Source organism: Podarcis liolepis (assembly GCF_965112155.1).
Source record: "Podarcis liolepis genome assembly, chromosome: 2".
NCBI classification, from domain to species: Eukaryota; Metazoa; Chordata; class Lepidosauria; order Squamata; family Lacertidae; genus Podarcis; species Podarcis liolepis.
In genome coordinates this window covers 37,986,215-38,128,290 of record NC_139555.1, presented here as the reverse complement: position 1 = coordinate 38,128,290, position 142,076 = coordinate 37,986,215, and the positions used below count along the sequence as shown (strand labels likewise).

Sequence of the window (142,076 nt, the reverse complement as noted above, 5' to 3'; positions counted from 1 at the left end):
GGAGAATGTTAGCCGCTTTGAGACTCCTTCAGGTAGTGATAAAGCAGGATATCAAATCCAAACTCCTCCTCCTCCTCCTCCTCCTCCTCCTCCTCCTCTTCTTCATCATAAAACTGTGCTTCTCAAACTGAATGCATGTGACCCAAAACTCTGTGGGTGTTCTAATACGAACAGCCTACAACTGCAATGCAAGCAAGTATCCCTCCATTCATTTCAAAATCAGGTCATGTGGGGTGGACATTCACATAGGAAAGCGAGCCGCAGAAGCAATGAATGCATCAGAAATGCTGTCCTCGCCTCTGCTGTTTGCCGTAATCACTGAATGGCTGGGGTGGCGTTTCTAAAGCAATTTGTACACTTCGTCACTAGCAGAGAACATTTGCAGATAAGGACTGAATGTTCTATACCAATGAAACGTATTTTGTGTTTTAATGTATTCAACGGGTTCAATGCAGTGTGAATTGCCTAAGCCAAGCTTTGGGTTTCACCACCGCGGCAAAGTCTTCATGATAGCCACAGCTGGTGTCGCTTTGCTTGTGATGGGCGGGGGAACTTTTTCAGCCCAAGGGCCACATTCCCCAATGGGCCACATTCCAGGGGCCACGTCCCAGGATGGGTGAGGCCAGAGGAAAAAAGTGGGCAGTACAAGGGATGTGACCGTAAGCTACATTCCAGCTTTGCAAATGTGAAAGAGAGAAAGAGAGAGATCTCCATCCAGAGCGTAGATATATTCAAGCCAAGCAAATAGCACTCAGAGAGGAGGGGTAGTGGAGAGGGGCTTGTTGGGGAGAGGGGGCATGGCTTGGGGAGAGGGACTTTGTGATGCTTTTATTTAAGTTCCTTTTTTATTGTTTAATGGGAGCAAGCTTTAGGTCTGGTTGCAGGTTTTTTTTTTCAGGCAACAGCATACAAAAAAAAATATTGATTTACAAAATGTCATAAACCTCTGTAGCATTTGTTGTGTATCTTGTACTCAGTCACATCTGGGACGTGTAAATGCAGTCTGTCTATCCCTGGCAGCCTCCCTGTGGATTCCCAGGTGCTAGGTTGCTAGACTGATACTAGTCTAAACATGTGAGGCATGCAACAAAGTGTTATATGGTATCCTCACCTCCAACCAGGAGTGCTCTTGTCCAAGGTCTTAGCCAATCCATCCTGCCCTTCTCCTTGATATTCCATTCCATTATCTCCCCACTCTCCTGATTTCTGCTGTTCTCTGCACGCCCCCCCCCCCGATAATATTATGTGGCTACTGAGTATACTCAGTCACTAGGCTGTGTTTTTGTTTAGTTTTTTTGTCCCCATAGGTGTTTTTTTAAAAGAAATATAGCTATTACTTCTGCAGACCTCAGAGTTTCCCCAAGTACAGTACACTGATACTTCCTTCTTGTTCCTCAATAACCCTATTCAGCTCCACTTTTATCAGCATGCTCCACCTCAATTTGATGCCAGAAGGGGTGATAAAAAACAAAGATAAATGTGTGTGAGGACCAGAAGGGCTTTCATGGTCAGACGATCCCTGCAGATGCTTTCTTCATCCATGCACCTGCCAGGAGTGAAGAGAATGGAAAACCTCAAAGGTGCACTTCAAATAGTTTATTTAAGGCTGCACACATTTCAGGTTCTTCAGAGGAATGCATAAAGCTGATGTACAATCCATATAGTGAGAACTGCATCATTTCTTTGAAAAAAAAATCCACATCTTTGAAACATGAAAACGACATAAAAGTCAACAGCAAAAGAATAATGTATCAAAGCCTATAAAATGGCACACAGTTATAGCAGAACAATAACATTATTTTAATCTTATTTCCCATTGAAAACACCAATTCTGTCACAAACATAATAAAATATGTTGTGCTTATCTCCAAGCACATTTTAATGTCATGTCGGTTTTGAAAGAGTTTGTGCATTTTTAGACTTAGGGGACGTGTGATGTGCTAAACAATGGGGTTGCATATTTGTTTTATCCTTGCCTGTCCTAGAGAAGAATATTGCAACTTGAAATGACTTGCTTAAATCGTTTCAAGTGCAGTGATCTATAGTTTTTGGCTGGCTTTGGTAACCAAAAATGATGGTCACCTGGTTTCTGCCCCTCCAGCTTGGCCTCTAGAAAGCTTGGCCTTCAGTCATTGTGTAGTCGAGTACACCTCTACCAACATTGGAACTACTGAGAGGATGAATATCTCCACACTGTTGTCAAGATAATTCCAACCCACCTCTGCCTCTTCAAAACTAGCCATTTGGTCACACTCTCCCGGGAGGTGATAACCCATTCAGACACAATTCCAGCAAGCAAAAAATGTAGAAGCCTGCACTAGAGACTCACCCTTTATTTCTGACTATTCATTCTCTTTCTTCTTTCCTCATGACCTTCTTGGCCAGATGTTTTGCAAGAGGTATGGCACAGAAAGCCCGTATCAGTAGGGTCTGGTGCTGAGAGACAGGGAGCAACTAGTAAACTAGTAAACTAGTAAACTTCAGGGAGCAACTAGTAAACTTCAGGGAGCAACTAGTAAACTTCAGGGAGCAACTAGTAAACTTTCATAGACATACACAGAACAGGGCCGTTCCTCAAGCAAAAGTACTCTAAGCCCACTTTTAGTAAAAGCCTAAGCAGAAAAGATCTGAAGAAGACTTCCCAAGTTCCTCTAACCTATCAATAAAATGTTAAAGCTATATAAGAGGATACTGCTAGAGTGGCTTTGGCTTTTGACTCAGAGTAGAGTTTGTGTTTGTGGGTGCAAGAGAGGCATGAAAATGGAAACCTGTAGTGAGAGTCATGTTGTGGGTGAGAATATTTTCCTACTCAATAGTTTTTTCAAAGCACCCTTCACCTCCTTGTTTCGAAGGCTGTAGATGAGAGGATTCATCATGGGGGTTACCACAGTGTAGAAAACAGACACTGCCTTATCCTGGCCTGTGGCTGAGCTGACAGAACTGGGCCTCATGTAAGCAAAGAGAGCTGTGCCATAGAAAAGGCTCACCACCACAAGATGCGAGGCGCAGGTTGAGGCAGCCCTGCGCCGACCCTCAGCAGAACGTATCCGCAAAATGGCCACCCCAATGCGGGCATAAGAGGCAGCGATGAGGACGAAGGGCAGGAGGAGCAGGAGGGAGCCAAAGACAAACACAACCACCTCTGCCTCTGTGTAGTCGGCGGACGCCAACTTGATGACAGCAGGCACCTCACAGAAGAACTGGTTGATACGGTTTTGGCCGCGGTAAGGCAGACGCAGAGCGAAGGCATTGACTATCAGGGAGTTGATGAAGCCGCTAGCCCAGGCAGCCCCCGCTGTCCAGCTGCAGAATTGCCAGCTCATGATGGAGGTGTAGTGCAATGGGTGGCAGATGGCCACGTAGCGGTCATAGGCCATGATGCCCAACAGCACACACTCTGCCATGCCGAAAACCAGGAAGATGTACATCTGAAAGGCGCATCGGGTGAAGGGCATGGTCTTCTGCCTGGAGAGGAGGTGGGCCAACATCTGTGGGACGGTGACTGAAGAGTAGCACAGGTCCAGCAGAGACAAATGGAGAAGGAAGAAGTACATGGGGGTGTGCAGGCGAGGCTCAGCTGCGATCAGCATGACCATCATGCAGTTCCCCACCAGGGTCACCAGGTAAGTGGCCAAGAAGAGAACGAAAAGCGCAGTTTCTGCCTGCACCCCCTCTGCAAGGCCCAGGAGGATAAACTCAGCCACCGAGCTCTGGTTCCACTGCTCCATCCAACATGCCAGCCAGGCGGCACCTGTAGCACTAAGGGAGGGAGGGCAGGTGAATGGAAATGACAAGAGGCTGGCGATATCAATGCTCACAAAGGCAACTGTAGTTTTGTACAATTAAATCTCATTTCACTCTGACAGTATTGCTCTCAATAACTTTAGAGGGCCATCTGTATATTATTGAATACATTATCTGGTTATTTTTGGAAATGGCAATCATCCAAATAAAGATGCATTTTAATTAAATAGGGAAACATCTTCACATGGGCAATAAAAAGCTAGGGATGCTTCTGAAATGCTTTTACGTTCAAATTCCCCTTGGATTTCAGATTTCTTAATTGCCTGGTCTTGTTTCTGAAGTTGGTCCTGTAAGCTTAAATATTATAATTGTTGGGGGACAATAAACAATTCATGTTGTTGTTGTTACAATCTGCTACATGTGCATTCTGCTGTATTCTTCTTAAGTATATTCTATACTTCAGCACAGCAGCTTGCAACAGTCTGAATGCTGAAAGAAATTTGCTGAGAGACATTTGGATGAACTCCCACTGAACTGTGAACTGAATGTGAAGCTAACTGGCTCGTTTTGTAAATGGATGAATGTGCCTTTTGGACAAGTTGAACTTGAGCTAGAACATGTTCCCTTTAAAAATGAATTTTCAAGCTCTAGACCATAGCTATGATAGTTATTATTTGGTGATTTACCAATACAGATGAGCACAGAAACAATTTTGATGTGATCATACATATAACTCTCCCATTGTGAAAAGCAGGCACTACGTTTGTAGCAGGACATCACACACAAGGCAGGAGCAAAAGGTTAATGTTCCACTCCCCTATGTAGAGTCCCAGTCCATCTCAGCATCACTTTCCCCAGCCTATTGTGCATATCATGTCCAAAGATGGGAATGATTACACATCCACTCAGGTACTTGAGCACTCGGTCATAATGGCCCTCTCTTTAGTCTTTGTGCTATTGTCTGCCTTCATCATAAAATAATTTGGCCGCCTTGACCATTGGACCCACTATTGGTCTTGTCTGTTCAATCCACTGGAGCCTGTCTTTGCATGCAGGAGAAGTCCCTAATTCACCGAGGGTTTGAGGCCCATCGGCTACCCTCACCTGGTTTAGCCAGCCAGTCGACGCTGTTTCCAGGGTGTGGCCACTGCTGCATACTGACAGCTTCTAGGAGCCACAGGTGAGAGCTGAGTTCAGGGTAGGGACCAAAGGTGGACAAACTACCCCAGAAGCAACAAGACGTGTCCCCCACCAAAGGTACTACCCCTCCTCTAACACTCCATACCCCACAAGTTACCATGTAGATTTTAAGTACATGAGAGGATGGGTGCATATTATATTTAAATAAAATCAGCCCAAGGCTTTCCCAGCAATTTCACCCATTAAGAACACTTCCTTCCTCTTGGAGTGTGATTGACTAGAACAGTAGTTGCTTACAATTCTTTTATGGTAAATCTCCTTATTGCACTGACTGAGGGCAAATGCTACCATTGGGGAAAAGTAGTGAACCAACCTTTCTCCACATCTGGGGGCACTTCATCACCATGAACTTCCTAAAATTTTCAAACTAGCCCAACAGGGTAAGGAATGGCACAATGGTAGCTGTTAGGGGAATGTCACTCCTATTGCTCCACAGAAGGAATACTCTTCACAGCTTTGCAACCATAAGGCATCTCCCTCTGCCTTGGGTATGCTACCTTTCTGCATGGTCATCCTGTAGCAGAGAAGTCTGTGGACTGGACTGCTTGTGGCTTATTGATTTCTGTCACTACCTGAGTAACAAGGTTGTTTACTTAAGGAAACAGCTGCAGGCAGGCAAAACAACCCCTTCCAGAACCGAAGCTTAGCTGACAGTTTGGCACAGAAGAATGTACATGGAGAGACATCTAAAGGTGTGTCAATGTACTGCAATGTATTGCAAAACCAAATATTGGTGATTTAAAATTTTCATCCAAGGGCATGCAAGTACCTGCAGCTGCACTGTTTGTAGGACAGTTTGTTGCACTAATGGTCATTGGGGGGAGGGTGCACAGTATATTCTGATTTCTGCATGACCTTAATTAAATGCAGTATGTACATATGTGAGAGAGGTCTTGATGACTTCAATTCTATGACCACATTGGAGTTTGTTGCATTAGTCCCCATAAAGGTAAAGGGACCATTAGGTCCAGTTGTGGCCGACTCTGGGGTTGTGGTGCTCATCTTGCTTTATTGGCCGAGGGAGCTGGCGTACAGCTTCCGGGTCGTGTGGCCAGCATGACTAAGCCGCTTCTGGCAAACCAGAGCAGCGCACGGAAAAGCCATTTACCTTCCCGCCGGAGTGGTACCTATTTATCTACTTGCACTGGCGTGCTTTCGAACTGCTAGGTTGGCAGGAGCAGGGACTGAGCAACTAAAATTATGCCTGTACATTTCTTCCTTCTGTGGTTTATTAAAGCTACTTTAGGGGGTGATTTGAGACAGGGATTTAATGGTGGAGGAGGAGAAGCTTAGACTCCCCATCCCCTGTCATGTAGCCCTGATCCAAATTGCCTACTCCTCATTTTTAAGAGGAGGGGAAACAGTTGACTGAATTCCCATGAAAAAAGGAATTTTTGACCCATAACCAGTACCGCTTTAGCCCCTATCTGTGTGTATGTGAAACAGTGGTATAGTTGTGGCCAGAATAATTTCTTTTTAGATGCATTGAAATGAGGATTGTTGAGGTCCCAATCCATCTCATTTGTGGATCTATTGAGTAGCCTTGGTAAGCGAATATATGTGATCCAAAGTTCTGTGGGTGCTCTAATATGGACATTGCTATACAAGCAGATGCCCCACATTCATCTCAAAGTCAGAGCAGCTGAGATGAAGATTACATATAGAGATATGGGATGAAGATTCACATATGGAGCTGAGCCAACTATGAACAGAGATGCTATTAATCGCAGCAGAGAATGCCTGATTTCGAACAAGGAACTCTCAGGCAGTCCAGTTCAGTCCAGTCTGACTAGCAGGGACAGAAGGATCTGAGCATTTTAGTTCTTTGTTTTTCATTTTGTTGTGCTTCACATTTCTGCATCAATTTTTGGATTTATTTATTTGTAATCCTAATGAAAATTCTTCAGAATCTTTTTTGCTAATTTTTCCTAATTAGAACCTTTTTGTATGCAGTTTTTACTAATGTACTCATTTTTTGCAAGCATTTTCACTAATATATACATTCTATGCACATTTCCCCCTAATATATGCATTCTTGTAAACATTGTTTGCTTGGAAAACTGCATTGCATGATACTACTACTACTAATAAATTTTTATTTATATCCCGCCCTCCCCAGCTGAAGCCGGGCTCAGGGCGGCTAACAACAATAAAATAAGACAACATTTTAAAATAATTTCATTAAAAAATTACTTTAAAAATTACTTTCAATAATTCAGATAAGGGTGAACTTTGAAGGAAGTCTGTCTTTTGGTTCTCATATTGCTTTGGAAAATGAGAGTTTGATAGATTGGTCTTTATATGTGAACTGAATTAATCCCCCCACCCCACTCTGCTGATAAGCTTTGCTGTGACAGTATGTGTGCTGCTTAGGCTAGAAAATGATAATCCTTTCTATTTCAATAATAGGGTTCCATTTCCCCCCTCAAAGTATCTCCCTTCCATTTAATAGATGCAATGGAGCACTGCACATGATTGATCATTGGTAAACTCAACATATGGGCAACTGTACACCCAGTCTGTGCTCTGCATTTCTCTGGTTTAATCCATGCATTTACTTTTAAATTCACCATGTGTACAATCATTTGCACAAACATCTGTACATGTACACAAACCCCTTGTACCTGTGTGCAGCATAACATGTGAACAGCCCTCACAACTCCCTGGCATCCCTTATTTTTCAAATATTACCAATATAACCAGTATATACAGAACGAAAGGTGGAGCATTAACAGAGCAAAGGGTGTCCTCCATAAACAAAAATAACTGTTGGTTACCTGCCGTTTTGTCACCTTGCGGGTGCACTTCCTTGCTGAAACCAAATGATTTTCCTGTCAAAGAAGTTTAATCTGCCGTGCATTAAAAGCGAATGGAGTGGCAAAGGCTTCCATGGAGCAGGGAGTCTCCCAATGTCAGGCGGAGCCTGTTAAAAGCTAAGGTGCTAGGCAGGAGGTCCCAAAGCCCAGTGAACGGAAGGGCTGACACATCTCTTGGGAGCCATAGACACAAACAACTTCTGATTTTTGTCCTGCTGGAGGCAACAAAAGCTAAAGAGGGATTTGCATCTGATTTGAACTCAATAACTGGAAAGTCTGATTGGTGTATACGGACTTTGGGACTGTGGTGCAGGTGCTTATGGAAACATGTGCAGAACTATTATGGGCTTTTCCCATTTCTTGGAGATGTATATAGTGGGAAAGAGAGACTGCTGCTGCTGCTGGCAACTGACAGTTTCCCTGATGGAATCATTCTGCATGACTTCTGGGGAAGGGTTCCACTCCTCCTTTCATGTTGATGCACACAAATGGTGGGACTGTTTGCTTGCAGACCACTTGCAACCACGGAAATAAGCAATTTAAAGCAAATCAATTAAGTAATCAATTAAGTAACCAACAAATGGGGAAAAGTTTAATGAGCCAAACATGTAGAATCAGTTGCCAACCCTGCCACTCCAAACACCAAGACAAGCCGCAGCACCATGCTGTCATTAATGAACATAATAATAGTTTTCACCTGGAACCTAGATGATAATAGTGCAGGTGCCAAAGAGGCATATCTGGGGAGGGTGTTACAAGGATGGTGTCCACCCCAGAAAAAAGCCCTTTCCTCAGTTGTTACCATCCTAGTCTCTGAAGGTGAGGTTCCTTGGGCAGGTTCTAAGAAGTTCTAAGAATTTATTGTAGTAAATTTCTATCCTGTCTTTCTTCCGTAATGGAACTCTGGGCAGTGCATATGGGTTTTCTGGGTGATCTTCCCTCCAGGCATCAACCATATATAACTAGTCCAGGAACAAACTGAAAGCTGTTTCAGGACTGTTGATATGCATTTGTTGTGGTGACTCCCTTTTAGCATCCTGACTGCTGAATTAGTTGAAGGTTTTGAATGATCTTCAATGACAGTCTCACATATAATGTGTTACGCAGTCCCTGGAAGCAAAGCATGGAAGTAACAGAAATGGCAAGTAATCTCTCCCCTCCCCTTTATCTGGCTCATCCTTATCAATACAAAAGGCTCAAGTGTCATTGATTTTAAAGATTCTTCTAAGGCTGCACACACACCAGACCTTTAAAGTAAGGTTGCCAGATTTTTTTCAAAGAATCCGGGGACACTTAAAAAAAAAAATAGAGGGGGGAAAAGTTATTTTAAAAAGTTTAAAAAAAAGAAAGAAGTAATATCTTCTCTGCTGTAGTCTCTTCTGTCATGCGGCCTTCCTCTGGGCTCTCTTGGAGTGCTAGCTGCCGTGGAGTAGGCTCAGGTCAGGCCTGGGCTCGGCCACGTGTCCTTGCCCTCCCGGTGCTCTCCTACCTCTCCTTCTCAGAGGCAGAGGCGGTGGCAGTGTCACCTCTTTTTTCTCCTTCCTCTTTCTCTCTCTTCCTTCTCCTTCTCCTCTCCTCCTTATCCCTGCATCAGCTCCAGGGTTTTCCTGGCCCCGGAACACCGCTGGGTAGTCGGCCGGGTTGCCAGGTGCTCTCGCTCCTGGCTCGATTGGGGGAGGAGGGGGTCATCAATTCCCCCATTTGATCCACCGGGCATCCCCGGTTCCCCCTCGGCAGTGGCAGTCTCAGCAGCCCGGAGCCAGCCTGGTAGTGCAGTTGGCTCTGGCTGGCTTCAAGAGCTGCTCCCTGCCGTGGCGCCTGCCTTTTTGTCTCACCAGAAGTCCCCATATGATGTGTCTTGTGCCGTTGAACCAATCACGCAACATTCATTCCCTACTAATAAATCTACAACACTTAAAATATAAATCTGGGGACATTAAATAAAATCCGGGGACATTCCAGGGACGGATTTTGTCCGGGGACAGATTTGTAAATCTGGGGACTGTCCCTGGGAAATGGGGACATCTGGAACCATACTTTAAAGTGCATTCAAAGCACACACACCCACACACCAAAAATTCTGGGAAAAAAGCCCTGCTTATAAGAATAAAGCACATGCACAGTAGCTGGTAAATTGTAACTGAAATCATACCAGTATTTTTAAAAGAAACAATCTTATCACACATAGAAATGCTATTGACCATTTAGACTGGATTTCCATCACTAAGGCTGCAATCCTGTATCTACACTTATCTGAGAATCATGTTCAACTTATTGAGACTTCTGAGCAGAGCTGCAAGGGTTGCTCTCTTAGTGACTGCAGAAGTCGTTGCACATTGAAAAACAGAAACAGATTAATTCAGTCTTGTAATATCTAGAGCCTTTTTGGAGCAAAGTGAGCTATTACCTACATTTTGCCACAAAAATAAAGAAATGAGCAATGTCTCTTTATCATTGAGTTTGTCCACTCTTGCAGGCGGTAGAAGGACTTTGAAGCCCTGTGAAACTAAATAGGTCAGGTATGTGGCTGGGGCCATGGATACTATATTTACTTTTTAAAACTCTGTCATGCAGCTGAGCTCTATACATAGCTGCCTTTGCTCAAGGCAAAAGGCTTCGGCGGATGGAGGGCTTTTTCCTTTCCAAAAATGCCTATGAGTTTAATTAAACTTCAAGTATAAACCAGCTGGTGGGAGATACTACCTTATCAACTTGTTGACGGCTTGCAATTCCAAGTAAGTTATTGTCTTTATTACAGAACTTCTGTTGGATGTTAAATCGGCACTATTTCTTCAGAAGCTTTGCTTTAGTCTTTTTCCTTTCAATAAGAAATATGTCACAATTCATTCCCCCCTTCTTCTTTTTCTTCTTGCATCAGGGAAATAGAATTGACTGTTGCAAACATTGGTGTGGAACAGCACTGCCCACAAATCTGTCCATAATATCTAACAGTCAGTAAAGAAATGAACCCCCCAAACAATTCTTAATGGGTTTTGTCATATTATGTTTGATTTTGCAATTCAAAATTGCTTTGTGTGGAGTTATTTAAAAGCAGAAAATTGCTTTGTGTACACTTTGGTAAATCTCTCTGTGCATTGATAGATGCTGAATAAATAATAATATAATTCAAATAATGGCTGGGAACACCTTACATGCTACAGGTTCTGCTTGATTGCATTTTGTTAATGGAGGGGGACCTTTGGTCATGTTTGCTGTAAAAGATATTGACAATCTCCTCCATTGCCCAAATTTGTTCTCCTTTCTGCCAGGTGAAGATGGGTGTCCTAGCTGTGCTAATTCTCCCACTGCTGGTGGTTGGAATCAGCGGGATTGTATATATTTATCGGACAGTTACTCATCTGATGTCAAAATCTGCCGTGCGGAGCAAAGTTGTAGTGATCACTGATGCTCTCTCCGGTGTGGGCAAGGGTAAGCAGGTGCAGCAAATGACTATAGCCTGTTGTGTGACACACACACACACACGTTAATAGAAATCTGGGTTGCTGTGATTGCATTGTGCCATCCAGTTCTCTGGCACGTGCACCTTGAGGAACATTCAGAATCTTAAAGAATCCAGCTGCCATTAAAAAGAAACATAATTTCTAGACCTTGTGGTTGTCCATGAAAGCTTGAGAAAATAATGAGCAATTGGCTCAGAAACCAATTGGACAAGAGTCAGGGCTTCAGCACTGCGAGAGACATAAAATCTATGTGTATTTGAACAGAATGGAACCTCTCAGTGGTGATATTAATGGAGGGAATCCTTCAAATGGCCCAGTTCATTCCCACCATGGATGCTTTAGCTGAGATTCCTGTATCGTTGGACTAGATGACTCTTAGGGTACCTTCCAGCTCTACAATTCTACGATTCTATTATTCTATGATCCACCTGTGTCCACATTCTTTCCTAAACTGCCTGATACATTTTCTGTTGTCTTAGTAACAGAGTACCCTGTGGCCTTTGCATTCTTTCCCCTCAACTGCACCCTGACCTGAAACAAATTCAAAATTCTTCAGAAATCAAAACGTTGCAATTGAACCAATTTAGTAAAGCTAAGTAAGATAGCTAATTTTGTTACTGTTTGCATTCTACTAACCCTTGTGGTGTGGAGCAGGGCAAAAAAGTGTATAAACAAATTATAGGTATTGATAGGTAAATTAACCACCACACCCCTTGTGCCTAATTGGTTCTGCAACAGAAACTGGGTCTTTTGTCCTTGCAAAACTTAGGTTTGCTTTTGGTGCCGACTTCTGGAATCCTAGTTGATGGCTTCATATACACCAAAATGAATTAGCAATAAAAGCAGCTGCACTGTATTTATTTAGAGAATCAATGTCCGTATAGCATTCTCATCATAAAGAGTGTGGTGGAGTCTCCTTCTTTGGAGGTCTTTAAGCAGAGGCTTGACAACCATATGTCAGGAGTGCTCTGGTGGTGTTTCCTGCTTGGCAGGGGGTTGGACTCGATGGCCCTTGTGGTCTATTCCAACTCTATGATTCTATGATTCTAATGCTAGAGAAATGTGGGCTAGGAAGAATGACAGTCAGGTGGATCCAGAATTAGTTGAAAAGCTACTTTCCTACAAACACTAAGTCTTAGATGAAATAAATGGGTCTATTTATAGCCGGGTGGCTGTGCTGTTGCAGTGAGATCTAATTGCACATACAGTAACTATCAGGTGGCAGCAGGGCGGTATAAATAGATTATTTCTATAATCCATAAGTTATGCACCAGTGCTGAGCTTTAAGGTTTAAGACCAGTAAGAAGGCATGCAGAAGGCTCTCTTGAAGTGAAATTGCTTACAGGCTTTGGGGCGCTCAAGCCTTGAGCAGGCAGCCACCGCAGCAGCCGTCCAGTTAACCGATGGGCTCATAGCAAAAGAAGGTATCAGAGGGCTGGAAAGTGATCTATTTCAGCTGCATGGGGCTCTCTGATCGGCTCGTTGCTCTGCTGCCTGCCAGGCTGTGGAAACAGGATATGTCAGTTGAGAAATCATCAGGGGCTCATGTGCACCATTTGGCAGATGCACTTGGGGAAGTTCACAAAGATGTTGCTGGAGTCTGGACTCTTAACTTCCATCATCTCTGACCATTAGCCATGTTAGTGGGGGAGGCTCAGCTCTATCTGGAAGTCCACAGCTTCTCGATCCCTGTTTAAGACAGTGCATAGGTGAGTTCTCTCACCTGACAGTTTATTCCATAGCATGCACCCAGCGTGTCCATTTCTGTCTGACATTAACAGCTTCCACTGCAGTGGGAGGTGGAGGGTTTGCTAACTGAAACATCATAATGTTCTTACATCTTCAGAACAACTTCACAACTGGTGAGACTGCACTGGCTGACCAGTTCGTTTCTATAAGAAAACTTGGGTGCATTTATTTGTTTGCACAGTTTATGGGTTTCAGACAATATACATGGTGCAATTTCTCAACTCTCTGAAGACCCACTATTTAAAATATAACCAATGCCTTGTGTATGTATGTGCTGCAGTGTTAAGAGAACATCTCCCCCTTGTTTATTTCAAACTAACAAGAATACAGGTACATGCTTTATATATGCTTTAAGCCAGGCATAGGCAAACTCAGCCCTCCAGATGTTTTGGGACTACAACTCCCATCATCCCTAGCTAATAGGACCAGTGGTCAGGGATGATGGAAGTTGTAGTCCCAAAACATCTGGAGGGCTGAGTTTGAATATGCCTGCATTAAGCCACCCAGAGTGGCTGGGGAAACCCAGCCAGGTGGCCAGGGTATAAATAATAAAATCATCATCATCATCATCGTCATCATCATCTAACCTGCATTATTCACTGGTTTATCTTTCAGAATGCTCACGAGTATTTCACACAGGTGGAGCAAGGCTAGTTCTGTGTGGTAAACACCTGGACAAGTTAGAAGCTCTCTATGATGCTTTAAACAGTGTGGCTGATCCTAGAGCAGTAAGTATCCTGTAAGGGACTGTGTAACGACAGCAGTATTTTCCCCTATGAAACAAGAGAAACAGAAGATATAAGCTTGTACCTTTTTCTCACTACTGTTGAATTAGGCTTTGCTGTCTACTATGCAGGGCCAGGGTGAAGCAATGATCTCAGGCGGTGGATTAGCTTCTGTAAAAGCAATTGTGCAGCAAAATTGGCTACACCTAGCAGGAAGTTCTCTGCCTACACCTAACAGGAAGTTGAGGGATCTAGCTCACTTTGAGATGGCACATGTAATTCCCATTAAGAATCTAATCATTGAAGACTTGTAGATGAGAAGAAGAGGTATTACGGTCAACAAGGCAAACCCACCACACTGAAGGTAGCAGGGAGCTTACCCCGTCCCCCAAATAAAACCCATATGTAAACAAATAGATTTAAATAGAGCTTATTACCTTCCAGGACATACATAAGCAGAAAGCATGCATGAGATCAAAGGTGTGACTAGAAAAGGGTTAGCTTCAGTTGAATGCTTGGTGGTTGAAGCATGTTGATGTACTATACATTATGGAGCAGAGGGTTAAGCAATGTTTGGTATGACTATCAAATTGCAACTGAAAACAAGTTTTCTATGATAACAGTGTACATATGTTCTCCCCCACTGTCTTCTGAAATGGGCCCATTTTGACCATACAAGCAATCCCAATCATCTCTGGGTATCAGCTCAGGTGGATATACAAAGTGGCTACTGGACAATCAGTCAGTAGCAATACCAACAACCTCTGAACTGGATAAAGCTTCACTTTGAATTAATTGCTACTAATTATATTCATAGTTCTTCTGTTGTGTATAAGGATATCCAACTGGATGCTGCTATCTGATTTCCTAAACGATCTGTGAAGTTTATAGAAGTTATGGAAGTTGTCCCATATTTCTATATTTTAAAAATGCCCTTCAAGAAAGGGAAGTAACAATCCTTTGCTTCTTTTCAGACATTTACACCAAAGCTTGTCCTACTCGATCTGTCTGATGTAAACTGCATCCAAGATGTAGCTAAAGAAATCCTGGATTGCTATGGATGTGTGGATATACTTATCAACAATGCTAGCACAAAGGTGAAGGGAACAGTGCAGAACATATCACTGGAAACTGACAAAAAGGTTATGGATGCCAACTATTTTGGGCCTATAACGCTCACCAAAGGTATTTGGAACTGTGCCCCCTTACGACCTTTGTATCTCCCTTTAGAGGTGGGGCAGGTGGGGCACACTTTGGAAGCATTTCTCTTCTTGGAGAGGCTGATCACACTCATGGCATCTCCACATTACAAACTTGCATCAGTTTTGTGCTGCCTTCAGAGAATCTAGGAACTTGATGATTCTGTGGAATATTATCTGTTCGAGAGCTGTAGCCTCTTTGCAACACTACCATTTCCAAGATTCCCTGGGGGAAGCTAATGATATCTGTAGTGCAATATAACCTTAATGTCTAATGACTCCCACTAGTACTCTTGGACATGATCTGACCAAATGTAAGCACATATTATCCCATTCATGCACATGTATTTATCTCCCGCTGAAATGCTTAATATTTCCTGTACCCATTCATACTAAGCTGTCTTAACAGTTACAACAGTCCGCTACCCACTGTATAGACACAATTGCAGCTAACATGATCATCCCAATAGATGAATAAGGTTGCATGGCAACCTTCAACTAGCAGAAACTGATGCAGAGCACAATGACATCTGAGTTTGATGCTGGTGACTACTAGTTCTTCATATATGGGCTCACTTGTGGAATGATGATGTTGACTACAGTTCCCATTGTACTCAGCCAATGCTAATGGGATCTGGAGTCCAAAAATACTGGGCGGGCACCATGTTGGCTACCCACACAGTAGGGCATGGGAACTAGGTGGCTACGCCTTAGTTGTGCAGTTTAAGAGTTTATTTTTTTAGGAGATTGGGAATAGGAATTTTCTCTTTCAATATTGGCTGCCAATAGTAGGAACTGTTCATGGTGTTGGGATAGCGTTCTTTGAACTTGTTTTTCACTGATTCATATAGCCTTAACTATTACACAGGCAAGGAAAAGAAATGTTGGAGATGTGTTTAGATAAGGATCACTGCACTGGCAACTGCATGTCTCTAAAATCATTCATTTTCTGCCATCTTTTCACCCTTGCAGCCCTTATTCCCAACATGATCTCCAGAAGAACTGGGCAAGTTGTGCTAGTCAATAACATCCAGGGGAAAGTAGGAGTGCCTTTTCGTGGAGCCTGTAAGTTTACAGATTGAGAAAATAACCATTTGTTGCAACGGTGCTGAAGCACTGCCCTGCGGGCCTGATCCAGCAAGCTGAGCCTTTCCAAGTGGCCCATCAGTTCCCAACCTAATTTTCTGGTGGCGGCAGCAGCACTGTTCGTGGGGGAGAAATAAGTTCAGAACACCATCAGAGACTGAACAGTTTTAATCCTCATCTAGACAGAGATATTTCAAGCTCTCTGTCCAGCCCAGTACCATGATGAAGAATCAAATCACCCACTCTTTGCTCATCAGATAATTGATCTGATGAACAGAAAGGGGCAATTTTAAGAGAAGTTTCAAGCTCTCCACTCAGCCCAGCATTGTGCAAATTGTTCACTGACCACACATCAGTTCAATTAACTGATGAACAGGGATTTCAATTCTTATTGTATGGACTGTTAAATATGTTACTATCGGGCTTCCAGCTGACCACTAACCCCAAGAGTTTTTAACCCATTGAGAAAAAGCAGGTGTCAAATCTGTCAGGTGCCATTCCATTTCTCCATATTTTTCAGAAGTAAGAAACTGACGTGAGGATCCCACCCATAAGCCCAGTGACAACTCTGAGTATTTCAGCAAAACCTCTCCTTTCAGTCAACACAATTTGCTTCTTCTTTGGGTTTCTGGAAGAGTTGAAAAGCCAACATTTAAAATAAAAGGCTCACTGTGAAACTGGATCTGTGCTATTGTTTGGTGCTAAAATGATCAGGAATTGGGTTTCTAGGAACCCAAATTTCTGTATATTAGAACTGAGAGGATAATATACTGTGGGGAGAAGGGTTTATTTGTTTAGCATATGAGGTCATCTCTTTCCCCCCCTCCTAGATGCTGCTTCCAAGCATGCTGCTCTGGGCTTCTTTGATTGTCTGAGGGCAGAACTGCAGGAATTTGGTGTTTGTGTCAGTACCGTGACTCCAAGTTTCATACGTGCATCCCATGTTCAACCACAGGCTAGCAACTTGGAAGCCTCCGTGTGGAAATGTAAGATTAACCAAAGCTGGGGTGGGGATGGGGGAGTGGTGGAAGAAGAGAAGAGTGGAGCAGGCCAGTGTGGTGGGAACCTGAAATGAGATGCAATATGAATTGCATACTAGTAGTGGGTGAAATGGGGCATGGAGGGAGTTTAGACAAATTTAGGGGAATACATATATATCAACATTTCAACAAAGGGGACTGAGGCATGCATCTTCTTGCTGTCAACATTTTTTAAATGCTGGCTTTCTAGGAACAGCCAGAGATTGAGGAGGAGGAGTGTTATTCCAGTAGGAGTCTTGAACTGGTTTAAGCATTCTGTATCCTCTAACTCTGATGTGACAGTGGTATGAGATGGTTTGTGGTCTGCATCTAGGAAATCATTTCTGAGCCCACCTACCAGATGCTTACGGGATGTGCTGGCCCTGATCTGAAATAATAGGTAAATAATTTCAGAGCAGGGTCAGTGTGTCTCATCTTGCCACTTGCAGAGAAACATTGTTTCCCTCTTTCAGTCTTTTTCAGAAAACTGGCCAATGGTGTCCACCCTGTGGAGGTAGCGGATGAAATTCTCCGGACAGTGAGCAGGAAGAAGCAAGAAGTGTTCATGGCAAATCCCATTGCAAAGGCAGCTGTTTACATTCGCACGTTCTTCCCAGAGTTGTTTTTTGCTGTTGTGGCCGCTGGAGTGAAAGACAAACAGAAAATAGAAGATGAAAAATGATTTGTATCCTGCTCATCTAAGTTGGCCGTAGGGTTGCCAGAAGCTCTCTATTATATGGGCTGATCCATTGGGAAGCTAAAAGCAGGGATGTTAGCAGAAGATCATACAACTCAAAAATGAAACAATGAAATGTTTCTGGTTTGAGGATTTGGAGGCAGTGGAGTTGGGAATGGTAGTCTTTTCAACTACTGTTAAAGGTGCACTCCCGGGCTCTGGAACTACAATCCCCAGGGTGCTTTGTGAGCCTTCGGAAACACCGGAAACACCTGGGAATTGCAGTTACACAAGAAAGTTAATAAAATGGAGGAAGAGGCTATGCTCTGCATGTTGGCTCTTGTAGTCAGAGAGGAGTCGTGGAAGTAGGGAGACCTAAATAGACACAAACAGAGAAAATGAGGAGGTTCAGGCACCAGGGATAACTGGAGAAATAGTTGGGGTGAGTTTATGTGTTTGTTAACAAAGTGTTGAGCTGGTAGGAAGCAAATTTGATTTAGTGAAGAGGAAATCCTCGGGAAGCAAAAGTGAAGTGCCTTGCCAATATTTGCACAAGAATTATCCCTCTTCCAACTTCAAAACCCCAAGATTATTTCAATAGCTTCAAGTAGGGTTGATTCTGATAACTTGTAACTGTAAAGAATCATGGAAACACTGGGTTAGCAGGGAAGCATTCTGTGTTTCGAAATCGAGAAATCTGTACATCTCCAGGTTTTAGGGCAACCAGATGATTTTTGAAGCCCCAAATAGGGGTGAGGGAGAATTCAATTTTGTTTGCAATTTAATGAGAAACTACCTAATTTGTAGGGAAGCGGGTGGCGATGTGGGTTAAACCACAGAGCCTAGGGCTTGCTGATCAGAAGGTCGGTGGTTCGAATCCCCATGACGGGGTGAGCTTCTGTTGCTCGGTCCCTGCTCCTACCAACCTAGCAGTTCAAAAGCACATCAAAGTGCAAGTAGATAAATAGGTACCGCTCTGGCGGGAAGGTAAACGGTGTTTCCGTGCACTGCTCTGGTTCACCAGAAGTGGCTTCGTCATGCTGGCCACATGACCCGGAAGCTGTACGCCGGCTCCCTCGGCCAATAAAGCAAGATGAGCGCTGCAACCCCAGTCAGTCACGACTGGACCTAATGGTCAGGGGTCCCTTTACCTTTACCTAATTTGTAAGGATAAAATGGGAAGAGGGAGAACCATTTACACAACCTTGAGCTCCTTGGAGGAAAGGTGGGATACTAATGTAATAATAACTTAAATGGATAGTAAATATTTAAAAATGAGCATAGCAAGGTCAAAAACATGTTAGCTCATGTTTAGTGTTAGCCTGTGATGCATTTAAAAAGATGAGACTTTTCATAAAGTTCAGCTGTAGCAGAGCTGAGGTAATTATTAGAGGACAATGTTGGAAGGAAAAACGAGAGGCGGTCAGTTACAAGCATGGTTGCACTTGCACTGATTTTGGGCTTAGGTCTGTATATATAATATCACCTGCAGTACACACTGTGCTACATCCTGGCCCAAGCCCTGCCTGCACTGCAGGAAAGCATGTTTGCAATGCCAGCAGAGCAAACACTATCTGTATAGTTGCAAGAGCAATGCCTGCACAGGGGGATAATATCATTGCATTTGTATTGGTTGTAGCCAGAGTGTGTGGAGGTTTTTAGATTGTATGAGCAATAGGCATGGCTCACGTACTGCTTGCAAGAAACTGAGGTGAATGCATCCATTCTGAAAACATAGTGTGTGCATGTGAACGAGGGGAGGGGGCCGAACTGAAAAATGGCTGCTGTTAGGCTTGCATTTGCTGTAGAACTTTCAGCTGTTGGGGCCCAAACAGTGCACATAATGGAGGTGTGCTTGTCTCCTCCTCCCTGTTCCAGTGTAGGGATGGGAGACAAGCCCTACAAGGCCTTCCCTGACTCCACTGCCTCTTCCTTTATTTCTTCTTGGCCCACCAGCTTAAATTTATAGCACATGTGCTCCCTTCAAAAAGAGAATCCACTTCCTCAAAACACCTTCGTAGGTGTACACAACAGGAAAAACATATGACCGATACAATTAGGAATATTTGAAAAGGATGTGTATTTGCATTTCCCAGATTTCTAGGTTTCAGATCAAGCAACCCTACCCAGAAGTGATATAAATAAAGTCCTTGTTTCAACTTTGTTCATTGATTTCTTGTCTACCTTTCGCTAAAGGTTGGAAATAATGATTACTTTAAAAAACAACAAAGCTATAGCAGTGACAAAATATTAAGATTAAATTCCAAAATGGAACCATCCTTTCATGAGATTTGCATTCCAGTGCTACACAATCAGAGGGAGAAGTTGCCAGCATGAGACCCAGATGAAACAAAGACAAAGAAAGGGGGGGTTGCTGCCCAGTGTGGGTCCATCGCTCAATCGCTGTGATTGCTTTCCTCCTAACTGCAGGGTGAAATATGTTTGGGTAACCACTTGTTTGGAGCTTTCCAATAGGTCATTTGAATCCTTCCTCCTTTTTTGTGACCTAGCACTCTGACATCCTTTAGGAAATGAACAAGAAACCTCAGAGTGGATAAGTAAGGCTGTGGAGCAGTAAGAAGCCCTATGGCTTCAGCAGACGAGGTGGCCGAGTGGTGAAGGCGATGGACTAGAAATCCATTGTGCTCTGCACGCGTGGGTTCAAATCCCACCCTCGTCGGCCTTTTGGCCTCCCATAGCAGATTCCTGGAGAACATAGCTGGTGCAGTACAGAGGAGTCAGATCCTACCCCTTGCTCTGCACTACAGTTCTGCACCATGCAAATTCCATCCATCATCCTTTGTTTCAACTTGCTATCTATCGAGGTGGGGGTGGGGAATTACTGGCATGGGGTCCAGATGAAATAGATGGAGATAGCAGGGGCCTGGAAGAAACCTGGGGAAATGGGTCTTGGCTATAGTTGCTGCCCATTTTCCTCCTCATTGTGAGGTGAAATGTCCTTGGGTAGCTTCCCATTTAAACTCTCCCAAGAGGGCTGGTTGTTGTGTGGAGTTCAGTGACAAAAAGGATGAAAATGGAATGGAATAGAGAAGATCAGCATGGCCCCTGCCGAAGCATGATATTGAACTTTGTGAAGTATCATCCTTCAGCAGGGGCCATTTCGGCATCCATTTCAACACATTTTATCTTTCCATGAAGCTGTTTTGCCACGTGAGACAAGGCTGTTGGGTGAAAGGGAGCTGAGAAAGCTGCTTCATGGTTTCTGCCTAAGCTGCCTATTAGGGGCTCATGGGGTCTGGAGTTTGTATCTCCTGGGGCTCCATGCTGCTAGGGAAAGGTGACCCTTTAGAAATTCCATAAACTTTGGGGGGAGAAAATGTTCCACAACTTGGCCTATCCTATCACAAGTATTGTGATGCAGAACACAACCACACTATCATCCTTCAGGTAATGAACAAGCAGGTGCTGACTGGAATATGAAAGCCCTATAAGAGTGACAAGCCCTGCCACTATTACAGGTGAGGTGGCCAAGTGGTGATGGCTATGGACTAGAAATAGATTGTGTTCTGTATGTGTGGGTTCAAATCCCATCCTTATCGGCCTTTTGGCCTCACACAGCAGAGTCCTGGGGAAGAACATGGCTGGCCCATTAGAAAGGCCTAGTCCCCAGCCTCATGCACTACAATTTTGTGCCATGCAAATCCACCACCCCCATGACAGGAGCTGGTCAACAGTAAATCACACAGAATAAGTGATGTTAACTCTTTATTAGAAGAAACAAGGGGCCGTGGACTGGCTGGACACAGAAGAGTGCTGGGAGGCACCAGCTGGAGAATCCCCAGGGGAAGAAGAGGCTCAGAGCCTGGGGATTGGTGGTGAGATGATAATGAATGGTCAGAGGGAGCAGACTGAGAGGAGGAGATGTCAGAAGCTGAAGAGGTAACAAGGTTTAGTGAGCAGGAAGAGTCTGTGGCAGAGAGCAGTCCAGAATCAGAGGCTGGAGGGGGGGGCAAGAAGCAGTGGGGCAGTTATGGGGACTGAAATTCCCCAGTTCCCTAAGTCTGTTCCTCCCCTGGGCCCACAACACTGAAGGCACAACTCCCTGTTGACATTAGTTGTGCTTCTGGCCCAAGGGAAACCACTAACAGTGCTCTCCCTGATTATTGTGGTGTACAGGGCATACGATATTAGGGTGGTTCCTGTGCAAGGATGACAAAGAATATCCATATTTCTTTGAAGTCTCATTACAACACACGATGAGGTGGCCGAGAGGTGAAGGCGATGGACTTGAAATCCATTGTGCTCTGCACGCGTGGGTTTGAATCCCACCCTCATCAGTCTTTTGGCTCTATAGAATAGAATGGGGGGGGGACTTAGCCATCGGAGCACTGACACCTCCACTTTTGCTCTGTGCAGTGCACCTCTCCCCCATCATCCTTTGCTGTAACTTGTATTCCAATGTTATACTATCGAAGGAATTACTGGCATGTGGTCCAAATGAAACAAAGGCAATGGAAGAAGGGGTCTAATAGGAGCCTAGAGATGGGCCCTATCCATAGTTGCTATCTACTTTCTTTTTCTTAGATGAAATACCCTTGAGTAACCTCCCATTTATGCCCTTCCTAGAGGGCTGCTTTCTGTGCTCACTTTGGTAATATACAGGAGTTGGAATGATACAGAGATTAACATGGCCTTGCACAAGGAAATCCATGAAACGTACATATATATGTATGCGCATGTGCATATATAACCATTCTTTGAAATCTCACTGCAGGGTTGGGCAAACCTGCTGAGCAAATAGGAGCTTGTAAACCTTTTTTCATGGCTGCTGTCATGAAGTGCTGGTCTGCTGTATTGGATTCGAGTACCCTGGGGCTCCTCACTGCCAGACGAGAGTGGGTCGACGTATCTTTAGAATTTACCACAATCTGAATTTTTTTTAAAAAAACTTCCCCAAGATTCTTCCCCTTATGACCTTTCTGTCTTGTGACGGAGGAAGCAAATGTTCCAACATTGTTTATGAAATGTACAAACAACTGCAGAGCATCCAGGAAAGACCAGAAAGGAGTAAGAGGACTTGCTGCTATTGTCACCAGTTGTCTAAGGTGGCCAAGTGGTGAAGGCAATCAACTAGAAATCCTTTGCGCTCTCTCTGATTGCATAGGTTCAAATTCCACCCTCATGGTGTTTTGCTGCTGACGAGGGAGGGCTGATAGCCTGCATGTCTGAGACTCCTGGTCCAGCATGGCCTGTTTGGAAGTCATGAAAAGCATGGATGAGGTGGCCGAAAGGTGAAGGCGATGGACTTGAAATTCATTGTGCTGTGCACGTGTGGGTTCGAATCCCACCCTTGTCGGTCTTTTGGCATCACATAGTAGATTTTTGTTGGTTATGTGTGGGGAAGGGGAGGGAGAGATTTGGGAGAGGTCAGGGTGTAGGTTGCCTGTGGTTGTTGTTCCCTTTCCTCATAAAAAGGTGAAATTTCTTTTGGTGATTGCCCTACCCGAGAAGGCTTGTTCTTGGGTGGACTTCAGTGACACTAAAACTGAAAGAACACACAGAAAATGAGCATGGTCCCTGCACAAGTACAGAGAAAGTTGTGCACCACTTCGTCATCTGCTGCTCCCCATTTCTGCAAGTCCTGGCCCAAAACATCCTATCTGAAACTCATGAAAAGCTGCTGGTGTGGATGAGATGGCTGAGAGGTAAAGGTGATGGACTAGAAATCCATTGTGCTCTGCACGCATGGGTTCGAATCCCTCCCTAATCGGACTTTTGGTCTTATATAACAGATTCCTAAGGGACAGCTCCCGAACCCCTTCACTGCTGCAAAGAGGTCCTGCCATTGGGCAGACAGAGGTGGCTGTGAGGTGAATGCCAAGGACTAGAAATCCATTATGCTCTGAGCAAGTTGGTTCAAATCCCAACCTTGTGTTTTTACTGGCAAGGAGGAAGGACTAATTGTCTGTTGCCCCTTCTTTCTGGAAGCCCCTGCCCAACATGGCCTATTGGGGAGTTGTGAAAAGCCACCAGTGTGGACAAGGTGGCCGAGAGGTGAAGGCGATGGACTCGAAATCCATTGTGCTGTGCACGCATGGGTTCGAATCCCATCCTTGTCGACCTTTTGGTTTCACATAAGAGATTCCCGGGTGAGAACTTGACTGGCACATCATGGAGGCCTTGTCCGTGGTCCTGCACTGTACTCCTCTGTGCTGTGCATGCCCCACTTCATCATCCATCAGAGGAAGGAGTTACAAGTGCAGGGCCCAGATGAAAAAGAGATGCAGTCGAGAGCCTGGTGTGAGACAGGGGCAGTCTCCCTCCACAGTTTCTATTTCCCATTCCTTCTCACTGAAAGGGGAAAATATTTGGGTACTTGCTTATTTAAACTCTTCCAAGGAGCCTTGTTTCTTATATTAAAGGTAAAGGGACCCCTGACCATTAGGTCCAGTTGCGGACGACTGGGGTTGCGGCGCTCATCTCTCTTTACTGGCCGAGGGTGCCGGCGTACAACTTCTGGGTCATGTGGCCAGCATGACTTATATTAATTATTATATTATATTATATTATATTATATTATATTATATTATATTTTTATATTAGATGGCGCACAAATTTGTGAAGTGTTTCATATATTTAAAAACTTATTTTGCTGCTTTGCTGCTAACTGGGAAACATCAGGTGAGGGATAAAGAGCTTATTCAGAGAGCTTATTTGTGCCTGGAACTTCTCTGGTGTGTCTCAGGTCTGGAATAGAATCCTCTAGGGCTCCTTGCTGTCAGAAAGCAGGATGTTGTTCCTTAAAATCTGTCGTGTTCTGGGAAAGTGTTTCACAAATTGATCTATCACAGACCATACACTGTCCTGCTTTGTTATGTGCTCCAAAATCCTTTAGGAAACACAAATACCTTCACGGGTAATGGACTCAATTTGATCCTGATATCGTGGCTGGCTGTGGTTATGATGTAGACGAGCAATGAAGGCAAGGGATTGGAAATACACTGGACTCCGAAAAGTGGGTTCCAGTTTCACCCTTGTTTGTGTTTTTACTACTGAGAAGGGACTATGAGTCATCTGCTGCTCCACATGTCTAGACCTCCTGTCCAGCATGGACTGTTTGGGAAACATGAAAAGCTGTTCTTGGTGTGGCCAAGAGAAGAATGTGATGGAACTGAAATCCGTTGTGCTCTGCATGTGTGGGTTTGAATCCCATCCGTTGCCTTTTTGGCTTCATAGGAGAGTTGTGGAGAGGAACTTGGCCTTCACAGCACAGAGGCTTCTTCTCATCAGAGTGGCCATCTTTTGTGTACCTTTGCTATGGATTTGTATTCTGATGCCATGTAATCATGAGGTCCACATGAAGCAAAGATGAAGGCAAGGGGCAACTGGTGCTATTTGCCTTTCTCCTCACCATAATGGTAATATCCTTGGTCACCCACCCATATAAACCTTCCCAAGAGAGCTTCATTTTGTGTCTGTGTATGCAGAAACATGAGCATGCTAATTCGGTGGGTGGGGAGGAACACAATTCCCCTCCCCTTATAAATTACATGGTTGGAATAAATCACAGGAAGGGTTGCTACGTGGAAGGACTGTGACATCAGGGACACTCAAAGCAAATTCCTGTCCTTAGCACCTGCTCAGAGGACACCCTGTTCTTTAGTTTTAAGTGTTTGCACCTAGATCCAGATGGTGGTTCTTGGGGGTTCCAGGAAAACACAACTCAGGTCCTATGGGGTTGCGTCACTCATCTCGTTTTGCAGGCCGAGGGAGTCAGCGTTTGTCCAGACAGCTTTCCAGGACAAGTGGCCAGCATGACTAAACTGCTTCTGGAGCAACGTGACAGAAGCCAAGAGCACACAGAAATGCCATTTACCTTCCCACCACAGCAGTACCTATTTACTGTATTTTTCCGTGTATAATTCCCTAAATTTTTGAAGTTTAAAATAAGGGGTCATCTTACACACAGATAGTGCATTTTCTTTATTTTGGGTTTAAAAAATAGGGGGCGTCTTATACATGAAAAAATACAGTACAGTATCTACTTGTATTTGTGTGCTTTCGAACTGCTGGTTGGACAGAGATATGGGTGCTCACCCAGTAGCTGGGATTCGAACCACAGACCTTCTGACCAGCAAGCCCAGACCTTCTGACCAGCAAGACCTTCTGACCAGCAAGCCCAGAAAACAGGCTGGAGTCCAGTGCTTCTCAGAGTCACAATGGGTTACCACCTTCCCTCCCGATGGGCGTTAATGGAGGCTGGCATATAATTAAGAAGACCTCCGTGCACTAAGAGCTTTTGCAGTAATAAATATGTAATATCGAGAGTCTTTCTCATGCAAGGAGGCTGCTCATTTTTTTTCTGTAGCAAAGGGGAGGGAGAGAAAGCCTCTCTCTCTCTCTCTGGAGGTGTTCCCCCTCTTTTCTATATAGTCTTTTCCTTTATAATCTGTGGCCCTTTTAGGAATTGAAGCCTGCCAGTCCCATTAGGGCGGGAAGATTTCGCCGGCTCCTCCCTCAGCGCGAGGTCTCCTTCGCCTCAAAATGGCCGCCGCTCTAATACGCCTGTTTCAAAGACGGCGGCGTCCGCTCCTTTTACCTGACGGAGCTCCGGGTTTAGAAGGTTGCCTGAAAGGTCGCCCCTTTCGGGCAAAACACAATTTTCAAATAAGTTTTTCCTCTCTCCCAGCGAAACGAGGCGCTCCTCTTGTTTTACACCTCGCCTACCCTTATCCAAATAACGGCGCCTTTTCCTGCCCAACTGCAGGGCTGGCTGTCTTCATAAACGCGAAGGATCTGTCAGCCGAGCGCTCCCTCCAGCGCCCAACCTTTGTATTTGTCTCTCGATTCTGTGTATCCCCTTATCTGGGCAGGAAGCCCCGTGGAAACACCGTGAGGAGGCTGACTTCTGAGGAGACGGTGGATTAAGTGGATAAGAGATAAATGGACGCTAATCTGCTAACATTTTTTGGGGGGGGGGGGCATAAATCAAGACTATTCGCCGCCGCCGCGGGTTTAAAATGATCCAAGTTATTCCGGTACTGGAGCTTTGTTGCCCCCCCCCCCGCCCTCTCCTTGCAGAAAGTAAGACTTATTCCTTCAAATCTTTTCGAAAGAGCAAAACGACTCGGTTAAGAGAAGGTCTTGGTAGGCTAGTGTGAATAAGTATTGAACGAGCGCCAATTCGGGACGACTGGTTCCATGGTGTAATGGTTAGCACTCTGGACTCTGAATCCAGCGATCCGAGTTCAAATCTCGGTGGAACCTGCGGATCTCCTAGATTTTTTTTTTTTTTTGCTGCGGTGGGTGGCAGAGACTCAAAGGTTTCTTAAATAAATAAAAAATATGGAAAACATTTTTTGGGGGGGAGGGGGAACGAGAAAGAAAGGGGAATGCGCCATTATTTTCTCTTTATGTTGAGGTTTATGCTTTTACATAATGGTAACGTTTTGCTGGGAGTGACGGGCTTAAAACGTCTATAATTTCAGAATGTATGATTATCCATTTTAGATAGATAGATAGATAGATAGATAGATAGATAGATAGATAGACAGATAGTTTTTTTGTCGTGCAACGTATGAAAAGGTGGTGTTGGCTAATCGGAAGCTTGTCGGTCTTACAAAAGGGCATTTAAGAGCTATCGGATGACAGGTTCACAGTCGTCGTCCCCATACAATAATATATATAATAATTATGAAGCGGAAATCTATTCGCGTTAATATGAACCTAAGAGAACCTTCGGAACGTGCTAGTAGAGAACTTTTCAGCCAGCAGGGCTGCCGTGTGGTTCTATGGTGTAATGGTTAGCACTCTGGACTTTGAATCCAGCGATCCGAGTTCAAATCTCGGTAGAACCTGTGTGTGTGTCTCAGGTGACATTTTAGAGACGATTAGCTTTTTTATATATTTTTTAAATTCCCCCCTCCCTCCCCATATTTCCCCCCCTCTTTGCTTCTCTATTGAAAAAATAATATTTGGAGTGGTTGAAAGGTGCAGTTTGTTTTGAGGAATGGGGGTGGGGGGAACCACGTTATTCTGGTAGGATTAAAGGAGCTAGTCGCCGGTTTTGATTAAATGCGCTTTCCCTTGCCTTGAGTAAAAATAAAATATACAAAAATTTGCGCTGTCAGACAGAAAATGAGTGTCTCCAGGGAGCAAACTGCCCGCCCCGTATTTCGTCAGGAGTGCATGGATGGGTAGAAGCAGAAAGATGGACTCCTAAGGCAAAACAAAATTAATGCCTTTGCGAAACCATTCCTCTTTTTTGCTTCCTGCCCAATCAATCCGAAGAGGCGCAGTTTCCTTTGACAGGACGCTTCTCTGTAGTACATAAGGAGAAACATCCGTCTTGCTGATTCCAGATCCTTTTAGTTTCATATTTATTTCCTCACCTCAAAGGCCACGTGGTGAAATGGGACGAGCAAAAGCTATGCAGGAGTCTCTTTCTCTGCTTAATAATCCGAATTATCGGCCTAATAATCCTCAAATGGAGAAGACCATACAGTTGTACAGTTGGAAGGACCCTTAAGCGTCATCTAGTCCAACCCTCTGCAATGCAGGAACCACAGCTAACCACAGATGTGGGCAGGGAGTGGATTTGTGTGTCTCTGGATGGGGTTGCGCTCCCTCTGAGGCAGCAGGTACCGGTACTTGATCTGGGAGTTTAAAACCTGAAATCCTGCTCCACCACACAGTCGATTTGTGGGGATTTTAGTTTTTAGCTTTTTAAACAAAGGTCACATGCATTGTGCTGGGTCACACCTATATCCTGACATGCTCTTGGGCGCTATGCAGTGTCAGCAGAGCTCTTATAATGTTGATCCACATAAGGCAGGGGAGTGAGATGGAGGAAGAGTGCTGCATCCTCTGAGTGTCTCACTTGTATTCAAAAGTTATAAGAATTGTCCCCAAAGGAGGTGGCAACATTAGCACCAGCCCAATTGGCCTGACTGGTGTCTTTTAGTACAATTTAGCCCTTTCAAATGAGTTAGCTGTGGTGCCCTCCAGAAAATGTTGGACTACAGTTCCCATCATCCTTGATCATTGGCTATAGTGGCTGGGGCTGATGGGAGTTTGAGTCCAACATTTTCTGGTGGGCACTCTACGACCCCTGTGGCTTACAATGGAATCCTAGACACATTTGCTGAATTTAATGGTACTTAGTACTCCCAGGTCCAGTGTTGGAGCCTTAGTGCCTCTGTAAGTGAAAGAAGCTCTTAAGCGAGGAGGAGCTGAGGAATGAGGCAGCCTAGATGTAACAAGCGATGGGTTGGTCCCACCATTTGTAGCCTTGCACAGGTAATAAATTTTGGGGCACCATGAAAGAGAGCAAACTGTCAATCAGTTTGGATGCTGAGAGAAGCCTGACTGAAAACGCTAGAATTTTGAATAATCACTGTTAGGATGAGACTACTTGTTATAGAAGCACGTCTGTCTCTGGTATTCAACAATAAATATTGCCTCACCTACCACTGTGTTCTGCAGGAGAGAGCCTGCAGAAAGCACCCCATCAGGAGGGGCATTATTTCATTCCATGTAGGAATCTGGCGTTTAGTGTGCCAGCATTTACTCTTTGGGACTAACTTCTGTTACCCATCAGACACAGGCTGCCTCTTTGGCCTTTTAGCATCTTATTGAACACCTTCCCCCTTCAACAAGCCTTTCAGGTGGAGGGTGTTTTTTATCACAGTTTGTATTTGCACAGGATTTGAAATTGTTTTTATGTATGAAATAGCTTTGATTTTAAATATGATTCTACATAAGTTTTTATTGTTGAAGTTTTACTGTTAAATTGTTTCAATATGTTTCACAGGAAGCAACTCACAAATGGAAATAAACAAACAAATGCAATAAGCATACTTAATATAAAATACTGTTGCATTTCATTTTATTTCAGCCATTCAAATTCATACTCTATTAGATTATTGAATATTGTCCAGGTACAATCATGTTGAAAAGGCAGAGATCAATGCAAACATCTTATGTTAAAATTTTACAATATCCTTTGGCTCTGAGGTCCTATCAGAAAATTTCTGTAACATTTATTGGTCCCCTTTTAAAGACCCCAAGTGGATAAATACATAGTCTGGATATTCTCCATACTAAACATCTAGAATAGGATGCATGTACCATCATTCAGAGCATATTATTCACTTTATACCAGGCCTGATTCCTAACCTCGTAATAAATTCCTATAAATCCTGTTGATTTTCATGGATGCATATTTCCCAGGAAGTAAATCCCATTAAGTTCAGGAAGATTTACCTTGTGAGTAACAGGCCTGCAGTCAACACCCACCATACTGGGCAGACACCTTACCTGCTCACTCCAGTACCCATTGTTATTTGACCTCCCTCTTCGTACACAGGAAGCTGCCTTATACGGAGTCAGATCATTGGGACATCTAGCTGAAGTCTGTCTACAACGACTGGTAACAGCTCTCCAGGATTTCAGACAGGGGTCTCTGCATGCAAAGTTGACCACTGAGCTGTTGCTGTACCCACTGCTCTACCACTGAGCTACAGCTGTGGCACTGCTCTGGTGCTATGCTTGTGGCTTACCTAGTGATAATGGGGCAGCAGTAATGTCGCCCCATGCATGAAGGAGAAGCTGGCAGTTTCTCTACCCTCCTGGGCTTACACAGCAGTGGTGTTACAATGGGCTGGGGAGCTGAGTAGTCCACTTGCCTAATGCACAAAGGCAATTTTGCAGTCCTGCGGTTATCAGGGGGTCAAAGTGGAGTGGGACCCTGGACAGACTGAGCAAAGTCCCCCTAAATCTGGAATGGGTTTGTCAAGTGAGCATGCCTAGGATTGCTATTTACAATGACAGCATATTTTAGGGCATCATAGACACCAAAACATCTAGACTGAGTTTTAATCTCTTTGATATCTAAGAAAACCTCTTTTTTTTAAAAAAGCTCATGTACACGTGCCCATCTACATACTCTTCACATTCTGTGTGTCCAGAAAGGAACTGTACCAAAACAACATTCAAATGAGAAGCAAATCACTATGGCTGGATTTCCACAGTGGCTGTAACAGGATGCGAAACAGCAAGCAGTAGCTACAAGATGGGAAGCACATTAAGTTACTACAATCACGGGACAACTACTTTCCAAAAAAGCAGCAGATTATACCTACTTGTGACTGTTGAGCATTCAGCGCTTCCATAAACACCCTGTCACAATGAACTGCGTCTGTAGCTGGCAAGTGGGAGCCTTCTGCAGTACATTGCAATCACGTAATCAAGTACCTGGTAGTACTATAATGACCACAAAAGGAGCTACTTTCAAGTACGATAAGTGGCTTCGGTCCCACATGGGTCCACCTTCAGATGAGTGTGTGCTTCCCATGTCTCTAACCTAGATGGAGCCTAAGGTTATTCAGGGCTTCAGTCCTTGACAGACTTCCCACCTTTTTCATGAGTGCTGATGCCACAAGACACATGGGTCTGTGCAGAATTTGGAGTCTGCCATTGCAAATTTGTTAAGTTCTGCAGCTTCATTATTCATATACTCCAAAATGAGAGGTGTGTGTGTGTGTGTGTGTGTGTGTGTGTGTGTGTAATGGAAAAGCTCTTTGTCAGCTCCATGGGACTGTAGAGAAGTGAAACTAGTGGCATGGTCCTTCTACATTTAGGTCATCCCCACAGTGTGTGGAGAGAAGGCCAACTAAAGCTTCTACTATCTGCCAAGGGGCTGTCAAATTAGAGCTTCGAGCCTGAAGTTCCTGAAGAATCCTTCTCATTGTTTGGTCTCTAGACAGGGCCATGTTCTGTGTTATCAGCACAAAGGCCACACCAAATGGTTTAAATGGTGAGAAGTGACAAAGTGTTGTTGTTGTTGTTGTTGTTTTAATACCTATCCAATTGTGTTCCACTATAAAAGTAGGAGAGTGCATTTTTGTAAATTAGAATCTTTTACCACCTTGTTCCTGTGACTATTGATCAGCATGGGTATCACAGCCAGAGTGCAGAGTTTTAACCAGTTGCAAAAGGACGCTTGGGAACTTTTCTCTACCCACTACATACACACTTGGAAGCTTCCATTTTGGCACAGAAAATTAGCTTCTTTCCTAAAGGGGAGGCAACACAGGGCTTGTAAAAGTAAATTCAAAACCTATACCAAGTAGCACGATATTTCTCAAGGTCTATCACATATACACATTGCCCCCAACAAACAACTTAAAACCTATACAGTGGTACCTCTAGTTGCGGACTTAATCTGTTTCAGGGTGCCGTTTCACACCCGAAAAGTCCGCAACTAGAGCGCCTCTTCTGCGCATGTGCGATCAAGTGCTTCTGTGAAGTGCGCAGATTGCTTCTGTGCATGCGCAGGCGGCGAACCCGGAAGTAAACACTTCCGGGTTTGCCGCGTTCGTAAGCTGAAAGTCCGTAAGAAGAGCAGAAGGCAACACAAGGTATGACTGTATACAAAACTGCAGGGAAAATAATTTTTTTTAAAAGATAAAGGATTTTAACACAAGATATCCTCCATGTGTATCTACAAATAAAAACTATACAGTGGACTTGTAAGGCTAGAATTGCACTCAACACATTTTGAAGGCATCCTAATGAATGAAGCAAAATTAAAATAAATTACATTGTCAGCATAATTTGAAGACACTGAAAGCTGTGCTTATGCCTCACTACAGGAATTTGGGCATTGTGCATACATCCACATGGAAGCTTCTCTTGCTTCTGTTCAGCATGGCAGACCACAACTGGGTATGTAGAAAATATCCCTAGGAAAGGCCACTATCTATCCCCCTCCAGGATGCCCTCATGATGAAACTGGAAGCTAGTTGTGCATCCTGCGTGCCCACCCTGATATCACAATAGGCAGAAATATTTGTGTGTGTGTGTGTGTGTGTGTGTGTGTGTGTGGAGATATTGAAGGGAACAAACTGCAATAAGGCATCTGATGCCCTGAGAATGTGCCATGTGGACGCACCTTTTCTATTTTAATGCAGTAGCATGCCCAGGATCCCTCAGCCATTCTGAGCGCCTTTCCTAGCACAGAGGTAGGTTTCAAGAAGTGTTTTACTTCTGCACCAGTTTTAAGCTTCATTTTATTCTTTTTATACAGACGCAAGTATAAGATGATTGAGATATATACAATCTTATTTTATGTATGTATTCAAATCCATGCACACGGAACACAGATTACACCTCTTCTATGCTGCAAAAGGAGATGAGACCCAAATGTCCAAATCATAGGACTGCCCCATGTCAGATATTGAGTCCATTTATCGTGATAACATATCTCACACCTCTCTACTAGTCAGCGTCTCCCAGGCTCAAGGATTTCATTGCCTTTCCTGGGAGGCAGGCTGAGAATTCAGACAGACACTTTGAGAGGAGTGAAGCACCAATGTCCTCTAATCAGAGGGTTATATTTTTACCATGCACAGATCAGAGCCTTAAGGTCTCATCTTGCTTGTGTGGGTTTTTTGCATGATGGTCATTCAAGATTTGCATTTCTCAGTAAAAATTACAACAAAGCATACCCGTATTTTTGTGTGTTAAGATTGGAAAACTAAACAAAGGAGGAGCTATGGAAGAAGCCAAAGCTATAGCAGAAACCTTTAAGAGACGGGTGGGGGACGATCATTGTTGAAACATTTGATAAAATAAAAGTAATAATGGAAGTACAGACAAAGACCTCATCTTTTGTTTTGTTTTTGAACAGTGCAACCGAGTGGGGATAATATTGCGGGAAGAGAGGAAATTGTATTCCAGAGCAGGATAAGGATTCTGTTTAGAATTACAGTTTTGTGGCATGATCCGTCAAGTACTGCTGGTGTACAGCCTCCATATATTTCAGTGATCATGCATTGGTCTCCCCCATTTATTCAGACAAAGGCTGTACATTGGCAGTGCTTGGTAGTTCTGTAGTTACTTACAGCACAGTTCTATGCATGTCTGCTAGGAAGTAAGTCACACTGAGTTCAATAAGAATCCCAAATAAGGGCAGCCTTAGTCACTCATCAAGAAATCTCATGGGTGTAATCCGATTAGTCTTGGCAGATATCAGGGTCTGACCTAAGCAGAATCTGCCAATGAGTGGGTTTAATACCAGTGGAAGAAATTGCTGAAACATCCTTGCCTTAGGTGTCACATAGGACTTTGCTATTAGGCAGGCTTGAGTGCCAAAAAGTGTATTAACTTCCTGGACTGGACTTGGCTGCCTTTGTGTCTGAATAACTTAATCTCTAGTTCCACTGGATTAGACTTGCTCACCTCTGCAACTTTGGCCCAGTGATCCTATATGAACCTGCTGCCTTACCTTTTGACCACCTGGATTGATAATTTCCCCCATGACTGCTACCATCTTCAGCCACCCATGTGCATCGCTCTTTCTAGATGACCAGGATACCTATTTTATCTCCAAAGCAGACCAGAAATATCCACAGAAGCAAGGCAATTAAACGAGAGAACAGGAAGCAGTTTCTACTTTTTCAAAGGAATCACACAAGATGATATTAAAGCTGATAAAAAGGAAATTAATTACTGATAGGGGGCAAAGTTTCTTTCTTTGTGCCACCCAATCTGACTGGCATCAAAGTAGTAAATGTGAACAGTGGAAATGGCATCACTGGTTAGTTTGTTTTGTCATATTTTGGTAGCATATGATGTTTGGTAATGATAAAAAGCCTTAGATAAACTGTAAACCTAACACAACACCTTTCTGAGAGCAGTAAAATCCATGGCACTGGATTCTTGGCATAAAGATTTGCGTACTAAGAGTCAGGATCAAAGCACATTGCAACATGCCCTGATTCTGGTAAATTTATTCTATACCAATGTACCTCTGTTGGGAGTTTAGAGACTTGCTGTGCCTCTTAAAAGGTCCTCAGACGCACACACAGACAGTATCAGGCTCCGATTAAATAAAGACATTCCAAATATACACAGACTCAAGCAACAATTGAACTCTACACAATTCCAGTGGAGAACAAAGGCAGTTCCAGTTCTTTGTAATGTTCACATATTTAAGCAGTACCTCCGTCTCCAGTTGCATAGAATAGTTGCCGGCGCTCTATGTACAACAAACCTACTGCAAGTCTTGCCCTTTGATTGGTCACCATTTGATATCCAAATTGTTGGCAGCTGGCTTTTCCGTGCTGTATTTTGTATGTAATGATTCCTGGACCTTCATGGAGTCCATCCCATCCAGCCATTCCTGGTAGAGCTTCTGTACCTGCCTGTTGGTTTCAGGAAGTCGGACAGGAACTGCGGCGTAGACATCTTCCATCTGCCTGAGCAGGGCTTTGTCTGGTTTTCCATCTTCAGTCTGAGCCTGACCCTTTCCATTTAAGCACCCTAAGGGTGAAAGGCCAAAGCCGGGAGAGAGAATTGGCTTGCTTATGTAGAGAAACACATCGGCCTGGATCAGACAACAGCTGTCTCTGGTCTGGCATGGTGGGGAGCAAGAGGGTTCCTTCCTTGGCCAAGCATTAGGTCTACCTGCACTTCTGACATCCCTGAATGTCCACATGAGGGTGGCATGTTCAAAGGGGGTTTGCACAAAAGATCCAACACGCACAGTCTCAGATTGTGCTGTCTAGCCGAAATAAAATTCAGGAATCGACCATATGATCCGAGCCCATGTATATTGGACTTAATGCACATAGGCCTTTATTTGAACATGACACCCTTGGGTGGGTGTCTAATGATGTCACAGGCGAGGCAGGTGTAGTAGGTGGATGGGGAAGGAAGGCAGACCAGCATGTCTTCTCATCATGTCTTCCCATCATGTCTACAGACCAGCAACATACATTGTTCATTCCAGCCTTTTATACCTTTAGCACACTTTTTGGAGAAACTAAGCTTTACTGATTTAATAATGACAATGGTTAGGTTTCCCTAAAGCAGTTTCCCTCTTCTCCTCTTTTCCACCTCTTCCCATTTACTGTATTTACTTGAATCTAATGCGCACCTCAGTTTTCAGAACCTTGAAACCAAAAAAGTATTTGCTGGCGGATGTAAATGTGCCATCGAATCTAATGCACACCTTAATTTTCGCAATGTAATTTGGCCAAAAAAGGTGAGCATTAGATTCAAGTAAATATGGTATTTATTATAAATTTATTTATTTATTTATTTATTCAATCAATACATTTCTGTACCACCCTTCATAATAAATAACCCTCAGGACTGTTCACACACTTAAACTTATTGTTATAATGATAAAATCCTACAAAGCACAATGTAAGAAGTCCAGTATTAAAATCATTCCAAACCAGCTGCAGCAAGTCATCTCCCATTGCAAATGGGGAACACCGATCAACCACCTTTCTACATTTTCCAACACCAAAACCCAGTGGAAATTTAGTACTGGAGTATATCAGATGTTGTTCTTTTATTACTTTGCCGTAAATGAGGCCACCACATAACGCTGTGTCCACTGAGTGACACTGCGCACAGCAGCCCAAACGCTGAGTAAAATAGAATTCTAGGTATTTTTAAAAAATGAACAACTACAAAACATGTAGCAAAGGAATCATAATATACGTGAATAGCAAAATCTGGTGCTCAGTTAAGACTGCTCTGTAGCCAAACCAGGGCTACTGAGAAATGAGAGGGGGTGGGGAGTCCAAAGTTTGCCCAAAAATATTTAGGGGGGAGGGAACTCCAAGGGTGCAAAAAACAAAACAAAGCTGCAAAGAGTCCAACCAGGACTGAGCATGCTCAGTGACTATAGAATATTAAGAATTGGAGAGGGGGACATTGGAGTATCTCGAGAAAGGGTTCAGCTGGCTGGCTGGACAGGAACACTCCACACTGCAACGCTTTGTTACAGGTCCCAGCTGAAGATATAATGCAGCATTTTGACTTTGAGCAGGGTCTTTGAAGAACCTGCAATCCATCCAAAACCAACAAAGGACAGAAGCTAGAACCTTAACCTGTCTATTGTACACCTGCCGGTATGTGGGGGGGCGGTAATCTCTTAAGATTTGTTGTTACCTCCAGGACAGGCCAAAACTTCTATGAAGTGGTAGGAGCACTTTCCCTTTTTCAACTTCAGGACCATATTCTGAATGTTTCGAAAGCCATACGCAGCTGCAAAGCGTAGCACCGTCTCGCCATCCTTTTCCAATGTGACCTCCTGGAAGTCTTTGTTTCTGAAAAGACACACAGAGAAGATGCTCAATGCAGCATTAGTTTGGGGGACAACTGGAAATTCTTGGCTGGGTCTTCCACACAGGGAGGGGGGTTGCCGCAGGTACGTGGATGAAAGGGTGGACTTCACATTGCTGCGTCTGGCCCTGATGGTCAGGAATACATTTTATCTGGGGGAAAGGCCCCCTTTTTCCAGCCTGAAGCATAGCCACAATTGGACTGCAGTGCCCTTGATAACAGGGTTGCCCACTAATAGCTGACACCATTGGTTCAACAGTATATATAAATGTTAAATACTATGTGTGCATGTATATCTATATGATCATTAGCATTTAAAATGCCTGGGTTAAATAGGTCTTCACCTGACATGTGATACACCCTTAGTGGTCCACGCACCAGGACAGGCCATCATTTTCTGCTGTGTGTAAAAGTGGTAAAAAGCTACCTTTGCTGCAATGCAACATGTGAAGAGGCCAAATGTACCAATTTTCTGAATCAGCTTTTCTGATAAACTTAATTCAGATGTGCAACTTACTTTAACGCTTTGTATACGACATCCTTCACTTCGGTATCAAAGAGCTCCTTGGCAGCATATTTAAATATGTGCTCCAGGTAACCATCAGACTTCCTTCCATCATGACGGATTAACTCGGCCTCCTTTATCCCATCAAACCTCATAAAACAAGGGAGGAAAGCAAGAAGGTGAAGAGCAGGCTCACCTTGAAGAAATGGATATCCCGCAACAGAGCTTAATGGGTGTATATCTGTGCTCTAGTGCAGTGTTTTTCAACCTTTTTTGGGCAAAGGCACACTTGTTTCATGAAAAAAAATCACGAGGCACACCACCATTAGAAAATGTTAAAAAAATTAACTCTGTGCCTATATTGACTATATATAAAGTAATTCTCTTGAATAGGAATCAAATAAACACAAAGTATTTTATAATTACTTTATTATGAAATAGTAAGTAAACAGAAATGTGAAAAATTATAAAATACTTTATTTTTAAATCTTTCGAATTTTTCAATTTTTCCCACGGCACACCAGGCAACATCTCACGGCACACTAGTGTGCTGCGGAACAGTGGTTGGGAAACACTGCTCTAGTGGTTACCAGCCAAGAACTAAAACCATTTAAGTATATTACTAAACCACAGAGAGGGAATAGAATTGCTGCAGCACTGTAGGTGGGCAGCCCAAATGACAGGGGGTGGTTGGCGGTGGGAGACACAGTCACCCAAGTCAACGTGACCAGGGCCACAAAAAAACCCCTGGAGCTGGCTCTGCGGATACACAGCCTTTTTACAATAACAGGCTGAAGAAAACCACTTTGCCATGTGTCCTTCCAAGATCACAAAATTATAGCCTGTCAAAAAATGTGATAAGTGGTCATGATTTTATGTATGCATATATATTTAACCTAATGTTAAGATGTTTTCAGCAAAACAAAAGCATCTCACAAATGCTACTTACAGGGTATCAAAGGCCACCTCAGCTATTTCTCTCAAAGATACTTTGCTCTGCTCCATTATCTGGAACACTTCACCTGTAGAGGGGAAATTAAGTTGATGCTTAAGCCCACAGAGATACAACCAGGAATGTGGGGGAGAATCAGTTTTCTAGAGGCAGTAAATGTGACACTCCAGACATTCTAGATCTGCTCTGATATATTAGCTAAGGACATAAGAAGAACTCAACTGGATCTGACCAAAAGCCCATCTAGTCCAGCATCTCGTTTTCTACAAAGACCTACCACATTGTTTCCACAACAGGGGCATTCCTCCCCATATTTCCCCTGGTGCCTCTCAGCTCCCTTCCCAAACACCCTGCTCCAGCTGTGGAGGTGGCTCTGTTGCTATGTTTGGTTTTAATTTCATTGCCTGTGTAAAAAAAAAAAAAGAGAGGGGAAAAACTGAATAAAATAGCAACAGGAGCATGTTGGATGGAAGATGCCTACCTGACGTCAAAACACAATCAACATCTTGAGAATTGTACAGAGGGGTGTGGAAATCTTCTCGCAAGGCTTCTAGCTTCTTGTCATAGCAAGGTGCCACAATTATGTGGAAAATTTTATCAGGGGACAGATTCTGATGGATGAAGAAAACAAACATATTGAAAGAAAAGCAAAAAGCATTTGGGGACACACTGGATTAAAAACACCTTTCCGGGATGCTATTCACACATTTTGGACATATTAGATTGGAACTTTGTGTGCCTTCCCAGAGTACTGTTTCCTCATACAGCTGTTACTCAGCTGCTATAGGAGTACGACAACTGTCTTTTCTCTCAACCAGCATATCTGTAGTGGAGAAACCACATGCTCCCATTAATAAAACAATTTATCAGTGGAAAAACGCAATTCTGCCTCCTCGCTAACTTATCTGAGACTCTTGCCATAGCCATGTTTCAACTGGCTAAGGGGGTATCACAGACACCTATAGCAGGGCAGCAGTACAGTGGTATGTCACAAGTTGATTGCTGACTTCTTAGTACAGAATCTGAGCCATCTTGGTATAGATATTTGGTTTTTGTATCTGTGGCCTCAGTGATATAACTGATGAGGATTATTAACACACTCTCCTTTTCCTTATTTTGTAGGTTAACCAAAGGTCATTCTGTCTTTTTCTTTGAAGTGCAACATTGCTTTTAAAAAAACACCAGTCAAACAAATATCCCATGCATTTCACAGATTAACACTTCAGAGCACAACTTCCTCAAATTGGATTTTTTAAAATAAAAAAGCCTGCTTTTGCTAGTGGAAGTGAAACTGGCAAAACTCTATATCAAAGCACCTCTAGAAAAGTCAGCTGATCTGGAATGCGGTGGCACAGCTTTTGCCTAAGGACACTTATAACCCAGTTTTATGTCAGTTCCTTTGCTTTTCCAGTCAGTTTGCAGGCTAAATCCATGATGCTGGTTTTGACCTTGAAGGCCGCACATGGTCTGGGATGCCTGGGGGAACACCTGTCGGAATCTCTGCGCAGCCTAGCTGATAAAGCCTCATCTTCCTCTGAGCCGAGCCTTCGGAATCGCCTCCCGACATGTTTAACGACCTGAGCCTTTGATGAGGCTCCAAGGCACGTTCCCCGAGTCAGCAGAGTTTCCAGCACAGGAAAGAGACGAGAGGTTTGGGCTACATTGCAAAGAGTTTTATTTCTAAGCTACGCAGACAGAAAACACATCCTCTCTCTATGAAAGCAGAGAGCAACTGAACAAAGGAGCAAAGGAAACAGGAAACCACTAACGTCACATCCCGTCTCCCTTCCCGTGAGACTTCCAATAGTATGGAATCCCAGGAATGTAAACAGAGTCCTGTGACTCCAAGCAGCTGCTCAGTGGCAAAATAGGAACTAACAACACCTTCTCCTATAAGGTTCTCACCTGCTCAACAACAGAGGTCTAGTTCAGAGAACATAGTGTGGGTGCCACAACCAGAGGCGCCAGGAGGCCCCCAAGATTGAGGGGGCCTGGAGTATGTTGCACAGTTTGGAGGAGGCCAAGCACTCTGGAGGAGCCAGCTGCTGAAGCTGTGTCACCCGTCACACAACACATGCCACACCTATCTGTCCAGAGAATACCAGGAATAGTTAAGTTACCTGCTGCCTGGCAAAATAACCTTTGACAAGGGAGCCCATGATCTGCTGTGGTGACTTTGCAGTACAAATGTGTGGCGTCACTAGACTGGAGAGGACTCTCTCAGCATACTGGATCCAGCCTAGAATTAAGGGAGCAGAACCAAAAGAAGGAAAGGTTGAGAATTATAGCAGAAAGTTCGTCAGCCAAAGCAGGATAAATAATGAAAAATGGAGGAATGATAACATGAGCTCCCTTATTGACTAAACATTCAGCCAGTGCTTTAGAACATTCCTCACTTGACTCACTTTATTACGCTGACCTGATAATGAGGTTCGTGGAATATAATCTTTTTTGCTTTCCATAACTTTTTATCTCCAATGTCATTACATAGCCTTGTTCACTTTTAAGAAGGACTTCAAATCTCACTCCCCACCCACCCAATGATAGAACCTCAGTACAGTGGTGCCTCACAAGACGAAATTAATCCGTTCCGCGAGTCTCTTCGTCTTGCGATTTTTTCGTCTTGCGAAGCACGGCTATTAGCAGCTTAGCGGCTATTAACAGCTTAGCGGCTTTAAGAAAAAGGAAACAAACTCGCAAGAACTCGCAAGACGTTTCATCTTGCGAAGCAAGCCCATAGGGAAATTTGTCTTGCGAAGCGACTCAAAAAACGGAAAACCCTTTCGTCTAGCGAGTTTTTCGTCTTGCGAGGCATTCGTCTTGCGGGGCACCACTGTATATAAAAACATGTACAAATGTCAATGTTTGAAGTACAGCGTTAAGTGCATCCGGTTTGCCCAATTTGAACCTGGGGGGGGGGGGAGCGCAAGGGCAGAAATGCTTTCCTACATAAGTCCCTGGATCTGAGCCTTTGTCTGCTCATATTTTGTGAGGACTATTGTGGGGGGAAATGAGGTATGCATCCTACCCCCAAATCAATCGTGGATGCTTATTGAGGTACAATGGTACTTCTGGTTACGAACTTAATTCATTCCAGAGGTCTGTTCTTAAGCTGAAACCGTTCTTATCCTGAGGCGCACTTTCGCTAATGGGGCCTCTGGTGTGCGATTTCCATTCGCATCCTGGGGCAAAGTTCACAACCAGGAGCAGTTACTTCTGGGTTAGCAGAGTTCGTAACCAGAAGCGTTTGTAACCAGAAATGTTCGTAACCAGAGGTACCACTGTACATTACTGGGGTGAGGTGTGGACTGTACCAGCTATTCTTGGAGTACATCCCAAGCAAAAGAGCTGCTATGTTTTGCTCTACCATTGGACAAAGTGAGTCAAAAGCGTCAGCAGCAAGATACTTGGGGGCGGTGGCAGCAGTCCTCTAGTTTCTCCTCTTAAGTTCCTCAGCCACTGCCCCTGTACCCCACCTGCTTCTGGAAGATGTATAAACTACATGGTCTTTCCTGGCCCCCAATGGCCTTTTGTCCTCGGTGGCCACAGAGTGACAGGATTAGGGCTGTGCTGAATTTTAACTGCAAACACTTTGAAGTGAAAAAATTGTTTACAAGAGGAGTGGCAAGTCCCCCAGAAATGTGATCTTTCACATTTTCCCCCATGCCTGTTTATAGACTTGATCCACTGCTCCTTTGGTACCAATTCTTAGGTACCAAAGATCCCTTCACTGCAAGATCCCACATAATCAGGGACCACATAGTGAACATGATGCAACAGCGTGGCATAGCCAATCAGATCTGTCAGCTGCATTGCTCTCCATCTGAATAGTGGGTGGAAAGCATTTGTCCCTATTGCACAAGAGCCAGGCTAACATTTTCCTATCTTGTCTCTCTGCAGTCTGGTGCTGCCATTGCTGCAGGACACCATGATGGAACAGAGAGTGCAGGTTTGGTTGTCTCATTAATGGTGGCATCTCCTATTCCCGGAACACAGCAAAGTAGGGTCAGGCAGATGATGGGGCTCCAGTGCCCCAGAAGGACCCACCATGGTAACCGCCCAGGGTCTACTTTAAAAAGCAAACAATTTTGTACCTTTAAAAAGTGGCGCTCAAGCACTGAGTGGTTTCAGCTGTGTTTCTATGGTGCAGCCACCTCCCATCCAGCTCCAGAATGGCTTAACTTCTGGGGAACTCATGGCAAGGCTAACATGGCAGCTGAAACCTGTTCATGCTGGATTATTGAACATTAATATTTTGTGGAAGGGAGAATCTATCCACCAGTGGAGCCATCCCCCTCATGTGACAGCACTGGCTGGATCTGATGGGAGCTGAAATCCAGAACATCAGGAGGAGACCAGGTCAGAGATGGCGGCTGTGAAAGCTACGATTAACAGCAGCAACTTATCTGAGCACCACACTCTGCTTTCCTTATCTCTCATCCTAGTCCTTTTCGGCTGCAGCCTCCCATATCTACAGGCAAATGAATTCCTTGACCTCTGACATGTCCGGATATATAGCTGTATGTTAAGACGCACAGGGTGAGATGCATTCAGACAATTGTTTTCTGGCTGGTGTCATTTTAGAGCACAGGTCTCCATCAATGCACTATCAGGTCCTGCCATTTGCAGCACGACTCATCTTGGTACTGTGCCAATGAAGCTGGGTTCTTTCTTTTTTCTTTAAAGAAACCCTCTGTGCCTTATTATAATGTGTGTTATAATCTAACAAACCTTGGTGGAGTTTAATGAGCCAAAGCTAAGCTTTCCTGTTTATAGCGTGAGTCATTTCATAGGTTGATTGACCTCCACGTATCTATTTTTCAGGAAGAAAAACAGACAGAGTTCAGTCAATTAACTCCAGCCTCGCAGTCTGCCTTAGTCATTGTTTAGATATGCAAATAGACTTGGAGCATGAGCCACGGGGCCCCAGGAGACTTTTATCTGCTCCCCACACAAACGCCTAGCCTAGGCCCTTTCTGCACAGTTATTGACTAAAGAGCTGAACTTGAAAAATCCAGTTGCAGGGAAGCTGGAGTGCAGGGGACTTGCTGTAACCAGAGCCCTCCTGCTTTTGCCCATAGCCCCACACTGGGAGTGAAAGAGGAGAGGGGAGATTCAGCACGGAAGTCACAATCTAAGACCACAATCCCTTCATTCAAAGCACTGTTATCCTCTTTAAGTGTCATGGCTTTGCCCAAAGATTCCTGGGAACTGCAGTTTCTTAAGGGTGCTGGGAAATACAGCTCTGTAGAGGTCTCTGAACAACTATCAGCATCCTCAACAAACTACTGTGGTACCTCGGGTTACATACACTTCAGGTTACATACGCTTTATGTTACAGACTCCTCTAACCCAGAAACAGTACCTCGGGTTAAGAACTTTGCTTCAGGATGAGAACAGAAATTGTGCTCCGGTGGCACGGCAGCAGCAGGAGGCCCCATTAGCTAAAGTGGTGCTTCAGGTTAAGAACAGTTTTAGGTTAAGAACAGACCTCCGGAACGAATTAAGTACTTAACCCAAGGTACCACTGTACAGTTCCCAGGATTTTTTGGGGGAAGCCGTGACTGCTGGAATGGCATAGAAGCGCTCTGCATGGTGTGGATGTGACCTCAGTTTTTGTGCAACAAGGAAATATTAACTAACTCAGAGGGATTCTTAACAATAATGACAGCAGTACTATGCATGCAGAGGTGGGATCTTCCCCCAAAGACACTCAGATTTTTAGGAATCACCCACTTCTTTTTGTGATGTGGATGATAAAGCTTTGACTATTCCAGGCAATCACTCACTTGCTGTTTCTGCATAGGTCCTGTTCAAAAGACCAGGATTTCTCAGCAGTGCTTGAAACATTGCCTTTTATCTGCCCCAAAGTAGGCCAGTGGTCTTTCACTCACCAGCTGCAACTTAATGCAGAACCATAAAAGAAAAAAATATATGCACAGACAGATCTGCAAATTAGGATGTAATTTACAGCCTTTGCCTTTCATTCCTTTATCTGTTCCCCCTTATTTCAAAATATACCTAGAGTGGAGTAGATCCACTTACTCTAGAGTCAATGTATTTCCTTCTGTGTGGTGCTTCCTGTGGCATGACAGGCAAATATATGTTGCTGAAAATTAGTACATTTCATCTGCATCTGGAGAGTGAGACCCGGATGGAATTAAGGAACATTTTAACATGCAAACCTCCTTCCAGATTAACTAGATTTCTGGCGTGTTTACAAAATGATGTCTTTATTACAGTGTTGTATAATGGCACATTTGTTTGTTGAGCTGCCATGGCAATCAAGGAGCCAATGTCAACATCGCGGATATGGTATATATGTGTTGATCGGGGGTTGACAAGATCGTGCTAGTCTTTCTAATTTAGATTTTTATTTTTATTTTTTTAAAAAGCAGGCCCTAGGAAGATGTCAGGAAACCAGAACACATAGTCATCCTCCCTGATTGTCTTGCAGTAAAACCAACACACGCAAGTAATAGATATGCTTTTGGGTGGGGGTGATTGTGAGATATATATTGCACCGTAAGCAAAGAGGAGCAGCAGCACAAGACTTTCTATCAGTCATGAGTTTGGGGTTGCACACCACCTGGCTGCAGAAGTGAAACTGGCCCCATGCTTCGTAATGGAAAGGCAGGGGATTTTCTTGGCCACAGTATAATCCAGGGACCCAGAACACAGAAGGCAGTAGATTCAAAAAAGCAGAAACGAAGCTTCAAGACCTCAGTGTCTTCAGCATGCCTAAATGAGCCAAACAACATCCATCTGAACTCTGACTCCTTGAAAAGAACTCAGCCCTACCCTCTAGCCCCATGTTGATGACTGGAGGTGGGCACAAGTTAACATAGAGATCTAGCCAGTGGGTTCTGCCATAGTGGAGACCCCAGGAACATTCTGGCTGGCAGAATGCTACCAATGGCTGGCTGAGCACCTGGCTGGAGGACAGGTCAGAGTATCAGACTAGGATCTCGGAGAGCAGGGTTCATATCCCCACTCAGCCATGAAACTCACTGGGTGACCTTCGGCCAGTCACTTACACTCAGCCTAACCTACCTCACAGGTTTCTTGTGAAAATGAAATGGGAACGTGAACTAGGCTGGGACACAAATGTCAATAATAGTAATAGTGGTGGTGTTTTTCAGGTCAACAGCAGAAGCAAAAAGGCCTCAAATGAGTTATCCTGGAGGTGGAGCAGCTGCATAGTGAAAAAGAAGGAAGAACTCCCATCCTGTCCAACAAACAAGCCCATCTTCTGCTCTGGCCAGTTCAACCTGACAGGGTTAGGGACAGATGGTGGATTCACTGCTCTGTAACACTTAACAATGTGCCTAAGACTGCCTTTCTCACCTGGGCAAGCTGAAGCAAACATGGGTATGGCGTGCTCTTCTTGGTTCTGATGGCGGTACCGTTGCACAAACTCCTTCTGGCTCTCCAGAATACTAAAATCAGCAGCTATTGTAGTGTCAAAGACATAATGCACTCCTAGAGGAAAACGGGCAAGAAAGGCAAGCAATAAAACATCACCAGATTAATTTTCAGAACATGTTACTATTTAAAAAAACAATTCGTTTTGAAATAGATATGTTGTTTCCCTGCATAAATTCCATACGTTCTCCAGCCTTTTTATCATATTTAAAAATAAAGAGTTATAGCTCTTTCCCATAATTTGTGGTCTGAGAAACTTTTCAACCAGAGATGCAAGGCACTGAACCTGGGACCTTCTGCACACAGAGCGCTTGCTCTGCTACTGAGATCTGGTCCTTAAGTGCTGAAGGGACATGGGAATCATGCACAAGAACACAAAGGTGCCTGAGAGGCAGAAGCTCATTCCTGACCTCTGGAATCCCTCTCCTTCTGGTGTTTGAAGCACCAGTGCTGGAGAACTATAACACAGCAGCAGAGGAGGACTGTGCATCTCACACAAATGCATACAAGGCCCCCTTGCAGATGTCTCCTTGAACTGAGGGAGGTTTGATGAGGTGGTTGGGTGGAGGCAGCAGATACCACCCTGATCTTTCTCCCTCTAGGAGAAGAGCCATAGCTTAATGGTAGATGATTTGCTTTGCACACAGAAGGTCCCAGGTTCAATCTTTGGCATCGCCAGGCATGGCTGGCAATGTCTCCTGTCTGGAACCCTTTATAGAACTGCAGCCAAATACTGAACTAGATGGACCAATAGTCTGTCCCAATATAAGGCGGCTTCCTGTGTTCTTGAATGTACATCCCTGCACTAGTTGATGATCTCCACAGGAATCTCGTGAGGATTCTAAATTCCACACTAGAGATAGCTTCCTTCCACATCCCTCACTCAGATGCAGCATAGCACACTTTTACATTCCCTGTTTATAAGCGATACCCACAAAAACTTGCTATGTTCTGTTCTCACCCTTTCCTCACTCTCCTAAGTGCCCTGTTATATCACAATGTGTTAATGACTCAGGTCACACACCCATCCATGAATCCCTTGCTCAATTGTTTCACAATCCTATATTTTACCAAGCTGACACATGCTGTAAAAGTTTGCCAAGGAAGCAAAATGCAAAAATAAATGAAAAACGCTGTGTTTGGCTTTTTTTTTTTTCCCCTTTTCACCATAACAAACCTACCAAGACTTTTGAGGAAACCACATAGCCTCTGGGCTGCTTCGGTAACAGTGAGACTGGATTTTGCAGCAAAATAAGGCAAGGACTGAGGACATATAGACACTGCCAACACTTTGTGTTTTGAGGTATCACATTTCTGGAAAACAATACACAACAAAACATACAGGTGCATTACAGCAACAGTTCAAGATATAGTTTTTGCATCAGATGACTTCCTTGCATTGTATTAGTTGCTCTCTGACACAGGTTAATCCAGCTTTTCAAAAAAAGCTTTCAAGGAAGTGGGCAATTTTCCTTCTCACGTCTCCCTCTCCTGCCCCCACCCTGCTTTGTGGGAAATAGAGTTCTGTGCTGAAGAAGCACTGCTTTCGCCCACCTCCAATATTAAGGAAAGGGGAGAAAAGAGGAAGAACACCTTAACTGGCAATTACTACAATATAGCAAATTGTTTCTTCACACAAGAAAACAGTGCAAATGTTACAGTAGCAACTGGTCTCCTTTCTATCTCTCTCCCAACCTGCTGGTGGTAGCAGTGAGCGGCCATTTTCATTTCCCATAATGCCCCTAATAGAATGTTGCTTTGGGGTACTGTGTGAGATTCAAATGGCGGATCCCCACTGTGGGCTGATATTTTGATTTCCCATGGTGCCTCTGGAGCACTGCTATATTGGAGGCACTGTAGGTAAATTCAAATGGCCAGCTACCACCAGGTAAGCCTCACTGTTGCATACCCTCCAACATTTCTCCCATGAAAATAGGGACGTCCCATTCCATAACGATAATTTTACTATTTATATCCTGCACATTTTATCGAGTTGCCCCAGCCACTCTGGGCAGCTTCCAACACATATAAAAACATTATAAAACATTAAACTTGTTTTTTTTTTAAAAAAACTTCCCTATACGCAGAGATTTTCAACCTTTTTGAATCCACAGCTCACTTGACCAACTGCCTTCTTTCTGCGGCACCCCTGTGGGGCTCAGGAACCCAGTTATGTCACCCCTTGCCTGCAGAGCTGACACCCTCTCGCCCTTTTTCGAACACCCTCCCTTGCGGAGTATTCCCTCAGCCTCTTCTCCTCTCTCCTCTCCTTGGGAGTCCTCTGGGCAGCCGCTGCTGCCGCCCCTGATCTCTGAGCTCCCCACCCCACCTCAGCAACAGGTACCTCCTCACACTGCCCCACAGGGATCTGGGCAGAGGATGCCCCTAGCCTTACCAAAGGTGAATGTGAGACCTTACCTTGGGAGGCAGCAGTGACGGCAGCAGGGCTGCTACAACAAACAGCTACACAAGTTTTGGGGAGGCAGAGACATGAGAGGGCATTAGAGGAGGGAGGGAAAGAAAGAAAGAGGGACAGAGGCTAGTGACACCCCTGACCATCATTCAAGGCTCTCCAGGGTGCCACTGCACACTGGTTGAAAACCACTGCTATACAGGATTCCCTTCAGACAGCTTGGGGGTTGGATAACTCCATACCCTCCAATATTTATCCAATGAAAATAGGGACATCCTAAGGAAAAGCAGGACATTCCGGGATCAAATCAGAAACAGCTTCTCTAAATCAGAGACATCCCTGGGGGAAAAGGGACACTTGGAAGGTCTGCTGTTGCTACTGCTCCTACCACCACCAGTTAAGCCTGCAGCCAGAGGCCCACCAAAGTAGAAGGGTGGCCTTCAGAACTGACTCTCTCCCTTTGCCTTAAAACCTGAAATGGGCACACAGCAGTCATGTTCGCACAGCTGAGGAGACACAGTGCAGCGGCCTGGTGATGGAACTGATGATGCCCTCTTTCTCTCTAGATACATCACTCTCTGGAGTGAATAATCTTGGCTAGCATTTTGATGCCAACATCATCATGCGGATGCTGCGAAAACCTTGCACGCATGAGCAGCACTAATCCCATAATAAACACCTGTCTGGGAGCACCCTCTGTCTTCTGACCTTAAGAGAGCTAAAGGCAAACAGCTAGACAACTCGTTAGGAAATGAAATCACACTAAAATTTCTACGTTCCCCTCTTCTCCCTGCATGCACCCTCCCCAAATCTGCTCCAAAGGATTGAGGGAACATCTAGAACAGATGTAGGGGATGTAGCGGGGGGCGGGGACAGGGCTAGGAGAGGGAGGGCAAGTTCCACTATGTAACCCAAAGTCCTTGCACTAACACAAGAAGAGCACAGAATCCTGTCCACTTGGTTTCAGAAGAAGATTGCCAGAAGAATGAAGAGGATAATAAGGTGCAGAGAAAGAAAGAGGATAGGTAAGGCAGAGCCAGGACATTTTTTTTCAGCTAGAACTCACAGGAACTCAGTTCTGGCACCTCTCAGGTAGGCGCTATTGCCATTCTAAGAGAATGAGGAAGGTGTTCATGGTGAGTTCCGGCACCACTTTTTCTAGGAAAAAAAGCACTGGGTGGAGCAATTAGTGAAAATATCTGGATATGAAGTTATCGTCAACTGAATGCCAGAAGAGAGAGGGAATCAGTGTCAAGACCTGAAGAAAGGAGAAGGAAGTGAACAATAAAAACCAGAAAGGCATCAGAACTTATGATGGAAGCCAAAGATTTCAGATCAGAGACGGTTGAGACCAATAATGTCCCAATAACCCAGACGAGAAATAGAGAATTCACAAGAACTGTAGCAGTCATAGACAAAGGTGGGTGTTGGGATGGTTAAAAATGGAAGCCAATGAGACTGAGCAACAAACTGGATCTGTGGTAGGAAAAAGGAGAGAATGAAAAATGCCACCCAGACCGTGTGCCTGGGGAAACGAAGGGATTATACTATTTCTAAGGCTTAAAAAGGAAGTCAGTGATCTAGTTGGGAACAACACTTTTTTTAGGACTAAAACAGAAGACAGGCAGGAGATGTTTCGTAAATAGGTAAAAGGAGAGGCTGTTAAGTAGAGAAGACGTGAGAAGAGCTTTAAAGTTGGGAATAAAGAACCCAGAGGATTAAAATGTCTGGAAATAAAGGCAGATGACATGGAGCAAGAGAACTTGGGAACAGGAAGGGGGGATTCATGGGAACAAGCAATTGTTTCAATCTTCCATGTTAAGATAGCATGTTTTCTTCATACGCATGTACCTGCAAGCACCATTCCTTTTACCTTATTGAGGTTCAGTACATGGAAGAGCTCTTTCTGATTCTGCTGGAACACTCGGACTGCTTCATCGGATGTTATGCAGTTGTCACAAGCTAAGCAATCGCTAAGGAATATTTTAGCGTTAGCCAACTTATGGAATTCACTTTTCTGAAAAGGAAAAACAGCAGCAAGTCAAAGACTGAGCCAGCTTAATTCTTCTCAAAATGGTAAGGAAGGCTTTGCCAACATATGGAGGAGCTTAGAGGGTGATGCTTGAATTGTAGTAGAAAAGGTAAAGGAGCCCATAATAAAATCCATAAGCAGCCCCTCTTCTTGACACTCCCATCCTCACTGTCAGTCATGGCTTCTGCATAAGTTTTCTGAAAACAGTTGCTATGGAGCCATGACAAAAAGGAAGAAGGCAGAGCCCCCTCTGCCCTGCCCTGTAATTCAAGTATTTGTGTTTCTTTCTTCTCTTTAACCTTCACAACAACCCTGTGAGGTAGTTTAGGCCTAGACACAGTGATCAGTCCAAAATAACTCAGTAAGCTTTGTGGCTAAGTGGGGGTTTGAATCTCCACATCACACTCAAGCATATTACGCGTAAGTAAAATAATACTATTTTCAAGAGATACAAGGCAGCCATACTTAGCATTTTTATATAGCTCTTGTATTTGTCAGTAATACCATTATATGCCCAAGTGCAGATATCTCTACACCTGTGAAGCCCTTACAGCTAAGTGGCAGATACTGAGCCTGACTACTTTGGGGGACGGGGACAAGTTGCTCAGCAAAATACACTCCTAGCCCCTAGACAAATGCCTGGGGTTCAGATGGCACTCAAGAATACAGAAGTGAGGCACCTCTGGCATTAAGGATAGGTTGTAACCCTGTGATGATAAGAATGGCAGCTCCTCCTTTGTGTAACAGATTGTTTTGTACATAGAGAAATGCTTCAATTATTATTATTATTATTATTTTAAATGGCAAGTACTGTTGTCAATGAAGCTCTCCAAATTAATTTAGTGCGAGGAGCTGAGGAAATGACATCTTAGATGGTTTAGGTGACCCTTTGCCAACCTGGTCCCATCCAGATGTTTTGCACTACAACTCCCATCAACCCGAACTAGCGTAAGTGTTATTCAGGGAACTCAAAATGTGGAACCTTAATCGTAAATCCTCTAAACATTTTGGAATGTGCATTTGCCTTATGGATCATCTCATCATTGGGATGTTAACAGTTGCAACATTTCAACTGTGTAAAGCACACTCTAATAAACACAAAGTCTAACAAAAAAAACACAATGTTTTCCAGAAACCAGCAGTGTGCAAGGAAAGAGGGGGGACCCACAATGGCTCCAAGACAACAAAACTCATCATGGCTAAGTTTAAGATGATTGGGTGCAACATGATATTGGATGTAATCCTATCCTCACACACCTGAGAGTGAGGCCCATTGAACCCAAGGGTGCTCACTTCTGAATAGACATGTACATATAGATTACCATATTTTTCGCTCTATAAGATGCAGCGATCCCGCTGGCTGTCCTGGCTTCTTGCTTGGTCGTGTGCAGCCTCTCCCGGGCAAGGGGAGCACTCATCCCTTGCCTAGGAGAGACTGCGAGCGGCTAAGGCTCCCCCAAGAGCCGCGCTCCCTTTAAAGAGTGTGCAGAGTGTGTGTGCAGCTCTTAGGGGCTTTTCCCCGAGGAGGGAGAAGGGCAGCCCTTCTTCCTCCTGGGGGGAAAGCCCCCAAGAGCCACACACACACTCCATGCGGCTCTTTAAAGGGAGCGCTGAGCAGAGCCTCCTGTCTGCATTTGCTCCGTAAGACGCACACACATTTCCCCTTACTTTTTAGGAGGGGAAAAGTGCGTCTTATAGAGCGAAAATTACAGTATATTGCTAGAAATTAAACCAAAAGTGTTACCTCTTCATTTTCATCATTTGAGTTGAGAACATCAGCTGGTGTATTTTGCCGGTCTTCATTCTTCTGTTTATTACTACATTCCTGAAACAAATCATAGACTTTAGTTGGGAACGAACAAACAAAATCACTGACCAAAGCAGCTGCCCAGAACAAGATGGGATGGAACATTTCTACGCCTACCCTCATTTTCTGGGAGCTACATTTTCCCAGTATAGCGGAACCTCGGTTTTCGAGCGTCTTGGAAGCCAAATGTTTCAGTTTTCGAACACCAAAAACCCAGAAGTAATTGCTTTGGTTTTTGAACGTGCCTCGGAAGTAGAATGGCTTCCGCGGCATGTTTTTGAATTTTCACTATTGAAATTGACATTCTCCCTTAGCGCCTGGGTTGTCAAACATTTCGGAACTCGAACCGTCTTCCGGAACAGATTACATTCGACAACTGAGGTTCCACTGTATGCTTAGACCAAATGACAGGTAGAAGTTGACATGTCTGATTATTGTTGTGGTTATTTAGGGTGCTTTACATAAGTAAAAAAGAAAAAAAAAAAGATAAGCCTGTGCCCCTAATCTCAACAGAGAGGGTGTCAAGTGGGGGCGGGGGAGGGAAGGGAGAAAAGACAGAGGAAAAGAGAACAGTCTAGTTAGAAGTCTAGGTGCAAGTCAAAGTGGAAATGAGTGAAAACAGAGAAGCAGAGAACTCAGACATCCATGGTTGACAGTCCTGAATAATAATAGTAACAAATTCTGTGTTGAAAGGGAAAAGGCTCTTGGCGAACTTTAAGCCTGCAAAATTATTATTATGACAACCTTCTCCAGACCATAATAAATGCAAATCTTTAATGTGCCCTTTTGTTTGTTTTGCTGCAACAAACCAATATAGTTACCCCCTCTGCAAAGTATAAGTTATTATTCCTAGGTGATAAAAACACTCTAAACATAGCTTTCCAAAAAGGGGTATTTGTCCTCCTTAGGTGGCTTGACAAGCTGGGGAAGGTGGTGCAAAGTAGGCTGCCCTATCGAGCTCCTGCGTGCACAGTACATATTTTCAAAGTTAAGCCATACATACACAGAGGTACTGTTTGTGAGCAAGTTTGGTTCTCAAGAGGCCCCAGGGCAAAATGCAAAGGCACAAAATGCAAAGCCAGCGCATAAGTGCATATCTAGGAATCTGAGCACTCAGCCCTGTCAAAGCTAACTGATAATAAAGTAACTAAGAAGGTGATTTGGAAAGAATCAGCAAAATGGCCACAAAAGAAGTAACGAAATAGCCTAAAATACCGTTCAAAACTTGTTATAATACAGCACGGCTGGCTGCTAAGATAGTGCAAGACTGACACTGGAAACACCTTTTCTCCTGCAGATAAAAGGGTGATTGCTTAAAATTCTGAAATGGACAGACTAACTGACGCATTTCACTGAAATTGTGAGGCAAGCAACTTGATTGAAAAAATGGACTCTTATTTCTTACTAGAACATGTCAACTGTAACGATATATACCTGTTTGTGTATTTTCAATAGTACTGATACTTTAAAAAAAATAAAAATACTGTGACTTTCCCAACTGCCTTTGTATGTAGAAGAACTGCCTTAATTTAGAAGGGAATCTTAATTTATTTGAGTGTTGGGACAGGTGACGTGATAGCACTCCTCATTGCAGCCTAGTAATAAGGTTTTGCTTTTTAGATAAAGCAAAAGGTGAGGAATCCAAAACAAAACCCTTACATCCAAGTAATCTGTGTAACTTGCTGGAATCCTTTGACTGCACACTTGGAAATATGTCTCACTGGGTTCTGTGGGGCTTTCCCCAAGTTAAGGATACACAGGATTACAACTGCAAAGCCCAGCACTAGGCATGTTTACTCAGGAATAAGTCACACACAGTTCAAGGGCACCTACTTCTCTGCACATGTGCAACCTTAGAATTATATAAGGAAATGACCAACTCACCTTTTTGGTGCAATTTTCACACTTCATTTGTAGGTCTCTTTGTGTCGATTTTCTTTGGTGTGTGGTTTATATGCTGCTAAGCCGAGCTTCACGCCAAACGTTGCTGGATCACTTTCTTATATTTGTATCCAAGAGATGTAGAAGAGGAAGCAGGTGCCTCTGCTTTTCACCTGCCTGAAACAGAAAAAAAGCACGAGAAGAAGCGAGATGGTGGTTGCCCTTTACTTTACACTGCCTTCCAGCCCTCTTATAAACAATACTACTTTTTGAACAAGGCTTCCTGGAACCAATGAGAAACTGAGAAAGGGGGACGTCTTGACAGCTCAGCTGACAGCCCTACCTCTTTCGCTTTTGAAAGGGGGAAGTTTTTGATCCTTCAATACTGCAGAACTGACTAAAGGGCACTAAGTGCCTGCAGTCAACTCATCTGACATGGAAAGGCGATCACAATGCAATATGTTCCGTGTCCTATCAGTGATTAGCTCCAGCGTGGCATATTTTTTTTGTACGATATAGACACTGGCAACAACATGCTTCTCTTGCCATGAAACCAAGACAAATATTTAACTTGATAGCCATAATATGTCTCTCTGGAGCTGTGAGAGATAGAGATAGATAGATAGATAGATAGAGAGAGAGAGAGAGAGGGAGGGAGGGAGAGAAAGGAGATGGTTTTCAGACATCGTGGCAGGAGCACTGCATGGATGAGACACAGGGTGACACAGGTGAGTCAGGAAGATGCACAAGTGTGTGTGCGTGTGTGTGGGCCCCACCTCAGATATATACAACTTTGCCTTGCTCAGTGACTATAAGGAACTTGGCAAATCCTCTCCCATATGGATAGCACAGCTTCCTTTCGAAATGTAGGATGTGAAAAATGCAAATCAATAAGCACATCTCTGAGAGTTCTCTAAATGCCCGCTACTCAGTTTGACATGTTTTTACAACAGCTGCTTTCTCTCCCAAGGGCTCAGAGCACCAGGCTAGCAATTGCCCTTCACTTCTGCCTTTAAAGGGGTTCTCTATTATGTGCATTTTGAGCTGATGCTACCAATGGCTACAATTCCCAGGTATCCCTTCTGCCACAGAAAGGGAAAGGGGGAAGATCTAGTACAGTTCAGCAGTCTCCATCATCTCGGAATGCTGTTTGGTGGTAAGAGTCATTTATGACAACTCATTGCTTGCCGGCATTTATTTAGCACGTGGGAGGTACCAAAGTGAAGAATCACACACACACACACACCCCGGAATATAAACGTTCCCAGGGTACCAGGGCTGCTGGTACCTACTTGTTTGCTACAACCAATATCATCTGCTGTTCCCTGGCCAAGTCTCTTTTACCTCTGGCCAGCAATAGCCAAGGTTAAGAGATGCCTGGTAGATGCAATGGATACCTCTGGGGGAAAACCATCCATAATGCAAACATAATTTGGTGCACAAGCTCATCATACATTTGGAAATATGGAGCAGAATGACCTGCCCTGGTTCCCTTAATAACGAGGGCTATTTATGCCACATGTCCTCATGGGAACCAGCGGGGTTTACCCACATGCATGCATAAGACACGTCAGTCTGTCTGCACGACAAAGCAACCCTGCCTTCAGCAGCCCAACCCTAAACACGTTTACCTGCAAGTAAAGAGCCGTTAAACCATGCTTTGGATCCCAGCTTAACTGGCCTCCCATGATCAAACCAGAAGTAGATCTCCTGCGTTCTGTGGGGTCTCCTTTACGGGTTAAGCATTTAATAGCTGCCTCAAAAGAATAGCCAAGCCTGGTTAACAGTTGATCTCAGGGATTACATAACGAGACTGGCTGCGTGTGTGGCAGTTTGTGGGAGTCCCGGGTTCTGATCCTCCTTAATGGAGACTGGCACAAATTCAGAGCAATCTACTCCTTATCATTATCATCATCATGGCAAATTCCGCATAAAAACCAGCAATTATAACATCTTAAGCAACTGGCAGACAGACACTGATTCTCGCGGCTGCAGATGCAGAAGAACCGGGGGTAAAACCTCTTAAAACGATGAGCATGAGCCACGCTTCGCTGCAACAGCAGGACGACCACCATGCAAAGGAATGAGGGGAGGGGGGGAGGGAGGGAGAAAAGCAGAGGCACCGTACCTTGTTGCAAAACTCACTTAAGTCACAAAGGGCATCCCTAGGAGAAAGGGAACCTCGCCAGGGCAAAAGGCTGGTGCATGAGGCTAGGACAAGAGAGGAAGCGGGGAAGCGGCCCAGGACACAAGCGCGGGGTCCTGAACGGTTCCTAAGTAAGGTGCAGAGAGCTCTTCTTTTTTCCTCCTGTTTTTGGGATAGTCCTGTTTGTCCTCCCTCCTCCTCCCCCGCCGTTTGCAAGCGTTCATTGTAGACTTGAGAGCTGTCACGTAGTCCCAAGCATTTGGGTGGAAACGCGCGAGGGGGGGCAACGCCCCCGTGCGGCAGAAAGGCGCAATTTCAATATGTCCTCATGCACCGTGCTATGGTTTTTTTTCCTCCCTAGCTGGCAACGCCAGGAGGGTGGTCCATCCGAGGATTACGGTATGATGCTAACAGCAGCAGCTGGGTCTCACGCCCGACTTTGATCTCTCTCCCCCCCCATTAAATTCCATTCTGGCATTCTGCTGTCGGCTTCTCCTGTGCTTTTTTTTTTAATCAATCTAATCTATTTTAGACTGCCAGCCGCCAAGGATGCTTCAGGTGCAGAATATTCCTGTCTGCTGAGCTCAAGGAATTTGCCCAGATGGCTTTACCATCTCTCATATGCTTGTGATGCTCAATCTTTTTCTCTGCTTGCTTTTGCCAACCAATAGCAAATGCCCAGAGGTACCAACTTGAAAAAAATATTGGGGGAGGGAGAAGACATGCCCCACCCTGCATAATCCATCACAAGACGTGGCACATGCACACCAGTTGAATAACAATGCCCATCAACTTGGGAGGGGGGCTATTTTATTGGGGAGGGCAAAGGGACCTTGCCCCTAGGAGTTGCTTCCTATGGCAATGCCAGAGGCTTGAAAGCTTGAGTTTCCTCATTTCTTCTGGAGACAATCCAGGATATGATTCTGACTACCCCCACTCGACCCCAAACGTCCTTAACTTTTAGCCTAACATTTGATCTTCAAAGCTGTTGTGCTCTTTAGAAAGGCTCCTTTGTCTAAGGGTATTATTTCTTATTGGCACTTATCTGATGCAGGTCTAGGTGTACATTGTGGAAGAAATTACTTGGAAACATGCATACATTTTAGATGTTTTAATCACAAGTACACACAAAAGTCCTGCTGGATCAGGCCAAAGGCCCACATAGTCCAGTATCCTGTTTTCACAGTGGCTGACCAGATGCCTGTGGGAAGACCACATGAAGGATATGAGCATAATAGCACTCTCCCCACAAATGCGTTTCCAGCAACTGATATTCTGATGCTTCCTCTGACAGCGGTGATAGCCATCCTGCCTAGTAACCATTAAAAGCCTCATCCTCTGCAATAGGCTTATCCTGTCTCCTAAGAAGTTGCCAGGGCAGCCTCCAAAGAATCAAAATACAGTACAGTTGAAACATGCAAACAACATACTTAGAAGTGGTAAAACAGCAGCCTAAACCAAGTTCTGCTGATCCTCATCTTTACATGTATAGTTGAAATTCAATGAATACAAAGCAGGAATGGCAACCAGGAAGATTGATGCCATTAGAAGAATCCACCTATCCATCATTTAATTGTCATCTTGCCCTTGCTTAATGCTGCTTCCCAACACAGAACTGGGCAGAGGAACTTCTGTGTTCCTTGGAACTGGGTTCATGAGTACTGTTTTCGATAAAATAAAATAAAATACAGTGGTACCTCGGGTTACATACGCTTCAGGTTACATACGCTTTGGGTTACAGACTCCACTAACCCTGAAATAGTGCTTCAGGTTAAGAACTTTGCTTCAGGATAAGAACAGAAATCGTGCTCCGGCAGTGCGGTGGCAGCAGGAGGCCCCATTTGCTAACGTGGTGCTTCAGGTTAAGAACAGTTTCAGGTTAAGAACGGACCTCCAGAACAAATTAAGTACTGTACTTAACCTGAGGTACCACTGTAAAACAAAACAAAACAAAATAAAATAAGACTGATAGGAAAGCAGACTGAAAATTTGACATTGGATTTTGTTCGCCAATAATGATACAACTTTTGAAAACTGAATGTATTTTGTTTCACATGTGGTAGATAAATTTTGTTAAATAAATAAATAAAATGTAAACGTGCACATTTGTTCTTCATAGCATTGAGTCAAAACATTGTTTTCAGTAAACCTATTGAGAACTATTGTTTTGAGATTTCATGTTTTAAATTCATAAAGTGATCAGTAGGTGTTAATGGGCATTTGCCATCCCATATATACACAGAGATGTTTTGCATTTCTTTATTTGACTTCCAGGACTTCATTTTCTTTGTTTATATGACCAGTGACCCTGAGATTGTCAGGAAAAAGCAGCAATGCAAGAGCATGCTGTACTTTATTACATGGGTAAGAATTTAATCAGAGGCTCAAGTGAGTTGAAAGTAAGGAGTCCTAGAAGGTAGAATATCTCTTGAGATATCCTATAAAATGTTATATAGGGATCGAGAAATTTTCTGCAAGAACACAAGCATCCAAGGAGTTCAGAGGAGATGGGCAAGGGAGAGTAGCTAAAACATCCTGGATTTCCAAGTGTAAACAAGGGTTGTTGACTTAGGATAGCATCCCCAGATCAATGGCTTCTGAACAACCTTGAGCTGCTCTGACATGGAGAGGCTAGGTTGAGGCTGATATAAAACATCAAAAATAGAAATGTTTACTTTTTTCTGTATCATCAATAGGAACACTTAGGGAAATTAAAAAGGAATTGCTTGTTCATTGTGCATAATTGTAGAGCTATTAGATGAGCTAGTGAAACCCTGTACGACATTATAACAATCCTGTTATGTTCTAATCGGCTGTTTGTGAAGGAGCCCTTCTGAGATGCTGTATAAAGTTCATACTTGTATCAAGCTCTCCATTAGAATAGTTGTGATCTAATTTAAGAAATGCTGGGGGGGGGGGGAATCACTTTCTCCAAGTTAGATTTGTTGGTGATCTTTCTTTCTTTCTTTCTTTCTTTCTTTCTTTCTTTCTTTCTTTCTTTCTTTCTTTCTTTCCTGATGTCTACTGGTTCACTTGCTTAAATGGGTTGGGAGTGTTGTTAAATGTAACCTTTGCTCAATAGGCACTTCTAGGCAGGTGCACTCTGGACTCACGTGTTCTCTGGCTGCCTTATGGTATGCTGCACAACAGTCTGGTTGATCACATGCCAATGTTTCCATTGTACAGATACATCTGTAAGCAATGCGTGGCTGTGGCCTGTAGGATGTTGGGCCCAGGCAGCACCAGCCAGCCCTGCCATTCCTAGATTGCATGCAGATTGCAGAAAGAAGCATCCGCTTTAAAGGCAATGAATGTTTACTTTAAAGGAACAATTTTGGTCTCAAGACAGCACACCTTAATGAGTAGGAGGGTGTAAATGGAAAACCAATGCCAGTCCAAGGCACTTTACTACCTGAAACGGATTCCAGTGCCCTCACTTGCTACAAGGCAACACTTTTAAAACTGTTGCTGCACCATTTAGAAGCCAATTAGTGCCTTCATCTATTCCCCCATCAAGTGTTATCGGAAGCAGCCCACTTCACCCTCTGCTATGGAGCAAAGATGCTCCTGTTGAAGTTTACTGCCAAAAGTATAACTAGTGAGTGGTATGATAAGTCCCTGGTTCAAATCTCACCTCAGTCATTAACCTTGTTGGGTGCAAGGCACTCTCGGTTCAGCCTTAGTGCATGCTGGGGGAACAGATGATGGGTTAACTGGTTTCTTAATTGTACGGCAACAGTGTTAAATGAGGGAAGGCTACTGGAATATGAGGATGATATTGCTGGCTTACCTCAGGCATGCAAATGAAATCAAAACACTTCCATTGCGTTCCTGTAGTAATTAGCACAGCATCCCTGTAAGGGGCTAGACTTGTCTGTTGACCTGTGGCAAGTAAGATCAATGGCGGCCTGAACAACTTTACTAGCTTGCCTGCTTAGCTATCCCCATGAATTTGTAATTTGTGGATCATGACACAATTTGCTTTATTAAAGTTTTGAAATGTAGCTTAGATCCCGCCCCCCCTTACTGTTACCTATGTTTGACTCATTATTCTCTCTCTGGAAAGGGGTAGAATACTACATGATTACAATGGAGTGAAACGCCACACATTTCTGGCTTCCAGTACTTGATGTTAGAAATCCCCTAAATAAAAGGATAAAAGCATTATGCCTTGGCTAATTATATAAATTGATGCCACTTATTCAGTGCCGGATTTATGTATAGGTAAATTGTATAATTTTAAATACCCGTCATCATCCTTGGCTTCACTCAGTTTTGTTTATAACACTCTTCCATTTTCTTCTAGTTGTGAGGGTGGGGGATGGGGAGGGGCCTCACAAGTGGAACAGCCTAGGGCCTCTTCATCTAAATCCGGCGCTGCTCTTATTCCATGCAATGGCCTGAACTCAAGTGTGCTACTTGAGTATTTGTCTTTATATTGTCTCCTGGAAATGCATGCTAAAAGGTAATTATGTAAAAATAAAAAAATTCCTTCCAGTAGCACCTTAAAGACCAACTAAGTTAGTTCTTAGTATGAGCTTTCGTGTGCATGCACACTTCTTCAGATACACTTAGTTGGTCTTTAAGGTGCTACTTAGTTGGTCCATCTGAAGAAGTGTGCATGCACACGAAAGCTCATACCAAGAACTAACTTAGTTGGTCTTTAAGGTGCTACTGGAAGGATTTTTTTTATTTTGACTATGGCAGACCAACACGGCTACCTACCGGTAATTATGTACTTTGTTCTGTCATTCTGAGAATTCAAATTTAATTTGTTAAATGTTCAGAAAAAGTCAGAAGCCCAAGGCAGTATAAGTTTCTCAACTACGTTTATTCAACCTTTGGGAGTGACAACAGCTCACTCATAGGAAAAGAAGAACCGAACTGACTGGACAACACAATAATAATGCCGAGCATGAACTGACCGTTGACAGTTGAAAGTGCATGCGCTTACTTGCCATTAGAATGTTTGTCTACCAACGCTTATACAATTGGTTAGAACGCGCCTTGTAACATAAAATGTGTTAAACCCAATACATAACACTCCTCCCCCCCAACTTCCTAACAAAAGGAACAAACATAGTCATCAAGGTGTGTCGGCCTTTTCCACTCCTGCTGGGACCGTCGCAGTTCCTGAGCCCGAGTGGGTGACCCAGGAGGTTCCTTCAGTACCCGAAGTCTGAGTGCGGCGGTCAGCGAGGCTGACTCCGAAGGGGTCACTGCTGATGGAGCCAGAGGATTCCGGCCTGAAAACGCCTTCTGCTGGGGTAACTCAGTCACCGGCAACCTGTCTGGTTCCCACCCTGGCCTGGGCACAGAATCTCCCGAAGTACCCATTTCTCTGTCCTCTGGTTCTGCTTGAAGTTCCGTGTTCGAAGGTGCTCTGGCTATGATCTGGTCGAGGTGTCTCTTCCAAACCAGTTCCCCCTCCAACATAGGAAACTGGACCTGTATAGCGGGTAATGATACCAGGGACCCAACCCTGTCTGGGCCCATAGTTTCAGACATACACAGAGTCCCCTGGGGAACCTTCTTGGAGTCCCCCGCCCCACAGTGGATGGCTGTTGCTCAAGAGCCCGGTTGGGGGGCATACGATCAAGGAGGGTAGTGAGCCTCCTCCCCATAAGCAACTCCGCAGGGCTCTGGCCAGTCACTGCTCTTGGAGTGATGTGTTGGGCCAATAAGAACTCCACTAAACGGAGAGGCCAGTCTCCATGCACTATGCGCCTAAGCACATCGTTGGTAGTACGGACCATGCGTTCAGCTTGGCCGTTAGTGGCCAGGTGAAAAGGAGCGGAACGAATGTGGCGGATCCCACTCTTGGTTACAATTTTTTTGAATTCTGCTGAAGTAAAAGCAGTCCCATTATCACTCACTAGTGTGTCTAGCAAACCGTGTGTTGCAAATAGCTTCCTGAGCACATTTATAGTTGCTCTAGCGGACACAGTTTGTCTTCATATTGTCTCCTGGAAATGCATGCTAAAAGGTAATTATGTACTTTGTTCTGTCATTCTGAGAATTCAAATTTAATTAAAACAAAAACTCTTCAGTACGGAAACTACCTGATCATTTTTTAATGCTGTATTTATGCCTAACTTCAATTGGACTAACCAACGAGGATTCAAGGGGGAAACGCCTCCTCGAGACGAGCAAGGAGCTACGCCGCAGCCGCCTCCGTAGTTTTCTCTTGTGCGTGTTCTCGTGTGGGACAAGGAGACATAGGAGCCCATGCAAAAACCTCATATGCAACAACAGTGAGGTGGGTCGGAGGAGGGCACAGGCTGCTTTTCATTGCGGTGCTTTGAAACCATTGCACATCTACCCTAAAAAGAGGAAGAAGATTCTCCTCCGTGAGAGCTTTCTAAGAGATATAGATCTATGGTGTTCAAGGGATACGCTCTATCTATCTCTTTCCCTCTCCTCTCTATGGTTGACTGTGTAGGACTCTCTGGTTTACGTCTATGGTACTGGAGCGTTTCCCGCCCGAAAAGAAATTGGGAAGCGACGTCTTAGTAGGTGAGCCAGAGAGAGGGAGGGTGGAGGCGGCTGCGCGGTGGGAGCATCGGGAGTGGGGCGGAAAAGGAGGGGGCCGAAGACTGAAAGTGGGTGGCAGTTAGTGGGAGCGAGAGGGCGAGATGGGGGCTGGGGAGGGGGAGCGGGACCGGAGAACGCTAACGGGCTTGTTAACGGGGAGAGAGAGGGGGGAACTTCTCTTGCATAGGAGGAGGAGGCTGGGCAGGGGGGACCTGGTGTGGTCCAGTTCCGAGAACTGTTTTCTGACTGCATAGCACACACACACACACACAAATGGCCAATGGAGGGGGCTAAATGCCTATGCACACTTCCCTTTTTGTCCCTTCCACTTTTAAAATCATGTGCGCGCTGCTCAGTAGTGATACTCGCAGCGATGCAATTATGCACAAGGCAGAAAGCAAATTTTAGATTTCTTAAGTGCTTTGTAAAAAAAAAAAGTCACAAAGTACTTTTGCATTTAAAGAAGTTGACGAAACTGGAAAGCTCTCTTTCTTGTCTCGTGCTTGTGTTAAAAGTAGAAGGTGCGGCTGCCAAGTCGCAATTTGCCTCTGTTTTATAATAATTGCCGTACATTTCCTGTTTTTGCCACAGTGTGATCTTACATTGGTTCTGGTGGATGTGTTTTTGTTTTGGGGGTATTATAGATGATAAAGATGGACGACTACTGTAGTTGCTTTCTTTACCCACTCACCCATCCACTTCATTTGTGATATTACATGCCATAGTGTTCTCTGAATATAGACCTGAGAAACTAGTGTGTGGTGGACCAACTCCTAACTCTAAGAAAGTCGGACAAGTGAATAACCATTCACTTGTCCGACTTTCTTAGGGCTTAGATATTGAGAAAGGTATAAAACAAAAGTTTAAACTTTGGTTTTAAAAGTTGGAAAATTGAATGTAGGTTCTGTTTGTTAAAGTTAAACTAAGCATAAGAATGTTGAGAGTGCACATTCTGCTTTAAAGTACACAAATTTGATTGGCCTATCACTAGGTGTGTGCATTTGTACTTTTCACAGTATTTCTGCACTTGATAATAAACACCACATAAATTTAACATGGGACTGAGGTACGCCTCAAAGTATGAAGGGCAAGGGTCTGTAAACAGTGTCTCAATTGGTTTTATTCCCTGTCATTCTGTAGGTGGCTTTTGTGAGTTTTCAGGAGCTCTGTAGATTTGCCCCCACTTCCCAAGATGTATATGTTGGTTGAAGACCACTCAGACTCTGTTCTTCATTTGACGAGATCACCTGGTATCAGATCTTGGTCTCTCCTTGTAGGTAAGTCTTCAGTTTTGTATAGGCTGATACTCCCTTTTTAAAAAATGAGTTAAAACAAACCTCTACTAAAACAAATCCAGATTAAAAGCTTGCTGAACAGCAATAGTGTCCGTGTGGTGACATAGGTGGGACATTGCTGCCCTCCTGGCTTCCAAACACAGTTTGTTTCCAGCACTTACTGAAGGGGGAGGTGTCAGGAACCAGGTTCAGTGTGCTGGAGCATGGTGGAGCCAATCCGCCACCAACCATTACTAGTTAGGCCAGTAAGCACTAGTGATGTGCTCTGTTTGGAAGCCGGGAGAATAGCAGTGCCCCTCCTTTGCCGCTGCACTGGCCACTACTGCTGGAGAGGACATTTTACTTTTGCCTTTATGGCTTCTTAGGTCAGGGAAATCTGTGGTGAATATAGAGAGTGAGGCTTGGATTTAATGTGATGGGCAGGAACTTTTAACAGGTAGGATTAGATTTTACATATTGATTGGAATATTACTTTGGTTGCAAGCCAATATTCCATAACGTAAAGGGGGTCCAAAGCTCAGGAACCTAAGGTTGTATCCACCCACCCTTTATTCAGAGTAGAACCAATGAAAATGAATGATCATGGCTATCTTACGCCAGTGGTTCTACCCCGAAGAAAAGTTACTTGAATACAACCCTATTTTCCCCCCACAGTATTTTTCTGCTCCACTCCCACCAACAGTAATTGCAATTGATTCTGGAAATCCTCAGTAGCCAGTAAGATAATGCAGTTGTTGCAGATGAATGCATTTGGTTTGCTATTGGCATCACACTATATTTCCAGCTGTCTTTCTATGTTACACATTATAATCTTTGAGAAAGTCCTCTAAGCCTAATCAAGACAGATTGCAATGGTCTTCCAAAAGACCCCAGGGTGATCAGACATATAGCAAGTTGTAATACACAACTGGAAAAGCTCTGAAGGCGTTCTGAAAGTTTCATGATGATATAACAGACTTAGTCATTAGTGATGTCACACAACTGGCCTAATTTGATATCTGGCTCCTTATTCGGATTTCAAGTAAGATTTTATTCTCAGTTTCCTGAATGGATCATTGTTATAGTGTTCAGTGGAATAGTTAACTCAAATGTATTACTATTATTTTTTATGAAAAATAACACTGAAATTTAAAAGGCCTGTCAGCACATGCATAAAACTTGTTTTTCTAAGAGCAAAGTGCTAAGAATATTTAAGTAGCTGAAAGTAAATTCTAAATTCATATATCTCCTTTCTCTTTCTAGGGATCTCCTCTGTAGGTCTGGCTGCTGCTTACTATAGTGAAGGTAAAGCTTAATTATTTTGCTAGAAGCTTATAGCTGGCTCTTACTTAATTAACCGAGGAAAACAATGAAAACAGCTGAACAGTAAAAACCCAAGCATCATGATTAAACCCAGCAGTAGCTAATAAAAATAATCATAGTTAAAAGAACCATTTATATGTCATATTGGAAAATAAAGTTGGTTAAATAAAATATTTGCCTGGTGCTGAAAGGACATTTACTTCAGTCCTGGGTAAGCCTCATGGGGAGGGCCTTCTGTCGTGGGGAGACGGGAGGGGGCAGGATCACAGCTGAAAAAGGCTCTGTCTCTTTGCACTTCGCTTCAGAGCACTCCAACATTAAGGCTTTGAAAGCCTGTGAAAAACAGGATCTTGCTTAAAAGGGGGATATCTGCATTTGCTGCAAAGCTGTGGCTGACAGTTGAATGCCCCTGCCTGGCACAGTGTGTGTAACATACTGAAATAATTGCTTCATTACCGAACAGGTGACCTCTTTAGTTTACAAAATGTGTTCGCTTTTACTGTACTTGAGTTTATTCATGAATCTGTTCCTATGGAGGTGTCACAAAGCAATTTACAAAATAGTAAAAATATATGTACAAATATACATATACAGCAACACTTAGAACAAATGCATATATACAACAATTAAAAACAATGCTATCCAGCCGTCCCTTGGTTGTTGAACGCATTGGCACTCATACGTCTTGGCTCCTGAACGATAGAAACCCGGAAGCGAGTGATCTGGTTTTCGAACATTTTTTTGGAAGCCAAATGTCTGGTGGGGCTTCTGTGGCTTCTGATTGGCTGCAGGAGCTTCCTGCAGCCAATCAGAAGCCGCGCTTTAGTTTCCGAACGTTTTGGAAGTCGAACGGACTTCCAGAACGGATTCCGTTCGACTTCCAAGGTTCAACTCTGGTTTAAAACAATAGCACACGCATATTCAATACAGATACTAGCTGAGATAAAGAGCTCAATTTAGAAGGATTGTTGAAATAAGATACCAGTTCTAAGGGTGGGTGTGGTTTAGATGTTTGCAACTAATTTGAAATATTTTCTGTTCAGACAGCTTGGGGTGGAAACTCTTTTATCTTGCCGGCTGTCTCTTCGTAGCTGTGCAAAATCTGGAGGAGTGGGAGGTAAGCAGCATGCTAGGAATAGGGGCCTTGGTTGCCTTAGCCAAATGCTTGCTCAGATTGCTTTGTCCATACTGCTTTGTTAATGTTGCTTGTCAGTATCCCAGAGAAGGGCCAAAGCAAGTTCTCAGTTAATCTACCAGAGTATATGCCATGAGAGAAAGCAAAAACCTCTTAAGCCTCCCTGTGAAAAATGTGAGATTTGGTTGGTTTCACTTTGGGAGAAGGACCTGGGAACAAGCTTATTTGGTGTAATCCAATAATGGGACAGCCATGAACATCTGTTATTATGTATTTACTTAACTGCTACAATAATTGACGTTAATGGTGGGATACTTATCCTTGCCCTTATCTTTGCCTTTCAAAAAAGCAATTATTTTCCCACACTCCCACAGTTGATTCTATGCTGTGATATGGTGGTGGTTGTTTTTTTCTGCATAGGAAGCTATATTTCAAAAGGATTCAGGAAAAGTTTTCCTAAAGACATTCAACCTTTACAAGAAGCTGCTGACTTTGTCAAGGGCAGGTCACGAACAAGGTAATGCCACAAATGTAGCAGTATGACACATGTGTTGTGCCGCAACCAAATATATACCGTCTCGAGTCCAGGACTGTGTGTACACTGTACTAATGAAAATCTGTTAGTTATGGGGAAGGGTGAAGAGTTCATCCTGGACAATGAAGAAGCTAGCACCAGGATGTTGGGAATCTAAGCTCAGTGTCTCATTCAGCTTCTGAAGCACAACCCTTTCAAAACATTGTTGTGGAGTCAATTTTCAGTGTCACAGCACATACATATGCTTTAGAACGGCCTTTTAACATTAGGCAGGCACCCTGACTAGACCATTTTAGACTCGTGATAAAAATGATTTTTATTTCAGCAAGTCTATCCAGATTCATAATTGAGTTTTACACACTTTTTAATAGTTGCTGCTTTTAACTTTGTATCACTGATGAGTGTTTTATATTTTATGTACATTGTATAGAGGGTTTTTAATTAATGGTTTATATATTATTCTGAACAAACAATTTTTACTGCCATAAGGGTTAAACGTTGGGTTTATTGTTTTTAATGGATGTTAAGACTGAGGTTGTAAGAAAAAAACATTCTGTGCCACTAATTATTGGTGAAGGATTTGGAAAACCTAACTTTCCATTGCCTCAGTTGCATTTTCATTTAGTTCTGTTGGTCCTTAAAATAATGATAGGCAGTTGGCAGTAACATGAAAGGAAGGCTGGATTGTTTTTACTACTGTAAGTATAGGATATGGGAGAGTAATGTTTCAGAGAACACAGCAAGTGTTGCTTGGAACCACAGTGCTAACAATAATCTGGTCCTTTGTCAAATAGTGGTGGTTCCGTTGGATGAAATTCGGGCTGTGAATGTGGAAGAGGAGAAAGTACGCTACTTTGGGAAGGGCTACCTAGTTGTCCTGAGATTTGTCACTGGGTTTTCACACCCTTTGACGCAGAGTGCAGTGATGGGCTGCAGAAGGTACCGTATGAATTTTCTCTTCCGTGACGGTTCAGGATTTGTGAGAAAGCATCAGTGAACCTTAGGCAGACAATATAACTTTCAATAATCTAGTTGACCTTGTGCCACTTACAGTTCTTGAGTTGTGGGATGCGGGTGGTGCTGTGGTCTAAACCACCGAGCCTTTTGGGCTTGCTGATCAGAAGGTTGGCAGTTCGAATACCCATGACAGGGTGAGCTCCCATTGCTCTGTCCCAGCTGCTTCCAACCTAGCAGTTCGAAAGCACACTAGTGCAAGTAGATAAATAGGTACTGCTGCAGCGGGAAGGTAAACAGCATTTCTGTGTGCCCTGGCTTCTGTCACTGTGCTCTGTTGCGCCGGAAGTGGTTTAGTCATGCTGGCCATATGACCTGGAAAGCTGTCTGTGGCCTGAAAGCGAGATGAGCACCGCACCCCATAGTCGCCTCGACTGAACTGAACAGTCTAGGGATCCTTTACTTTTACCTTTTCTTGAGTTGTATATGATGGCCTCAGTTGCAGCTGGGGCATGCAACTTCTGCACCAATTCCTCACTGTTGAAATATGCCATGAAGCTACTAACTTGTCTATTTTGGTTGGTATTTAACAAGCTGGGGTATATTTTCATGATTGTAGTACATTCTAACCTAAGCTGCAGTTGATGAACATGTTGCATGCATACTGTTCTGGCACTATGAACCCTAGGTGTGGATAACATTGAAGCTGACATGTAAAAAAATAAATTGAGACAGTTCTTCAAAATCTGAGTTTAAAAAAGAAAACTTAAGAGCCCTGCTGAGTCAGGCTCAGTGCATATCTGGTCCAGCGTCCCGTTCCCACAGTGGCCAACCAGATGCTGATGGGAAGCCTGCAATAGCCCTTGATAGCTTTATCCTTTTTGAATTTGTCCGAATCCATTTTAAACCCATCCAGGTAGTGAATTCCATAGTTCAACTGTGTGCTGTTTGAACAAGTATTTCCTTTTGTCCTAAATCTTCTAACATCAAAAGTAATTTGGATGTTTATTATGTTGTCTTGTTACTGAACTTTGTATACAAGGACAAGATTCTCTCTGAATAGAAGTTATCATGCTAAGAGCTATGGAGCCACATAAGTAGCACCATACATATTGAATGCCTTTTAAGCCTTGTGCACCCACAGAGAGCTCCTTCACTGCTCCCTTAGCATGAGCTAAGAACAAGGCAGGGTGTCTGTTAACTAAAACATCCAAACTAGGAAAGCATGCTTATGGCTTCCAAACAAGGCAGGATAAGAAGCCATGCTTTAATGTTGGCTTAATTATCCCGGCTTGTTTGAAAGCCATTAATCATAATTTGCTGGTTCAAACCTAACAGGGAAACTAACTGAGACTTCCTGGCTTGTTTGTTTGCTTGTGTGAAGGGAGGAGTGAAGCAGCTGCGTGTGGGGGAACAAGGCATGCTCATGTCTTCGCTTACTAAGGGAGATATGCTTGTCTGCATGCAGCCATTATGTGATTAGAACACAAAAGCCTTGCACATTTTGAGTATGCACCCCAGTCTGAGAGCTTAATAAACACTATCAGGAGCACCACCACCATCGCCAGGGGAGTTATGAAGCTAATGGGGAACACAATGTGAATTGCCCTGGGCCCAGCATCTCTCCTGCTCTGTGGTCGGGCCTGAGTGGAAGGGATACAGAAGGAGTACTTTTAATTTTGCTGCCTCCACCAGCAAGCGGTGACCACCTCAAGCGGGCACATGAATTGCTAACTATTGCTTCTGCCTTTTCAACAGTGATGTAGAAGCTGTGGCCAAGCTCATTACTGGCTTTCTGGAGCTGAACAAAGTCCCAGCAGACAAGTATATTGAGAATAGCAGTGAAACAGATGTCAGTGATGAAGAGGAACCCTTCTCAGAAATCCACGGTAGCAGCAGTTTAGAGGGACCAGGAGAACCTGATTTTTAAAGCCTTCCTCTCATCCCCAGTGAAATGAATCTTTTATTAGAATTTCCTTACATGTGGTTTTAGAGAAACAAAACTGAGCAAAGCTATTGGCCTGGTTTAGATGATCACCTAGGACAGCCTTGAAATTGAGCACTTCCACTTTACCTCTGGGTGCGAGAGAGGAGTGAAAGCTTTTGTTTTCATGTTGGAACAAACCAAAGTTTTGAATTGCATTGGGAATTGTGACCTGTTCTGAAACTATGGTTTGAGCCGGATTGTTGGTTTGTTTTTTTTAGAACAAAGCACTGTTCATAAATAATGTTGACCTGTGGTTTTAAGTGTAAGCTTTCACTCTCCTCTTGTGTGTGAAGGAGAAGAGGGACAAGGGGAGCCCAACGTACACTGAATTTAAACCATGGTTTAGATTATCTCTCGAACCCAGACCTTTATGTTGCCTTACACATATGTCTTCAGAAGACTTGTCAGCTCATTGGTGAGAGACTAGTGTCTTCATTTTTATATTTTGCCATGAGTTTGGTGACAGCAGATGAACTTTCTATTACTGCTGTAGAAGTATGGTTTTTATGTGTGAACATTTGTAACTTTTTTTTACTATTCTTCAAAGGAAATTTCCAGTGTAGTAATAGATATACAAACTATGGATTTTTTAATTTAAAAACCCCACACAACAATGGAAGAGATTTTTGCATATTGGGGCTGTAGGTACGAGTCCAGCCTTTCAAGATGTTACTTTTTTAAAACATGGAAGATGGGAAATTTCAAAGTGATTTAGACAGTAAGTTTTATTTTTTATTATTATAAAAAAGTATTAAGATCTATGTCAGGGTGGGGATTTTGTGACCCTCTGGATCTTCCAGGACTCCAGGTCCAACGAACCTTTCCCAGCAAGGCCATGCCGGCTGGGGCTGTTAGGAGCTGGGAGTCCAGGAACATTCAGAGGGCTGCGGATTCCCTGATCTGCCATTGGTTTTGAGTTTTTCCCCAGAAATATATACCTCATTTTATAAGAGCTTTTAAATGTCTTGATTTACACGTATCCTTTTGTTTTCCTGTTCATGGTAGATACTTTATGAGCAGCTAAGGGTAGAAGATTGTAAACGCTCGTCATGCAGAAATTTTACTTCTGATCACTCCCGCTACTCTTAAGTGTTCTTCAGGTGTCAATTGCAACAGTAAAACTGTTTTATAAAGTGGCGTTTCAGCCTTTATACATTTTTTTGTAAAGCTCCCTGTACTGTTTGGATATCCAGTGTTAATATTTCTTATTGGATCCTTGATTCTTATCGAACTTTCTTTTTTTATGTTTCTTTTTAACTATAACATGTATATGTATATTTGGCTTTTAAATTAACAAAGTTTGTAAGAAGCTAAAAAAAAAGCTCCCTGCAGGTACTTGTACATTTCACTTAGGGCACAATGAATGGTGAAAAAGAATGCTTCATTTAAGTACACAAAGCTTGTAACTCTTAAGATAATACATGTAATTGTAAGTATTCTATAAAATATGAGAGGCTATATTCAGTTGTATTGCAATTTTATCAGTACAGTAGATAGAAGGAATTTTAATTTAAATCAGATTATAATGAGGTCATGTTTCACTATTAAGTGGTGTCTCCCCAAACACTTGAGATTCATGGTCTTTGGATGATCATGGAGCCTCAGTTGCATCTGGAAATTAAGGTTGTAATGGTAGTATCTGGAGCAAGCAATTCCACCACTTCTGGTCCTCATCTCTCTGATGGAGATTCCATTCCACCTTTTGGTTCAGACATGGAACTGTTACGTGTCACATGTCTGTTTACATTCCAGCAGAGTTTGCTGGTGTAAGCGGAACTTCCACTGTATTTTTTTTTTGCTTTTGACTCTCCGAGAAGATGGCAAGGAGAGACGACATGTTTCTTTGTCCTGATTTGTTTAATAAACCCGTAGTTATAGTATGTATCCACAGCCTCAAGCCTCTTCTGTTTGTGCAGTTTGCTCTGTTAAGTAGTGTGTGCCATGTCAGCAGACCTGGGTCACTGATATATGTCGGAACCAGAGGTTGAGTGATCTTCGCAGCGTGACGGCTGGAAGAAGAAGATCCAGCTGGCCATTCGACCCCCGGATTCCGACACTCTTCACCTGATGGCTTTCCTACTACAGTGGTGCCCCGCAAGACGAATGCCTCGCAAGACGGAAAACTCGCTAGACGAAAGAGTTTTCCGTTTTGGAGGTGCTTCGCAAAACGAATCTCCTATGGGCTTGCTTCGCAAGACGAAAATGTCTTGCGAGTTCCTGCGGGGGTTTTTTTCCTTTCCCCCTCATTTTCTAAGCTGCTAAGCCGCTTATCAGCTGATCTGATAAGCCGCTAAAAGCCGCTAATAGCGCTAATCCGTCAATGGGCTTGCTTCGCAAGATGAAAAAACCGCTAGACGAAGAGAATCACAGAACGGATTATTTTCGTCTTGCAAGGCACCACTGTACTAGGTACTCTGTGTAGGTATGTGCTTCTTTCAGAAGATGCTGCTGGAGACAACCCAAAGTCTGAGGATTTGAGTTCTGACATTCCAGCCCTAGAAGTGCAGTTTTAAATAAATAAGCAATCCTATTTGAACTCCGAAGGACCACTTTCTCATAGGAAGCCTTTTACCCTTCACCATATGCCTGTGTAGAAATATAGAAATACATATGACATTCCAGAGGGAATTGATTTATTTTACCATGCCACCAACCAAAGAAGCAGCAAGCTTACATGCATTACCTGGGAGTAAATTGCACTGAACTGAGTGGGGTTTCCTTCTGATGAGAGGTGCATAGGATTGCAGTGCAAATACCTTTGCTGAACTGTGTTTAATGTTTTGGCTTGCAAAGTGCACTGTTTATGATCTGATCCATTCCTCTTGATTCTGTCGGCAAGCTTTAAACCATTAATTAGACCAATGAATGTTTTGGAAGCATGTAAAATATTAAATGTGAGGGATTAGGTGTTTCATTTGATGAAATCTGAGATTGTTTCTTAGCAGCAAAAAGATGCTTTTATCTAGCTCCTGGCTACTTTTAGACAAGAGCTTAGATGTCCTCTTGTGGTTTCACTTGTGTTCTCACCTTCTTACACTGGGTACCTGTGGAATCATGAGCTTAAGTGTGCAAAAAAACCATCCAGCGGCAGGGGCTGTGCAGAGCCAACACCATCTGCAGCCCAGCTCTCATGGCAGCAGCAGGTGTTGGGGCCAGAATGAAGAAACTAAGAACATTTGCTTCTGATCTGCTTTGGGCAACTTATTTCTGCTTCCTTCTTGAGAAATCTGTTCGAGGGCATAATGAGGCTTCCCCAACACACCAGTGGAAATGTTCAAAGCATACTAATAAATGGATTGTGCAACTTTTCAAAATTTTATTTAAAGTGTCTGTGCACAGGTTTTTAAATTGTAAAAGTCTGCAATCAATCTTAACAAATCCATGAGAAATCTTGACGCCTGCTCTCACTTCTACCCAGCGCGACTCTACGCACACAGTTGATTGCTGGTACATTTTCAGAAGAAAGGGAAAGACCCGAGGCAGTAGGTATCTCTTCAAAATTTCTTTTTAAGATTAATTCCAAGCCTGTTAGTGCAACAGACTCATCTCTGCACCTGAAGAGCATCTCCCCGACGTACACATGCTAATCTAGCTGCATAATGCTAGCTGTACCATGCTGGGCTTCAAATCTGCAAAGCTGTCTGTAAGAGTACTAGGATAATTCCTGTATTGCTTTGTCCAGATCATCGACTGTTCCCTGTAGTCTTTGCAGGCTGGGTTGGACATTCTCCTCCATCCATTCTTCTGCAGCAGATATAAAGAATGTCTTTTCCATTGCTGTTTGGAGCTCTTGGGTCACAGTAGTCCACTTGGTCAAAAGCCTAAGAAGAAACCGGCAGCAGAATTTAATATATTGCCATGTGATGTAGACCTAGCTAAACCAAAGATCAGGCTGATTCTTAAGAGATGTTAAAAGTTACTGAAGGCTACATTTAAAGCTTCTACATCCTGTGGGAAGAGGGAGCCTTTCACAATACTGCAGAGAGCTAGTGGGTAAAATCCAGTAAGTATGTACATGAATACACACACACACACACACACACACACTTGAGACACATATAATAAGATCCTACTATTGTATTTTTTAATATTTTTTTGCAAATACAAAAATCTCTACAGCCAAATTAGCCAAAGTCACCAGCAGCTAAAACCATAGCACCTTTTGTGATCATAAAATCAGGTTAATTTTATGGTCTAGATGCAACACACCAGCAGTAGATAGATTAGTAGGAGATTAGTTTATGCTAATATAGCTCGTTTCACTACAGTGGTACCTCGGGTTACAGACGCTTCAGGTTACAGACTCCGCTAACCCAGAAATAGTACCTTGGGTTAAGAACTCTGCTTCAGGATGAGAACAGAAATTGTGTGGCAGCGGGAGGCCCCATTATCTAAAGTGGTACCTCAGGTTAAGAACAGTTTCAGGTTAAGAACGGACCTCCAGAACGAATTAAGTTCTTAAGCCGAGGTACCACTGTATTGTATTTTGTAAAGTGGGGAGAGGGATTGGATGAGAAAGTCACTGCTTGTAGAATGCGGGTTAAAAAGTGAAGTAGCCTATTCACCATGACTGCTAAAAGGTTTCTGTAGTCTCAGGACTTCTTGCTATACCCCTGCAGCTCTTAAATGTTTTGGGGGGGGGGGAAGCTGCACTAGAACTAGAATTAACACAATTAATGGCAATACAGTACAAGAGACTAATCTTTACCTATAGCAAGGCTTCACTGCTGGTTACATAATGTTTATAATACCTGTCTGAGGGTAGGGGTGATGTTTGTTAACCAGTCAGGAATGCTACTTCCCCCTTCCACCATGTATTCTTAAATACGTTTAACAAAGAAGCATTTTCACTAGTTTCTAGGGGAGTGGCTTTTTTTAGTACTACTATGAGCCTTTGGCCTTAGTAACTCGAATATTTGTGAATACAGTGGTGCCTCGCAAGACGGAAAACTCGCTAGACGAAAGAGTTTTCCGTTTTGGAGGTGCTTCGCAAAACGAATTTCCTATGGGCTTGCTTCGCAAGACGACAATATCTTGCGAGTTCCTGCTGGTTTTTTTTCCTCCCCCCCCCCTTTCTAAGCCGCTAAGCCGCTTATCAGCTGATCCGATCAGCAGATAAGCCGCTAAAAGCCGCTAATCCGCTAATCCGTCAATGGGCTTGCTTCGCAAGACGAAAAAACCGCTAGACGAAGAGAATCACAGAACAGATTCTTTTCGTCTTGCGAGGCACCACTGTAGTCCATTACTTCACAGCAGTTCAGCCAATGGTTGGAGTGGCAGGAAAACAATAAGGTTTTAGATCTATTTCCTTGCTTTGGTGCTGTTGGTGTTCTAATAAAGTAACGATTGACTATTTGAGCATTTGTGAATTTGAGTGAGCGAGGTACTTAAATGCACTGTCCAAAATGGCATCCTCAACATGGAAGTTTCTAATGCCAATTGTTAAGAATAAGATCATGAACTTTTAATATCCCTGTCCCAAGATAATCTTCAAAACACAAACTTTGCAAGGAATCAGAGATTTTTAGTTACCTTAGTGCATCTGGCTGAAAGTGATGAATCATTATAGGATGGATCTTCTTCCTCTTTCTGTGGTAGGGGCTGAACCAGCCTGTGACATACCTAAAAGTGATAAGCCATAAATATATGTGGGAGGGGGAATATTGGTTTGTTTTCATTTTTATTACATATCTTTTGTTCTCGTTTTGTATTTTTTTATGTTGTGAACTGCCCTGTGATACTCAGATGAAGAGCAGTATACAAATTAAATAAATAATAATAATACAAAAATAATTAAAGAACATATGGGTGTGAATGGAACTGAAAAGCTACAAGGCAGACTGAGAGATATCAGATACTGTAGGTCCAACTGTAAGATTTAACATTTATAAGAGTAGTAACTCTTTAACATCATGTAAGCATCTAGTAACAAGTGCAGTTAGGATGGTTAAAACGATATGGTGGAATTCCCCCCCCCCCAGTTCTTGCTTATGCAAGGAAAAATAACTTTTAAGTCCTTAAGTTAATACACAGTAAAAAGATAAAACATTTTATGTGGCAATAAGATCGATTATAGCTCTACATGACCGAGTGTCAGCTCCTCCTCTTTGTTCCTCACCTGTTGTTTTCCAGAAGTTCATCCACTGAGGGCTTGAGGTAGAATGTAATTTGTGTCACCAGCGAGAGAATTTCACTTCCCGGGAAAGTCCCTGAGATGTCACTGTTCAAGAAGAGAATTGGGCAAGTGTGAACTTTGTCCCTAACGTATTGGGCCTGATACCCATGGGGCCTGAAAGCGAAAGGGGCTTGCACATTCCCCACTCCCCGTAATATTGCTGCCAGAAATGCTGTTGCAATCTAGAAGTTGGGGCTATTACCTCATATAAGTGTCTATTTCCAAACTGGAGATCCCCAGGGATTTTTCTACATCTTCTTTCACCTTTTCTGAATAGCCACCTTGGGAGGACCAAAGAGAGAGGAATTGCTGCTTTTGTTTTAAGTGTAAAACCTTAAACGGGACACAAAAGTGGCCTAGTGATGTGTGTGTGTTCCTGCATGTATAAAACCCATTGCTATTAAAGGATGAAATTATGACCCTAGGTCACCCAAGTTTAAAAAACATTGTGATTCCTAGTGGTCTTAGAAGGATTTGTATCATGAAGGGTAGGCTAGAAATCATTGTAATAGGTTTCATAAGTTAATGATGGCTCAGAACCCAGCCAGCTATTTAGAACGGAGAAAAGGCAGCCTAGTTTTATATAGATAGGTGGGTTTTGATTTTAGGGTATGATCCCGAGCATAATTTTTTTGAAATCAAGTTGCAATAAAGCTGATGGGACTGGGGAACACAAAGCTTTTGCCCAGCACCACACCTTCTGAAGCTTTTCCTTTGGCCTGTACTATCCAATGTTGCCACCTTGTGGCAACTCACTCATAGCCTGGTGCTTGTGACTCAAAATGTTTCCTCAGAGGAAAGTCTTAACAAGTTAGTCTGCAAGCCCACCTCTGCCTTAGTTGAACCAGCCATGTTTTATGGAATCTCTAATAGACAGAGAGATTATAGCTTGCAGAGGCGGGTGGGTGGGTGGGGGACGGACACAAATATAAAGAACTGTTTTAACTATTTAATACTGTTGTGTATGGGCATTAGTCACGAAGTAGGCTTGACTGGTCTTAGCAACTATTATTATCTAGTAACCAGTACTGATTTCAGATGTGAAAGGCTGAAGGTCATGAAGAGTCCTGGACTCCTTCAGGGCAAATCGCTTTTGCCACTGAAAAAATAATACCTCACAGGTTCTTGTTAATCACGACATGAGACAATGTATGAAGTAAAGGAACTTGGCTACCCATTCTAGAATATAGCTCTAATATATTCCTGGGTAATTAGGGGAAAAACGAATTTAAGTTAAGCAGTTATTCCAAAGGAATGTACAAATTCTGATGCTAATAATCTTGCAGTGTTTTCAGGATCCTGTGCACATGGTTTAGATCTGACTGAGGAGAGAGTAATTCTATACCGTTCTTTAGTGCCTGGAGACATACGGCTAATGATGGGATTCCTACAGGCAGAAGCTCGCACAGAACAGAGAAGTGGTCATACCTAGAGAAGAAAATGCAGAGCGATTCAGTGAGAGGCAATATAAGCAAGGGACTGAAGCGGTGCAGGCATCTGCAGTCGCTCCAGAAACTTTAGGAACTTTATTAAAACAAATCTATGGAGCCCACAGAATGTAAGGAATCTAGCTGCATGTGCTTTTCCATCATGATGCATCTGTGACAGAAAATGAAAAGTTCAGCAGTTTGAGTAAATGCTGCACCTGTATATAAACTGAATTTGAGTCATATGATCTGTTCCTCTTGCAGAACAGTTTATTCTTTTAGGATGAAACGATGAAATGAAAAAGGAAGTCTGGGACTTTAAAGAAGGTGGGGAAGGAGTTGGGGCAAAAAACAGAAAAGAAAATGTAAGGCAGGATACACAATGGGGTGGGAAGCAGAAACAACAGAGGCCAATGGTGAGAGGAAAAGTTCCTCCACAAGCTGATGACTCTCCTTCTGTTTCTGAAATTTCTGCATTTTAAAGGCTTCACCTCAGAATTTATATGGTCTCAAAAAAAGTGTGTGCTGTCCAAGTTCAACTCTTGGCTTCAGAATCCTTCTTAAGAGGAGAGATTCTGTAGTGTTCAATGTATTCATTAATGCTATCGCTCTCTTAATCCCCTTGTGTAACGTTTCATTACCTTTGCCAACCGGTCAGGATGATTCCTTGGATGATACCAGCAGGACTGCTTTCAGCCACTTTCAACCACTTCTCATGGTTTTTAAGGTGGTGTCCAATGAGGGTCAGACACTGGTTCACTCCTGTGGCTCCTTTAAAAGCACTAGCAAACCACAGCTTTGAGAAGTCACACTTCTGGTACTTTTTTATGAGAGTTGCTGGAAGTAAAGGGAGAGACAGGAAAGTCCACAGTTCAAGGGCAGTGTATAAACAATCTTCTGCTGATACACGACTGGGTCCAACTTGTACCAAGTGGAAAGAAGAAACTGGCAGACTTGTGATAAAAAAGGCAATGTTCCTAAATGCAGCTACATTTGCTAGTAAGAATCACAGATCTACAGTGGTACCTTGGGTTACAGATGCTTCAGGTTACATACACTTCAGGTTACAGACTCCACTAACCCAGAAATAGTACCTCGGGTTAAGAACTTTGCTTCAGGATGAGAACAGAAATCATGCAGCGGCAGCGCAGCGGCAGGAGGAGGCCCCATTAGCTAAAGTGGTGCTTCAGGTTAAGAACAGTGTCAGGTTAAGAACAGACCTCCGGAACGAATTAAGTTCTTAATCTGAGGTACCACTGTATAAGGATTATGTATGTTCCGTAGGGTCAGCCTCTTCATTAGCTAGAAAAGTTAAAACTACTCACAACCCACTTATTGTGAGGCAATGCTGAACCAGTCTCAGATTTCAATTACATTGGAGAAAGTAATACATGGATTATTGTCCACACATTACTTTATCTGGTGTGCTCATGTTTAAAACAGATAATTCAAATGACCTAAATTAAAAATGATTAAAATGTCCTATGCTATTGTCTCAATGGGACAATTCTGCTTAGTATCCCCCCCCGCCATTCCTTCTTTGGGCGCTGAAGAATATCTACTAGCACTGTCTAAGCTCCTCTGTCTTCACGATAAGAAATAAGCCACTGAGGAGGAATGTCAAACATCACTTGGCTGGATGTCAAAATTGTGCCTTCGGAATATGAATAAAAATAGCTTGTGATAAGTACATTCCACGTGACCAAACTGGAGTGACTTCATGCCACATCGCTATCATTTTTTCAAAGTACCCATAAGAATATCCAATCAACATTCCTTACTCCCCCCCGCCCCCCCCCACCCAAGTACCCCAACTTTGGTATGGTCTTGACATTTAAATCAAGATGGCTGCTCCCCAAATAAGAAGACAGGTTCACTCTCATTCCTTGACAATTTCCTGTTTCCAGTATCTGCTGTTAAAATGTTTTCCTAAACTTTGCCACTAGCCACATTAGCATAGCTGTCAACCTTCCCTTTTTTTGCGGGAAATTTCCTTATTCCAGTGCCGTTTCCCACTGCTTCCCGCTGCTATCCTGGATTGTTAGATATCCCGTAGACTGTCCCCGGGACAGGTGAAGCTGCTGATCCCTTATTTTCGAGGCTGCTGATCCCTTATTTTCAAATCTGAAAGTTGACAGCTATGCACGTTAGTTATATTCTACCTCCACTGTCAAAGGCCATATGCTTCTGTGTACCAGTTGATGCGAATTGCAAGTGGGGAGACTGCTTGATTCTGTTCTGGTTCTGCTTGCAGACTTGCCATAGGCATCTGGTTGGCCACCGTGAAAAGAGGAGTTATTCTATACTTCAGACAGTGACTGAACGCATTTCCCTTTTTCAAGCAAAGTCACAAAGCAATGCAAACCTTTACTATCCACATCAAGGTCCGGGGAGTAGTCCCAGATCATCAGCTCTGCAAGCTGTGCTATCCCAGACTCTGGAAAGAAACAAATATGACTCATTGTATTTCTCAGTTGTATTTGTGTAGAGATTTGTATAAAGGAAATTGGTTGGTGATAATTTCAAACACCCAAAGACTTAAGAAAAAATATGTCTCGAATTCCCAGTCCCTCCTAATGTAGTGGGCCAATGATAAAGCCCAGAACAAGCAGTACACTAATAAGACCGTAAGTGAGATCCAATCCCACAGTTCATTATTAAACTGGCACATAACTTTCCCTGTGATTCAACACAAAAACTGGAAATATTGGTACATTTATATCTTATTCAGATATATTTAATTAGGCTACGCTAAGCTTCTATTGTAAATTTTCCTGTTCTTCCTTGCCATTTTAAACAGGAGTACTTTAATATGTATATATTTGGAAAATAATTAATTAACATCAATATCAAACAATCTTTCCATTGATGGTTATAATCATTAACAGGTTTACATCCTATAATTTTAATGCAAGTAAGTTCTATATCTTTTTGAATTTTTGATTTCTCCTGAATAATTAAAGTTCAAACCACAGAAATTTGACCTGGCATGGCTTTTTAAAATTAGTATTTGCACTTAGTGTTTTTAACCTATTAATTTTCTCTGAGGATTTGGATCCCGCAAAATACAGCACAGTTCTTTGTGGACATACTGGATGAGGATACTGCAGCAAGTATATCCTTGCTGAGCACCCACCCAAAGTTGTTGAGCTTTGAAATTTTAGGGGAGCACCCACCTTCTCCTCTTCACTCCCACCGCACAGCCTTAAGGGCTGCCGGTATGCACCAAAGTGGTGCCGTAACTCAGTTCTGGTGAGTTCCAGCTGAAGAAAAGCCCTGGTTATAGGGTGTTTTATTTTAAATGCTCAGAGTGCTTCTTTGTGGCATTTGAAAGTATCCACTCCCTCCAATAAAGGTGTCTTCCTTTCAATACATCTGAAGCTAACTCTGAAACCACAATGAATTCTGACCTGCCAGAAATGAATTATGTTGCTCATTTTTTCTGTGAGACTCCCTTTCTGGTGACAACATACCTCTCAGTGTTTTTTCGCTCATTCCCCTCAGCATGTCATCCCACACAATAGGTTTCACTGTAGGGTAGGCTGAGACTACATGGCTGGCCACGGCTTTCATGTGGGACAGGCACAGTTTTTCTATCGTATTTTCCTCTTCCTGCAGCCACTGTTTGGACTCTTCTCCTTCACCCAGATAATACACCTGGAGACACCAACCAATGCATTCTTCGTTTACTGCTATTCTGATAAGCACCATTTAGCAATTCATTTATTTTTCAGCACCAACAACATACTAGTTACTGGCCTGATTCACGTGTCCCATTAAGCTATAGTTTAAAACAAACTATGGTTTGATGTCAACAAGCAGCACGATGGTGTATGCTGTTGTCAAGTTCCCTCTTGGACCTCTCCCATTTCCAGTTCCTACTGTGCCATGGAGGAAGCAAGCGGGAGTCTGACTTGTCATGTTGTCCGAACCTGAGCTTGTGGTTTGTTTTCCTCAAAGCACACGCACAGAGCCATGGTTACCACTTGTGGTTTGTTTGGAAAGAAACAAACCATGAGCCTCGGTGTGGACGTCACAACAAGCCAGACTCTGGCTTGTTTCCTGGTGGCAGAGAACTATATATTGAGTACTGCACAACAATATGAACCACCACACTGCTCGTTTGCACTTTGTTTTGATCTATGGCTTAATATGATGTAGAAAAACAGACAGTTCTCTCACAAGGATATTCCTGCTCCATTGACGGCTATCACAGACTTTGGGCTGGAGCACACAATGCAGTTACTAAAGTTATGCCAATGAAAACAGTTTTTCCTTGACAGCGGATCACTGCCCACTCCAAACTATTTAGAAGCACTTACTGTGCATTCAGGGACGCGGGTGGCGCTGTGGGTTAAACCACAGAGCCTAGAGCTTGCCAATCAGAAGGTTGGAGGTTCGAATCCCCGTGACAGGGTGAGCTCCCGTTGCTCAGTCCCTGCTCCTGCCAACCTAGCAGTTCGAAAGCACTTCAAAGTGCAAGTAGGTAAATAGGTACCACTCTGGCGGGAGTTTCCGTGTGCAACTCTGGTTCACCAGAAGCGGCTTAGTCATGCTGGCTACATGACCTGGAAACTGTAAGCCGGCTCCCTCGGCCAATAAAGCGAGATGAGCGCCACAACCCCAGAGTCGGTCACGACTGGACCTAATGGTCAGGGGTCCCTTTACCTTTACTGTGCATTCAGTCATCCCTGCTGAAAGTCTTCATGCCTGCTAGGCTAGTGGAATGAGGGCTATGTGCTTCAAAGCACTGGGTTGGGATCAATCACCCCAGGGGAGCCATTTTGAGTTGTATTCCCATAGCGATTGTATGCTTTATCTCCATACAACAGAAAGGAAAGGGGGGATATAGCTGAGAGAAATTAATGGGTGGTGTTTGAGAGTCAAGAGGCAGAGGAGGAAAGAGCACAGTAAACTCCCCCTCTGCCTACAATTTTCCAGCTAGCCTTTTTATAAACATTTCTTTGGAGCTAAAACAGGCATACAGGAGCAATAGCGCTCCTGGTGACTTTTACAAGCTGGTTTGGTGCACAGCAGTAACTTAAAGAAGTCTTTGGGATGCTGGCCTTGTAACCTGTGGCAAGATTATAATGCACTGCTATGCCCAAGATACAGCTTTTGGCATGCCACTGCAAGCACCACCTTTTCAGCATCTACAGTCATGTAACAAAAATGGCACATACATATGATTGGGTGGCTATCTCCTATGTGATAAGCACAAATACAAACCCGAGATAATTCACTGGTGGACATTCATTTCAGCAAGTCCACCACATCTACCACAGATTTCAATAGGCCCTATTAAAACGCAACATAAAAGGACCAGCTTCTGAAGCCAAATTCTTCCAACCTGATTTATTCCACTTCATGATTTATTCCAAATTATAATGTGTTGCTTCTAACAAAATACCTGACAATATAAAATAACTGCCCAAAGCTAGGAAGTACAAATGAACTGAAATCAGATCATGAATCCAAAGATTCACTCATTGCTCTGTACTCTAGGCAGCCAAATTCTATTTTCCTTCCAGTGGCCCAGTGATGGCTGAGGAAGACATAGGGGAGCCCTTGTAAGACACCTGTGTTTATTTCCCTATCATTAAAACATCAGGAAACAGTCACACAAGTAGAAAGGTTACCTTCTAACTATAGTAGTTACTAAAAAAAATGTTCAGTATGCAAAGCTATAAAGGCCTGATGCATTAAAAACTCATAGTAAGGATTTAAACACACACACACACACACACACACACACACACACACACACTCTCTTAAGAACCAAAGAATTTCAACCTCTTGTGCATCTGAATAAGCCAGTGTGGATCATGCTATGATGATGTTTATCGCGTGATTAAGAGAATTTGACAGCCCAGCATGTCCAGGGTCAAGGAAGACATCATTAAATGCATTGGAAATGATTCCAGCTCCAGGTCCCATACTATACCTCATCACAGCCGATGTGAAACCATCGAAGATCATCATGCAGCGCTACCACTTGTTCTATCATTGTGTTGACCAGCTTCAGGGATTCCTCTTTATGGGGATTCACAGTGTTGGGGAACATTGCCACTTCCCGTAGGTGACAGAATTCTTTGTGCTTTAGGACAAACTGCAGGAGAAGCAAGAAGTAATGGGTGTGGTCACCAAACTGAAGCAAAAAGGGTGACCAAAGACATAAGCAAAGGACTTCTGCAAGTGATTATAGATGCCCCAGTTGAATAAGCTAGGGCCAAGTAGGATGCATTATAAAAGCCCTTTACTGTACCATCACATGACCTGAAGTCGGATTGTGTCCCACAACTCTGCTCCACTACATTGGTTGCTACTGCACTACAGGTAGTAAAACAAACAGCTCCCCCTTTACCCAAAGCAACGCCCATCAAATTGAAGTGTGTGTGACTTGAATCCTGGCATTTACCTCCATATGTCCAAAGGTCTGGACCAGAGGGACAACCTCTAGCTCATGTAACTTTGCCAGCTTTAAAATCTCTTTAATCTCAGAGGAACTAGAAAACAATAGAAAACAACTTTGTTATCAATGGTATATTTCAACATGTTAAAAATTTCACTGTTTATATACACAGGCAACTCCCTGTTTGTGCAAGGGTTGCGTTCTGGGTCATTGTGCACATAAGCCCATTCCGGCCTGTTCCATGGCAAAAAAATGACACGTATGTCAGAGGCAGCACATCAGTCTGCTGTGTGCAAAATGGCTGCCACCTATACAAACACACATACACACACATATAGGATGTGCACTAACCACAAAATCCAGTTAAGACCCCAATTTGGAACACAGCCCAACTTGGTCCAACTGGCTGATGAGGTTTAGCATATTGAAATCTACTTTGTTATCCCCACCCCAAAATTGGGAAATTAAAAAAATGGCTATGGATCCTCCCCCCCCCCTTGAGGGAGGTATGGATGAAATTTACAGGCACAGTAGCAGGCACAGCGCAGGTTAAACATGCCAAATTACAGGCAAATACATTCAGGGGTTTACGTGCAGGGCAGTTTTTATTCTGGTCAACCAACTGCAATTAGAAAACCTTACTATCTACCTTACCTGTATGCGTCATTTGCTTGAAGTGGTTTCAGTTCCCCATCATAGGGGAACATATCCTCATATTCAAGGAGAATGCCATTTGCACCCAGGGCATGGAACAACGGGAAGATCTGTTGGTTGCACAAAACATGTGAAATATCCAGCTAGTGTGGAATTTAGTTTTGTAAAACATTAACACGTCTTATTTCCTGCTCTCGCGCGTGAGAGATAGCCCTGCTCCAAGCGTACTCCTCTACTCCAATCCCTTTTTCTTTCCTGTCATGTCTTTTAGATTACAGGCCTGAGGGCAGGGACTGCGTTAGCACTGACACTTGTAAGCCATTCTTGGAAACTTTCTTTTGGCTGGGGTAAAAATGCTTCAATAAATGCAATCCTTTTGCTGTATCTGAAACACTAGAATCTGTATGACATAGAACAGAGCCCTTTTTTTGTATGCCTCCTTAGGGTAGTCCACTAAAGCCTGTTACTGCTCATCTTTAAATATTTATTTTTAATTTTTTTTAATTATGCAGTAAGACACCTTAGTTTTTACAGCAGGCATTATCAGGAAGTGGCAGTTTTAAATACCCCTGCTTTAGGGGGTGAAGCAATTGAATCTTTTCATATTGGAGAACAAGACAGAAATGCAATTAAACCTACAACTCAGACTACATGGAACAAGGTAGTGGAAAAACTAAACTCATTGGATGCAACTAAATTCAACCAAATTAACATCAGCAGAGATTCAAATCTCTGATTTACATAGACCAACATTGTGTTACCTCTGCCAGGTATGAGACCTTTGGTGGGGCTCCCTTGAGATCTAAGTGCACCAGGTGCAGTTCAAATGGAGAAGAAACCATCACTCTGTTTTCTTCCATGTTCCAGATGTGAGTAGCAAATCCAAGTGCTTATACCTGGAAAAGAAGGAAAATTGTGAAGAGACTCATTTACTCACATAACTGAACAAGAATATAAAAAAATGGAAGCCTCCCATGGACTAATTGGAACCAAGATGAAAATCTGGTTCCTTATAAATTGCATATTCTTTATTTTCATATAGGCAATAATCATTACTGTGATACACACACTGTTGTTAATTACATGTATACTGCACCTTTCTTCCAATGAGTTCAAGGCAGTGCACATAGCTTCCGCACCATTTTATCCTTCCCTATTCACTCTAATGGATGTTGTTCATTCCCATGAAAGAGAGGTGCATATGCACATTCTCTTACTTCAGCCTTTCTGGGTGATCCTTACATGTCAAAATAATCTGAGCTGCAAACTGACATTTAAGGAAGGAAGGAAGGAAGGAAGGTCCCATAGCTTATCACTGTACCACACACATCATCACACAATAATAAAAAAAAATTATTTATACCCTGCCCATCTGGCTGGGTTTACCCAGCCACTCTGGGCGGCTTCCAACAAAAGATTAAAAATGCATTAAAACATCAGTCATTAAAAACTTCCCTAAACAGATGTCTTCAGATGTCCTCTAAACGTTAGATAGTTGTTTCTTTCTTTGACATCTGAGGGGAGGGCATTACACAGGGCGGGCGCCATTACCGAGAAGGCCCTTTCCCTGGTTCTCTGTAACCTTGCTTCTCGCAGTGAGGGAACCGCCAGAAGGCCCTCGGCGCTTGATCTCAGTGTTCGGGCAGAACGATGGGGGTGGAGATGCTCCTTCACTCACTCACTCACTCACTCACTCACTCACACTTCAGCATTGTCTCTACTGACTATCAGTGATCATTCGAAATTTCAGAGAGGGTTTGTCCCTACCTGGAGACGCCAGAAATTAAACCTGGGGCTTTCTGCATGCAAAGCATCTACTTTAGCACTAAGCTATGGGTTATCCTCAAAAGAGGAAATATTTAAAACAACGCACAGGCAACAACAAGGTCACCAATAAATCCAAGTCCACGTATGATGATGCAGGTAGATACTGTGTTTAAATGTACCCTTAACTTAAATATTCATCAATGAAACTGCTAATTTTGACTGCAAGATGTCAAGCGAGCATTCATGCAAGATGCAGGGGCCAAGACAGTGTGGCATCTGCCCGTTCCGTTTTGGGATCAATTTCAGCGCACGGGACAGAAAAGACCCCTTGCCCCACCACCCATCAATTGACTGGCTAAACACCCTGGCAGCAAAACAAGTTTCCACCTAAAGCCAAGCCCTCCCAGCTGCCACACACGTGACCCTCCCCCCTCTCCTTCCCAGACGTGGCCCATCAGCCACGAGACACGTCATGGGAAACGGCAACCACAGCAATTTAGGATTTAGGTTTGATGAGGCCCTAAGCTACTGAAGGTAATGGGCCCTTTATATGTCCAGCTGTCCTTTGTCAACAACAAATTTCGCTGGTTTTTGTGTTGAATATATGCTATATGGTAATTTATGGACCTAACAGGTACCTAAAGCCATTTGCACATGCAGAATGTAGGCACCTTATATATAGAAATGATCAAAGCAGTGATATTTTAGGGAGCAGGTGAGGCCCATCACTTATATCACAGGAGCCTACACAACACAAAACACTGCTACTGTATGTAGGTTTTATTTTATTTTTTATTTTATATTTTGGAAATGTACATCCAGTTCTTTTTTCTTTAATTTTTTTGGGGGCCCCCAAGAGAGTGGGGCCCTAAGCTATAGCTTGTTTAGCTTATACGTAAATCCTGCCGCAGGTCGCTCAGGCCCCAACATCCTTCGGCTCGGGCTCCCTCTCCTCCCCCGGGGAGCTGCCCCTCTTTGCCGCGCGCGCCAGCCCACCTTCTTCCACAACAACAACAACAGCAACAACAACTCCGCTCCTTCTCACCTCTGCTCCTTCGCGCTCCATTCCGCCTGCAGCCTCGATTAATCTTCCCTGCCCTTCCGCGCTGCTCTCTCTTTCCGTCATCGGCTGCTCCTGCCTGCACATTCTTCCCTCTGTAGCTTCCGCTCCGGGAACGGAGAATGCCGATTGGTCGCTACCTTTCCCCATCTCCTCGGCGTCTCGCTCTCGCGCTCTCCCTCCCTCTCTCCCCCGCCTTCTGCTCCCGGCTGCTTGGAGTGGAAGCTCTGAGGCTGACACATCCTCGCGCCCCGTGCGCAGCTGCTCAGTTCCCGCGCGATGGCTCCGCAGCGGCGAGCGGGTTCCCGCACTCCGGAGAGCGGCGGGGCTAGCGCAGGAGCTCGGGCGGAGGAGCGCCGCCGTCTCAGCAGGTACCTCCTTTTGTCCGGCGAGCTCCGCGTGGCCGCTGCCGGAGGGGACCAAGGGTTGCGAGTTGCAAGCGGAGTCAGGAGGGTGCGCGCGTCTTTTGTCCTCTTCTCCCTCCAGGGGCTGCGCTCCCGGGAGAGCGCCCTCAAACCTTGCCCCCCTCAATGCTAAACGCATGGTCCTCATGAATGCCACCATCCTGCCCGTATATCAATAATGTCATCACATTATTGATAGGCAGGGAGACACTTTTTCCAGTTGGTTTGGCTTCGGAGTGTGTGACTGCGATCCTAGCGTGCTAATCTAGGAGCAATCTTCTGATGAATTCAATGGGGCTTCTTTTCAAGTAACCCTGTGTGCATGGGGTTGGGGTTGTGTTGCGTGTCGGCGCAGGGAAATCCATCCTGAGTGTGGTCCCAGGCCCAGGCTGGGGACAATAAGCAGGAAATACGGCTTCTACTACTCCGTTGTAATCCTATATGAGCGCCGCAACCTTTTTTTTTACCTATGAAACTCACTGGAGGAAGATCCGTTGAGCTCGGTGGAGCTTGCTTATTTCTTGCTGCGTGGGGTTAGGAATGTTGGCTTTTCCCCCAGTTGATGCCTGAATCTTAGAAGGCGTGGCCTTCAGTTGCCTGCCACATGTGGAAAACACTACAGGGCCATACATATGTTCATATGTAAAGTTCAATGAGTGTAGGGTCTCTGTATAATAGAGCAGTAAAAACCAACAAATGTACACACTCACACAAGCACTTGTAGTGAAATGATACTTTGTACTTCTGTTCAGTGTGATGGGTGAAGATTACAGATGAATACATTGGGGGAAAGTGTGTAACTAGTAGTACACTGAATTTGAATTTTCTATAGAACTAACCCCCCCCCCTTTTTGCTGAGTGTTAATTATTTTCTTGAGTATTCTTCACGTAGTACTTTCTTGGGCTTGACACCCCTGTAGCAAGCTTAGTAGCATTGACTCATTGCATTACTTTAGGGTCATTATGTTCCTTTTCTTTAACACACTCTCAATTATTGCCTAGTAGCAGCAGTTGCAGGGTTGGCTTTAGACCAAGGGAGAAGCCTGAAGCTCACTGGGTAATTGTGGACCAGTCACAGATGCTCATCCTAATCTGTCTTGCAAGTTGTTGTGAGGAAAGAAGAGAAGACCATGGGTTGCATCTAACTAAGCTCTATTCAGAATAGACCCATTGCAATTACACAAATTAGGCATGTCTATTTATTTCAGTGGATCTGCTCTGAGTATAACTAACATTGGATTCAAACCCATATTCAAGGGGAAGGACGGCACAATAAAGCATTGAGGGTATGCAGCATTTCTTATAAAAACACCCTTTCCATCTCCACTACTGATTATGTTGATTCAGAGAGAACAGTTGGAGCACAGGTGTTCAGAGTCTCTATGGAATTCAGAGGAGCAGATATTTATAGTAAAGCATGTCTTATTAATGAAGAGTGAATTGTTCGGGATGAATTTTTCAGCAGCTTCAGGCTGTTTTTCTCACAGCTGAGATTGGATGATGGATTTGGAGCTCCATCTGAACAAGGCTTTTGAGTCAAAGGTATACAGTGGTACCTCGGGTTACATATGCTTCAGGTGACAGACTCTGCTAACCCAGAAATAGTACCTCGGGTTAAGAACTTTGCTTCAGGATGAGAACAGAAATCGTGCTCTGGCGGTGCAGCGGCAGCAGGAGGCCCCATTAGCTAAAGTGGTGCTTCGGGTTAAGAACAGTTTCAGGTTGAGAACAGACCTCCGGAACGAATTAAGTTCTTAACCCAAGGTACCACTGTACTTTGATAGGCTTGTGCTGGAGTTCACATATATTTGGCCCATGGTATCTGGTTTCTTCTGTGCCCATGTGTGTTTAGAACAAGGGTGGGAAGGTGGCAGTGGTCAGGCAGAGGGGGGCAGATCCTAACAGGTCACCCTCCAGTCAATCACCTGATGTCAGGTGACCAACTTTGGCACATGCAATTTGAAATCAAAGTCTGACTGTCAGTGCTTGCAAAGCCAGGTGCACAGCACACCACAAAACTTGCCAATCAGCTAATGGATGGAGAGCCGGGTATACAGTGGCTTGCACAGGTCTTTGCACTTGTAGGTACCATTCATCAGCTCTTTTGGCCCAGCTGCATCTCTACTTGCCCTACACCTGACATCATATATGGCATGAGGTGTAGGTTAGACGAGTGTAGCTTGGCTGAGATGACTGCCATGGGCCAAGTGGTGAGGCACAGCAAGCCTAATATTCAGGCCAGAGGTTCCCCACTGCTGGTTTTGAGGGTGAAGATCTGTAAATGGCTGAAATGATGACAAGCCAGTACTCTCCTAGGTAATCTTGTAGTAAGGACCAACTTCTAAATACTATGAATTCTGAACTTTTGCCTGGCTCTTGATTAATATGCACAGTCTGTTTAATAGACTGTCTGCAGAGGTGACCCACAAAGTAAGATTTTCAGTATATCTCCTTCATTTATAGAGTACATGTTGCAAATCATATTTATAGATGCTTGGAATGGAATTTGTCATACTAAATTGACCATTTTGTCAGTGCAAGAATTTTTGCTTGCAAGGTGGAAAGGTGTCCCTCCTCCCCCATCATGCACTGTTCTAGGGTTTCATCTGATACTCCATACTGGATTTGTGGGAGGCCATGTCTGTGTGGGGAGAAGCCCCATTACACTAGCAAGAGTCTTGCGCTGGCGTCTGCTAGACCCTGGGTTAGTCAAATCTAGCCCTCTGTCTACACTCTTAAGTCAGATCACTGGCATGTTCCTCTTGCTAGTGCTCATTTCACTTGCTCCAATAGCCTCCATTTCTGCAGGTGAGGATTAAGCATGGACTTGCTCCCCAAATAATACCTCTTTATTAAAATGCAACACTGTGGTTGGAGTTGCTGTTCTCTTACAAGGGGATTTTGCTTTGTTTTGTTTTTATTATTTTCAGTGGCGTGAAAGGCAGTGTCCAGAAAGACTCACGCCGGAAATGGCTGAAAGTGGCATTCCTCCTGTCATCTGCCATGCTCGGCTACCTCCTGAGTGGCAGCTACTTGCTTGGTGAAGATGGAGTTACTGAAGTACTGGCCCATCAAGGTGAAAGCTTACAATACAAATTCATCGAAGTACCCTGCTCAGAGGACTATGACAGCCACAAACGTTTTGAAGGTATTTGTGCATCACGACTTGTGCTAGTGCAGTGATGAAGAAGGCTTTCAAAAAAACAGGAAAATGTAACTCTAAACTGTCACAGGTCTCCTCTCACCTCAGAAGCAATAGCTGTCACAGGCTCTTTGCTGTAATATCACTATACACCTGCCCCTTCTACTTGAGCAATGAAGAAAAGACACAATTCGGGATAAATCTAATGCTTTCTTCTCCTGCCTGCATTGATGTCCCCTGAATTGGACTAGATTTTGCCTCTTTTTCTGAGGTTTCTACTGCACATGAGGAGATGGTTAGAGAGATCATAATTAAGAATGTCAAAATAGAACCAACCAGAGGGGAGGCAAACCCTGGACATAATTCCAAGTGACACATAAGATCTGGCAGTGTTGTTGCGTCAATGAGAAATGGGTGGTCATTGTACTATCAAATTCAACATATTTCTAAGTGGACAGTTGCCATGGAAATCCAGAATCCAAACTGATCACATTTGGTTTCAAAGGAGGAAACATCCTAAAAATATGGGGCTGGTAAAAAGGCAACTGAAAAGGAAAGTAAATAGGGTGAAAAAACCGCACAATGCTTGGGTGTTGCTCAAAACCATAGAAATGGATTCTTAGCTAAAATGTATACAATAAGTCAGGAAAGCTACTACCAAATCAAAGAGGATGTTTGCATGGTTCATGAGTAGAGTCAAGGAAGCCAGAAAATGAAAACTTCTACAAAAAATGAAAGCTTTGCACAAATGAATGAGGGAAACAAAAAGTAAAAAAAAAAATCAGCAAAGGAAATGAAAGCAGCCAATAATAATTAGAGGGTAGCAGTTTTAGGAACATATTCCTAAAAATATATCCCCCCCCAATTGTTTTCATACTTCAGAAGCAGGAAATCAGTTTGTGGGTAGGTGGGACTTCTAGACAACAAGGAGGTTGAAGCTGTGCTAAAGGAAAATAAAAAGTTTAGAAAGAAGCTTAATGAATTATTTGCATCCATTTTCACTTGTAAGATGTAAGGTGGGTGGATATTTTTGCCAGTAGATAACCTGTGCTTGAACAGAGATTTCCAAGAATGGGTTAGGAGTGTTGAGGCAAATAGTGAGACGAGATTCCAGTTTACTGGCAAATTTAAAAATTAACAAATTCAGGTGGTTCAAACAGTTCAGGTGGTTCATGAAGGACTAAAATGGGAGATTGCTGGTGTTATAACATAAACTCGACCTTCACAGTTGGCTTCCATACTTGAGGACTGGAAATTGACCAGGCTTTCAGGTTAAGAACAGACCTCCGGAATGAATTAAGTACTTAACCCGAAGTACCACTGTAGTATGTAGATCAATTGCACCATTCCTTTGAATTGGTGTCCCTGGGGGATGACAGCAAGAGAGTGCCCTCATCTTCTGGAAACAGGATGCTGGACTAAGTAGGTTTTCAGTCTGATCCAGCAGGACTCTTCTGTCCTTGCGTTTCATTTCTGCTGCTTTTCTCTGTCCTGTGTTACCAAATTCCCACTTGAGGGCACTCTTGAGATGCTTATGATGTTCTATTCTATATTCATCCTGCTCTTGGAAGTGAGAGCTTTCTGCACTTTTAGGAAGCTTCTGATTATCTCTCTAGATAAATGTTTTGTGTCCAACTTGGTGATTGGCCAGATCTAATCCAGTTCGGTGTTCTCGAGGAGAGGGTTGGCAGTTGTAGTTTATATCCTGCCTGTTTCAGAGTTGATCCATTCCTGTAATTGTTGGATCAGTGCTGCTTCCTATCTCTGGCCTGGTGTCACAGTGTAGTCGTGTCTAGTGCAGCTGTTTGATGAGATTACCACACTGGTGCAAGCTGGTTAGCACACTATTTTGAGATTATTCATTGATTTGGATATGATTAAAATCCAAATCAAGGTGGCTTAGAAATTAAAAGCACAAGTCACCATGAAATTTTAAATGAACCTCTCAATAAAATAAAAGATACACGGAGAAGTAAAAACAGCACCATATGAACCATACCATCATTTTATTTGGCTAGAAAATGCCTGCTGGAATCATAGAGTCTTATATGCCTGCTTAAAAGTGGCCAAAGGCAAAGGGACAAACAGCTATTGGGAGGCTATTTCACATTTTATGGCAAGAAATATACATCTCCCTGTCACCTTACTGGTATCATGGTTCCAACTTAAGAAGCAGAAAAGGATTCCTTCTTTCTCCCCCAATATTTTAGCAGTTGGCATCTTTCTTTACCCCATTTCTTCCCCCCAACCATTCCCCCCAATTCACATCAGAATGTACCTTTTGCCCAGTCATAAACATAACTTTATTTCATTTCTCCATCCCAGCCTGCACTCCTGCAGGTTTTTTTGTTCCTGAATGATGGTGGGTGGGGAGTTTTCTGCCATTGCTTTTTTAATGTATTGGCTCCCTAGTGGCAATTGGCAAGCAGATAAGAGGGGTCAGAGGGTCAACCACTTCACATGCACCCAGAAAAAGCCCCCTCCCTCAATGTGAAGGAGAGAAGTCACTTCTAACTCTTGCCTAATGTACTGGTTTGAATGGTAATAAATGGTCCTACAAAGTTAAGAGTCACTTTTTACTTAAACAGAACTCTTATGGTTTTCTGTATAAATAGTATATTCCTTTTTATTTTTTCCTTCTGTCATTCTTTCACTCAGCTTTTTCCTCATCCTGAAGGTTCCTTAATTCTCAGAGGTCTTATTTATTCCCAAATATCAACCTCATAACTCAGTCTTTGTTGCTTACTTCATTTGAAGTTTAATCAATGTTTATTCCCCTGCTTCTGTCTGAAATGTTGAGATGGTGTTGTAGAAGTCAAAGATGTAAAACTAAGTAGGCAGAACAGATTACTAATATGAGCTGTTTGCAGTACTTGCACAGAATAAGAAAACTTGTTATGTTAAAGATGATTGTCTTGATTGTTCAGTTGATTGGAATATTTCAGACAGGGTATTTATGTACATATGTACATGTTGAGATCTTTTTGGTGTTTCGCACATTTTATTTTCTCCAGGACTGAGGGAATGATTAAAGATGGGTAAATTGGTTTTAAACTGACTTTATCATTTTAAGTCAATTTAAACTCTGTTATGGGCAAGAACCTCCAATCTGCTAGAGGTCTAAGTAACCCCAAATTCTTCTAGAGATTCTGTATGCTGTCAGAACCTGAGCCAAGCTACAGAAGAGGCAAACATCTGTAGCAAGCTGCACATTCCCCTAAGTGTATCAAGTCTATTTCTTTTGATGGATTAGATAATAGATTTGTTTCAGGGAAAGCAAGGAATATATATTTATATATATATATATATATATATAACACACACACACACACACACACACACACACACAGTGGTGCCCCGCAAGACGAATGCCTCGCAAGACGGAAAACCCGCTAGACGAAAGGGTTTTCTGTTTTTGAGCTGCTTCGCAAGACAAATTTCCCTATGGGCTTGCTTCGCAAGACGAAAATGTCTTGCGAGTGTTCCAATTTTTTTCCGCTCCCCCCCCCTTTTTCTAAGCCGCTAATAGCCTTTTAGCCGCTAAGCCGCTAAGCCTTTAATAGCTGCTAAGCCTTTAGTAGCCGCTAAACCGCTAATAGCGCTAATCCGCTAAGCCGCTAATAGGGTTGCTTCGCAAGACGAAAAAACCGCTAGACGAAGAGACTCGCGGAACGGATTAATTTCGTCTTGTGAGGCACCACTGTATATCTGTAAGAATTCGCATGCTTGCTTTTGAAACTTAATCATTTCAAAGTGTACATGCTTCCTTGTAGTATGTCTGATGAGAACAGACATGGGGAGCCTGTTGCCCCCCAAAAGCTGTCGGGACACCAACTTCTATCTGCCCCAGGCAGGATAGCCAAGGATCAAAGATGATGGGAGTTGGAATCCAACCCCATCTGCAAGGCCATTCTTTCTCCAACCGTGGACTTAGAATGCCACAGTCTCTTGCTTATGTATAACAGCCAGAAGACAATAAAGCAACTCAAAAAAGAAATAATATTGCTTTCCATGACATGTAAGAACCACTGGGTGAATTAAGTGAATCTATTAACTGTCATGACATGGGTGGGTGTCATACGTTTCATACTGTAACTTTTTCATCAACCAAAAATTCAGCATTTGCAATCAGGTAACGTTCACTTCCAGGGTTTTTTTTGGTCAAATTCTTTGTTGAAAGAAGGGAAGGAGAGGAAACAGAGCACATATTGTTAACAATGCATCACTTATAGGAAAACGTGAATTCAGGGTTATGGTGATGTGGGGAATTATAGAATGCAAAAGTCTCATAATTGTGGTTCTGGTTTGTGGGTCATTTCCAGTGGCTTGATTCAAGGTTTACTCTCCAGCCATGAGGATTAGAAACATGTTTAACATTGGTAGCTGAAATCCTTGATGTTCTGCAAACCACAGCAGATCCCATGCTTTGCACTACAATCTTAGCAAATTTCCCGAGAGAGTAGAAGTTGTTGTTGTTGTTATGGCACATGTAAAAGCAGATGAAGTAGGTGATGGATGTTTGAACTTTCTTTTCTGTCTCTCTCCTTATATGTCTGTTCTAGGCTGCACTCCTCGGAAGTGTGGAAGAGGGATAACAGATGCCATAATCAGCAGGGAGGAAGCTGAGAGAATCCGTAGGTAAATTTTCTTTTCAGAAATCGTCTTAAAGGCTTTAGGATAATGCTTTCGTTTTCCTTTTTGAAAGTTGACACCATTGTTGCTGTTTTTGTGCCTTTCAGATGGGAACAAAGGATGGGTGTGTATATCCCGGCAGGGTCCTTTCTTTTCTCTGCCATATTATATTTCAGGGGTTCACAGCCAGTGTGGACACTGCTTCTGTGCAGGATAATGGTTAGGGGTGCCTGTATACAGTAGGTGCATCCAACGCCTCTTGACCCAATATCAATTACAAGATCTTCAGGTGATCATCCAGCGCCGAGGGCCTTCTGGCGGTTCCCTCATTGCGAGAACCAGACAGAGGGCCTTCTCGGTAGTGGCACCCGCCCTGTGGAACACCCTCCCCTCAGATGTAAAGGAAATAAGCAGCTATCCCATTTTTAAAAGACATTTGAAGGCAGCCCTGTTCAGGGAAGTTTTTAATATTTAACGCTGTACTGTTTTTAACACTTGATTGGGAGCCGCCCAGAGTGGCTGGGGAAACTCAGCCAGATGGGCGGGGTATAAATAATAAATTATTATTATTATTATTATTATTATTATTATTATTATTATTATGAAGATGGATAAGAGGCACTTAAGAGATTGTCTCTTCAGGTCCGATGCAGAAAGGGATTTAACCACGATTGCCTCTACCAAAAGTTCACCATGGTTCCCACTTATCAAAACAGAGCAAATCTGAGCTAGTTATCTGACAAAGCTCCCACTTGCCGTACTGAGAATCGCTTTTGCAGAATTACGATTCCAATTGATGCCCTTGGCGGTGGTGGGTGGTCGGTACGGCAAAGTACAGTACAAAGAGAGACTTTGTCTGCGTGGGCAACCTTGCGTAGAGGACCTGTACCACTATTTATTGCAATGCCCGCTATATATAGAACCAAGAGACCGATTTATAAAACCCCTGCTTACAAATGGAACACATTGAGCAGGGCGGAAGGGGTGAAATGGCTGCTGAGTGATACTGATGACTTTGTAACTTATAAAGTAGCACTATATGTGGCAGCTAAGAAGTATATTGTATAGTATATTGTATTTTAAAATGGGGTTTCAGAGTTTTTAGGTTTTTTTAATGTTTTATGTAGATTTTCAATTTCATTGTTCTGTATGGGAGAATGACAATAAAGATATCGTATATCGTAAGAAGATCAGGAGAAAAGAACTAGATAAAATAGCAGTCAATTGCAAAGCTGATTCGGACATTTAAGCTGGCACATTCTATCTGAGAACCCCCTGCTATTCTATCGTATGTGTCAGGTGCTACTGGAGGTCGCTCGCGAGTAACCAGGCAGGACTCCAAACCTGTCTTTTACAGGTTTTTATTGTGCAAACTATTTACAGTGCAGATCTCCAAAGTTCATGCCCGTCTTAGTCACTTCCAGAATCCGGGAGTGGCCCCTTCTGGCTTCTCCCCCAACATAAGAACTTAGACACCCCAAACCTCCGCCTCCCCTCCTTGCGTTTCACCCCTCTGCACAGGCTGGGTGATGGAAGTGACGTGTGTGCCTCCTGGCCAGCCGGGCTAGGTGAGGCGCATGGGCTCTCAGCAGCATCTTCGAGCCCTCCCCTCCCTTGGCTCCCCCCTTCCCTCTCTGCTCCACTGGAGGTGTGGCTTTCCCCACCACTGGACGAGGAACTGCTCCTCAGAAGTTTCTGTGGCTCCCTGTATCCCAACAGCGTCCCTGCCTCCCTCTCCTGTTCCGATGGCAGTCCCCTGACAGTATGCAACAAATAATTTCTAGGAGATGTGACCGTGGTTTATTGTATTTGCAGTGCCTGATGTTTTTATGGTTTTTATGGTTATTGTTGTTTTTCTTTCCTTTGTGAATGATGCCATGGCCTTTGGCTAGTACAATAAATTTTATGATTGATGGTATACAGTAGGTGAAAGTCTCCTGAGTCAGGCTCAAACTAAATTTAGGGGCAAACTCCCATCCCACTTGGAACTTGATCCAAGCTGAAGGATAATGCCATCCACCTCTGCCATTTGGCTCTTTGGGGAAGGTTAGAGCCACCCACACCTTCTGAATCTGCTCTGGGAGCTTCCTTGCAGTCTCCATAGAAATTAGTGAAATAGCTTCCAGTGGAGGTGGGAAGTAGAAGCAGGCTGCAGCATCAAATTTAGGGGGTGGGGAATTGCAGAGTTGGAAGGGACCCAACCCCCTGCAATTCAGGGATCATGGGAGTCTAGACCCTAACACAAAGGGACTTCAGCTCCCTTCCTGCCCTCCTGGTTTTTGACCTGCAGCCTTTTTCTACCTTTTACCCACATACAGTATGGTCTTTGCTTTGCTCCATTAGGTTGTGAGGTGGCAAAGATGCTGCAAGGAGGGCAGGTGGGGAAAGGTAATTTTTAAAGGCCTTCATTGGTTTGGAGTTACCTAGGTTTCCCCCATTTTTTTCAGGGGGGGGGGGTGTTTCCGGTAATATCTCAGTTAATCCAAGGCAAGTTTCCTACAGTTCATGCACCTCTTAATTATTAGTGAATACTTATGTGGAGCTTTTTAATAGGAAAGATGTTTCATGCTTTTATTGTGCGTTAGCATTCAGTGTCATTCTGTGAGGGGTCATTGTTCCCATTTATAAATTGGGATCTGAGGGTGAGAGAACAAGCTGATCAAGGTTAACTAAGGAGTCCATGGAACATTTGCAAATTGGGACTCTTGCAGACCTAAGGCTCCCAGATGCCTAATCATGGATAGCAATTTATGTGTGGGCCATGGAATTAACGCTTGCTTTTGGACTGTGAATTCTTACCAATTGCCTTAATTACAGTTAAGTGGTATGTTGGCAGCAGCATTATGAGTGGTTAAGTCTACTCAGAGTTTTAAACCAAGGCTCCAAATCTTGCATCCCACTCCCAAATTAAGAGCCTGGAACCCAGAGCTCTAGAAGCCTGTTTTCCACCAAAATATGCATTTGCTTTACAAGTGTTTACTGCAAATACACAGGCTAGAAAGCTTCTGTATGGTGTTGTGCTTGCCTTCACTCTAGGCCAAGTATTTGCCATGACCAAGAATAGCCATTTAGTATGTTCTCTCACCCCTTCTGCTCACATCCAACTTTGACATAGTGATTTGATTAGCTAAAGCTATTGTTACCTGCTATTCCTGAAATTCCTTAAGTGTTAGTTTACTTACCAGGATGTTAAGCTATGTGTAAACTGCAATTTTAAGATTCTGGTTAGTAAACTGACATTAAATCACAGCGCCTAATTTTAAACACAGTGGGGACCAGAAGTTCAAGCTAACTGGGACTGGCATGCTGTGGAGGCGAGTGGGGTGGGGGGAACAGACTGTAAAAGTGCTTGTTCCTGGCTGCTAAACTGGGAAATGTGCATCTGAACCAGGGCATTGTGTAAATATTCTGCAGTTAGCAATAGGAAGAAGTGGGGTTACTTTAATTCACTGTGATCCCACTCTGCAGCAGTTTCTTCAGTAAGGTGGGGAAGCATCTTTCACCTCAACTGAGTCATTAAACTCTTTCATTCTGCATGCAGGGCTTTGCATCCTGACAGAGCAGTATTTCATTGCAACTGGAGTAAATGGTCTTAACTTTGGTTATTTGTCATTAGCAAAAATTCCCAGACTTCTGGACTAAGAAAAATAGCATTTGCTTTCGCTTCTTCCCATTGCCTGGAAATGATTGGGATAAATCTGGGCTTTGTATTGTCTGGCACGCCTTGGCACTGAGGCAGCTAACCTTTTAAGGGCACAGGGCTGCAATCAGCAATGGTCAACCCACCAGAAAGTGTCAAAGTGGATGTAGCATTTTTTAAAATTACAGATCTGAGGGAACCAGATTTAGCTCACTGACTACAGGTCAGCCACCCCTGCTTTGCAATATGACAACTTTTTCTGCTAGGAAACCCTCTGCCTCTGTTTTCCCCCCTGGCTGGGTTCTATGTGTGAATAATTCTGATTTGCTCACTGTTATGCCAGTGTAAGTTGACCTTTCTGTTCCTCCTGTGTCAACTGTGACAGGTCTGGTTTGACAAGTGGCATTAAATAGTAAAAGGCTGTGCTGCGGTTCTGATTTGAAATTGTTGTGTCGTCCACAGAATAGCAGAGAAGGGACTCTCCCTTGGAGGATCAGACGGAGGGGTGAGCAGTGTCCTGTTACCTTTTACATTCTTCTGGTATCCAGGCAAGATTCTTCAGATTTTTGTTTTTTAAATGTGTTTTGGGGAGGAGTGTCAGGAATGGGGAAGAAATGTAGGACTCTGCCCTCATCCCCGTGTGGCAAAATATATATTTTGCTTGTCTAGAGTTATTCTAGACCTCCCTTCAACTGCTCCTAACTGCAAATTAAGATTGTTTTTGGCAAGGCTGAGCTTGAAGAGGAGGAACTAATACATGGTGCTTTGAGAGTGAGGGGCAGGCATTTGTACCATGGTGGGTGGTGAATGAGTTGGGCAGCAGCTTGGGTCAGGGAAAAGGAAGCACGCAGAGCAAAAATAGAACTTTTTCCACTTGCTCACAAGGGAAAGTATCCTCATGTAGTTTCTGATCCTGTGTTTTCCTTATATCCCCCCCCCCTTTACACCAACAAGGCCTCCCATTTTGTGCATCCAAATGGGATTGGGTGTTGGACTTCTAGGGAAGCATGGGGAAGGATTCACCTAATCCCATACACAGAGCCCTGCACAAGGACTTCCACTTGCGCAAAGTGGTTCCCCCTCATGCCCCCCTGAAATTGCCTGGAAGGGGAGGAAGAACCCCCAAAACAGTGCAGTGGAGCGCAGGTAGGAGAGGAGGGATTGCGCCATCTGACAAGCTGCAAATCTTGTGCTGGTGGAACATTTGCCTTAGAACAATGGTGAATTTCTCCCATGGGCCTGAATCCCAGCTTGGCCATAACCCTCAACTGGTGGTCATTGGCAGGACACTGCCACTCAGTCTAATCTATCTCTCTTGACCTTTTGGAGAGGGATGGTGGAAGATGCCGGGGCAATCAGAGGAAAAATCTGCATCCTCCGGGGGGGGGGGGGAAGAGTTTGTGGAAAGATGCCTAATGTAGAAGGATCCAGTTACAGATAGGTAGCCGTGTTGGTCTGCCATAGTCAAAATAAAAAAATTCCTTCCAGTAGCACCTTAAAGACCAACTAAGTTCGTTCTTGGTATGAGCTTTCGTGTGGTATCTGAAGAAGTGTGCATGCACACGAAAGCTCATACCAAGAACTAACTTAGTTGGTCTTTAAGGTGCTACTGGAAGGAATTTTTTTATTTTAATGTAGAAGGAGTATGGGATGGAAGATCAATGTTACCATCCTTCAGTAGAATGTGAAGCATCACCAGACTTTGCATAGTTAATTGTCAAATAAGTGAAGGTGGTATACTTCAAAAAAAGAGAGAATATTTTTGTATCTAAGCTTTTAAAAGCTGTGTTACAGACTATATGCCATCTCAGTTGTGTCCTCCCTTAATCCTCAATACATTTGCTTGGAAAAAAGCACCCTTGCTTTCCATGGCACTTTCAAGTAAAGGGGTTGGAGACCAAGGTCTCAACAACCTTAAGTGTAAATGCTCCAGCTTCAGTGTTTCTTCAGCTGCAGCATACCCAACCAGAAATCATTTAATGAGGGTGCCCTTTTGTACTTGCAGTGCCCCAGGGCCTCTCAGTGCTGTGTGTCCCAGTGAACACTCTTTCAAACACCCCCACAGCCTCCATAGGTGCCAACTCCCTGGGCCCTGGGTGCCCGAGCACCCACAAAATTCCCCATGAGGAGGCCGGGCACCCACAAAATTTGGTGCCAGGGCTATGCATGCTGCATGGCACCCACAGCCCTGGGCACCCACGGCTGCAGGGCCAAGTTGGCACTCCTGCAGCCCACCAGTACAAAGTGAGCTACCTTTCCATTCTGCCCACAGAGACAGGCAGCAGTCTTTCACAGTAAAAGACTGTTCGATAGAAGGACGTTCTTTTTACTATTCCTGTATTTCATTGCATTCTGTAGCCTACTGAGAGCTGAAGCGGCTCTCTTGTTCAATATGGAATGTAATTGCTTTGAGTGCAATCCAATCAGCTCGATTGACAGGTGTCTCTGCAATTGGCCATGGACTGTTCGTGACGTAAATCGTGTTGATGTCTTGGGGCCATTTGCCAGATGCAGAGAAATCAAAAGTAGATTTAAAATGCTAGTCTGTTGAAGAACTGAAGTTTTGATTTATGGTTTGCAAAGGTGCAATGAGAATGACTTTCCAAAATTTAGCCCCCAAATGCATCAGACCAGCTTTGAAATCATAAATGCTAGTAATTGCAGTTAGCCTTTGAATGCAAGTTTTACAATTTTCCATTCAGTTTCTATCCTTTTATGTTGCTTTACTTTTTGTAATATAAGGAACTAAAATTCCATTTACCTTCTGAGTAAGTACAGGCGGTAAAATAATTGCGCACCAAGGATCCATAGAAAAGTTTGTTTCTAAAGCTCCCCCTTCCATGATGGTAGAGCCAAAATTGGGAAGATACGGAGTTTCTGATTGGGGCTAACAGGAGGGGAGCTTATTTCAATTCAGTTGACTCTTGTGAGTGTTGGAAGTGCAACAGCAGAAATCGTTCTGCATGCTATTTAACGGTGGTGTTATTAGTGCCAGCCAATGGCTCAAGGGGCTTGTGGTGGTATTACTTAGCAACCAGTCAGAATGGCATGAACTTTCCTGAGGTAGCATGTGCTCTGATTGGCTGTGTAGTTCTATGGGAGTTGTTCTTCTGCATGTTTGGTTGCAGGTCTCCCTGCTTTGTACAAGGCCTGCACTAAGAGACAAAGCTGTGTATACGTACACTGTTTTGCTCAGTTTCCTCAGTAAAGTGTTATCAGAACTTTTCGCTCTGGACTCCGTCTACATTATCTTACTGACTTTGCTAACAGTGAGTATACTTTTGGAACATGAGAAGAAAGTTTGCTACAAACCTGCTACCAGTGAAGCTGTTTTAAAATGGGGGTTTAAAATAGAACTCCAGCCAGTAATCTGACTGTTATAGTTTGGACCACTTGAAGTTTCTGAGTCATCTTCAAGGGCAGTCCCATGTAAAGTGCATTGTAATACTTCAATCTGGGAGTTATCAGAGCATGGAGTACTGTGGCCAAGTCATCTCTATCCAAAAGGGGCCGCAGCTGGCAAACCTGGCAGAGCTGGAAACAGACAGTTGTAACCACTGTCGCCACCTGTGCCTTCAGTGACAATGTTGGATCCAGGGTTATCCCCAAGCTACAGAGCTGCTCATTCCATGGGAGTGCAACCCTGTCCAGAGCTGGCTGTCTTCCCACCTCCTGGACTTGAGAACTTGGGACACATGTGAAGCCATTCAATACAGGGCTTGTCTTCTATTACCTTTTCCAGCTCTTCCAATTGTGTTCTTTCCATCTTGATGCTACTTATGAGAGGTGTAAGGACTGAGTGAATACGGTTTCTGACATTTGTATTGTTTTCTGCTGCTCATGTTCCCTCTGCTATGAGTCACTTGTACTTTGTTTCCGCAGAGTCTAAGAGTTTCACCTTAATGGAATTAGTTTATTCGCAACTGGCTGTCTTGCCTGTGCCTTTCAAAATTAACCTTAACAACTACCTAAATGGCACCTGTATATTTTGATCAGGATGATGATGGAGGATGCGACTCCTCCTAATAGCACTTCAAGAAATCAAATGAATAAGGCTTTTGTTCTCTGTTTTCTTGTTATTGTACATCTCCATTCTGAATAATTCACTAAGGACTTCATTGCAGCGAGCAAAGGGTAGGAGTCAAAACAAGATAACGGTCCTTGATTCTCTGCACTTGATTCAGATGCAAATGTGCCTTGACTAAATCTGATGGCAAGCAATTTGTCAAGGCTATGCATTCTTCAGTCTGTTTCAAAATCTCCTCTTGCTGCAACATTAGGCCGCCGTGGGGGATTATCATAGGCTTAAATTTGGGGGTTCATTCAACACAGGTAGGTTCCTTCCACCATAATAGAGAGACAACTGATTTTCAGAGACAGTTTCACAATCTTTATGTAGATTTTCTGCCTCAAAGGCACAGTTTATGTGCTGGGGTGATTTCAAGAGACAATGGGATAAAAATGGTCATGGCTGCAATTTTCCAAGCCCTAGTAGTGAGTCATGTGTTGCCTTTGGGAAACCAATGGGCTATAGAGAATAGGTGTAGGGTTTGTGGCTTGCAATGTGCAGTGAACAGAGCCAAGGAAATAATCTCAACAATCTCAACTTTAAAGAAAAAAGTTAGGATTAAGCCCTTAGGTTTCAGAAGAAAAAAGTCGACAGTAACTGTAACTGACAGGCTCAAAAGTCAGAAGGCAAACATTTATTTATTACAATGCTTTAGATCCCACCTTTCAGGATACTGATACTGACAAGTAACTTCAATGTGCATTTAAATATGAACACAATAAGCAATATCAACATGTAGCAAGTAAACAGGAACCTTCCTGCAGGGCAGCTCACAATAGATGGCTGGAACAGTTCCTGATGTCTTCAGCTGCCTGTACCACTTTCTTGGGAGTCCTTCCAATGGACAGTTAGTGATAGTTGGTGCTGGAAAGAGGAATGTTCACCTGCAGCAGTCTAGGGTGACTCCCCCCACCTCCTCATTTTTGAAAGTACAGCACAGTCATAGCATTACTTTCTCATGCAATCACTCCCCCTGCAGACCTTTGCCTAAAGTGCATGGCTGGGTGGGCTTGTGACAATGGCATCAATAGGTATCCTTGCTTTCTGAATTAAGAGGGATGCCATTGCATCTCAGTTTCAGAAACTGGTTTGCAAACCATAGTTTGTCCTAAAACTGGAATCCAACTATGCACATAATGCTAAACCATAGCTTACTGTTGCATCTGAATAATAATCCCATGATGATGAAATCCAGGGATGGAGGGTTTCTCTGCATCCAAGGGCTTTCTTCCCAAGTGAATAGCTGTGGCTTGCCTAATATTCTGTCCTGTTGCCAAGGCCATCTGGGAGCATCTTTACCCAAATCTAGGTCTAAAGCTATCTCCAGTTAAAGATACTTGAAGTCATTAAAGTAGAAGTTGCAGGGTAGACCATAACAAGCAGAAGATTCTAAATACTGCTCCCTTGACCAGGCAGAGCAGAAGACCAGTGCCCTAGTGTTTGACCAGAATAAGGTCCAGTTTGGGTAGCTGGTAGCCTCACTGGACATATTTTTTATTAAAGACTTTAGTGTCAAGAACTCTAAGCAGTTGTGACAGTTCACAAATCCTGATTCGAAAATTGAGGCTTCTGTGAATTTGTCATACTCTGGTCCACATTACCAAAGAATAGAACATGGACCCAAAAATATCTGCTGTGAGATTTTTTATTTTTTGATGCAAAAGCAACTGCTGTTTATTTCTTTACAGCACAGCCGTTTAGCAAATACAGTGCTACCTCGGGTTACATACGCTTCAGGTTACAGACGCTTCAGGTTACAGACACTGCTAACCCAGAAATAGTACCTCAGGTTAAGAACATGGACCCAAAAATATCTGCTGTGAGATTTTTGATTTTTTGGTGCAAAAGCAACTGCTGTTTATTTCTTTACAGCACAGCCGTTTAGCAAATACAGTGCTACCTCGGGTTACATATGCTTCAGGTTACAGACGCTTCAGGTTACAGACTCTGCTAACCCAGAAATAGTACCTCAGGTTAAGAACTTTGCTTCAGGATGAGAACAGAAATTGTGTGGTGGCAGCGGGAGGCCCCATTAGCTAAAGTGGTACTTCAGGTTAAGAACAGTTTCAGGTTAAGAACGGACCTCCACAACAAATTAAGTTCTTAACCCGAGGTACCACTGTACAGTCTCTTGTTACTGTGGTCCACTCAGCACCTGACATTTAATTAGTTCCCCTATGAAGTTGAACCTCTCATTTCCCAGCACATTTAAATCTTAAGCATTTACCCTTTAGCCCTACATTATTGCAGAGATTTTCTTCCTGTCTGTGTGGTTTTGCTGCTGTTTGTTTTTTTAAAAAAAACAAGCTCCTGAAAGTTCCATTAACTACCCTTTCAGTATAATTGCCTTAATAATTTTCTTTCCCCAGCAGTGCTCCAAACTTGTGCTGCTTCAGAAAGCAGAAAGGTCACTTCTTTAGCTGCTAAAACAGTGGAAATGTGGGACTGGCCAAGTCACAGGATAGTGTGAAGTGTATAGCCTTCTGTAATGACTGCGGTTTAAAAAGGCCAGCAGTTTTTCTGCAGGTCGAAAGAAGAACCTTGAAAATGAGTTCTTGGTCATGCATGAGCATAAGAGATTCATCTTTCCCTCCTCTCCCAGCCTTAGTGGTAAATTGAATTGCTTTAGAACTGTATAGGAATCAATGCAGGAAAAACATGTTATGGATAATATTCAAATACTTGCATGCCAGGGGAATCTAGGGGAAGATATAGCTGAAGAGGGAAAGTTAACACTAGATAATTCTATTGTGCCTTGCTTTGGGAGACATATATATAACTTTAAACCAAGAGTCCTGTATCTCATGTCCCCGCCAGCTCCCTGCATGCCCTCAAAACCGGCTCTGGGAGGTTGGGGGACCCTCTGGAGCAGATTTTGGAGTACATGGTGGGGGGGAGGAAACAGAAGCCCTGTTGCACCAGCCAAGCAGTTCGTGTGGAGCGTTGGATACAACCCACCATCTGAGATTGCACAGAACAGAGACCTAGTCTCTGAATAGTTCCCTCCCCCTCCTTTTAATAGTCTTCCTTTTGCTGATTTGTTTCTTCTTGTTTGGATTTTTTCCCCCTCCCAGGCTTCAATTCTGGACTTGCACTCTGGAGCTCTTTCTTTGGGGAAGCATTTTGTTAACATGTACAGGTAATGTAGAGTTGCAGCTTGGCATTCAGTGCCTTGGATACAGGTGATTTAGTGCTCTTAGCTTCTCAGCATGGTATAGACATTTGGGTGGGGGAAGAGAAATAGCTCCGATGCTGCAGGTTAATTAAGGGATTCTTCGGCAGTTTGCTGGCCTTTGCAAAAAGCTGTGATACTAAGTGTTGTTAGCAAGTGGTGTTAAGCTGGGCCTGTAGGAGAGATATAAATATTTGCTGTCTCAGTAGATGCGGGATGTAAGAATTTCTCCCACCACAGTTTAGATTTGTAATGTAATGCAGAAAGCAAAATAATTTGTGCCCTCAAGTGGTGATCAGTTTTCCTGCAGAATTAATAGTTTTCCTATCTCCATAGCATCCTTTAAGTCATCAGAGTGCTTCTTGTTTACTAATCTTTAATAACTGCTTGGGATAAAGTTGGTTTGAGTAAATTAATTTGCAAAGAAAACTTAAGCACCAGCTGCTGCAGGGATTTAACTTGCACTTTGTATTATTTATTTCAGTCTTTGAATTGTCTTCCCCCACAGATACTTCAGTGATAAAGTCCATGATACCTTTACGGAAGAAGATTTTCATTTATATCGGTAAGGGGGAAAAAAACCCATTAAGGGTATTTATTGTCTTCCAAACTGCTGTCAAATACAGTGGTTCCTCAGGTTACAAACACTCCGGGTTACAGACTCCACTAGCCCGGAAGTAGTACCTTGGATTAAGAACTTTACCTCAGGATGAGAACAGAAATTGTGTGCCGTTAGCACAGCGGCAGTGGAAGGCTTCATTAGCTAAAGTGGTACCTCAGGTAAAGAACAATTTCAGGTTAAGAACGGACCTTCAGAACGAATTAAGTTTGTAACCAGAGGTACCACTGTACAACTTTAATTGTGTGGATGAGGACAATTTGTAATGCGTCTCTTAGAAGAGGTATGTCTAAATGCAGCATGATACTTGAACTGCTGATGATTGCTTGTTACATGGCTAAGAAGACTCCTTAACAGTCAAACATACCCTTCAATAGTGTAGGAGAAAGAGGCATGTGCCATTGGCTGCATTTCAAAGAAATTGGTAGCTCAGCCTTTATTAAATCAAAGGTCAAGCTCCCATTAACCTATGCAGTCCAGATCACACCGTGCCACAAGCAGGGAGCAGGTGCTCTGCAAATGAATGAAAGAGCAAGCTGCAGAGGAAGGCAAAATACCACCGATGTTGCTTTCCATACAACCTTGGGGCAGGGGTACATTTTTAAAACTCCCATCCCACCCTGCGACGACCACTCAGGTCTTGTGTGAACACAACCCATTCATCAAGTTACCCCAAGGAAACTTTAATGGGTTGATCTCCGCATTGCCTAACATCCTGTCTCTGGTTGCCCTAGGCTAGAGGAAGGGGTGGCGAGGAGGAAACCCCAGACTTCACGCAGAGAAGAGGAAAGCTATTTTGGCCATAATTAAGTGTTCAGCAAAGCAGTTGTACAGTATTCTTCATATACTTGTTTGACCAGCCTAGTAAGGTTCTAGTAAGGTTCTTTACCACCTACTATTGTTCCATTGAACATCTCTAAGATTTAGGCACTTTCTTCTATTTCCTAACCAAAATCATGTTAATATACTGTCATATTTTACCCATAGCTGCCTTTATCGTGCCTCCCTCATTTGTGCTACCACTTCTAAAACAAGCTGAAAGGCTCCAACTTTCTTAAGAGCTCTGCTCTCAAGAAAAAATGTTCTATTCCTTTCAACAGTTTAGTTCTTCGTTCTACATGCATGACCTTGAATAAATCCTTCTCAGGCATATGTGACCAAAATAGGATGCTTTATTCTAAATGTCAGCTCACTGGAATGCCTTCTGCATTGTACAACGGTATCTGTACTTCTCTACCCTATCATATTAGCTCTGTTCATTGACAAAGGACGGAGACAATTCAACCACGCTTGACATCTACAGGGTGCCATTAAAAAAAGAAGAAGCTAGCAATGTTAAGTTTATTGTGGATTTGTACAATGGATTTAATAATTTAGAATAAAAAATCAGGAGTAAGGGTCAGCACTATTCATGGTCTTTCATACTGAGGTGGGAGAATGGCAGTTTTACTCCTGGGAGAGGAGGGGAGGGCGGATGACAGAGCAGAGGTTTCCTAGACTAGTTCCCAGTTAAATTGCTGTGGTTAGCAGGAAGCCAGAAACCTATCTTCACCTGTTTACTGTAGACAGCCACTGTCCCTGCTCATTCTAGTTATCCAACTTGGATCTCTGCCTTTGTGTTTCATGGCACTTGTGTATTTTGTGGTGGTGGTGTGCTACTTAACAGAAGCAAAACTACCATTATTGAATCTAGACCAGGCATAGGCAAACTCTGCCTTCCAAATGTTTTGGGACTACAACTCCAACCATCCCTGACCACTGGTCCTGTTAGCTAGGGATGATGGGAGTTGTAGTCTCAAAACATCTGGAGGGCCGAGTTTGCCTATGCCTGATCTAGACTGTGTAGAAGAAAATGTTTGTCTGCCACAGAAAACCTGCAGGCTTTCTCTGCTGAATCTTCTTTTCCCAATGGCAACACTTTTCTCCCAGTGTCTCGCATACCTTAAGGTTTATGCTAAACACACTCTTCATCATGACTTACTTGTGTTAAGCTATGAAGGACTTAAAAAAACAAACTCACAAAAATAACACCTTGTTGAGGTCTCATTAAGAAGCAGCACTGCTGAGCATTCCAGGCATTTTCTGGCAGCGAAGTAGTGCTGACATTCCGAACTAGTGAATGTGTATTTTAAACTCTGTTAAAACAGCAGCTACTTGTGGTGATGAAATATAGCTTGATTTCTCTCTTGTGTTATGCTCAAGGTGGGTAATGCTTGGACTGGTTATAGTACTGAGCAGCTTCACGTAGTAAGGAGGAGGGATGCTTTTGCTTTAAAACCAACCACTTTAATGAATTCAGTGTAATTATTTAGGGCGTTACTCAGCTAAGTTTTATTCAGAGTAGATCCATTGAAATAAATGAACATAATGCTATTAGATACCTTAATTTCAATGAGACTACTCAAAATGTTGTTGAATACCACCCTTTGCTTGCAGCGCATGGTTTGTTTGTTTTTTTACATTATCAGAAGCTACATTTTAGTATATCCGATGCAATAAAAGGTTTATACTTTGAATAGCCAGAAAAATCATAACATCAGAATCATGGGTTGATATTAAAATACATTTTCATCATATCAAATGAAAATGGTTTGCATTAGGGAGTGCCATTTCATTATAGGTATAATGAGAAGTATTGCATAGAGCGCAGGATAAATTCTTAAAGGAGTTCTCAATACAATACAGCCGGTGGATGGGTCTGCAGAATGATAGCTCAAGGGAACAGCAGCAAAGAGGCTTATTGTCTACCTGAATGGCTAGATTGATTTTTTCAGAGATAAACTGTTCGCACAGAAGCTGTCGTCACCGAGCAAGATTTCAAAATGAGCTGCAACACTTATTGAAATAAAATACCTGAGACTTAAAAAAACTGATTTGCTTGGGTAAAAATAGCTTTCCTTCTGAATGAACTTCCATTTTCCTTGGCTGGTAGACCTAAGAAATAGGAAAGTGGCATTTTTGTGACAGATGGAAACTGTATTACTATAATAACTCATGTGCAGCTTGGAAGCTGGCCATATTTCCCTTCTGGGTCCTGTTATTCCCACCAGGTATGCTGGTCGAAAATATCTTCTGGAAGTCTTTCTGTCTTCCTCCAAAAAATATGCAAGCCAAGCAGTACCAGCATAAGCCAGCTTGATAAAATGAGCCTTCCACTTTTCTGAAGGTCATCACGTCAGGGTACCTGTACAGCAGGTATAGCAAGCTGTGCATGTGCAAATATGTGGGTCTACTGCACTGGCTATTTGCTTCTAAATTTTTCACTGATGGAAATTTAGGACAGTCAGAAGCAACATTTTTGGTTATCTTTTTTCCAGTAAAGAGACAGCTTGCCAGATAACCAGGTATAGAGCCTTGCTGGGCTTAAGTCTATTAAAAGTCAGCATATTCTTCTTCTTTTTCCTTTGATCTGCTGAATCTAATGTTATCCCAGTAATAGGCATTAGGAAGAGGTATCCTTTCTGCATCCTGAGCTCTTTAATGTAGAGCAACATCTCTACCTATTTTGCATGAAACTCTTCTACTAGCTTATCCAGTGCAGAGTGGATAAATGTAGGCACACAGATGAACTGCCACACTTGCAATCTGTTCAGGAAGGCCAGAGAATATTTCCAAAGGTGGCTGAGCAAGTGACAATGCAGCTAGAAAAAAAGTTTAGTCTATTCCTGAGTGATGAGCTGCTCAGTCAGAGGATCTCAGCCAGAATCTGCTGCTTTGTTAGCCAGATGGGAGCCTCTTGGTTCCTTGCGTCACCTGATGCTGGGTGGGCTGGAATTTGTAGTATCACTGTTTGGTCATAGAGTGGTAGTTCTGTAGCATAGCTGAGAGCAGGTCAACAATCCCTGTGGAGTGCCCTCCCATCAGAAGCCAGGGAGATCAGTAAATATACAACCTTTAGAAGAAGACATCTGAAGGCAGCCATGTATAGGGAAGTTTTTAATGTTTTATTATGTTTTTGTATGTGCTGGAAGCTGCCCAGAGTGGCTGGGGCAACCTAGTCAGATGGTAGTGGGGATACAATGCAATATCTTGTTGCAGGACCCAGCTTCACTTTTCTCAGGAGTCCTCATGTCAGTACAGTGGTACCTCAGGTTACATACGCTTCAGGTTACAGACTCTGCTAACCCAGAAATATTACCTCAGGTTAAGAACTTTGCTTCAGGATGAGAACAGAAATTGTGCTCTGGCAGCGGGAGGCCCTCCGGAACAAATTAAGTACTTAACCTGAGGTACCACTGTATAGACAACAATGTCGTTTGATGGCTGAGTACTGATCAGGAAGTCCGATTCTGATCTTGCCTCTGCTGAGGACTCACTAGGTGATTTTATGCAGGCCACACACTCTCAGCTCATCATTTGCAATACATAATATTAGTGGACTGCATCAAGACAGAGGTTTTTTTTTAAGGATTCTTGAGAATATGTATGTGAAGCACTTTGAAAACACTGTATAAATGCTTAAGTATTATTATAGAGAGAAAATACTGTTGAGTCCTGTGCCATTGTACAGCGTCCCAGTCACTTAAGATGCTGTTTTCTCCTTTGCAGTGATGTGAGGCAGAGAATCCAACAAAAAATAGCTCTCACTTTTGGTATCAGCTCCTCTTCCATGTATTTGACGAAGCCAACCTTCTTCTCTAGAATAAACAACTCAGAAGCCAAGACAGCTCATGATGAATACTGGCACCCACATATTGATAAGGTAAGTGGGTTTTTCCCCTTCTACTCCAACAACCCTTCAGGATTTTCATAATCCTTCCAGATGAGAATCTATTAGATAGACTCAGATTGCTGTATCACATGGATTTCAGCATTTGTAACTCTTTGTCTTCCATTAGCAGTAAGATTGAACCCCCCCCCCTTTTTAGCTTTTTACGTTTCTGTATGGTGGGGACTGTAGATTTGTGTAATACACGAGCAGTTAAGGCTTACCATACTTGGTCGTCTGTGGCTGTAGCTGTAAAAACAAGCAAGCAAAAGGGCCAAAACAGAAACTGAAAGATAACAGGCCAACAGTCGAACTGCTTTGTACTTATGTAAGAACTTCCAGGAAAATAAATTACAGCTACAAGAAATCTTGAAACTTAGGCATGTATGTTTGTGTACAGAACATGCACCCCGATTTAGTATTTGCGAAATGTCGCTCCTCCTTTGAATAACACCAGTGTTTATAAACTTCCTTGTCTTTAAAGTGATTTTATTGGGTTTATATTTTACAACTGTGTGAAAGTAGCTTTCTAAGCAGTGTTAAATCCTTAGAAAAGTTAACTGTTTCTACAGGTACTGGGTTTTCTCTCCTGAATTCCCCCCCCACACACACACACACTGATTCATGTTGTGAAAAATAAATCAGGGTGTATCACTTTAACACAGTGATGGTGAACCTGTGGCTTTCCATATGCTTTTTGGACAATGACTTCCATAATCCTTGACGGTTGACCACATTAGCTGGGACTGATGTGTGTTGGAGCCAAACAACCTTGGGGGAGCCAGGAGTTCCCCATTCCTGCTTTACTTAGCACAATAGTTGTGTTGGACAATCTAGTAGCATAAATTTAGTGACTGGCGTATCTCTGTTTTTTCTTTCGAATGATGTAGTCACTGCGTGTTGTTGAGCCACTTTTCCATCTGTTGGAGCCCTAGACAGACAGTAAACGTGTCTCCCACTTTTCCTGTTTTTCCTCCCCACGCTGTCTGTCCCTTTGCTCCACCAAATAAATAACATAGTAGAGTAATCCCAAAAAGCATATGCTGGTTCATGGAATGCCCCCCCCCCATGAATTTTCAAGTTAGCCTTTCAAATCTCCCTTGATTTTCACCTGAGGAACTTATTTCTTCTGTGTTTCCCTCCCAGAATTGTGTGGTGGTATCTTGGCAACGCTAAATATATTTCCTGGTATTTGTTTTTAAAGGTTAGGGTTGGGACTCGGGGAATTTGGGGTTTTGGTATAGAATTCTAAATCCTGACATGAATGAAAGTTCTTGTTTATTTTGTGGGCGAGGCTCTAGCACAGGCATAGGCAAACTCAGCCCTCCAGATGTTTTGAGACTACAACTGCCATCATCCCTGACCACTGGTCCTGTTAGCTAGGGATGATGGGAGTTGTAGTCCCAAAACATCTGGAGGGCCGAGTTTGCCTATGCCTGCTCTAGCAAATTAACAAAACATTATTTTACATTGCATCAGTCACGTTCAAAAGGTCCTCTCATATCTGAAATATGAAACTGTGACCTATGCTGAAGTAAAAATCAATTTCTAAGGGAAACATTCTGTTGTTTGCTCAGAAATCCATTTAAAGTGCTCCAATAACATTGAATGATACAGCGTTTTATAAGAGGTTGCCAACCATGACCTATAGGGGAAATGTTGCAGGGGATTTGAAAGGCGTCATTTCAGATGGCACAATGAATGGATTTTCTTCCTTAGGACGATTTCAAGCTTACTTTAACAGTAATTGTAAATACAGTTCGCCCACTCTGTTTCAGTTAGTAAATGCTTGTCAAATGGGGGAAGTGTTTATCAGATCAAAAGAATAATCAGCAATGTTGCAAAGATGAAGTAGTAAAAGGGTAGGAATGCACAAATTCTTTGTGGGGACCAGCAGAATCGAGTGTTGCTGATATCCCAATACTTGTAAAAGAAATGTCACAAAATGAAACTTTCTGATTTTAAATATTGGAAAAAGGAAGTGAAAATTAGGTACCTTTTGGATCTGTATCTGCTATACGAAGGTACATTTCTTAGCTGCGTTTATTTTAGTTCTGTTTGGCTGAGGTATTGACATGGGGCAAGCATGATGCAGAAAATTCCACAAAGTGATTTGGCTAGATAACAGTCTGAGACCCTGCTATATAGCTGCAGAGTTCTAGGATTCTAGATATGTCTCCACAGGGGTGTGAGAGCTCAAAGTCGTATCCATTTCTTCTGAGAGATGCGATCCAACAGAGTTGGACAAGATTGGTTCTCAAGAAATAGATATTTACAAATATTTATTTATTTACAAATACAATTGCAAACCAGTTTGAGATGTTCTTCGCCTTAAGTTGTTGTTTAAGTATAATATCCCTAGAAGAACTTTTGTCTGTTTTGCAAGTGTTTTAGTCTTGTTTTAAATTTATTTGTGTTGTCTCCCCCCCCCCCCATCTAAACACTTTTTAATAAGAGTAAATTGCCTGCTTGTTAAAAGGCAGTTAATAAATCAGTGGTGATGATGATAACTCCCAAGATCCTCAAACTTGCACAGAGAAACCCCTATGGTACTGGATATTTTTATTTGATGATTTTATTTCCTAGGTGACCTACGGCTCTTTTGACTACACGTCGTTGCTTTACCTCTCAGACTACACAGAAGATTTTGGAGGTGGACGGTTTGTCTTTATGGATGAAGGGGCAAATAGGACTGTAGAACCCCGAGCAGGTTAGAGTTAATCTTCACTGTATAACTACCAGTAGTTCATACTTGAATCTTACATATGTTACACTCACATAACCTATATATCTGGTTGTTTCCGCTCTGAGCTGATTATCCAAGGATGTCACCAGCAATATCTGCTGAGCATCTGTTCTGCATTCACTGGTGCCTTTGATTATTTTTCACTCTTTAGAAATATGGTGCTAATTTGGGGATAGGAGGCTCAAGTCTTTATTTTTCATCTTTGCAAGGGTAAATGTGGGGCGGTTATCTCATCAATTGCTACTTTTTGTAAAATGCCATTGAGAGTGGTAGTGGAAGAGAAGCAGTCTAAGATGCTACAGAAAATTTATGAAAATGGTATTCCAAGAAATATTGCTCATCAAGTGTGATTGCTGAATGTGCAGCTGTGGAGGAGAATGTTGACTCTCCTTCCCAGCTGTTAAACCCCTCAAAAAACTTTGTCTAATGCCAGTGAAGGGTGTTGTGTACAGGCAGGGTGTGTGTGGTGAGGTGGGAATGGATGGAACTCTGCAGGCACATGCCTGCTTCCAGGGTTGTGTTGGCGATCCCATGAGCTGGCCAAACTATTTTGTGAAAGCTGTTGCCTAAGTACGCACAAGGTCTTTCCAAAGAATACTGCTGTTCCTTCTAGTCCCCTGGAAACAATACTCACAGCCTTCAAGAGCACCAGCTTTTGTGTCCTGTTCATCCCATTGATGACTCATGTTTATGTAGCACATTTTTCTGTTTCGGAGGTTATCTGTAAGTGTTCTTGTATAGACAGACATTAACACTAATCTTTTATCTGCACATTTCGCTATTCATTCCAAGCTTCTGTCCTTGGTGAGTTTAATCGCTTTTGTAAGCTGAATGCTTCTGCTCATTCACTTCATTTTGACTTTTTAGTCTACATGTTAAAATAGTTATTTCAACTTACAGTAATAACAGGTTCTTTTCTGCTGTTGGAAGGAAAACCTGGAAAAGGCTATGTCAACATGCAAAAACTGGTGCATTGACTGTTGGTTAGAGTTTGGTGCTGATACTGCCAAGGTTGCAGGTTTGATCCCTGTATGGGACAGCTGCCTATTCCTGCATTGCAGGGGGGTGGACTAGATGATGCTCAGGGTCCCTTCCATCTCTACGATTCTGCGATTCTATATAGGCAAGACAATCCCAACATCACATATTTTGTGTAGTCTTTTGAAAGGTACTATAGAAATGGAAAATAGAAAAGTAAATTGAACCATCTTCTGTCTTGATTAAAATAGCAGTTGAACAAAATGAGATTTGTTTCTAAAGCACTTTCTATCATTTTAAAGCAAATTCTTTTTTATGGTTTAGCAATACATCTGAACCAGCCCCATAAGTCTCTAGTGCTCACTAGTTCAAAGGAAACTGGGTCCTGTAGTGCTGTTCCTCATGATCTACAGGGAATATTTAACACTGAAGTCAGTGGGCTTTAACAGAGGCCCTCAAATATCAACCTGGCTTGCTAGCTAAGCCTTTTTGTCCTCACTGCCAACCGCTGGGCTTTTCTAAGTCCTCTGGCTTGTGTGGAGAGCTTGAGGGAGCACCAGGGCAGAGATTTTTCTTTATTTGCACACTGTTAAGGAAAAGGCAGGGAAGCAGGTGGCACTGTGGTCTAAACCACTGAGCCTAGGGCTTGCCGATCGGAAGGTCGGCAGTTCAAATCCCCGTGACGGGGTGAGCTCCCGTTGCTCGGTCCCTGCTCCTGCCAACCTAGCGGTTCGAAAGCACATCAAAGTACCGCATTTTTTGCACCACAACACTCACTTTTTTCCTCCTAGAAAGTAAGGGGAAATGTCTGTGCATGTTATGGAGGAAATGCCTACGGGTGGCATGCCTGCAGATTTTCCTCCTCTAAAAACTATGTGCGTGTTATGGTCGGTGCGTGTTATAGAGCGAAAAATACGGTAGATAAATAGGTACCACTCTGGCGGGAAGGTAAACGGCGTTTCCGTGCACTGCTCTGGTTTCGCCAGAAGTGGCTTAGTCATGCTAGCCACATGACCCGGAAAAACTGTCTGCAGACAAACGTCCGCTTCCTCGGCCAGTACAGCGAGATGAGCGCCACAACCCCAGAGTCGTTCACGACTGGACGTAACAGTCAGGGGTCCTTTACCTTTAAGGAGAAGGCAAGAAACAGGAGGAGTCAAACCATGATGGCTATGCTTTACCTTCACAGTTGGAAGCAGCAATGCTTCTGAACACCAGTTGCTTGAAACCACAGGAGGGAATAATGCTCTTGTGCTCATATTTTGCTTGCTGGGTTTCCCACATTTGTATGGTTGGCTACTGTGAGAGCACAATGCTGAATTAGATGGGTCCAGCAGCCTACACTTTGGTTCTCCAAGCTACTATACAAATGAAAGGAAACGCTGCCTCTTTTTCCAAACACGACAGGATTTTCTAAACCTTCTATGTCTTGCCTGGCCAAGATGTTCCAAGTAGGGCAATGACCTTATGGGCTGCAAATTTGAATCCTTTTTCTTGCAGGTGGTTCTTGCACACCTAGATATGCAGCAAAAGGGCATTCTTGCAAAACCATTACAGATGGCTGTACTCTCAAATTAATTTTCTGCAAGGCATTTCAAGGGAGAGATACCTTCATGTATCGAAGAGCTCAGCCATGCATACTTAGGTTAATAGCACTGCGGAGGCTGCCCATCGGTGGCAGTAGAATGAGCCTGCAACTAGGATGAGGTTGTTATCTGAAGTGGGGGAAATGAAATGGGAAGGGGAGGCTGCAAGGAAGACGACGAGGTGGAGGACTCTTAATTTTTTCCCCTGCAGCATGGGAGTGAAGAGACTTTGGGTAATTAGTCTGATCTTTTGACACCCTGTCCTTTGCTGGATACAGCTACTTCTGTCAGTGATTATGGTTCCTATAGAAATAGAAACTTGTTTATGATTAATTAGGTCTTTGGATTCAGAACAGTTTTTTAAACAATGTAAATAGTTCCTTCACTGCTTTTCCACCAGGATAACATGCCAGTGTGGGAGTTGAGTAAAATCACAATGGTGCCTCCCTAACGATCTTCAGGATTTGTTCCGTTTCTTCAGGAGGAATACTAAAATAGGATTACTGAAATGCCAATTAGTCAAAAGAGATTCTTGTGGCAAGGTGGTCTACTGAAATAATGGGCTTTTGCTGCCCAGGAGCAGTTGTGTCAGGTGCAGCCATTTAAACTAGGGCATAAACTGAGAAATTTTCTCCGGTTTGAATTTTAATCCAAGCTGGAGCAGACTTCAGCAGCTTCCAGTGCTCCTTTCAGCTGAGCACTTCTGAACCCATGGAGCTAATTTCTGGGTCTGAATCCAGCTTCAACATTCTAAAGTTCAGTGACTGTGACCTCTTATTGTTGTTGGGTTCTCTATAGACAGTTTAAAATTAGTTTAAGAACACAGAAGTAGAGTTTGATTCATTGTCTTATGTGGTGCAAGATTTATTGAATTATTTTTTTCAGGAACAGAAAGTACTTATGCAAATATAATTGGAATAATTAAACTCGTCCTGCATAGTACATATTGGGTATGTTTCAAAACTCTTTCTCCCAGTAGTGTGAATAATAGTTTTGAATTAGCTTGTGGCTTATGAAGAATTATCTGTAAATACACACGTCTTACATATGTTTATCTGCTTTGGATTTCTGGGATATGCACATATCCATTGTTTACATCTGCTGTATTACTGCTGATGAAATCAGAAGGCTTCCTTCAGATAGGCATCAGTGTTACTTCTGACTGACATGTTTTTGAGAGTGAACTATATACATTTTATCAAATATAGAACTTTACCTGCTTGTTGTAAGAATAGGCTGTATCCAATAAATCCATCCTGTTAGCAGAAGAACTTGCGTCTGCGCAATGAAACTTCCTCCCCCTGTGCCTCGCCAAACAGTTCTGGGGTTCCCCCAACCATCTGAAGCTGGTGGGTGGGATGCAGGGAGAGATGGGAAAGAAAGGTTTTTTGCACAGATGGAATTCCTTGTGCAGATGGGATTACCTTGGTGGATGGCTTTACAAACGAAAAGGCAAAAGATTTCCTTAGTAGATACATTTGAGTGGTTGCAAAATAACTACCATGATATGTATTTGTGGCTTTAAATAAACCAAACCAACCATTGTGGAATGTAGTTCTTGGGAAGCTGGTAATATTTTTTTGAAACCTGCTTGACCCTAATATACAGGGCTCGGAGCTAGGTGCAAATTTGTGAAATTGTGGTTCATTGTCTTGATAATTTTTTCAGATCAGTTGTGATTGATTCATTAGAAGGTTAAAAACATGTTTTAGAATAATTATAGACAATAATAGAACCATGCAAATTAAAAACTAATTATTTTGAATAATACGACTGATTTAGTTCTTTTATGGGCATTAGCAGTATTCATGTGGATGACACATTTCTTAAACTTTTAAGAGATCTCTAATTAAAATACATTGAAATTAGGACAATGTAATAGTTACTTAAAAGCCCAGCTCTAGGAATATTATAAGAGCACCTGGTGGAATGAAGATGTACTTCGCATATTGAGTATTCACATATTCCTATTAAAGGAAGCTCCCCTGGTACCCACTTTGTTGTTTTTAATTATTTTAAGTTGCTGTGAGTTAATTAGATACTTATACTGTGCTATTTTGTGGTTTGTGTTAATAGGTTTTATAGTATTTGTACTTTTAACTACTTCATAATTGACTGGTGAAGGGCAGGAGTAAGCAAGCACATGCAAAATTTGGGAAGTGATGAATTGAAGAGACTTGGATTAATCAGTGATTTTAGATATCTGACATCAGCACCAATTCCACTTGCATGTGATGTGGGCAATTAGGAGTATTGCAAAAACCTGGATATTTGTATATTGTAGAGATTGTATACAGATTGTATATGTTTTTGTTTGTGAATTGCTTCATAAGCTTTCACTTATCCTTAATTTCTGATACTTTCCTTGGGTGTAGGATTTGAATGTTTTGCTACAAAGACAGGTGTCTAGTTCAGAATAATACACAATGTATTCTTTCTTCACTGTTCTCTCAAGTAATCTGCAGTTGCAACATTTTCTTCTCCAGACGCTTCTGCTGTTATAAAAAAGTGTAAGATCTTTGAGTAGTGGTTTGTATTCATGTTCTCCGGAATACCCTGTGGATTTAAAATTGAAAGAACTGGGGGCTGCTTGTTAACCTGAATGTGATGTTTGGGATTTGTCAGCTCAAAAGCTTCTGGTGAATACTCCAAAATGGATATACGTGAACTAATATGAACCCTGAATGTGTCTATATTTTGTTACACACATTTTCCTGTATTCTCTTTCTCGAAAGCAAAAATATGCTTTCTAAAATGAAAAGCTGGTACTCTTGTGTCAAAGTGGAATGGCCAGGAATTATTTGTAAAGATTTGGCAATATGGGAAAGAACACAATAATGGCCTCTCTCTCAGAAGGGTGTTTGGAAGGGTTTTGTAGCAGACACTGGGCTCAGTCTAATAAAGGTAGTCATGCTTTATAGAACTAAAGTTTGTTGCTACTAATTTGACCCATTGATTTCAGTGGGATTTATGTGCAATTAACTTTTGTTAATTACCATGGATAAGCATTAGTGTTGCTTTTTGTCGGTCCATTGGCACCATTGACAGCCTACAGCTTGCAAGCGCAGTCAAGTGAGGAACTCTGAAGCCTTTGTATCAATCTGCTAAAAGCTATTCCAGACTTGTACAATACTTCACACTGGCCTGTTGCTGGTACCAATGCAAGAAACACTTTTACCACTTTGAAATTCAGTTTGCCAGAAAGGTAGCTGCATGTTTTACTAACCAGCTGCGGTGCCACAGATGCCTAGGAAACCGTTCCCCCCCCCCAACAGTGCCAGCCATATTGAATCCAGCATCTTTTACAAAACTTTAGTCACTAGAAGGGAGTAGAAGATTACAAACCATACCAGCATGTTTAGAGAAGTCCAATGTGTATTTTACCACAGGTACCATAGCATGCTGTGAAGTGCCTACACACTGTAGTCCTAAACTAGTTTTACAGTCATCCTTCTCAGCAGGGCATTGTAGTTTTGTAAGACGATAGACATTACTTATTATCAGCACTTGATCAAATAAGACATTTCCCACGGTTATGGAAAAGCTATGGCTGTTACGGTGTGTGTGTGTACGTGCTAAAGTTATCATTATAGTTGAATTAGATATTGTTATCCTGGGAGGAAGAACTGTGTATAGATCTGACGAAGTGGCCTTCCTCCAGCTGTTCAGTTTCCCTTCTATAATGCTTGTGGTTTCAAAGCACCAACTGATAATTCTCCTTAGGATGTTTGATAATAAAGCAGCATTTTTGCCTTTCAAGCTCACATCTTAGGAAAGCTACATCTTAGCACTGCTTCATGCAAAATCCATTAAGTTATATTATAGGTAAACTCATAATAAGAAACAACAGTATATCTTACCCTTTTCAAGTTTGTAGCTTTGTTGTGCTTTGAAGCAACCACATATTATGATGAATTCTCCAGAGTGATAATGATCTAGTAGCTTTCTTGGTAAATATTTATCAGCCAGAAGTGACAAGAAGACCTTCAGCTTGTTTTGATATTATTTTTTTTAGTACTGCCTGTATTATCCTTCACAGCTACAGGCAAAAACGAAACTGGTGGCTGAAGTATCTAGTTTTGCACTCTGCCATTTCTGTTTGCGACCACCCAATTATGACCAGATGCATGATTTCATTGCATATTTTATTAAATTTGATTAGCTTTGGAATTTTGGTCTTTAAAAAACAAACCTTTGATTGCTTCATTACGAAGGATCTTTTTTTACTGCTAAGTATGCTGCACAGGCTTGCTATCAAAGTATCCGAAATTCAACTCCATGTATAAGGGAGGCCCCTGAGCCTTTTAATAGGGATGTAGTAGGGGCACTGTTAGTGGGTGTGCTTCCTCCTGCCATTACTGTGGAGCGATAGGGAAGCTTGCTTTTGTAATGAAAAATGGGTAAGGAGAAAGTCTGGGGTAGGGAGCCTTCATCTTCCCTCCCATCAGCTGACTGGGGCTGATGGAAGCTGGAGCCCAAGAATACGGGTTATCTGAATATTGGAATGCACAATTTGATTATCTGCCTCATTAATCAAAGAATAAGCAAGGCTTACAAGCTGAAATATCACTATGTCCAAGATTCAAAATAAGCTGCATGCTTAGAGGCTTAAGCTGCATGTGGGGTGGGGAGCTTACTAATTCCATTTGCAAAAACAAATTGCACCCATTTGTGTCCTGGTAATTTCAAAATATCTAGAGAGTATAGATCTGGAGTCCTCAGTGTGCCATCAGATGCCTACCCATAGTGCCCATCAGGGACCCGTGCTTTTCCCAATATTTAAAACACTTAAAAAAAAATTTAAGGATTTTATTGGGCTAGAGGCAGGACAGACTTTGGGGGGTTCTTTGGAGGTTGCCTGCTTCTTATTTGTTTTGGTGTATGTACATTCTTACCTGTCCAGAGGCAGGGTGATAGTGGTTCTGAGCATCACCAGCATTTTTTGTTTTTGTTTTTTGTTGTTAAAATGGGTTATTTGTGTTGTCTATGGCAGTTCTCCAAATGTGGCCCCAAGGCTCAAAAAAGGTTGGGAACCCTGCTATAATAAATGGCATGGGGGAGTGATAGAGAGAAAGGGGATAAGGCACCTCACTGCTAATTGTGTTTGCAATTATGTTTTAAGGAGCTACAGGAGTCTTGTGGGGTTTCAGTATCAGCTTCCAAGTTTGAAGCCAAATTGCCTTTTCTTACACATTAGCAACACACTTCTGTCCTCAAGCAATCATTCAGTTTCTATAGTGATTGTAAATATTCATTTTGGCCTGCTTGAGGTGTTGGGGGATCCTTTCGTTTCTGACCCTGCAAAAATGGGATCCAAGCCATTTGCTGAAAATGTTCCAAACTTTAATGTACAGTATCTTAAAGTATGAATTAGCAGAAAGTAAAGCTGCTTGCTTGTCGCACCTTCCCCAAAGACAAGGGAAATTCAGAAACCACTTGTGGGTTTATATTCTGATTTTATCGTGTGAACCGCCCTGAGACCTGTGGGTATAGGGCAGTATATAAATTTAAATAATAATAGTAATTCGTAATAATAATAATAACTCGTGTTCCATATAAAAGCTGCTGTCCTTGAATAAACACTGTAGCTCCATATTTATTTATTTTTTTTTTAAATTGAAGTATTGCACTGAAATCTTGTTTAGTATAATATAGGCATTATATTTTGTGTGTTAGTAAGCATTTCATAGTTAGGGAATTGTTATTTTGGAAGGTGAATAAGTCCTCAAGAGTGTAGTTAATAAAGCCCTGGCATAAACTGTTTTGAAGCAATGAAAGAATAGCTGGACGTTTTACAAGTAGCATGGCAGAGAGCACTTCTTAAAACCAGATACTCCTGCTACAATCATGCAACTTCAGCCATTTGAGAGTTCCCCCAGCCCTTTGTTGCCTAGGAAAGAGATTTTCTTTGCTTAAGCAGCTCCAGACACCTGCCCTTGTTCTAAGAGTCAGTAAAAAGCTGGCCACTACTCAGTACAACGTTCATTTGGGCAAATGCTTATGCCACTCTTAAGTACCTGGAAAGTCCAATATGCCTTGTGCCACCTACCTCACCCATATAGTCCTCCTTCCCAGTTGGCAAAGTTTGTATCCGTTGGTGAAGAAAGTAAACTAACAGATAATTTAGAAACCTGCAGTTCTTCTGAAATTACAAATTCTGTCACCGTTCAGGCATTTGTTTCTTGTGGGTTGATTGTCTGAAACCAAAAACGGCAACAACATCCTGAGTTCAAGCATGCCAGCTCTTTATTTTTTGTGGTTGCTGGGTTTTTCAAAGTAGTAGATGGAACTAAAATCCTTGAATGTGCATTCAAAAATTCACTGTACTAGCAACAACATGTTGTACAGAAAGATTTGGCCCTACTGACTCTGAACAGTTAACTTTGCTTAAACAGCCAGGTGTGAAATCCACTCTCAGATGTTGGCTATGCGCTTCCGCAATTTTTAAAAGAATCTCAAACATTGTGCATTTTAATTGGCAAAATTGGGCACCTGAGAAGGTTCTGCTATGAAAGTGCATGTGCTCTGTGCTCGCTTGCCTACGTGCAGAAATGTTTTCAGCTCAGGGGGAATTTGGTGTATAAACCTAATTATGGCCTCAGCACTCACGACAGCTTTCCTGTTTATTTATATTTCAGTCTTTAAAAGTGCTGGTGTGCTCAGTGGAGGAGCTAATGGGGGAACTCGTGCAGAGCAAGCTCCTCTGGGTTTTCTCACTATGTGTTGTCAGTTCAGTAGCTGGCTTGAGTTGTGGCTGGTGCACCAGTGCTAGCAGCAGCCTTTATCTTTCTGCGCTTCCCTTTTAGGATGATGTTTGTGCTCTCATGAGATGACACACGAGAGGGGTGGGGGGCATCCCATAGCAGTGGGGCCATTTGTCTGCCTCACCATGACTGTGAGCTATGCAGTAGGCTAGGGCAGATTCTTTATTTTACTGGGCCCTTCGATTAAATAAACAGGCTCTTTAGACATCCCGTATAGTGCACACTTCTGGGTTTTCTTACTGCAAGCTTGGTCCCTCATTTGGTAGAGAGGGGTGGTATTCCCTATTGAAATGGCTGTCAAACAGCTTTGGTCTGTAGAACTCAAGAACCAAGCCAAAAACCTTTTTTTCTGACAGCCGGGATTGAATGTTACTAGTAATCTGCATAGCGGCAGCATTCACTAGACCTTGTGCTCCATGGCAGCTGTGTTGCTGCATGTCTCTGCCCTCCAGAACAAATATGGTTACATGGAAATAAATAAATCCATTAAATAAAGCAGTCTTTTTCATATTGCAGTCTGTCTGTGTGCATCTTAAGTAGCATGATCTTGTTCTTTGGGGACCAGGTACCATGCTTTCGGATAGCATTCAAATCTTGAAATCTGTAGATGTCCCAGGGTAGGCATGGGATAGCAGTATCCTAAGTACTGGCCACTGGGCAAACAGCATGCACCCTTTCGCTCTCCTGACTGTACGTTCTTCTCTTTGCAGGCCGGGTTTCCTTCTTCACTTCTGGCTCCGAGAACCTCCATCATGTGGAAAAGGTCCACTGGGGCACCCGTTATGCCATCACCATTTCCTTCACCTGCAATCCGGATCACGGTATCGGGGATCCTGTTTTAACATAATGGGACAGGTGGCTAGATGGATTGACAACAAAAGCACTGTGCAGAAGGGGGGTTAACTTCACATGTAAATTCCCCTCCACAGATCCTTCTAAACTTTATTTAATGTGAGCCGTTTTCTCACACTCATCTCCCTCTTAAGTGTTGCAAACAGTGCCTTAGGGATCACCTTTCTAAGTCTCCTGTAACCGTTTTGCTTTTTGCAAGGTAATAGTCATAAACTGCCCCCCCCTCACCCCACACATTTAAGGGCACATCAGAATTCAGAGACTGCGGAACATGCCACATGCACATTCCTCTAACACCGAAGATCAAAATGTAGTCACTTCAAATAGTCCCTTCAGTTGTTGCTCTCAAAAGCACTATTTGGGGAGTCCCATGGAATAGTTCGTGGGCAGATAAACACTCAGGAACATGTTGTGAAGGAAGACTTTTCTAATAAACTTGTTGAGCTTTGTTGCCCTCCCCACCCATCCCCCACTCCTCCTTTCTTCTGTTATATGTAAATTCTGGAAAATAAGTGGGGCATTCAATTTACAGTCTTGAGCATTCACACACTTATACACACTAGAGTACCATGCTTCAAATTCTATGTACATATAACCCAGAACTACAGAATTTTATGGACATTATCCATGTGTCAAGTGTTGTTTTTCTTTAATGTTACTGCAATGTTTCTCCTTGGAAGCAAAACATGTGCTTTGACTACTGGAATGGACTGTTCTGTGCAAAACTGTATGTGAACTGAGAGATGGCTTCAAATGGTCAGATAGGAGGAGAATTCTCAAGTGATCTCAGGATCCATTAAAGTTTGCTTTGTTATGAACTCTTTGCCTTTGTTGTACTAGTTATTCACCTACCAAAGTGAGTCTGAAATCATTTCATAGCTACTCTAGGGCTGTCATCCCTAGCTAGCAGGACCCATGGTCAGGGATGATAGTTGTTGTTGTCTAATAATAGCTGGAGATCCAAGTTTAAGAAATCCTGCAGGGCTTCAGGAATAATGAGCCAAGTTTTATTTAAGCGAAAGTGAAATTGGCTGAACTTAAGGAAAACTTAAAAGCTATCTAGAATAGGCAAAAAGAATTGATTCAAGAGTTTTGTACAATTGTGAAAATGTACTTTAATCAAATTGGGTAAGAAGATGTTAAGTTGGAAACATCACTGGGTAACCTGTCACTTTGCATGCCATTTTAGCACAGAGGACACAAACTTCTTATATCACACAGATTGCCAAATGGGAACTCTTGGCTTTGCTGGAAAAAAGGCAACAATTGTTAACCTGAAGTAATGAAGTAGCAAGCCCTAGCGGGCTACATTCCATTCATCTTCTACAAGATGGATAAAAAAGGGAGCAGTATAAACTAACTCTGTGCCCAGCCAGAAATAACAGCACATAAAGCGCCTGTCCTAAGTGTTGAAGAGTAGATGTTCTAACAGACCAGAAATCATAACCGCCTCCTTGGATAAGCACAAGACTTTCATCTAAAAGAACAACTACTGGGGTAAATAAAAGAGATGGGGAAGTGGTTTTTAGTTCCACTGGCTTGGAGTGACCCATCTCCTGTCAAGCCTGGGGAGGGCATAGAGTGATGACAGATAGGCATCCTCCTGTTGCTGAACCCCCCTTTGACCAGCAAACTATGGTGATCTTACAATGATACACAATATTTCCCACCAGCACTCTCCTATCCAGAATTTCTTTGAACTGCAAGCTCAAGATAAGCATTAATAAAGCTAGTGCTATTGCCAGAAAGGCCTCTAGAATATGGGGTATGTTTTGCCAGGCATTTCACATAAAATAATCCACAATACAACCCATGTGGTAGTCTTTGTTATGGTTCTGTGTAAAACTGCATTTTAAGTATTCACAGAGGTACAATGTACACTAAGATTTGTTATTTGTCATCTGAATAACTTGCTTTTGAAAAACGAAAACAAGAGATTCACCAGTACACAGGGTGTACAATGTGCTTGTAGGAGACTTGTAGCAAGTTACTCAGTGTGTTCTGTTTGCAGCAGAAAAGAAAAAGAGAAGGAGAACCTCTTTTCAGTGAAAAGCATCAGAAAAGAAACTTACGGTAACTGGAAAGAAGGGGAGAAGAGTGTAATAATCCTGAAACACGTTGGATAGACTTCTAAATTTAAAATCAAGACTTCATTGACACTTTTTGGATATTTTACTCCTGCTCCGAGTTGCCTTTCAGCAAGACACCCAAGTACCAGGGAAATATTTACTATTTTGAGCTGAATGCTTCTCATTTTCTACTGGGTTCAGGACTTAGCTTTTCACATACCCATGTGCCCTATATCATAAAATTGTTTTCTAAATAGATTTTAATTTGCTTCAACAACAGCAAACACTGGTGTCATGTCATTACCATTATCTATTCCAGATGGTATAAATTCCATGGGCACACATAAAAATCATAATCAACTTGCTCAAAATGTGTGTGCCGTTTAGATGTTCCTCTTAACACTTAACTGATGCTTCACAGCACACAGACCCAGTGGAGGAAACAAACGTGTTTCTTCCTCACCAACCAATTTGTTCCTTGAAATTAAGTGGAGGGTTCTTTTTAGCATTAGAGAGGTTCTGTTTTCATGTAGATTAAAAATGGCTTAACTTGAGTGGGTCACAAAAAACAACAACAGTGAAATGAAACACTGATGATTAGAACTGCTTTTAATAGCATGATCTAACTAATGCTTTGTAACCCTTAAGACTTATATTGAAGTTAGCGGGGAGGACCCAAGCCTGCTGCTGGGCCATTTATGATGGCATGTTAACATATACAGAGTGCAACAGTAAGAGGATAACTTAATTTATGCCAGAACCCCTGCAGGCTAGTGGTGGCTGGATCACAGAGGAATAAAAGTGCAAGAAATGCTGATGTCTCAAGCTATTTATTTTAAGAAGTGGCTAAACATGGCAGCTAGCTGGCAGTAATGATTTCGTGGGTGACACTTGAACTCGCTGTAATTCCACTTGTGAAAGCAGCCGGCTTGATCACTTATTTTGGTTGAAGGAAGCTGAAATCCATTTTTTATTGATGTTGCTATGCCAGGCCAGCATCTTCAGCTGTAGCCCAAGAGGCTTTTCTTGTTGCAAGCAGCCAAACCTCCCAGCTACAAAACTGCAGCAAGTTAGCAAAGCCCAACTTTTCATGCCAAGCTAATTCATTACAGGAAACCCACTGAAGGAAATACCCACCCACCAGGGAAGCCCAGCTATAGAAGCTTAACATGTCCAAACTGAGCATTTTGCCCACTGTACCTCCCAAGTACAATAGGGAATACCCGAGGGCCAAAAGCAGCAGGGAAGTTGAGGGCAACCTAGAACCAAGAGGCATTTTTAGAAGCATTTTGTAAGCCACCTTAGAAACCTGCTGCAGGGTGGAAGTGTAAATAAAACATTGCACATTCATGTATCAGTTCTGTTCATATACAGTGGTACCTCGGGTTACATACGCTTCAGGTTACAGACTCCGCTAACCCAGAAATAGTACCTCGGGTTAAGAGCTTTGCTTCAGGATGAGAACAGAAATCGTGCTCCAGTGGTGTGGTAGCAGCAGGAGGCCCCATTAGCTAAAGTGGTACTTCAGGTAAGAACAGTTTCAGGTTAAGAACGGACCTCCGGAATGAATTAAGTACTTAAACCGAGGTACCACTGTATTCATTTGGCTCTGAGTTGGTAATGAGTCGGATCAATCATTTGGTAAATATACAACTGCTTTCTCCTGTTGATTCTGGAATGGAAGCAATGCCAGTCTAAGCCGTTTGAAGTCTTGACCATTATTCCCTTTCTCACTGTCATAACCACTACTGAAATCATTGCCATTTTAGGCTGCAATTCTAACCAAACCTCCAGGCAAACCCCACTGAATCCAGGAGAACTCTTTGTGTTGTCTCTGGGCAAAGTAGGGCAGTCAAGTAAACTACCTCCTTTATGTAGGCAGAGGAGAAGCTCCCATTCCTCCAAATTTAACATAGTGGCAACAGTTGATCACGAGAAACCAACTCAGCAAATGTACTGCAGCAAAATATGGAAGAGAAACTTCTACTGAGTGGAACAACAGTGAAGCTTTTGGCTTATAGATCTCAAGAGGTCTACATTCTATTCCATTAATTCATTTGGTAGCCTCTGGTAATTTGCTATGTGCATGTCTGAAGTAGATTGGCATCAGCATGGGAGTGTTGTTAAAAACAGCAAAGTGTTGGCATCCAGCCATTCCACCCTCTTACCTTTCTCCACAGCTGGAGGGTATAGCTTGGGTTTCCAGACTTCTGAAACTCTTCAGAAGAGAACAGGAAAAAGGTCCTGCTACTGCCTGATAATTCTGGGGATAGGGGAGTGATCAGTTTCAGAGATGGGTGGTGTATGTGTGTGGGGGGGTCTTTGTCTTATCTGCATTTTTTAGATTTATTGGCACGGGGGTGGATTTGCCTGCTTTTTTTGTTGAGTTGTGCTGGAGGGGGTTCACTTACTTTTTTGTTTGGGGTGTTTTGTCTTTTCTCTTTACTAGTGTTGCCTAAGGGATTTTTTGTGCTGTCTGGCTGGGGTGGTGCTTTGCCTATTTTTTTGGGGGGGGGGGCTAGGCACGTGTTTGGGCTGGGGTTGTTGTGGTTCAGAGCATTAGCAGTTTTCTTCTGTGAAATAACTGGGGTTTTGTGCCCATTAAAGTTTATCACATTTCTGAATGTGCCCCAAAGCCAAATAGATCAGGGACTCCACCCTAGATTTCTAATGGGCTATCAAAATAAAACAGGCACTTACGTAAAGTAGCGCATGGCACTATGCATGTTTGGTTTGTCCATTCCCTTACACCCATGATGTAGCAAAAATTAGACTTCAAATCCTCTTCTGCATACTACCCACACTCCTACGCGCCTTCACTTATAAGATAAAAATCCCATGGTTTCACTAACAGAACATTCCAGCATGAAGAAAATATATCTAATCCCCCGCTTCCTTGTACATGTCCTGACAGGAGTAATGAAGTGCTTTTAAGATGCTCCCCCCCTTAAAAGCATCCTGCCTCATTTACTAATGGATGAACTCCCTCCCCAGGAGATAATCTTCGCTTTACAAACTTCATTACTCAAGCCTGTAGCTCTGAAAGCAAGGCGCTTCCTGCAGCGTTCCCTGCGGACTTGAAGAGGATGTGAAGATGACAACTGCTGTGTGCTAAGGAACTTAAGGCTGCTATGTATATGCACTGGTGGCTGCAAACATGATGCCCACTCAGAAGCCTTTGCTGGTGCCCACAGGGTCCCCTCTCCCCACTGAAATCAGCCTCGAAAGAAGCATTATATTGTGGCCAGTAGGCTACAATGTGAGCATGGTTGCGGTGTGCTGCCCTCAAGTTTCTCCAGTTTCTAAATATGCACACACACTAGTCTGGGAGCACAGTTCAGCTTGCTTCTCCCCAGATGCACAGGATTGCAGTGTATGGCATTCTCTTCCTTCCTTCATAAAACTGCATGGACACAAACACTTGCAGATCATGACAAAGTTTGAAGGCCCTGGACCCTTTCTTAAGTAAAACCCAACTGATAAAGCTCAATGTGGTCATGTTAGCAAGAACTTTTCATGCAATGTAGCTTGTCATACAAGCAACACCTGCTGGAATTTCCTCTTCTACACAACCATTCAAGGGTGCAGAAGCCCTCTACCATTTCTGCATCTAGCTACCCTAATGGAAGATGATTCTTTCTCAGTTCTAACACTGTGAGCCAAGGAAATGGACCTACAAACACAGCTCAATGCTGTTGTGTTGTCCGAAGATCTGCTACATTCTTACGCTTGTATGAGAAGAGCTTTCCCAACTGTTTCTGTTAAAAGTTGGCACTTCTCCTTTGTACTGTATTTGTAAAACTAGTTTTGCTTCCACCACCATTTCGTCTTGCAGCCAAAAAGGAAACTGTTTCCAGTCTGCAACACGAAATGCTTGAAAATGTGCATTGGGGACTATCATTAAGGTTGCCAACCTATCAGAACAAAACTGGCATAGCCTATTCTTATCCTTTTAAGAACCACTTGCTGTTTAGAAGTTAGCAGATGAAGCTGTTCGCACCTCAGCAGTAGTCATGGTCATGTACAGCTACAGTGGCCACTGAAAAAGTTGGCAAACCTGGTAGGCATCTTTTCTGGTTACAAAATTCAACAGTTGGGAATTGACAGAGTTGTAGGATCCTTCTTAAAGATTTGCCTCTGGTTAATTTGCAGTAATAGCCAGCCTGATTCTGATGTATGATCCCCATAAGTGCCAATGCTATACTGAAATAAACTATGTATACCAGCTGTGCTTTCCAATCCCACTAGGCACTGCATTTATTCCCAAGCCTGAAAAGCAACACTCTGTAGCATACTTTCTTGGGAAACTGCACAGCTGCAGTCTTGATGTACTTTAGTTATGAAATTAACACCTTGTAATTAATTACAGAAGAATCAAAGAGAGAGAGAATGAATTCCAATCATCATGCAGCAAAACAAGGCTTCCTGGAAACACAGGAATTCTCTCCTCTGTCTCTAGCACAGCAGGCGCAAAAGTAGTCACCTGAAATTCAGTTCAGTATCTCCTTTGCAGTCCATTGCCTTAGTGTAGTTTCTCTACCAAGCCATACATGGAGAAAATGCATTCTGCCATTGTGCCTTTGTTGCTGAAAAGTGTTCAACTGCAGTAACACAGATTTGTAGATATCCCTTCAATTTGTCGCCTGAAATAGCAGTGTGTGAGGCTTCCATTGGTGCACTTATGAAACCCTGACCTTGCCGCTGCCAGCTGATCCCATCTAGAAAAGTAGCAGCAAGGCTGGTGTCGGGAGGGTGGCTCCACCCCACCCCCTGCTACTGGTCACCTGAAAGAAGTTAGAATTGTCCTCTACTCTATTTGGGCTCCCAGGACTCTCCCTAGGAGAGGCTTCATCAAACTCGGCCCTCCAAATGTTTTGAGACTACAATTCCCATCATCCCTGACCACTGGTCCTGCTAGCTAGGGATCATGGGAGTTGTAGGCCAAAAACATCTGGAGGGCTGAGGTTGAGGAAGCCTGCCCTAGGACAACTGCCTTTCTGCTACTGATCTGCAGCCTCCTCACTTGCTTTTGCATAGCTGCAATGTGTCCTTCCAAGTCACTCCGCTTGTTGGATGCATAAAGGTTGGAGAGGTGTGTATGCAGAAGCCTCTGGTTTTGTGTTGCTGGAATGTGTTCTACCACCCAGCAGTAACAATCACACCCACTGCTTCGCACACTCTTGTCTCTGGCCTGCCCACCTCTGGAATGCGGCCTGCAGAAGGTTGTTCATGACAGCATGTGGCCCTCAATCCTATAAAGGCTTCCCAGCCTTGCTCTATTGCAGGATTTCCCAAACTTGGGTCTCTAGCTGTTTTGGGACTACAATTCCCATCATCCCTGACCACTGGTCCTGCTAGCTAGGGATGTAGTCCAAAAGCAGCCGGAGACCCAAGTTTGAGAAACCCTGCTCTAGGGCAACCGGGCTGAAAAGATTTGGTAAATGGGAAAAGAGGAGTTTTTGTGTCCCAGAGGATCTATGTAACATAAAATCATCAACAATGGTATACGTTTTCTCAGGACTCGGCCAGTTGAAAACAAACAAGCAAAAACAACAAGGCAGCGCTCTGGTGCATTTAACAGTTCTGCGAAAGAGGGAATTTGGACAGCCACTGCTTATTATGAAGGGCTGAAGATAAACAGCATCCACTGAAATTCCCTCTTCTGAACAATCATTGTGCAGGAAGAGCTCTGTCTTCATTTCAACTGGTTACCGTCGAGAATCATAAAGGGAGTTCTCAAAGGGTTCCTTCCTCCTGCTGCTATCTCATATTTGGTTTGGATGATTTGCCTCTTTTCTGCCCTGATTAACTCAACAGGTCTAATCCACCCCTCATCCTAATTCCTGTGTTAATATCAGCCTGTTCAATAGACCGGCTAAATAGACTGAAGTTATAAGAAATGGCGTGCAGCACAATTTTATGCTTGTTTACGCGCAAGCGAGTCCCACTGAGTTCAGTGGGGACTACTGCCAAGGAAGTGTGCACAGAGCCTCGTCTTGAGAAGTCTCTGAGCAATTTGATTCAGCAAGTATTCAGTACACCCAAGAACCCGCCAATCCCCACATGTCGTGTGCTACTAGCTTTGAAGCATCATGCAAGTCATTAAAAATGTACAGTTTTTATGTTCAATTATGTATAGGAACATTTATTTTAAAACACTGGGGGGTGGAATGAACAAAAAAAGAGTGTGTTTTCCTTTCCTTTAAAAAGCAAAGCATCAGCAGAAACCCATCGGATTCAAAGGTGTTCCTCTTTGCATGTAAGGATAAAAACTCTCTAGATACGCTTGAAGGGGCCAGCTCCCTTTTTTAAGAGAGGGAGGGCTAAAAATCCAGACCCCCCCCCCAAAAAAAGGTATTTTGAAAGATGGTATAGATGTCAGGCCTTCTGGCCTTCTTCACTTGGTCGCAAGCGGCCAATAGCCAGCTGCAAAAGGCGCCTAGCACCTGGCGAATTTTGAACGCTGACCCAAAGGCTGATTCACGTATCATGCCAGCCGCATCAAGGACACCATACAATGGCGGCTTTGTACCATGGCTATAACCTCTGTAATCAGAACACCATCTGCACCTGTCCTTTCATAAAGAGGTGACACCATTCCACCACTGCTTAGTCTTAGTGGTGGCGGGCCACTTTGAAAGTTGTTCCTTTTATTGAGTAAATAGGCCAGCGTGCAGAAGGGTTTCTTTGCCATCTCATAGGGTGCCATCATGCATGCAGAAGTCCTAAATGGCTTAAGATGAAAAAGATCACAACTAGCTTTGACACTTTGCTAACTCCAAGCTGCTGTGCCTTTCAGTATAGGAAGGTCAGCAGACATTTGACTGCTGTAGTCTTCCATTTGGGAAGGACAACTCTTACTCACTTAGCCCTAGTTCCCTATAAGAGAAAGGGAGAGCAGAATGGGTCCATTTGTGCATGGAAATATTCCCTTGATCTTTACAGCAACAGTCAGCAGCAGAATCTCAATGAATTAGGTTGGGGGTAGAGGATGGAATGCAATCCACCGCCCTCTCCAAATTAAGCCACGCAGTGGTACATATAAATGCAGTAATACATACCAAATGGAATATGGTTGTTTTTGAAATGCCAGGGCACTGCTATTTAGAACACTTGCTACCTCACAAGAACAAGCCATAAATGTGCCTGCCCCTTTCATTTTCTTATTACAGACGCAATTCTCCAGAACATATTTATGAAGTATCTGTAATGGAAATTTGCCATTACCTAGGCTGTGCAGGGAAATGGGATCATTATGACTTCAGGAGCGCTACACCAAGAACAATTTTGCCTCATTGAGTCTAATTCAGATGCCCCAGACCATTAAGCAGTATCAACCAAAAGCATTGGCGTTTCTTGTTAAGGGATTTTGTAGTGCTGGAGAAAACTCCCAAGAGTGACAATGTGAGCTGTTGTGATGTCACAGAATGCTCACAGAGAAGCAGAGGTTCACATGTGTCACATGACCCATAATAGCGCTTGCTCTCACAGCTGGGAAGCCTACTTGCACATACTGCTGTGTGCTTACCGGATCCGTTCTCACAATCCACCCAACAGAGACATTGGTTGTTGGGTCAGCAGGTGAGTGGGACCAGTGGTCACAAACTATCCTGCCACTCGTGCAGTGAAGGTGTAGACCAGAAGCCTAAGAACAGGCCTACTGTGCTAAGCTAAAGAAGCTCTGGACAACAGAAAGGTGATAAACAGGTCAGTTTTTATAGGGAAGTAGAAATCTATCTGACCACCACCAATGAAAAAGCCGAGTGGGAAGAGATCCCAGGCAATAGGGAAATGAAGGAACAGCCAGCCCAGAGACATGGGTCACTGAGCGAAAGGTGCAAAGAGACAGAAGCCTGAGGATAAAGCAGGTGAAGGAGAAAGAGGCTTAGGAAGAAGTCAAGCACCAATAAGAAAGGAGGCTGGGGAATGGGGACCCAGCATCACTCAGGGCACAAAGGCAGAAATGGCTGTTGACTGAAAGGGAAAACAGGAGCATTCTCCCTTTATCTGACAAGGCGGCTTTCTGAGAGTGCATGTGGACTGTGTTAGAAACTCAAATATATAAGCTAGGTGCCAAATGGCTCCTTAAATCAAGGTTGCAGTCGCCAAAACAGAATGTCTAGGTACCATTTTTTGGCAAGATGACTCTAAAGTCTTATCCTTCAAAAGACGGACTGACTGTGATTGATTCTCAGTTAAACATCTGGCTAGGTCAGATGACAACCTTGAGCTAGGTTAAGAGCTTAACTTAAAGAAGAAAAGTCACTTGATCCCTGGAGAGTCTACATATATACTGGCCTATTCCAACCTCTTTTTCTTAACAGTGACTGCTCCTGCTGCACAGAAAAAGCATTTTGGTTCCCGAAATTCATTCTGACTGTGCAGATAAAATATAACTGATTGAATTCTACAGGATGGGGTATTAGTGTGTGAAAACAGTCCAGATCCAATGATCCCCAGATGGTGAAGAAGTCAAGCGCCATCCTGGTGACCAGGCATCTTCACTTGGTCGCAAACGGTTGAAAGCTAGGTGCAAAATGCCTGCCTAATTTTGAACACTCTGTGTGGCACAAGGAATTGGCCAGCGTAAGGAGGAAAAGCCTGTTGGAAGGTGTAGGCTTAAGCTCAGAGGCCTAAGGAAATGGGTGGTGGAAGAAAGGTGGGACTAAGGAGAAGGGTGTGCAGGGGAAATTCTCCAAGCCTACGTGTGGGGAATTGTATACAATCATCAGGAAAGGAGGCAAGAATGCTGTGGATGAGGCTTGGGCACCTTGGGCTACAATACCAAGAGGCCACAGGGTTGTCAGACTCCTGTGTCATTACAAGTTAGAGTGGAGTGGAGAATTTTTCCACATGGCTTCTCTCATCACAGCTCAGCCATAAGGAGGCAGGAAGAGCCAAGGGACAGGAAGAGAAGGCTCATGGCGCTGAAATGAATTTCACATAATGATTCGACAAAACAATTCTTTTATCGACAGCCTTTTAAAGTGTGGGTAAGCAGGTGTTTAAGTGTTTGTGGAAAGTAATTGTCAGGATACTTACAAAGGATGGTATTCAACTAAATAACCGAGTGAGTGCAAGGATTACTGCTATCACAAAATGACTTATTCTACCCCCAAATACACTCCAGAGGGTTGGGGGAACTCCCAGAACAGATTTAGGGGTGTGTGGTAGGAGAGGATTTCTCATTCTGTGGCACAATGAGAAATCCTGGTGCTGGTAGAACAGTAGCCTGAGGGTTGTGTTGCATACAACCCACAGAATTTATTTCTGTGGGACTGCTGTGGATCAAAGAGTTTGAGATTTCCCAGCTCCTGGGTATCATTTATAGTGGGAGCAGTTTCACTTCTCGCCAGCATTCATTCCAGGTTAGGTAAAGGTAAAGGGACCCCTGACCATTAGGTCCAGTCGTGACCGACTCTGGGGTTGCGGTGCTCATCTCGTTTTATTGGCCGAGGGAGCCGGCGTACAGCTTCCGGGTCGTGGCCAGCATGACTAAGCCGCTTCTGGCGAACCAGAGCAGCACACGGAAACACTGTTTACCTTCCTGCCAGAGCAGTACCTATTTATCTACCTGCACGTTGACGTGCTTTCAAACTGCTAGGTTGGCAGGAGCAGGGACCGAGCAACGGGAGCTCACCCCATCACGGGGATTCGAACTGCCGACCTTCTGATTGGTAAGTCCTAGGCTCAGTGGTTTAACCCACAGCGCCACCCGTGTCCCTCTCATTCCAGGTTAACAGTTATTTAAAATGTAGCTTTCACACACTCTAGACTACCCTGAGTTTTCCTTATCATTAATTATTGTTCCTCCAAGGTTCATTATGTTGGGGGGGGGGGCGGACAAAAACACACTTTATTCCCAGGAAAAATACATATATATTTAAAACTTCTATCCTATTGCTTGGTTTATGTAGCAACACCCCCTCCCACACTGGACTTTTCCACATAGATGAATGTAAAAACAAGTATTAATAAACGGTCCTGACCTTTCAGAAGCAGCAATTTTATCAAACTATTCCATCATTATTTTCAAAAAAAATATAAAGACTTTCCACTTATCATTTAGTACCAAAAAGGCAGATTTTGGGTATATAGGCTATTTTTGGAGGGGGATTGGCTATTTACAAAAACTACAGAGACTGCATGTTTTTCAGGGACTATCAGCCTCAAAATCAAAACTAGTGTAAGGCGTTCTGGAGCTTCAGACATACCAGTAAAAACAACCTGTGATTGCACATTATTTGTCCAAATAATCACTTTCTGAGTGGACTTTTATTCTGGCTATATTAATTGTAGAAATTAATTAAGAGGGGTGTATATTCTGTATGGCTAGAAAAACTCTTAAATTCTTCTAAGCCAGCAGGTTTCAACCTGTTCAGGTATATGGAACATCTTCCTTTCCCTTTCAATATTTTCCTCCTCTCAAATTTCTGCCTTCACCACATTCACCAAAACCAAAATGGTAGTGGTGGCCTAGTTCAGTTGCATTTCTATTTAGGTCCAGACTCCAGTTCCACTAGCAAAACTCATATTCAACCCAATCCAGAAGCAAGAGTCTTTTATAATGACACTCTTTTAAAAGATTATCTTAGTCTAAAGAAAGATTATTTATGAAGGCCACGGACACTGTATAACTAAAGCTGTCACAGTCAGTGGCTTCCACAATGAGCTAATGCCTATTGTTTGCAAAGCAGAATGGTGCAGTGTTCTCGGACAGGTGTAAGTATTGCAAGTCAAATCTAACAATCAAGTGGAAAATGAAGATTTGTGTAGTGCAATACTAAACATGCCTGCTCAGAAGTCCCACAGAGTTCAATGAGACTTACTTTCAAAGCAAGCAAAGCTAGGACTGCAGCCTGAATCATGGCTCCTTAGGTCTGAAATAAGCTTAAGAATGATCTAGTGAAGGCACAAAAGCATTCCTCACTGATCAGTCTATGTAAGAAAACAATGAACCTGACAAACATTCAGAAAAGAAGTATGCAATAAACTTCCAAGGATGCAGGACCAGTGGCGTAGCGTGGGTTGTCAGCACCCGGGGCAAGGCAAGTAATTTGCGCCCCCTAACCCGTGGATTTGCGCCCCCTAACCTGTGGATTTGCGCCCCCTAACCCTAACCCCCAGATGTTGCGCCCGGTGCGGCCGGCCCCCCCTGCACCCCCCACGCTACGCCACTGTGCAGGACTGAGTGTGACATGTATTTTAATGGTCTCCCCATCTAAAAAAATCCCTGCCCATAGAAAGCCAGCTAAATCCTCTTCTGAAATGTGCTAGCTTTTCTCAAGCATAAAACTTTCTATATAGAATTAAATCATGTAACTCCTCCCACACAAACACACACCTGAATTCTGAAATTCTGTAGTTCTGTGAGAACTGTACCAAGTGCTCTGTTTCATTCTGAATGTTTGAAGGGACTCCAGTGTCACGCCAGGCCTTTTTAAATTTTTTTTGTTAAGGGTTGGGGGGAGAGAATTTGATCAGAAGTTAGGATTGTCTAGCCTAGAATATTTGGGTTGGTGCCACTTTTGCCTCTGTGGCCCAAGTCAGCAAATAGTTTTGCCAGAGCAGAGATGCTCTGAGAAGCAAGTGTGAGGGTGAAGCAGGCTTCACTTTAGCAGCCTTCTAGCAGGTCCCTTCTGCATCTGTTCTAGCTCCCAAATTTATTTCCCCCTTTTTGACAACTGCACAGCCTGTGGCCTTAACTTTGAGGGGCACAATCAGAGGTACTGCCAGCTGCTGATCCTAGGGACCACTCAGAGATAGGTTTAGAAATGCCAGATTGAAAGCATCTTTACACAAGTGATACTTGAATAGGCTTTTGACAGAAGCAAATAAAAATATATATAAAATCCTGGGTTTTCACTGCAAAGACAAATCACACATGAACCAGGATGCCCAACTACTTTAAAAAGGGCATACCTTTTATTTTTAGTCCACTTTAACAAGATTCACAACTGACATGATCTAATTTAAGACTGCATGATAATGCACGCCTATCTAGGAGTAAAACCCACCAAATTCAAAAGGGAGTTTCCATTTTATATGAACAGCATCGGGCTGCAGTGCCATCAAGGAAGACTTACTTCTGAGTTAGCAAGCTTATTGTACAATGCTGCGCATATTTACTCCAAAGTTTCACCAGTACTTAATGGAACTGTTGGTAGTTGGCACAGTTAGGCTGGCAGTACTTGCTTGGAAACAAGTCTGGCTGAAATCAAAGGGGTTTACTTCTAAGTAAGCAAAGCTAGGCTCATTCTACACAAGCCTTTCTTTACTTAAGTGTCCCTCCTTGGAAGTGGGCCCAACTCCTCCCAAACTTTAGTCAGACACATAGGAGGCCTTACCTTGCCCAGGCCCAGCTGGATCTCGGAGGTGTTTGCAAGCTGCTCCTAAGAAACCGGGGGAAGAGAGTTTATTTGCAGTCCCTTAACGTGGCCATGCTCAGGGCCTCGGATCCGGACTCGCCGTGGGTGCCGGAGGAGGTGGATCGCCTCCAGGAGCAGTGCAGGCTGGAGCCCCTCTTGCGGAAGGACGACGTGAAGCGGTAGAAGTTGCTGTGCCTGTTGCGCAGGTACTCGCGGTAGTTCCTGGTGAGCAAGGTGTAGAGGAACGGGTTGATGCAGCTGTTGCTGTAGGTCAGGCAGGTCACCAGGTAGTTGATGCACTTTTGGGTGTGGGGCGCGAGCCCGAGGGGCCCGTGGTAGAGGGGCACCAGCTGCCAGATCCAGAAGGGCAGGAAGCAAGCCCAGAAGACCAGCACGATGGTGAAGACCAGGATGAGCACCTTCTGGCGCGGGGAGCGCTTGGGCTCCTTCTTGCGCGGAGGGTTCCTCTGCGACTCCAAGTAGGTGGTGGCCAGGCGCGCGTACAGGCAGCCGATGATCAGCCCCGGGGCCAGGATGCTGGTGCTGAAGAGCACCGTCAGGTAGAGCCGGTAGGCGTCGGGGCTCCAGGTGGGCGCGCAGATGTGCTTGCCGTCCTTGCTGCGGCTCAGCGTGACCATCAGCATCATGGGCAGCGTGAGCAGCAACGACACCCCCCAGACGGCGCCGGCCGTGGCTTTGCTGAAGCGCCGCGACCGCTGCCGCGTAGCCAGCGGCCTGGTGACAGCCAGGTAGCGCTCGGTGCACATGACGGTCAGCGTGAAGATGCTGGCGTGCATGGTGAGCAGGTCCAGGCTGAGCAGCACGCGGCAGCCCAGCTCGCCGAAGTACCAGTCCTGCGCCACCGACGTGCCCACGATGAAGGGGATGGAGCACAGGTAGAGCAGGTCAGCCAGCGCCAGGCTGGCGATGGAGCCCGACAGGGGCGCGCTGCGGGCGCACCGGCCCGAGCGCCACAGCAGACCCAGCGTGTACACGTTGCCCGCCACGCCGGCCACATACATCACCGACAGCACCGCGCCGAAAGCCCACGCGGCCGCCGCCTCCCCGGGCCCGCTCGACGAGGCATTGCCCGGCCCCCCGACGGCGCTCCAGTTGCGCTCCATGGCGGCCGGGCGCACGCGGAGAGAGTGGGGCAGCCCGGCCGTCTCCCGCCCAACTTGCAGCGCGCCGCGGTCCGGGCAGCCAATCGCAGAGCCCGCTTCCAAGCGCTCTCTCTCTCTCTCTCTCTCTCTCTCTCTCTCTCTCTCTCTCTCTCTCTCTCTCTCTCTCTCTCTCTCTCTCTCTCTCTCGGGCCCGCCCCTCCCGGCGTCGCCTCTCCCCTCTCCGAGAGCCGCAGTTTCTCTCCGATGAGTCCCACCCCGGGAAAGGCAGAGCTGCGCAACGACGGGGAAGGCATGCTAATGAATGGACTCGGAGGAGGGCAGGCGCTGTGCAGGTGGTCCGGGCGCTTCCCGCTAAGCGAAAGCAAGCGAAAGTCTCCTGGAGCCATTAAAGACTAACACGTTCCATCTGGCGTAAACTTTCCCGGGACTGCAGTCTGAGTCTGCTCCATCAGCTGCATGAAAGTGTCAGCCCGGGTTGCGTCTGTGCGCGAGGGGAGGGAGCGCAGGCAGTAAGGTCAGGAAACGCACAGATGGGGATAACGTTGCCACCCGTCCTATATAATACAGGACTGTCCCGTATTTCGATGTAAAATGCTACATCCTGTATTGATAAAAAATTGTCCTGTATTTCAGGGGTCTCTCTCCCCCTCTCTTTGCCAAGTTAGGGGTCTTCTCCAAATGCATGCGTTTGCGAGTTCATTCATTTAAGCTCTGGGTAGCCAAGCCCAGACAGATTTACAAATTTCTGTGACCAATTCCAGAGGGGCCATCCTGTTAGGCTGCAATAGATTGTAATGGATCGCTTTGAAGTCACTTCAGCACCAGATAATAAAAAAATTTGCAACGCCCCACCCTGTATTTTGCCAAAAGAAAGGTGGCAACCCTAGGGCTGATTCACAAAACAGTTGGTTGCTAGCAGGCATTTTGGCATCGGTGAGCCAATTACTGCATGTTGTGGTTTGATAATAATCCATCATGCCAATGGTAGCATTTAACCTCTTGGGTGGATTTTGCTCTTTAGCTCCAGGGTGGCCACCTTAAGCTCAGTTACAGAGAAATGTGCCCCCCCCCCAGTCTCTTGGTATACTGCCATTTCTGATGTCAGATTTGTGTCTGTTTCTTCTCTTGCGTAGAGACTGGCCTGTCTATCCTACATAGAATGCAGAAGGGCATTATTGGCAATCCTCATAAAAAGCTTCTTGTCAGTGAGGAGGCAAAATTACAACCTCTTGTTTGGAAGTGGAAGAGGAGAGTTGGTTGACCATCCTTAAAGGTTTTAAGTCAGGTTGTATGGTCATCTGTCACGTATGATCAAGTTGAGATTCCTGCACAGCAGGGGGTTGGACTAGGTGACGCTTGGGATGCCTTCCAATTCTACACTTCTATGAATCTATAAGATACAGGAACTCCAGAGTCCTCATTATGCCAGGAACCGGAGCACTTGGAATGATCCACCCCATTCCCTACAGAGTCCACACATGGCTGGAAGACAGGAGCAGGGTGGAGTTCCACCCCAACCAACAGTGAGGTTTGGTAGCATAAGCTGGGGAAGGGAAGGTTTGCTGCTAAATGCATATCAACCAAACCAGGATTCACTAGTGGAGAAGGTTGTCAGAAGGAGGACTCTAGAATGGGAGGCTTCCCATTCTTATTTTTACTATCACACACAATCCAACCTGCACCCATGCTAAAAGGTTCTGAAAATGTGAGCCATGAGCAAGCCTCAGGGGAGGAAATGCAGCCTGGTGTTGTCATGGGAGAGGACCAAACACCTTCAAGAACACCTTTTCCATCTATATTCTCATTTACATTCTCAGTCTCTATATACTTAAAATAAAGTCTGAGGCTTGCTAGAGAGGAAAGCACACAGAATACTTCTGATGCACACTGGGGTGTCTTTGACCTCCTAGATCAACTACTGGCCAGAGGAGCCCAGACCTCTTGATCTTCAGAGCTCCTTTTGGAGAGACTCTTTGACCTGGTGCAGTTTGCATGGAACACTTGAATTTACATGTTCCAATCTGCT

General features: G+C 43.4%; 7 protein-coding genes across 14 annotated transcripts; 3 read left to right on the top strand and 4 right to left on the bottom strand.

Moving 5' to 3' along the window:
- Positions 1–2,551: 2,551 nt before the first annotated feature.
- On the bottom strand, positions 2,552–4,112 carry LOC310700874 (olfactory receptor 2D2-like). The gene has a single exon (XM_083490824.1). It carries the CDS (start codon positions 3,726–3,728, stop codon positions 2,781–2,783), a length of 948 nt encoding a protein of 315 aa, XP_083346950.1. The 5' UTR covers positions 3,729–4,112; the 3' UTR covers positions 2,552–2,780.
- Positions 4,113–10,315: 6,203 nt separating this feature from the next.
- On the top strand, positions 10,316–19,838 carry DHRS7C (dehydrogenase/reductase 7C). Its single transcript, XM_083487692.1, has 7 exons — positions 10,316–10,495; positions 11,030–11,189; positions 13,586–13,698; positions 14,670–14,880; positions 15,867–15,959; positions 16,811–16,966; positions 17,473–19,838. The coding sequence occupies exons 2-7, from the start codon at positions 11,036–11,038 to the stop codon at positions 17,679–17,681; spliced, it is 936 nt and encodes a 311-aa protein (XP_083343818.1). The 5' UTR covers positions 10,316–10,495; positions 11,030–11,035; the 3' UTR covers positions 17,682–19,838.
- A 9,668-nt stretch (positions 19,839–29,506) lies between these two features.
- NARF (nuclear prelamin A recognition factor) lies at positions 29,507–56,236 on the bottom strand. Of its 3 annotated transcripts, none has more exons than XM_083487604.1 (12): positions 55,923–56,236; positions 53,798–53,971; positions 51,851–51,931; positions 49,948–50,091; positions 46,843–46,975; positions 45,584–45,718; positions 40,357–40,475; positions 38,718–38,847; positions 38,234–38,306; positions 37,297–37,434; positions 36,606–36,763; positions 29,507–34,961 (listed from the first exon to the last, which is right to left on the bottom strand). In XM_083487604.1, exons 2-12 carry the CDS (start codon positions 53,822–53,824, stop codon positions 34,720–34,722), a joined length of 1,380 nt encoding a protein of 459 aa, XP_083343730.1. In that variant the 5' UTR covers positions 53,825–53,971; positions 55,923–56,236; the 3' UTR covers positions 29,507–34,719. The 3 variants fall into 3 exon arrangements, with proteins under 3 accessions (XP_083343730.1, XP_083343732.1, XP_083343731.1); XM_083487606.1 differs by having other exon boundaries at positions 55,940–56,205; XM_083487605.1 differs by lacking the exon at positions 55,923–56,236 and adding an exon at positions 55,426–55,779.
- CYBC1 (cytochrome b-245 chaperone 1) lies at positions 54,439–71,566 on the top strand. 5 transcript variants are annotated; one of them, XM_083487731.1, is made up of 7 exons: positions 54,439–54,522; positions 63,615–63,751; positions 65,012–65,053; positions 66,115–66,188; positions 66,627–66,723; positions 67,536–67,680; positions 69,454–71,566. In XM_083487731.1, exons 2-7 carry the CDS (start codon positions 63,667–63,669, stop codon positions 69,623–69,625), a joined length of 615 nt encoding a protein of 204 aa, XP_083343857.1. In that variant the 5' UTR covers positions 54,439–54,522; positions 63,615–63,666; the 3' UTR covers positions 69,626–71,566. The 5 variants fall into 5 exon arrangements, with proteins under 5 accessions (XP_083343857.1, XP_083343854.1, XP_083343855.1 ...); XM_083487728.1 differs by lacking the exon at positions 54,439–54,522 and adding an exon at positions 62,142–62,452; XM_083487729.1 differs by lacking the exon at positions 54,439–54,522 and adding an exon at positions 62,395–62,456.
- Positions 71,567–72,974: 1,408 nt separating this feature from the next.
- HEXD (hexosaminidase D) lies at positions 72,975–87,270 on the bottom strand. Of its 2 annotated transcripts, none has more exons than XM_083487602.1 (13): positions 87,163–87,270; positions 85,112–85,246; positions 84,351–84,460; positions 83,703–83,790; positions 83,229–83,393; positions 80,758–80,941; positions 79,650–79,721; positions 77,926–78,121; positions 77,203–77,285; positions 76,060–76,138; positions 75,801–75,902; positions 75,215–75,304; positions 72,975–73,503 (listed from the first exon to the last, which is right to left on the bottom strand). In XM_083487602.1, the coding sequence occupies exons 2-13, from the start codon at positions 85,208–85,210 to the stop codon at positions 73,335–73,337; spliced, it is 1,437 nt and encodes a 478-aa protein (XP_083343728.1). In that variant the 5' UTR covers positions 85,211–85,246; positions 87,163–87,270; the 3' UTR covers positions 72,975–73,334. The 2 variants fall into 2 exon arrangements, with proteins under 2 accessions (XP_083343728.1, XP_083343729.1); XM_083487603.1 differs by lacking the exon at positions 87,163–87,270 and adding an exon at positions 87,114–87,134.
- A 99-nt stretch (positions 87,271–87,369) lies between these two features.
- Positions 87,370–125,307, top strand: OGFOD3 (2-oxoglutarate and iron dependent oxygenase domain containing 3). The gene is made up of 9 exons (XM_083487689.1): positions 87,370–87,548; positions 90,512–90,729; positions 95,286–95,361; positions 99,458–99,500; positions 106,139–106,203; positions 106,745–106,801; positions 111,404–111,557; positions 114,150–114,273; positions 124,348–125,307. The coding sequence occupies exons 1-9, from the start codon at positions 87,457–87,459 to the stop codon at positions 124,482–124,484; spliced, it is 966 nt and encodes a 321-aa protein (XP_083343815.1). The 5' UTR covers positions 87,370–87,456; the 3' UTR covers positions 124,485–125,307.
- Positions 125,308–138,557: 13,250 nt separating this feature from the next.
- LOC310699564 (urotensin-2 receptor-like) lies at positions 138,558–140,050 on the bottom strand (the record flags this gene model as incomplete). Its single annotated transcript, XM_083487669.1, has 1 exon — positions 138,558–140,050. The coding sequence occupies one exon, from the start codon at positions 140,048–140,050 to the stop codon at positions 138,974–138,976; it is 1,077 nt and encodes a 358-aa protein (XP_083343795.1). The 3' UTR covers positions 138,558–138,973.
- Positions 140,051–142,076: the final 2,026 nt, after the last annotated feature.

Bases quoted from the DNA above. Each gene is read 5' to 3' on its own strand.
- LOC310700874 (XM_083490824.1), bottom strand. From the start codon at position 3,728: ATGGAGCAGTGGAACCAGAGCTCGGTGGCTGAGTTTATCCTCCTGGGC.
- DHRS7C (XM_083487692.1), top strand. From the start codon at position 11,036: ATGGGTGTCCTAGCTGTGCTAATTCTCCCACTGCTGGTGGTTGGAATC. The intron at 11,190-13,585 runs GTAAGCAGGTGC...TTTATCTTTCAG, and splicing joins TCTCTCCGGTGTGGGCAAGG to AATGCTCACGAGTATTTCAC. The intron at 14,881-15,866 runs GTATTTGGAACT...TCACCCTTGCAG, and splicing joins GCCTATAACGCTCACCAAAG to CCCTTATTCCCAACATGATC.
- NARF (XM_083487604.1), bottom strand. From the start codon at position 53,824: ATGAAGTGTGAAAATTGCACCAAAAAG. The intron at 37,435-38,233 runs GTAAGTAGCATT...TTGTTTTATGAG, and splicing joins GAGGTGGCCTTTGATACCCT to GTTTGATGGGATAAAGGAGG. The intron at 36,764-37,296 runs GTAAGTTGCACA...GTGTCTTTTCAG, and splicing joins GTCGTATACAAAGCGTTAAA to AAACAAAGACTTCCAGGAGG.
- CYBC1 (XM_083487731.1), top strand. From the start codon at position 63,667: ATGTATATGTTGGTTGAAGACCACTCAGACTCTGTTCTTCATTTGACG. The intron at 63,752-65,011 runs GTAAGTCTTCAG...TTCTCTTTCTAG, and splicing joins ATCTTGGTCTCTCCTTGTAG to GGATCTCCTCTGTAGGTCTG. The intron at 67,681-69,453 runs GTACCGTATGAA...CCTTTTCAACAG, and splicing joins GCAGTGATGGGCTGCAGAAG to TGATGTAGAAGCTGTGGCCA.
- HEXD (XM_083487602.1), bottom strand. From the start codon at position 85,210: ATGGAAGAAAACAGAGTGATGGTTTCTTCTCCATTTGAACTGCACCTG. The intron at 78,122-79,649 runs GTTTGCATTGCT...CTTTACTTCCAG, and splicing joins CCTTGATGTGGATAGTAAAG to CAACTCTCATAAAAAAGTAC. The intron at 75,903-76,059 runs GTAATAGCCCCA...CTTCTTGAACAG, and splicing joins GAAATAGACACTTATATGAG to TGACATCTCAGGGACTTTCC.
- OGFOD3 (XM_083487689.1), top strand. From the start codon at position 87,457: ATGGCTCCGCAGCGGCGAGCGGGTTCCCGCACTCCGGAGAGCGGCGGG. The intron at 90,730-95,285 runs GTATTTGTGCAT...TGTCTGTTCTAG, and splicing joins CAGCCACAAACGTTTTGAAG to GCTGCACTCCTCGGAAGTGT. The intron at 114,274-124,347 runs GTTAGAGTTAAT...TTCTCTTTGCAG, and splicing joins GACTGTAGAACCCCGAGCAG to GCCGGGTTTCCTTCTTCACT.